At 31.3% G+C, this 144,179-nt stretch overlaps 2 protein-coding genes and 1 pseudogene across 4 annotated transcripts; 1 reads left to right on the forward strand and 2 right to left on the reverse strand.

The window, feature by feature from the left end:
- The first annotated feature begins 220 nt into the window (after positions 1 to 220).
- On the forward strand, positions 221 to 69,004 carry LOC139500661 (high affinity cGMP-specific 3',5'-cyclic phosphodiesterase 9A-like). 3 transcript variants are annotated; one of them, XM_071289434.1, is made up of 13 exons: positions 221 to 663; positions 9,809 to 9,958; positions 16,538 to 16,589; positions 24,092 to 24,194; positions 27,272 to 27,414; positions 40,901 to 41,042; positions 48,378 to 48,473; positions 50,510 to 50,632; positions 56,893 to 57,053; positions 57,756 to 57,858; positions 60,343 to 60,447; positions 66,621 to 66,767; positions 67,517 to 69,004. In XM_071289434.1, the coding sequence occupies exons 1-13, from the start codon at positions 576 to 578 to the stop codon at positions 67,661 to 67,663; spliced, it is 1,560 nt and encodes a 519-aa protein (XP_071145535.1). In that variant the 5' UTR covers positions 221 to 575; the 3' UTR covers positions 67,664 to 69,004. The 3 variants fall into 3 exon arrangements, with proteins under 3 accessions (XP_071145535.1, XP_071145536.1, XP_071145537.1); XM_071289435.1 differs by having other exon boundaries at positions 267 to 663; positions 16,550 to 16,589; XM_071289436.1 differs by lacking the exons at positions 60,343 to 60,447; positions 66,621 to 66,767; positions 67,517 to 69,004 and adding an exon at positions 59,079 to 59,351 and having other exon boundaries at positions 446 to 663.
- Positions 69,005 to 106,075: 37,071 nt separating this feature from the next.
- On the reverse strand, positions 106,076 to 116,852 carry LOC139500357 (microfibril-associated glycoprotein 4-like). Its single transcript, XM_071289101.1, has 6 exons — positions 116,565 to 116,852; positions 114,623 to 114,710; positions 113,966 to 114,093; positions 111,429 to 111,549; positions 108,170 to 108,337; positions 106,076 to 106,335 (listed from the first exon to the last, which is right to left on the reverse strand). The coding sequence occupies exons 1-6, from the start codon at positions 116,850 to 116,852 to the stop codon at positions 106,076 to 106,078; spliced, it is 1,053 nt and encodes a 350-aa protein (XP_071145202.1).
- Positions 116,853 to 136,530: 19,678 nt separating this feature from the next.
- LOC139500358 (fibrinogen-like protein 1 pseudogene) lies at positions 136,531 to 138,988 on the reverse strand (annotated as a pseudogene).
- Between the last annotated feature and the right edge of the window lie 5,191 nt (positions 138,989 to 144,179).

Consider the following 144,179-nt stretch of genomic DNA (forward strand, 5'->3'; position numbering starts at 1 on the left):
TCTGAATAAAGATTATCTATAACTATTTTTTAACGGAATGTATTGAAATTAATCACTAACACATGTATAAAAATAAAATATATTCTAATTTTAAATCATAAGTCTCTCTCATAGTGATGTAATAACTATTTCCATTATTTTTTTTTATTTTTTTATTAAAGGTGTACTCGATATGTGGTTTTCTATCGTGCGATTTTTCTGCAATCTACCAACTTTTCATACAAATCACGTGATGTAAACATTAGCGAGGGACTTTTGTGTAAATCGATTTCGAAATCTTTTCTGTCAGCAAACTTTGTTTGATGGTTTCTAATGTTAAATTCTATATGAATAATGTATTTAAACATGTGTGTTGTTGAATTAAGGCTTCAATTAACTACCAACGAATAATGGAGTGAATTAACCACCTTTATCTGTTGTCGAAACTGATCCAAAGTTGTACGATACAGTTCACATGTCAATATTGACAGGTTCACCATGCGGGAAACACTATAAAACGTGACAAAATTAACAAGTTAAGAGTAACAATTATGATCCATCATTCTAAGTGAAATGAAAGGTTATATCATATAGTTATGGCTACTAAGATTATATATTTTGTAGTGGATGGTAAAAATGAACAAGCAGAATTTCGTAGCGATGACTTTTCTGATGATTTGAAAGGTAAGAAAAAGTCCTACATCACTCATCAGTTGTTAAATGAGCAGTTTATGTTTTGTTATATTCTTAAAATTTTATAGAAAAGTTTAGCTTACAAGGCAGTGGAAATGACATATATTTATTTACTTCCACCTTCAATTAAAAGATATGTATGGAAACCACCTGTGCACACCATCTTGCACTCGAAAAAGTGTGTGTTGAAAATGTAAAAAGTTTTAAACCTATGTCTGACATACAGTACATGTATGTTTATAGATATAGTTCTTATCAAGGGTCTTTTGGTTGCAACTTTCATAGTATTCAATTAGTACACAAATGGCATGCTGTTGATATTTCTCTATATTTATATGTAAACACTTACATGTACGAATGTACATGTATATCTTGTGTTAAAAAATAGCATTCTGAAGTCTAGCTGTGGAACCATAGCTCATAGGTCCTTATGTTATTTTTTTACTATTTGTGGACGATCTATGGTCTGCAAATAGTCGAAAAATAACATAAGGACCTATGAGCTACGGTTCTGCAGCTATCTGAAGTCTACATTTTTTTTAGCTGGGGAACTGTACATGTAGCTCTAGATCTTAATTTGCTCTTAGGTCCTTACAATATTTTTTTGACTATTTGAGAAAATTATTAAGATTTAGTTGTTTTGCTGTGGATTTAGGAATGGATGTTTTGTATCATTTCTAAAGGGACCAAATATACTTTCAAATGAAGCTTATTTTTTAATGTTCTTCATTTTCAATCATTTAACTAGACACTACAATTCAATTGTTCACATTCTTCAACAATCAAATTAAATCAACAAATTTTAAAACACCATGATGAAACATTCCAGATCTAATATATTGTTTATTCGATTTTTTATCCTTTTTTCCATCTCATATCATACTGATTCCTCTGATAAATTTACATGTAACAAAATCAATAGTTGGTTTACATTTTCGTTGTACATGTGTAAGTTGTTAACCATACACCATGTACACATACTCGGTCTTAGTTTCGTTTCAAAACTAAATCATTCATTTTAAAAAATATATATTTTATTTATACATTTGTATATGACATGTACATGTATGAAGTTAAACTGTACATGTATGTACTTAAACATTTGAATTAGACTTCTATGCAACCTATGCTATTGTCTTGGTTTCTTTATTTATGGGGATTATACTACATTTGTAATAAATGCATTTACATTTACTTGCTTTTTACAACAATATTTAGATAATTTTTTTTGCCGCATATATATTGATCCAGAAGTTTGAAAAATTTGGGCACATACATGTACATGTATATATAAATTTTAAAGGTTTCCTTACACCTATTTTCCACATAGAACTTCTTATTTGCATAGACCCATAACATTTTTTGAAATCTACCTAATTTCGACAACTAAATGTAAGTTTTGGATCATAATACACTGAGTCAGCTATAAAAGGCCATGATAAGACAATGTGAAACAATTCAAACGAGAAAATTAACTAACAGCCTTATTTATATTAAAAAATGAATGATAAACAAATATGTAACACATAAACAAACGACAACCACTGAATTACAGGCTCCTGACTTGGGACAGGCACATACTTAAATAATGTGGCGGGGTTAAACATGTAAGCGGGATCCCAACCCTCCCCCTAATATAAATGTTTATATCAGGATAAGGTCTGGTTGCATCTGCCTAGTGACATAAATGCAAGTGTTCATCTTTGCTGCACACGCTATGTAATGTACATGTATTTCTTCCTGAACTTCTAACTAGAAACCCTTTTAAATGTGTTAACAAATGATCATTACATTTTTGGAAAAATAAACAAGAAACAGCTTAACATGTTCATCATTTTTGTGTCAATTAAGTTTTTAAAATGTAAATTAAAAAGAACTCCAGTCATCCAGTCAGTTCAAGAATTCTTAATAAGAGAATTAAAGTAAATGAAATACTGACTTCCTAACATAAATACATGTACAAAAATCATGTACATTGTAATACAGTGCACATGGTGCATAATAATCTTTTTTAGATGAAAATTCATTAGTGCAGTGTATCATTGACACTTTACAGTGGAACCTTTTTCTGTGTGTCTTCAGTTAAGAATCTATATATGCTTTAACATTTTAGTGATTATGTAAACATTTGCTTTCACTATGACCACAAATTATTGATGGTGCTAAAACACATTTAATCATTCCGGTAAAAGAAAACCAATAATAAACACAACTTCACAATTTAGATTATTGTATAATTACTTTCAAGTTTACACAATATGTGGCGTGTACTTGTCGCATTGTTAAAAGTTTCAATAGAAAGATCTCACGGCCATAATAACCTATGAAATTTCAATTCCCTTTTCATTTACCATATTAAAAACTTCTTTGCATTCACAATGGGAATGCAAATACCACTTCAATCTATTCAATACAAGATATGTCAAGTATTAATGGGTTTCAATTTAAATCTTTCTGATATTTCCACATTCATCCTAAATGTAAATAAATAGTTTTGAACTGAGTTGATCTGTTTTCGTAGGAGATACTGTATGCCATCGTTACCTCACATTTAAACATATTCAGCTATAAACTCTACACCTGTATATATATACCTTAATAGCATGTATACCTTGTCATGTTATAATGGAGACTTTGAACTATGTTGGATCAAGAACTTTTTGTGCACCGACTGGATCTGCTGATGTTGAAATTTGGAAGGCATTGATCAACAATATTAATCTACATCTTACTCTCTGGTTCCATCAGCAGTCTGCAGGATTGAGTAATGAATGAACGATACATGAACAATGTATCTGTGTTAATATTGCTGAATATATATATGCTACCATATTTTGAAAAGTTAGTACAATTTTTAATGCATGTAAGTTTACGATTGATTGATGGGTGAAATTTAGCAGTTAATACAGATGTAAGTAGTAAATTCTGAAGAAAAAAACCATGTATTAGACTTTAGTGCATTATCTGTCAAGTCTGCTTTGTTCTTATATTGGTAGTATGTAGTACTGTACAACAATAGGCACTCTTTAAAAGATTCATGCACTCATTTTGATATACATGTACATGTACGTCATGAATTAAAACTAATTCATGATGTCTGTAGAGCTGGATGCTTTTAGAGAGGTTAAGCCACTGGTTGATATAGACATACATATATACATGTACATGTTCATATGATGAAATCATAATCTTTCAGTCAGTTTAATTGAAGTCTGGAGCTGGCATGTCAGTTAACTGCTAGTAGTCTGTTGTTATTTATGTATTATTGTCATTTTGTTTATTTTCTTTGGTTACATCTTCTGACATCAGACTCTGACTTCTCTTGAACTGAATTTTAATGTGCGTATTGTTATGCGTTTACTTTTCTACATTGGCTAGAGGTATAGGGGGAGGGTTGAGATCTCACAAACATTTTTAATCCCGCCGCATTTTTGCGCCTATCCCAAGTCAGGAGCCTCTGGCCTTTGTTAGTCTTGTATTATTTTAATTTTAGTTTCTTGTGTACAATTTGGAAATTAGTATGGCGTTCATTATCACTGAACTAGTATATATTTGTTTAGGGGCCAGTTGAAGGACGCCTCCGGGTGTGGGAATTTCTCGCTACATTGAAGACCTGTTGGTGACCTTCTGCTGTTGTTTTTTTTTCTATGGTCGGGTTGTTGTCTCTTTGGCACATTCCCCATTTCCATTCTCAATTTTACATGTATATACAGGTATATCAAAGACACTAGATAAAATGTACATACAGATTTTTTTATATGTAAATCTTCTTTGAAATTTAAAGCATCCAGCTCTACATCATGTATATATGTAAGTCAAGGTCCGGACTTTATTAAATGTAGCTTAAATTCATGTACATGTTGTAAAAGGGACATAACTCTTGTAAGGTATTGTTTCCCTGACAAATGTTACAAAAAAATCCATATTATTGTAATTTAAACATTGTTAAATTATATATATATGATGTAGAACAAGATTGATTATGAATAAAAGGTTTACAAATATGAGTGAAAATCAACTATGAAGTGCAATAATTAATTCATCTTTGTCACAAAAATACAATTGAGAAACCGTAAAGTGTCAATTTATTTTCTAATTGGAATGAGAAGTTAATAGAAGATTGATCACTTGTATAATGAATAATCTGCCAACTTTGTACTTACAATTAATAGGACATCTTGTGTGGGAGGAAATCCTTGCAATGTTATTTCTACAATTTTTGTCTTGCTTGTGACCACTTATATAGATGTTGATGGTGGCTTTGTCTGAATCAAAGTCATATTACAGATCTATACTTCAAATTGAGAAAAGTTGACTACGTTTTATATACCTGAATGGCTAATTTAATATATTATTAAAAGAATTTGGGTAGAGGTTTGGTCCAAGTTTCCAAAACTAGCAACAAAATATGCATGTAGTACAATTATGAATGTAGGATGATGTACATGTAAATATACAAAAAATGAAGCTGGTGATTAATTGGCTCCATGTTTTAAGAGCAAGTTCAGCCCATTGTAGGCTTTATTTTAAAAGAAAATCCTTTATCATATCTAAATATTTAGTAATGTATTGCACTGCTATCGCTATCAATTTAACATGTTTAATGTGTTTTTAAACTCTGATTTAGGGAGCTACCATTTGATTTTTATGGGGGGGCTAGGATGAAATTTGAAAAAAATAGGCAGGACAGGAGTTTTGAGTAAAAAAAAAGGCAGGATGAGACACTTTGCAAAAAAAAAAGGCAGGATGACAATTTAGGTAAAAAAAGTCAGGATAAACTAATAAAAAAAAAGGCAGGACCGAATAGAGTGAAAAATAAAAAGGCAGGACAGAGATTACAACTAAAAAAAAATGCAGGATAAAATTTTTCATCCTAGCCCCCCCATAAAAATCAAATGGTAGCTCCCTTACTGCTACTCAGAGCTAGCTAGCCTTTCTGTATGCTGTTATCCTTAACCATGAGACCTCTTGTTAGAACTTAAGTCTATTGCTAGCTAGCTAGGGAAAACATTGTGATGTGTGAAAAGGTAAACAAACCTGGAGGGGAAATAGTGTTAATTGATTTTCAAAGAAAAATCTGAATACACTTAATTTTGTTAACAGTACTAACAGTTATTTCATGTATTACTAAGTTTGATTAATCATGGAAAATATACAAAAACATATCTAATAAACATCTCTATTGTCTCAAGTACATGTATTTTGCACATGCTTTATGAATCTGTTGTTTATGAAGTTTACAATAAGTATACTTTAGCAACAAAACTAGAAAGTTATATTACCAGCCATTTTTTTTGTTCAACAATCACTGATCAACATTTTTTGTCTTTTATAGTATTAAATCTTATAAGTTCCAAATACATGCATATGCATGCATTGTAGTCTAGACCTGTGCCTAGACCATGTAGACTATATAAAATTGTGAATTACAGTAAGATTCAAGAAACATTAAAAAATCTGCAAAATTTAAACCTAATTAAATCATTCATTGTAGCATATTTTGGCCACGAGCATCACTGAAGAGACATGTATTGTCGAAATGCGCATCTGGTGCAAGAAAATTGGTACCGTTAATTGTATTACTACCACTGGGTCGATGCCTCTGCTGGTGGACTATTAGTCCCCGAGGGTATCACCACCCCAGTAGCCAGTACTTCGGTACTGGCATGAAAATACGGGGTTTTTGTGTTATTAAAATTTACTGTTGCAAAATGATAGAAATTATTATAAATTAAGGAATGACTATCTCCCTCATGCAAAGCTCGGATTCCTTTCACGGATTTGGCTATACTTTTTGGACCTTTTGGATTATAGCTCTTCATCTTTTATATAAGCTTTGGATTTCAAATATTTCGGCCACGAGCATCACTGAAGAGACATGTATTGTCGAAATGCGCATCTGGTGCAAGAAAATTGGTACCGTTAATTGTATTATAACAACTTGTTAGTTTTGTAAGGCCTCTTTGTAAATGTTTTTGTATTTCAAATGTTACAAAATCTATAGTACATGTAGTACTGTGATATATAATATAAGCTTAAGTCACTTTATAAAGTTATCAATGAATCATACATTGTCATATGGCAACTGGTATATGAAACTAAAATGAAAACTCAACAGTTGTCTTAACTTCACTTGAACCTGTACATTTTAGCTGTTTGACTAGAAAAGATGTTTTGCTATTTAACTTGGGTCCATTATTTAATTGTACCATGGTCAGGAAACTATGCACAAAATACATGTTTTCATTTGTTTATAAACTTTGGTCCAGAATGAAAATGAATAATCGGTCAATGACAGTGCTAATACTAGTTTAGCAGTATTATATATTAAGTAAACATTTGCTTGTAAAAGATTAACATTTATGTAAAAGGTCATATTTACACAAGAATTATTTTCAGGACAAAAACAAATATTTGACCATATGTATTTTTTCTATTACACAAATAATTATGAATATCATTTAAAAGGTTAAAATTAAGTCTGCCTCAGATTAAAACATTTTTCAGTTGATGTAATTAAAAATCTTCCACTTCAAACATGTTAAGCCTTGATTAAACAATGGAATTGCTTTGGTTAGAGTTGTGAATTATTTCAAAGCAATTTGAGTTGTGAACCATTTCAAAGTAATTTGAGTTGTGAACCATTTCAAAGCAATTTGAGTTGTGAGTTGTGAACCATTTCAAAGCAATTTGAGTTGTGAACCATTTCAAAGCAATTTGAGTTGTGAACCATTTCAAAGCAATTTGAGTTGTGAGTTGTGAACCATTTCAAAGCAATTTGAGTTGTGAACCATTTCAAAGCAATTTGAGTTGTGAACCATTTCAAAGCAATTTGAGTTGTGAACCATTTCAAAGCAATTTGAGTTGTGAACCATTTCAAAGTAATTTTAGTTGTGAACCATTTCAAAGCAATTTGAGCCCTTTTTGGGAAAAACTGGCTTTTTATCATCTCAACACTGGGCAAGACATTTCTTCGTATATATCCAAGACTTTCAATCACCTCAATCATGTTATTAGCCTTACATTTATTAAAACTCATATATTCTTCAGATTAATTGAATTTTTTAAGAGTAAAACAAATGAAACAATTGGATTTTATAAACAGTTACAATATGTGTCCATTACGTTTCTTCTAACTACTCTCATGTTTTGGTTATTTAGCATTTATAATACGTAATTAAATTTTAAAAATAAAAAGATGCATGTGGTATGATCATGATTGTGAACTCTGCACCAGAGACAGAATGATGTAGAAATTACATCTTAAGTGTTATGGTATGGTCTTCCAAATGAGCAAAACCCAAGGCATAGTATAAGTAAGCTATTAGAATTCAGAGGCTTCAAAATGAGGAATGTAGAACAGTTTTGGTGAGAAAATCAATAGCTTAATCTGTGTGAAAATCACTTAAAGGGAAAACAAATATGATGTGTACAGCAACTAATATATATAAAGACATCCACTGAACTACAGGCTCATGACTTGGGATAGGCACATACAGAATTTGGCAGTGTTCACTAAAACAAATTTGCTCACGTCATGTTCTTTTTAAACTTTAAATTATTTTATTTTTTTTGGGGGGGTACACGAATGTATCTTAAAAAATATATGTAACATTCAATGAGATTGAATTAAAACATGGAGATGTGAGTCAGAGGGGAATCACAGACTGGAGATGTGGGATTTATATAGATGGGGATGTACAAATTTGGGGTATACATGTACATGTAGGGTGTAAAGAAGAGTGGGATCAAGGAAAAAGATGATAGGTGAATTTTTTTTCTTCAAGCAAAAAATTAGATTTGGTATACGTTCTTCCATAAATTAGTGTGATATTATACATGTACATAAATGTAGTTATATAATATAATCCTCTTATTGCATCAGTTCTAACATTTGTTTTAACCAAGTGAGGAAACTAAATTGAAACCCTGAATGTTTGCACAGATTTGAACCTCAACTTTTGTAGAATTGAATGATAAAATTTTGATATCTTAAGGGTCCTCCAGCTGAAAATGATCAATCTCAAGATGAAACAAGGAAAACATTATGCAAATTCTTTTGAAAAAGTATGACATAAACAAAATTTGTCTGATAAGAAATATAATCTAGAGCTTAAAAATCTCTAGTCATAGTTCAACATACATGTACTAATCATGGTAGTGTCTGGATGTCAACAACTTGTTTTTCACTGAAAGATTTTCTAAATTGTCCTCATAGTGGATGCTCCTAAGTACATCGCCCCATGATGTCTTACCAGTTTACGTAATGGAACAGCAAAGCAAGTAATCTCTTAATCATTTGAACATCACTTTGATATAAAGGGATTAAAATATTTCTGTATACAAGCAGTTTCAGAGATTAAGAATATTTATCATATGTCATATCTGTAATACAATATTTCCATTTAAATTTTTTGGATGGTCAACACCTGCTGTGCGTGAAGTTTTTATGCATTAAATAGGTGTAAACAAATATTTAGTTTAAAATGAAGTTACAAAATTAATGTATACGGACTATAAAATAAGATTATATTATACATGAGCTCCAGGTTATTACCAATCTGAAATATATTTGTTTAGAAAGCTGATGAAAAGATCTCATATCTTGGGCGAAAAATCTTAATTTGAAAGAAGAACTTGCAAAAGTTCATGTACATGCATCTGCAATACCTATCCAGATTTACATTTTTGTTTAGTTTAAATTAAACTTATGGTGAAAATAATTGTTGCTGGCATTAAGTGAATAACTTAAAATGAGATATTTAAAACCTAAGCTGGACCTAAACTGTCTTGACATGTTTTAGAACTTATAACTATTCTTCTTACATAAGATTGTGATGGAAGCACACCCTTTAAAAATACATCTACTAAATGTTGTTGCCTTCCCAAGCCTTGTAGTGGTGGGTACAGGGAGGTAGTTTAAGTGTTTTTTTTTTTACCATGGCCTTTTCCCATATTATGTTTTGTCAACAAAACAGGCATCAACAGCATTACCCACCAACATACATGTAACAGTTACAGATTTGACTTCTAGAGGACAAAATACATTTGTATTATTGTTTTTCAATATGCAAGTAAAATTGCCATATTTATATGCATATAAATCAGCATATACATGTATATTGTATCTTTTCAGAAACATTTCGCAGTGCAGCAGAGGCTGGACCCCATGACATACTGAAACTGTACAATGTAAAAGGCAATCTGGTTAATATATCTCCTCGATTACCTGAAAATACTCCACAGACTAGATACAAACTAGAAGTTGTAGCTACACAGTGCAATGGTAAATTGTTTCTTGTTTAGATTTGATGATAAATATCATAATGTTAGATAATGTTACAGTTTAGAAACAATCTATTCAGTCCAATGTTATTATTATTTTACATTTCAACAATTATTTTATGCTTTGAAATTGTAATTATTATTATTATATATAAAAAAATAAAGTTTGAACAAATATGGGTACTATTCAGCCTTCAGTAATTAGCAAAACCAATCCTGTATACACACATACCTTATATTTATACAATTTTGTCTTTGTACTTTAAATTCAGTAAACATGGTAATTTTTTTTGTAGGGCAATTATTTATTGAATTTACTGTATTACTTCACCAGTTTTATATACATAGATAAAGGAAGATGTGGTGTGAGTGCCAATGAGACAATTCTCCATCCAAATAACAATTTAAAAAGTAAACCATTATAGGTTAAAGTACGGCCTTCAACACGGAGCCTTGGCTCACACCGAACAACAAGCTATAAAGGGCCCCAAAATTACTAGTATAAAACCATTCAAACGGGAAAACCAACGGTCTAATCTATATAAACAAAACGAGAAACGAGAAACACGTATATATATTACATAAACAAACGACAACATCAGATTCCTGACTTAGGACAGGTGCAAACATTTGCAGCGGGATTAAACGTTTTAATGGATCCAAACCTTCTCCCTTTCTCTGAAACAATAGCATAACATCACAACATAGAAAAACATACGATAAAATATCAATTGGCAGACTTAACTCAATCAAAAAAAGTATGATTAATGTATGCATTTTGTTGATTTGCCTTCATATATTTTCATGTACATGTATGTTCTTTTACAAACTATAAACTTTAAACCAAAGAATACATACAAATGGTATGAGCTCTAGATTTACTAGTTCATCAGAGAAGACCTTCCAGCTCTTGAATCACAGCCTCCTGACTTAAAACAATCATATATAGAATATGACAGAGTTAATCATGTTTGTGAGAGCTCAACAATCCCCTAACCTTGAACAGGGGTATAATATCACAATATAAGAATAAATATGTGATTACTGTAAAAATCATTTGAAAAAGGCTTTACTCATCGGATGAAAAAAAGCACCAAAAAATCTAACAAAAAGACTAATGACTGATTTAAGAGTACTCGCAGTAACGAAAAGTTTTCTAAAAGCCAACTGCAACTACCCTCAATAAATAATGCATTGTACTCAAAGCTGAAGTGCACCATTGTCACTGTCAAAAAGCCTTTCAAACTTTGACCAAGTTCTCTAACGCACTAATTACATAATGACAAAAGAGATATATGTTTTTGTAAATGCATTTATGTAGTTTATGTATTTGTAATATTTAATGAATATGTGTGGGTGGGGCGGATCTGTCCGAGTGAATTATAAATGATCTATTTACCAGATGCATGTTTTATGGTTCAAACATAAGTTTTCTGTATTAATGGTACTAAATGTGATATTTGATATATTAACTATTCTGTACTAAGGGCACAACTCTGTGATATTCACCCGAATTCTTACTTTTTATTAATTTATATATCATTTTCTAAATGCTTATAACTTTTAAAAAATGTATCAGGAATGAAGATATCATGATCAGAGTGACTAGATTTGTTTTACATTCATTGTATAATATAATAAGGGTACAATGTAAATGAAATGTCACAGACGTATACGTAATAGTAACAAACTTAAAGTTCAAATTAAAACAATTTGATTAACACCTACTTGTAAAAAATTAAAAAAACTGAGATATGATGGTGAGATTCTAACACCAGAGATGATGTTATGATGTTGACATTTGAAAGAACACGTCAGAGAAATATATAAGCAGTGCAGAGTAGCTTTCTTAATCCTTACTGAAAACGTCCATTATAGTGCTTATGTCCCTTTTGCTATCTTTCTTTTTTTTAATAAAAATTTTATCAACACAGAAATATACATGTTATAACAATGTGATTATTGAGGTCATTTTTCCACTTTCATAACTATATGTTAATCAACAGGCAACAAAATAAAAATTGGAGGAATATCAATTTTCTAATATAAAACAAGGCTACCTTGAAATTCTACACATCAATTATATAATAGCTTTATTTTATTATTTACTAGAAGATGCTTATAAATTGAGGTACATGTACAATTGGTCAAGTGTTGAAACAAAGAGTTTTTAAATTTCGTGGACATTACTTGGACTGAGCTTACATGAAAGCTTATATATTATTGGGGAAAGACGGCTTTAAGCCGTCAATTCCCTAATGGGGTTGGCCAGAGTATCATTCCCTCACGTCAATCATTTTGTTTTGATAGTTTGGAAACCCCCTCAAAATGTCATACTAAAATTGATGACAAGGAGAACAGATTGACTTTAAATACATTTTTTGGGGAAAGACGGCTTCAAGCCGTCAATCCCCTATGGGGTTGACCAGAGTGACATTCCCTCACATCATTCATTTTGTTTTTATAGTGTGGAAACCCCCCCAACAAATCTTACTTAGATTGAAGAGAAGGAGACCCAGAAATGAATAGTTTGACTTTAAACACTTTTTTACACATTTCCCTTCTGTTTCTAACGAAATTATCGTATCTTGAGCTCTCCTTTACACTATTAACGTTTCCTTTACAATCCGGAAAAATCAGTATGACGAGATATTCTAAATATAAATATATCCAACCTACATTGCATTTTATAGTGACGTCATTCTTGGAATGCCACACTATGCAGAAGCAGGGATATCCTTCACTGGTTATTTAAATCATTCCCAGAGATCGTGCACTAATTACAAATTGGTATTTGCTAAATCTAAACATAATATTGTTTGCTGTAGATGATTCAAACATCAACATGCAATACTTTAATTTGTAGGTCAGCAACTTTCAAAGTAAACAAAGATCGTGGGGTTACATGAGATAGGGGAGAGAAACGATTTTATTGATTTTTTTCTGTAAAAATTCTGTTTTGAGAATCTTCCTCCAATTCAGGAGCACCTCAACTGATGAGTAATTATCCACTGAAATAAAAGTTAATGTATTTAAACACTTAAAATGTGCCATTTCATTGGATTAGTAGTCTTCCATTAAAACTAAATTTTTGTGTACCAACATAATCATTGAAATGGTAAAAAAAAAAATCATTGAAATGGTAAAAAAAAAAAAATCATTGAAATGGTAAAAAAAAAAAAAATTAAAAATGTTGCATTTTGTAGTTTCAACCTATTTATTCATGAAATTTACAAATATTTCAAATTTAGGATTTGGAAACAAGCTTCACACAGTTTACATCAATCATATTGTTTTTTATTAGTGCCTGTTTCCCTGTGATGAGAGTTGTAACTGGGAACTTTATCAATGGAAATTTAAAACTGAATAGATTATTCAGTCCACACTTTCTTAAGAAAAAATTAAAAATCCAAGAGTACTGTCACAAAAAATGGAAAATGGCCCTAGCCTGCAGTTCAGTGGTAAACAATCAAGATTTCAAAAAATATTGTAGTTATTGTGAAATGACAGAATTCAGTTGAATTTTAGATAATTAACTATCAACTTTAATCAAATGTTTAGATTTAGAAGATGCAGATCTCTTCCATTGGTCCAAATTGAATTCAACAATTGATTTCAATATTGTCAACCTTTCTGCATGTTCTAGCTGTTCTCTTTTATCATTCTTTATATGAAGACTATCAAAAGATACCCCCCCCCCCCCTTTTTTCCAAAAAGAAATAATTAAAAAGAAACAAGGGCCGTCTTTCCCCTCAGAGCTATTCAGCTCTTTGATTACACTTACACTATATACGTTTCTTTTACAGTCCGGAAAAATCAGTATTACGAAATATTCTAAATATATCTAACCTAGTGACGTCATTGTTGGAATGCCACACAGGGATATCCTTTATTCATTATAAAAATATTCACAGTATTAGTATACTAATTTAAAATCCGTATTTGTTAAATGTAAACCTAATGATGTTTGCTGTAGTGTAGATCATTCACACATCAACATGCAATGCTTTAATCTGAGGCTATAAACAGAAAATTTGTAGGTCAACTTTCGCGGTAAACAATGTCAATGGGGATACATGAGATTGGGGAGAGAAACGACAGTTTTCATTGTTTCTGTAAAGTTCTGTTTTTAGAATATTCCTCCAATTCAGGAGCACCTCCATTGATGAGTAATTATACTCTAAAATCAAAGTAAATGTTTCTGAACACTTAAAATGTGACATTAAGTATATGATAAGTAGTCTTCTATATAAAATTTTTTTTGTGTAGCAACATAATTATTGAAATGGTTAAAAAAAAATTAAAAAAATTAAAAGGTTGCTTTTTGTAGTTTATACCTATTGAGATTGGGGAGAGCAACTGCAGTTTTAATTCTTTCGGTAAAGTTATGTTTTTAGAATCTTTCTCCAATTAAGGAGCACCTCAATTGATGAGTAATTACCCACTAAAATGAAAGTTAATGTATCTGAACACTAAAATGTCACATTAAGTATATATATGATAAGTGGTCATCAATTAGAAAATAATTTTGCGTACCAACATAATTATTGTAGTGGTCATTTTTTTCCCCATTTTTTTTTTTTAAATATTGCTTTTTGTAGTTTAAAGCTATTTAGTCATGAATTTTACAGATATATCAAAATGTGGGATCTGGAAACAAACTTCACACAGCTTATATCAATCATATTTGATTTTATAAGTACATGTATCCCTGTGATGAGAGTTGTAACTGGGAACTTTATCAATGGAAAATTAAAACTGAATAGATTTTTCAGTCCTCACTTTCTTGAGAATACTGTCACAAAAAATTGAGAATGGTCTTAGCCTGCCGTTCAGTTGTACATAATTAAAATTCTAAAATATATTGTAGTAGTTGTTAAATTCAATTGAATTTTAGATAATTAACTCCCAACTTTAATCAAATGTTTTGATTTAGAAGGTGCAGATCTCATTGGTCCAAATTGTCTCTATGATGAATTCTTGACTATGGAAATGAAATAACAATAAACAACAATCAGTTTCATTATTGTTAGCCTTTCTATATGTTCTAGCTGTTCTTTTGCTCATTCTTTGTATGTAGACTATCAAAAGATACCCCCCTAAAAATTGAAACAATGGCCGTCTTTTCCCTCAGAGCTCTTCAGCTCTTTGATTACAGCTAACTGTGTAACCCTCTTTAAATAAAGAATTATTATTATTATTATTATTATTATATAAATACATGGATTGATAACAGTCTCCCAATTTGGATATTTTCTAAAATAAAGTGGTGAGATTAACCAAAAAATCCCTTAACTATGTTTCATATATCACAAATGCATTTCATCTTTTCTATCTGTTTGATATATTTTCTAGTAATTTTGCAACAATATTGGTCTAAATTGATTCATGATATTGTATACAGCTTTACGTTTTATGAAGTAAAGTGTCCAATTTGTGCCCCATTAGCATGTGAAGTGTAAAATGGCTCACATATAGTAAGCTATCAATAAATTCTTGACAATTATCAGAAGTAGTGATTGACATATTGGGTCACCTCAACATAATGATTTATTAAAATTATAGAGCTATTTAATTATATCATTTTATCTTGAGGTGTCATAATTCAGATCATCTAGTACTTTTAAGTGCCTAAATTTTATCAAATAACAATACATTGGAGTGGTAGATAAATATTGATTGAACATCTATTACCAGATAATCTTGTTTAGTGTAATAGCAAATCTAGGTTTGAGTGATTTATATCAGGATTTTGTTGACAACCAGGTTTATATCTGGTCTGGTTTCTAATATGACCATGTCATAGATTAGTGTCAGAAATACCTTCAGAAAAATTCCAGATTTTTTTATATTTAAATAATACCCATCACACAATAGCCAAAAGGAATCTGTGACGTACCCATCCGTATAACAGAAGTGGGAAATACAGATACTGATAATGCAAACTATTAAAGTATTGTGCTAACAAAAAAGAGTCAAGTAGCTTGTGATGGTTCCATACAGTTAAATCTAAGGCCACAATGTAATCTAGTCGTTATCTATCACTCTCAAACAAAGTTTAGCAGAGACAGTCCATACAAACATGTCATGGCCGTACGTCTTGTAATTAAGAGATTTATTCCCCCTTTTCCATATGACAGCCTCCCTCCTTTGAAAAAACATTAAAGCACTATGATAGTTGATGGTTTGTTTGAACTGTATTTATTAAAGTTGAGATTTTGTTTGATGCCAGTTCTTCTACCCCCCTGGCTGTAACTGTACATGTTCTGATGTCATACTTTAAACTTTAAACTCTTGTCATTGGTTGGAACTCACAGTTTTTAACAAACTGTGGATTGAAGAAAACTTGCATTTTCCTAGATATTAAATTTTGTGGTTTTGACAAAGTCTGCATACATTTGTTTTAAAAGAAAATTTGTAATTCGTTGATCATTTAAATTCGTTGTTCCCCTGTTCCCACGAAATCCACGAAAATTGGTATCCACAAACATTAATGAATCCACAGTATAATCTAAGATGTTGGACCTAATTATAAACTTATTTTTTATTGGTTAGAACTGATTTTAACATATATTTTCAGATGCTCCAACAGGTACAGAACTGGGTGTGGATTTCTCTGCCATAGAAGCAAGGTAATAGACATGATCAAGTATACTATACACGTACATGCATGCATGTGCATACAAGTTTTCAAGATGAAGGTAGTAAATATGTTTTAAAAAGATATATCCAGGAATGGTATGGAAACAGTATTTTATTCGAATAAATTGAAATCAATTGGGCAACAGGCATAGGCTATAGGTGTCATACCACCAATTAAAAGTCCCTATCTGTTCAACCAAATTTTGCAATTTTTACAGCTTTCTAAATATTTTACCTTAAGTTTACCTTCATAGAAACCAGGTATATCCTGAATCGTACATATATCAGTTTTCTACATGCCAATTTTCAACAGATCTTTAAAATCATATAAAAAATATAAGGTCTTCCCAATAGAGGTACTACTAAAAATAACCCCTGGTTTTTTGGAAATCTTAAATTAATATACTATCCTCAATTTTGAATGCAAACTCATAAACAAGTAAATTTGAGCTCAAAATGGTCTTAATATATATTTCTCTTTCACCAAAAGTTTCATTTCTGCCAATTTGTTGGTTAGTTTAATTAGTAAACAATGACATCAAATGCACTATTTTTTGTCTGAGTAGGCCTACTTTCACATGTACATGTTCTAAATTATCGGGAGTAATTGGTGGTGTGACACCTATAGATGTAAGCCCTTTCCATTTATGATACTTACTTTTAAAATTATGTAAAAATATATTTCCAAAAAATCATTGTTAGACTAGTGTGACCTTAAACATGTGAAAGCTAGAACATGAATGCTTATATGAAACCTAAATAAAAATATTTGAACAGGCATGACAGGCAGCTACACTTTAGATGTCTTTGATATTATATGAGCAAAAGTATAGTATATATTATTGTCCTAAGCTTTTGAGAAAGTAATTTGTTGTATTTAAAAAAAAATATTCAACAGGAAATCAAGATAGGTGATAGTTGATACCAAAATTTTGACTTAGTATAATTTGAAAATGTTGCATAGCAATGTATAATAAAATATACTACATGAACTCTTTTAATATGTTGGTCACACTACATGTAACTACATGTAACTATTACATGTATATTTACATGAAGTCGTACTTGATGAACAGATACTGATATTATATTTAAAGACATTGCGTAATACTCCTTATTATAAACAGACAAATAAGATTGTTGATGATAGAAATAACATGTACATTATATTGGTACAATAAAAAATTAAAAAAAACGTAACTAAAAAATCTATTTCCTAGTCCTGAAATGCTGAAGCCATCCAAATGCACATATGATTTTACTATAAAAATATTTTGAAAATAGAAATAAATGGACAAAATAGATTTTTATCAAGACTTGATCTTTTTGTAATTTATAACCCAGAACAAATTAACATACACAACATATAATTGTGAAGCTTCTTGTATAATTGTTGTCATTAATTTTATTTATTTGTATTTCTCAGATGTACATGTAAATAACATAAAAGATGAAACATTTCTACATGTTCTATTGTTGCATTTTTAAAAGTTAACAATGATCTGTAGAACTTTAGTTTTAATAAAACATGGAAGGCATTACATTTGTAAAAATTGTTAAATTTAGCATTTGAGAAGTGTATAATAGTTTGAAAATATCATCTATTTTGGTTTAAAAAAGCTAAAATGTTTAAGAAAACCAACCGGTTATGGTAAAATAGTTTTGAGATTTAAAAAAAAAGGAGAGAGAAATAGTGATGCTTGGAATCCCTAACAAATGTCCATACTCAACTTTGGCTTTGCAAATTCCATTGTGACATCATGCATTGTGCACCCATGTTTTTGTTGTAATTAAATCATGGTTTTGGTTAAATTGATTGTTGGTTGCTTAATGTCCAGTGGCAAATATTTTATGCATGTTCAGGACATTGGTTTTGGTTAAAAGGGCATCTAATCATAGAAGGGCAGTCTTCAGATTAAACCAATGTACAGAGTCCACATTTAATAGCAAGAATGATTCTTATTCCTTGTGAGCTATTCTTGTAAAATTATCAAATTATCTAATTAAAAATAATAGCTAATTGATGTAATGTTCCCTGGCTGTTGACAGTATTCTGCATTTTGTGTAAGTTACATCTCGTTGCTGCCAGGGGCGTAGCTACCCGGAGGCACGACAGCATGTGCATCCACGTCGTTTTCACACACAAAAAAAAAGAAAAAAAAAAAAGAAAGAAATAAAAAAAAAAAGCAGAAGAGAGAGAGATGAGTTTGTCAATCGGAATCGGAGACTGTTGGTGTCTTTTCCGTCTATACTGGATATTAGTTTGACAACCTAGGTACAAGTGTTGATGAAGCTGTTCATTCAGAAAAAGATCGTAGCTCCGAAGTTGCATGCACATTGATTCGGCATGCAAAAAAAAGAAATGGCAAAATAAAAGATTATAAATTGAATGTTAAAGGAAACACCTATGTTGTCACTTTTTTTAATTGATGAAATATCATTAGATAACGACATTTGGTTTCAAAATAATTTTTTTTTTTGGAAATTATGACAAAATCGGAAGGTTACTTGTTTCTCTTACAAGATTTTTACTTTTGAATTTGTAATACTCAGTCTATTCTAAGATATGTAGTTTTGGAGCACATTTTACAGTGTACAGTTTATCAGTTTGGAATGAGATGTACCAATCGGCATTAGAATTATAAGATCCCTTCGATACCGTTGAAAATAGGCCGAGCCAATCACCCTGCAACCACGCCAAAACAGTATTGGAAAGTCTCATTATTTTTTGCGTTCATAGACCATATGATATGGCAACTGGAGAGTGGAGTCGCGTCAAGTTATCAGAAAATCGTTTCTTTGTGCTGTATCTCACGGCTTCATCGTGTTGTAGGAAATATCACAAACGAACAAATCTCAATATTGTCTGAAACATACGAAACTGACCTAGCATGTAATTTTGACGAATTCAATTGGGAGGTCGCTCGATGCCGACACGTACGCTGGTTTATAACATCTCGCGAGTGCTACCATGCCATGCTGGCCCTGAGATCAAATGTACAAATATACGATCAACAATGAACAACGAAAGTTACATAGCATTACCATGATTACTGCATGTTCAACGGCATTTCAGTGTGAAGGTTGACAAAGTAATAGAGAAGTTTGTTTCTGCCCAGACCCGAAGAGCAGATTTTGGACAATTTTGAGTAAATTCTGTATCACAAATATTTGTTGTTTATGTATTACTATATTCAGAAGATTTATTAATAGTTTTACATTCATAAATTTTTATCTACATATAGCTCCTCTTTTAACCGTCCTATGACCGAAAACCGAAAAAAAAAAAATTTCTGCATAATAGGGTCCCAAAAATTTTTGGCCTCGCTACGCTCGGCAGTAGTTGCTTCCACATCGTTTCTTTCTAGCTACGCCCCTGGCTGCCTTCTCAATCACAAATGTGCAACACTGCACATAGATGGTGCATATTGGGTAGTAAATCAGAAAAATAAACACCTTCCACTAGTGCATTTAGTGCTTTGTTATATATATTCATAATGGAGTGACTTTAAGATTGAACATTTTTCTATTGAGAGTAATTCCATAATTAAGTGTTTGATGTGGTTGTCATTATTTAAAAGTCTTTGTGATCAATTTAACTTTGAAAGCAAAATGAAAGAAAACTACTTATGATAATAGGTTGATTGTTGTATAAATGTAGAGGAAAATTCTACTATTAAATAATGAAATTCTTGAGTGTTGTTGCTAGGGTTGAAAAAATGTAAAAGCATGTATCTATAGAAATCATAACAAGTTTTAGATAAAGTCAGTATTTAAATCTCTAAATATTAATTACGTGGAGAGGTACAGATAATGAAACGCTCGTTATATCATTAAAAAGAAATTTATAATTATGCCAGAACAACCATGGAGTGTTTATATAATTGTGAAAATTAGATAATATGAACAGCCATGCAATAACTTTATTGTATTCAAATGTTCCAGATAACTATTGATTCCTGTTGATAAATAATATACAAAAGTTACAGGTACATGTATCGATACTGGCTCTAGATCTAACAACCTTAAAAATATTACATTTGAAATAATAAACAAAACAACAGTTAATTGAGAAATGCAGATAAATGTGCTCCTGAATGTCTATTGTATTTCCTCTAGGAGTTGAGGCAGGGCTATTTTGCATAACTTGACTATACATTGTACCTTCACCCTAACTGTGTTTAACCTCACTTCTTTCAGCAGCTTAATTTACGGTGATAAGTTATACATGTAGCATTATATATATATGAACTCTTTAGATCTTTTAGTCTAATACCTCCATATTGACAAAACTTTTAAATATTTCAATATGTTGAAAGAATTGAAAAAAAAAATTGTCGCCTTTTTTTCAGTAATATTGAACAGAACATCTTCGTATCTCACTTGTAATTTGGCAGTGATGAGTTTTAAGATTTAAACAATTGTTAGATCTGTCAAAAACCCACTTCCTGTTTACCGATACATTGAAATACAAGTGGGGATATGCTTATATTAGCACAATTGCATTTTTGCTATATTATCTAGCATGGCTAGTATAGTATGGGGTTTGTCTTCTTTAATCTAATTCCAACTTTCAAGATTTGGTAGAAAAATAAGATTGAGCATTCATGAACATATCAATGGTACATACGTATACACTCATCACCGTGGCAGGATTTTGAATTTTGTGATGAATTTGAATTTGTTAAGAGACTATAGCTAAAGGTTCCAACACTGCTATCGCTCAGGGTAAAATATTTGTCATAAAGGGCCAACCTGTGGTAAAATCACGATATATTCAAGCCCCCATGAATTATTTCTTAATTTTTACATGTATTCTATATATATGACAGCAAATTATTTATTTTCCAAACTTCTCTTCTTTATTTAGCATGTTTAGGTTAAAGTTGAAAAGCAGGAAATAGTATTGTTAAGTTTTTCCCCTCACCATGTTTTTTTTTATATTTCTTATAAATTGTATCAGATATAGACCAACTTAGATAACATTAGCTTCAAATTTTAGCTATAGGACCACCTCTGATTTATTAAACAAGGCTTCAGTGTTCACTGGAACTGTTATCTAATATGTGACAGTAAGATCTAAGGTTGATGAAGGTCATGCACAACACTGTGGCACTTGTACAGATATTTGGATTCTGATAATATGCAATGTAGATTGCAACTGAAATTTTTTGATCAAATTTTAAAAGTACAGTTGAATGTATATATATATTGTCTGCATTTTTATAGAATTTCCTGAATAATAACCTTTTCAAGAAAACCATATTTTGAGATACTAGTAGCTTTCAGACGCTGATCAATAGCTTAAAAAGGGCTTTGGCCGTTAATGCAGTTGAAATAATTAAAGTGGCAGCTATGCCTTATTACAATCAACATTCTGTCTGTCTGTTCCTTGTACGGTCAAAGATTTTCTCTACACTGACTTCTCAGTAGCTAAATGATGACAATTTGTAATGTAGGTGTCAGACTCTTGCTTCCTGTTTTCCAATACTTTGAATTTCAAGTGGGCCTTGTTAAATATATGCTTATTACAACAACACATGCATTCTTGTTGCATTAAATTTTGTTTTTGCAGTAGATTTACAAAAACTCAGTTGTGAAAAGACATTCCACACAGTGTAAGTGTTTGAACTGATATGAATGAAGAAACTAATGGATTGATTAAAAACATTCTTTACTTTTGTTTACATTTGTCATGGCTGTACCAAGAATCTGAATTAAAGTAAATAAACTATTAGCAGTAATAATATCCGGTTTCAAAAAAAAATAAAAACCCATTTTTAATTCAAGATATTTATTTGTATTCAGCGTTTCCTGAAATTGCAATAATTAAACTCAAATTTTTGTCCATTGTTTATTAATGGCAAGAATAAATCCTTGCAAACATTTTCTGAATTTAAACGATATTGTTTTGATTAAATGTAGGAAATCACAATGTATAATGCTTCACATGTGACAAATTCCTTAGTGCAGCAAGTTCAAAGGCTAAAAGAGTATTGATACTTTCAATGTCAATGACAGTATAATAGAACATCTTGAGATATGTATTGGTTGCCCTGTCATTAATAGATTATTGGTAAAAGAGATCATTAATTCAATGGCTTCACAACAAAACAGCTGAGACCAATGAAATAGAGTACAAAGATGTAACTTTACTCATTGTATTAAAACTAGTTTACCAGGAAACTTCACAACCATTATACCATTGATGTTGGAAATAATTTTAAAAAATGTACGATTTCATAACTTCACCTTATTCCTTTGAAGGATTAACTTTAATGAGGGTCCACTTCTTGGACAGAACAATCCATAACATTATGAGCAAAGATGTAATATATTGCGTCTTATGATTACAAGGTCAGGGTAGATATAACACTAAAACCTGTAATTTAGGGATTCGGTTTATATAACCGTATTTAAAAATGATAAAAAAACAGGCCAACACTCAATTTTAGTATGATTTTATGAGTTCCTGTGACCCCTAAAATCATTCTAAAAATTGCTACAGATGATGTTGCACAACGTTCAGCTTTCATGTTGCATATGTTATTCAAAGGATACCAATATTTGTGAATTTTGTGGGCTTAGCTATCTAAATCATGAATCTTAAGTTCAACTAAGTTAACAAAAAATCTACAGGCTTTTATGCCAACTTTGGCAAAACCATGATATCAAATACATGTATAACACCATTATTTATTTTCCTTTTAAACAATAAATGGTATGCAGCAAAAAAATTGAATTCACAGTAGCTGTTTAGATTTGAATCCATCTTATAGAGCTTATTCTTAATTCTAAAATATATTCTATATTTGAACAATATTTTATATTACGTATTGCTTTTAAATTCCATATAGTCTGGTACTTACCTATAATTAATGATAAGAGCTATCAAAATCAGATAGGCGATTCAATTTTCTGTCTTATATCATAATGACATTTAAGTGTTTACATAAGGATTGTTATATAATTGAAAATGACAAATGCATTGTACATGTATGTATAGCCCAGATATGTCATGTCCAGGTCTACTACAAATTAATTTGTTACACAAAGTTTCAGTTTTATCAATATTGCATATCCATGACTTTTTAACTAATATCTTTTGGTGAAAAAAAAGGACTAATGAAGTTTATGATTAAAAACAAATCTTGAGGCAGAAAAAAATAAAATAAAAAGAGGTTTAAAACATACCCCATCAAAGAGAAACCAACAAAATCATACCAAAACTGAAATATAATGAAAAGACAAACAGCTACATCTTCAAAAGACTACATAAAAAACTAAAGACTGAGCAACATGTTCAAGCTCGCTAATAACTGGATGCTATGTCAGGTACTCTGGAACTGACCTAGGTTATATAAAATGTTTTCTTGTAACAATTGTAAACAAGAATGGGTTATTTTACATGGAAAGTGATCAATTTGACATATATCATAACAGAAATAAATGTGTTCCACTTAATTATGAATAATATTTTCTTTCTTTGCAGATTGGGTAAATTAGAAAAGAAAGTGTTTGTTGAAAATGGCGAAATGCCTCCATTGGTTCAAGATCTTCAAAACAAAGTGGAACATTTCAAAGAAAAATTACAGGTACTACTGTCGATTCATTAATTTTGTGGGTTTCGTGGGTACAGGTTAACCACCAATTCAAATGTTCAACAAGTAACATATTTTCACTTTGTATGCAGAGATTGGCAAAACCACGAAATCAAATATCCATGAATATGCTAGTTTTAAGCAATCCACACCAATTGATATGAAGACATGTATATTTGTTATTGTGGTTTTACCAAAATATACTTAAAGCGAATAAAAGAAATTTGTTCATCTTTACCCACAATAATATCAACTAAAATTTTTATCCTACAAATTATGATGAATCCACAGTATCATAATATTTGCTATAATTTAGATTTTTTTTAGATATAACGTTGTTGTAGATCTTTCTGAGGTAATTATTTATGAAGGTAATCTGAATTTTTATATTGAATGATACCAACAAAAGAATTGGCCAGAAGTTCTTGGATTTGACATTCTACATAAACCACACATGGTAAATAGTATAAACTGTTTACTCTTGAAAATGATATTTGTTTTAAGATGAACTGTTATTATCTTGTACAATTAGATATTTAATCTTAAAATTGTTTGTATGATTAAATATTAAAATTCCAAAGCGTAAAACCTTGACATTATTACATTCCAATGATAAAAACATTGAAAATCAAAACAAATATTTTTTTTTATTTATATCTGTGTCACATACAACTACAGATATGTTATAATTGTCATAATCACAATACAGTCTTCATTCCTCAAAAATGAAAATCATGGAAAGAGACTTTAACTTATCGCTAAAGGTATTCTTAGGTCTTCTTACAAAGAGTAATATATAACATGTAATAATAATTTAACTATTTAAGCTACAGCTAGCAGAATATTGTGAACCTAAGGCCTAACATAAAATATTGTTTGTTTCTTCAATCCTGACTGACCCTCCAAAAACAGCCCAACGCATAATATTTTATTCATTTCCAATTTTCAGGCTTGCAGGATCGACCATTATATTGTTCAAGCTTTATGTAAAAAATAAAATTAATTCCCTTCCTACCTACCTACATCTGGCTTCATGGCAGTATCTGGATTGGTGAAACAAACAATATATTAATTTAGGCCTAACATATCAGGAATACAATTCATAAGTTTCTAGAATATACACTGCCACACAGAAAATCATCGTTTTGATACAACACACAAAATTTGGAACCATTGCTATTATACAATATACACAATTCAAAAGTTTTATAGAATGTACACTTCAACATATTATAGAAATCTCACTATAAACAAAACACTCAATTTACACAAACATGTTGCTGCACAAATATGGTTTACAGACTGTATCTGCATCACTCAAGCTGCTTCCCAATATTAATAGGATATATATGAAAATTGATATGCGTGACTTTTTGTTCAAGTTTTGGATGAAGACTAAATAGGTTTTCTATGTATCTTGAAAGGAAACTCTTATATATGACTTTTTATGAATTTAGCTGTCCGAGAGTGCAGTACAACAGTTATCTGTTTTTTTGTATAAAAAATATCAAAAGATTCAATAAATGAATAAGTTAAGTAACAATGTATAATTGATGTAAAAGAGATAAAAACAAAATTTATAAAATATTTTTTTAGTTAATACTTTGGTTTGTCATCTCCCTATAAAGGGCAACTTTAATACTTAAAAAATAGAAAAACATGTCAATCAAATTTTTGTTTTGATCAGATCATCAGACATAACTTTGGTTATTTATTAAATCTCTAAGAAAAAAGTGATCGAAACATGAGTCAGAGATATATTTTTCTGTTGTCCAACAAACATATTAAAGGTTATAGGTTAAAGGTAAAATATAATTAGGTAATTAATAAAAAAAAACAAGACTTTACAAATGTCAATGCAAATTTATTGAAATTTATTACATACTAGTTACAAAAATAAAAACAAGAATAAAAATGGGGAATGTGTCAAAGAGACAACAACCCAACCAAAGAGCAGAAAACAGCTAAAGGCCACCAATAGGTCTTCAACACAGCAAGAAAATCTTTTGTAATGGAATATTCCTGATAATGCACTAATTGCAACTTTAATGTAATATATTTGTTATTGTTTCGTGGAAAGTGACTTTTTATTCCATTAGGCTAATCACCATTGACAAGATTGACACATTATTGTTTACATCAATGTCAGTTTATAACTGTACTACTCTGTAAAATAGTCTTTAGAAAATGTCGAAAAGCAGCATGGAATATTTTTTGAAGTTAAATCGATACTTTTGAATGGGGACAGATATGGTTTGAACCCTCCCCCTTTAAAAATGACTTGATCCCCTTGCTAAGGATAAAACTGAGTGTATTTTAAGTTTGGCCTATTTAGGTTTTACTGAAGGGAATTTTTGTTGTTTTTAAATGGCTACATGTGATACCCATCTGTGTCCACTTCTTCTCCTAAAATTCCTTATTTAAATTCAATGAATATTAACAAAAAAATGCCATTGTGCACCTCCTATTTTGTTTTCCTATCTCAAGAATTTTCGAGTTTCCTTCCGCAAATTATAGATTTTGTCATTGCATTATGTGGGGTGAAGTTACTATTGTGTGAACATCATGTGAACATTGCACTGATGAAGTTCATGTGCATCTCTAAAACATATTTATTTAAGTGCACATCTGTCAATTGAACTGCGATGTATAATTAAGATTTACATTGAATAATCAGAGGATTAAATTGATGTCAAAGTATCTGTCTGCAAACCAGTTATTGACTAAATTATATCCTTAAAGTTCATTAAGAAAAAAGAAAATTGTCAGACTACACGTCTTTGAGAGTACTCCATCTGCAAACAGTCTATTTATCTAACAGCAGAACTTTCACTTTCAATTTCGTAAGATGGTCTTGTTTAAGGTTTCTTTTATTGAATTTCTGAATTATTATCAATGAATCTTAATGAAATATTTGTATAGCTATTTGGAGGAATAAAGTAGGAGTTCAAACTTGTATTAGGTTATCAATAAATGTTTTCAAAGCACAAGTTAAGGAGTTTGATATTGACATAATTATTTTTCATTACAATAGGAAATTAACGATTATGAATACGTAATTTTAATTTCAGAGCGTAGACCACCTGAGCTGGTTAGGATTAACAAAAGAGATATCCAGTGGGACTTCATTACAACCGTTCTGGGATAAACAACAATCCATACGAAAAACAGAAGAGCATAATAGAAATGTGTTTGAAAAGTTCAGAAAAATGCTGTGAGTAACTTGACACATCCCAGTGTAAAAAGTGCACACATTCAAAATTATCAGCAAGCCTAGAGTTCGTATTAATAAATATGAATGAAAGGTAAATTTGGGTGGAAGCCAATAAAACAGCAACTCAATTGATTCACAAACCCGAAGACATCTCGGGGTCAACCAGTAGTATTCAGTAAAGTAGTTATAAGAACAGATGTGTTTTGGGGTTAACTTACTGTGTCTTAACATTTATCTGATATCTCTTTTGTTCATTGACAAACTTGTTAACTTTCAGAATGACGTTTCAACCGACAAATATGCAGTAAAGTCTATATGAGTACTCTGAAACCAGTACTTTTTTTTAAGTTGTTTGTTGTGCTTCATGCCAATTAGCTGAGTCAAGCACTGTTTTAAAATGATTTTAAAATGTTGTTCTAATATTGTGGTGTTAGACCACTGTCTCAGACTAAGGAAGGACTGAGGGATGATGAACAATATTTAACCCCACCACAATTTGCATATGCCTGTCCTTCGTTAGGAGTAATGCTTGTTGTAAGTTGCTGTCTGCTATATTTTTATGCCCCACCTACAATAGTAGAGGGGCATTATGTTTTCTGGTCTGTGTGTCTGTTCGTTCGTCCGTCCGTTTGTTGGTCGTACCGTTCTTCTGTCTGTCCCCCTTCAGTTTAAAGTTTTTGGTCAAGGTAGTTTTTGATAAAGTTGAAGTCCAATTAACTTGAAACTAAGTATATATGTTCCCCATGATATGATCTTTCTAATTTTAATTCCATATTAAAGTTTTGACCCCAATTTCACGGTCCAATAAAAATGGAAAATGATAGTGCGAGTTGGGCATCCGTGTACTATGGACACATTCTTGTTGATGTCTTTATTTTAACATAAATCTGTCTATTGGTCTTGTATGAATTCTACGTTGTTATCTTCCAAAAAATGCCTTAAAACAAAGCAATTGCATTGCAGACTACAATAACGCAAAGCAACTGGAGAAAAATTCTTTCGTGTGTTGTGAGACATATACATGTGTATTATGCATACATACACAATCACAAGGTGTAAGGAACATGTGGTGCTTATGAAGTGTTTTGTAAACTGTTGCTGGCCCTCCATAGTTGTTGTAATAGTATTGTTTGTACCTGTTCAACTTATGATTTTTAACGTACCGTTGGTATCTCCTGCATTTGTTTTATCATTATCAACTGTCAAATCAACTGTTACAATGCTTTCAGTCATTTATTTTGGACTCCAATTATAACAGTATTACAGTTTACATAAAAAGTCAATAGAAGCCAAAGGTATTGAACTGATTGATGAAGATAAATTGGATTTCAATTAACACCTTTAGAAAGTAATTATTGGTATTCAAATAAATGTCAATGGGTCTTACTGGGATGAAGTATGAAAGGGACTGGTTACTAAATTGTACTGGTTCTAGTCGAGGATTCTGTTGTTGTGTATTGGAAGTGTAATCACTTTATAACAGTCAGGGGTGCTAATGTTAATAAAATATGTATTAATATAATTTTATATTTTGGAAGTTCTCACACCAACATATATAATGAAATATTTAAAGTTCAATTATATTTGATAATTTACAAAAACCTTGGCAAGTGAAACAATATTGATCATGTTGATATAAACAAGAATTTCTGTTTTAAACAATAGTAGATAAAGTTTTGGTGGTTTTTGTTGTTGTTAGATAAATGATTTAAGAGAATAATGTCTGCCAGCATACAAACATGATAAATACAATTATGTAGAAGCATAAAACATCATAATATAAAAAAGAAGATGTGGTATGATTGCCAATGAGACAACTATCCACATAAGACCAAAATGACACAGACATTAAAACAACTATAGGTCACCGTACGGCCTTCAACAATGAGCAAAGCCCATACCACATAGTGAGCTATAAAAGGCCCCGATAAGACAATGTAAAACAATTCAATTGAGAAAACTAACGGCCTTATTTATGTAAAAAATGAAAGAAAAGCAAATATGTAACGCATAAACCTTTGTTTAGGATTCTGTTGTACTGCCATGGACAGTCAAATGAAATATTTATAGAATTTTCCTTAGGAACTACAAATCAGAGTTTTCTACAATTTGATATTAAACTTCATGTAAGCATGCTATATTACATGATGCCTTTTCACATTAATCACTGATGTGCTTCTATCTAATACTAATATATTCTAAATGATAATGGCTATTATTTCATTGACACTCATACCATATCTTCCTTTATCTATATAAAACTTGTGTTGAATTTTTCTCAGGAACTATAAATAAAAGCTTCCTGAAATTAAACATCTGTTTTCAAGAGAGCAAGATACACCATTTAAGGCCTTTTTTCATACAATAATTAATTATAATTATAGTGTGGTATCATATATATATATATATATATGTAAACCATATCGTGCAGAACAGAAAAAAATAACAATGTACGGATAGTAGCTACGATTTTCGTTAAAATTACTTTTTTAATCTATATGCCGGATTTTGTACAAAAAGTAAAATTATTATGATTAAAACAATTACTGGTTACGTTCCATTAAGCAATTAGAAGTTTTTTAACGTTTAACACCTACATTTATTTATTATCTATAGATAATAATTCGATGTTAAGCCCAACCCTTATTCATGTGACCTTTACTCGTCAGTTCCCAATGCGCAATCGCACATTGTGCCTCGAAGGGAAAATGGTCGAACAGGGGAATGTTATCGCGGAAATGGTACGCGAATTAACAGTTTCAGCGAGAAAAGAAACAAAAAAGAGGTGCAGACAAGTTATTGTAAATTAAAAATAAAAAAACGTCGATGAGATCGGTCATTAAAATCACTCGAAACACCTGCGACGCAGGCAAAGTCAAACAAAAGTAGCCGACGGTATGCGTAATGTTTACATTGACATTTCTTAAATTTTCCAGATCACATGAAAAAAAATCTCAACGTGTTCATAATTGTCAAAAATATGTTTATAAATTTACGGGCAGTAATCTCCCACCTTAGAAGAAATTAGAAATTAACTTCCTAAACTTAAGTATTATTCTTCAAGTGTATCCTTCATGGAGGCCCCAATTTAACACACAAACACGTGTATACATGGTTTGGTCATACAAATGTAATAACAAGTGTATAATATCGCCATTGTTCATTTTTGTTGGAGAATCTTGGGTTGGAATAATATGACGGTATTTGTTATATTTTTTATTTACATAATTTGATAAATGGCGTCAAATATGTACGTTTAATAAAGAGTAATTATCAAATATGTAAGAAAACAAAAAGCACGTGTTCGTATCTATATATATCTTGGTTAGCTCACTCGCTATGTCGGCAAAGTTCGGGAAGTAAACCCGATGCATAATTAATGAGATGAATAGGCACACTACACGATATGAATTATCAATTATTAACACTTCTGTAGTTTATGAAAACATTTTAGCGATCTTATTGCTTATATTTAGTACATATCTTTGATTTTAGCAGCTTTAAAACTTGTTCATAATTTTGTCAAAATCGTAGCTACTATCCCTTTAAAACTTTCATACATTTAGTACTTAAAATGCTGAAATTTTGAATTACATGTTAGTTTGTTCTAAAGCGCATTACTTTACAAGAGTTAACAAACAGTAAAATCCACTCCTTTTTGTTGTTACTTTTCTATCAGAAGTTAAGCTATGATTCTTGCATCATACATCATGAATCCATCAATGTGTTGACATGTCTGACAATTGTCTTTAAAGCTTTGTGTCAAATGTATTCAACTTACTGCAAAACATGTGAGAAAATAATAAATAAAAGGATGATTTGTGTGATACTTTGACCAATCAGATAATTTTCCGTTCTATTCCTTAATTGAAGCCTTCTCTCAATGCTTCACACTGTCTGAATTAACGTTATATAATTGATTTTTGAAAGGAACTTACAACACAGAGTACTACCCCATCAAGTAACACAATTATCTAATCATAAACAGCTGATTGATCAAATTAAAACACTTTGTTGAACATGATGTTATTAAGGAACTATTAGTAACCTATTTCTCAGCAAATTGTCTGAACATGCATGAAACACAAGTTAATTTCTGATAATGGAAGTCTTCTATAAAGAGATAATTGATTTTATATAGGAGACTTCTTTGCTTGATTTGACCATAATCATTATATTGGTATTAATTATGCTTTATTACTCAAAATTTACAATCGAAGAAGCAACTGGCTGTTTTATAATCACTTTCTCTTTTTAAATTAGGATTTTGAATGTTTGTTATGTTTATTATGACTGACTTTAATATCTCAAAATGGTTATTTAGAGTTAATTTAATCTGTAGGATTTGAGACATAACTAAAGTACACTGACAAGTGAAATGTTGCCGGGAGTGCTCTTTCTGGAATTACCTTTTAACAAAACGTATGAAGTGAGGTTTTTTCTTTCGTGATTATATAGACATCACACAGCTTTGCTGATATAATGTGTTAAGATTCAAAATGGTTTGGGGCACTTGTGAAAGACAAAAGGTTTCTTGTTTTTGAGATATTATAAGGTTTTTGCTTTGAAACATAAATTAGGAGATGTTGTGCAATTTGATATAGACACCCACGAAAGAATCTTAATATATATATTAAGCTTGCAACAACCTATTTGAGCATGTTGAATATGGATGGCTAAGTGGTTCAATGAAAAAAAGTTCTGAGGTAATGAAGGGCTGAAATCTCTTGATCTTTATTTTATTTATAAAAAGGTGTGTTTTGGTTCTATGGTATTTTCAAGTTTCTGTCTCATTGTACATTTGTAATTCTAGAACATTTCCTTAAAGTCATATAACTACTAGTGTTTTAGAATGCATATTTCATGCAATTCAGGGAACTGGAAATTGATCTAAAGATAGCTTTAAGTTTGGCTGGTCACATTTAGTTGAATTATAGTTAAAGACTGCCATGACCATATGACCAGTACTGTTACAGCAGGAAGCCCATTTGTATTTTCTACTGTTATTTTACATAACGAAGACAGCCGTTGTTAGTTCTTAAAGGCACTGTTGTCTCTATTATACTTGTTTTGCATAAAGAAGACAACAATGATTAGCGTTGAAAGACACTTTTGTCTCTAATGTTATTTTACATTACGAAGACAGCCATGATTAGTCTTGAAAGGCACTTTTGTCTCTAATGTTGTTTGACATAACAAAGACAGCCATGATGAGTCTTGAAAGACACTTTTGTCTCTAGTGTTATTTTTACTTAATGTATATAGTCATGATTAGGCAAAAAAGTGATTAAGTACTGGTTCAATCAATGTTATCTTTACACTGAAATGTCCTTTGTCCACTTCCTATACATGCTACGGATATTCTCTAATTAAAAATCGTACTCCATAGGATGTTCCCACATTGATTGGAAATCAATGTCACATTTCCTTTCTATAATTACGCTTCCAGCCCTTTTAATAAATCGATAATGTCTTTATAATTCTTGTAAATGACAATAATTTCCATAAAGGAAGTGGGTGCTTATACAGCATAGGTGAAATCTTACATCATAGAAGGCCTATAGTACTTGTTAATTTCAGAGGCTTGGTTATCATCTATATATAATAGTAAGTTACTTGAGATTAAAAAAAGTCCCACAGTGGTAGATGTTTCTAATAGTATGCATAATTACAGTATCTTTCTGCTCATGATAGGTCACTTATAGTAACATGTTACAAAAGAGATCCATTATTGATTTCTTATGGAATATGCGTCTTTTCGTCTGTTAGTCTGTACGTCCGTTCGTTTGTTCGTCTGTCCTGCTTCAGGTTAAAAGTTTTTGGTCGAGGTACTTTTTGATGAAGTTAAAGTCCAATCAACTTGAAACTTAGTACACATGTTCCCTATGATATGATCTTTCTAATTGTAATGCCAAATTAGAGTTTTTACCCCATTTTTATGGTCCACTCAACAATAAAATTATGCCACTTGACACAATTTCTTCTACATGTTTTATTTCACAACTTGAAAAAACAAACTTATTTTGATTATCCTCAAAGTTAATGCGCTTTAATCGAAGTGATCTTGCTGCTAAATAAAAAGAAGAAAAAATTTAGACTGTGTTATACTGGGGTTAACAGATGGTTTAAATGTGAACATATTCATAATGATGGTTTTATCACGTCAAAGTTTTGAATGTATCTTTCCCGTATTTTATAATTATTTTAATTTTCAAAATATATCAAATTTATATCTATTTCATGTATTTAAAGAGAAAGATTTATATTGTATTTTTTATGACCCTCAATGAAGTTGTCGGTGCCATATAGTTTTACCCTTGTCCGTAATTCCGTCATTCCGCAACAAACCATTATACACACTTTTTTTCTAAACCCTTTCAGATATTTGGCTGATTTTTGGTATATAAGTTACTCATGATGAGGTACAGATCAAGTTTAAGTTTCGTTCTGCTCCGCTAATTTTTGCCAAAATTAAGGCTTTACAACTTTGAAAATTGTTGAAAATCACAGTTATGCAGAATTTTTTTCTATACGCATCCAGAATTTGAGCTGATTTTTTATATGTGAGACTACCATCATGTTTGTGTCCACATGTGTTATTGAAATTGCAGACTTTCAACTTTTTGAGACGGGGCCATTCGTGTCGCTTTGACACATCTACTTTTCTTGTTGCAATTGTCTTAAGCCATGAATTAATTTTTAGAAAATCTATTTTTTTTTTCTCATTAAAAGGGCTAGCTATAGGGCACCTGCCTTATTAGAACTTTTTAGTAAGTGGCAATTGTTATGCATGTCCATGTGTGTATATATTATCTTTGTTTTACATAAATAACATTCATTGTTATTTTATTCCCATAATCCATGTCTGTCCTCACAGACACTTCATTGTATTACTTCAATTTATCACATGTTCATCAAGATCTGCATGAAGAAAGCTGATTTATATTTCCAAGAAAGAGAGATAGCATTTTAAGCCGACTATCTATCAGGGTTTTGCTAATTAATGAAGGAAAGTATTACATTTTCTGACTGACCATTGATTAAAGGATATAAAAATGGTATTGGACGATGAGACACATGGCTTACAGGAGATTTGTAGTAAATGTCAATCTAACAGTAACCCAATAACACCTAAAGCTTAATATTCTAGTCCAAGGACAGAGGAGTAAAACAGGACCAAGAAAACTAAAGACTGGTTCCCCTTGAAAGGTTAGCAGATCCTGCTCCACATGTAGTACACATTTTTAAACAAACTTAAAATGTGATTTAAAAGCAAGGAATATTTGCAAATCTTGCTTAAAACTTTCCCAAAGACTCATGCATCTATTCATTTATAATTTGGAACCAAAGTTAAGATCAGCTTGTATTTAAACAATTTTAAGTTGCTTATAATCTTATTTAAGATGTTACAAGCCATATTAACTTAAATTAAATTTTGCATCTTTGAAGATGATATAAGATTTGTTAAAACGAAAGTGACTTTCATTATCCCTTATGGTACCCTCTTAATGCAGTTTTAATTGGAATGTTCTAAATAAGATCTGATGCTCTCTAATCCTGTTGAAGTTTTCAGAGAAATTCAATTCTGTCAAATGTTTAATGAGATTTTATTTTAACATTTTCATTTTCTTTTGAAAGCTGAACGGACCTGTCAATTGTTATAAATTTACTTTGACTGGAAAGGAAATGAATTACTCCTTCCTCTTTTCTTTTCCTATGAAATATATATCAACCCCAGATTTAGTAGATGGGGCATGGATCTATATGTATGTATCAGGCTGCTAGTTTTCTTGTTTGGATTATTTTATATTATGTCAGGACCATTTACAGCTTGCTATATGGTATTATAAGGGTTTTGATCATACCACATATCTTATGTATCTCCTTATTTTGTATTGCTGGAAACCTTGTTTTTCTATTGTGTTTAAGGTATAAACCTGAATGAATCTAATTTTTTGATACACAAAATTTAGGTTAAATCCCATTTGATCCCAAAGCTGTTCATTTGTAAGCTTAATGCTGTGTTAACTTAAAATTAGACTAATGAGGAACTGCAGTATGAATACAGCAGAAGTTGCTAGTCATCATGTGAATACGATAAAGGGTCTGTATTTGAAAATCAGTATGGTCTGCAATACATGTATATGATGCAAGAAAACAAAAACAGTCTTGCATTTTAACATTGGCTTTGCATTTAAAATGTACTTTTACTGATCATATTCTGTCTTTTCTAATTTGAGATTGAACTAATTGTTTTGTGGCTTAGCTCCCCATAGAAAATATCACTGGTATTCCAGTGGAAACCAGTGGTATACCATTGGAATCCAGTGGTATACCACTGGACAACACTGGAATGACTTATTCCAGTGGTACTGGAATGACTTATTCCAGTGGTATTCCAGTGGAGTTACCATTGAAATTCCAGTGGAAAGATGCATTCCACTGGAATTTTGAATAAATTATACCAGTGGAAAAAAAAATCAGTGGAATACCAGTGGGAAAAAAAATCAGTGGAATACCACTGGACTATCAAAAGGAAAAAAAAAAATCTTATTTTAAATGTACATATAATTAAGTTATAATTGAACAAACAATATAATATATAACAAACAACATGCCCTTTTTAAATTTATATAATTTAAGTAAATCTATATGAATTATAAACATAAATACTGATACAATGCATAGATCCCAAATGACATATGTACATTTCTAATTACAAAATAAAAAAATACAAAATTAACGTGTAATAATTGAACAAACAATATATATAAGGCCTAAAACCACCCCTGTGAAATGAAATTCATGAACTGATGAACCACCATGAACTGTTCATGAATGTTCATGAACAATGCATGACTGTTCATAATGAGTTCATTAAGTTTGTTCATGAATTTAGTTCATGAATAGTTCATAAAATGCAGTTCATGAATATTTTCTGAACTTTAATGAACTGTAAGTCAGTTCATAATGTTCATAAATTGTTCATAACACATGTTCATGAACATTTTATGAACTTTTAATGAATAAATGAATTCATAAAGTTCATAAATAAATTCATAAATTTGACTGTCAATTACAAGTTCTCATAAAATTTGACATCCATACATTGTATCATGACATCACAATTAAAGTGCTTTTTAGCATGACCTCCAGGTTATTCATTTACAGATCTTGAGATCATTTTGAGACAAAATTCAGTTGAATAGCAAAAGTGTAAATACATGTATGTTTATCAAAATTAAAGCATTAAACATCTATATACTCACTTTTGCTGTGCTGCGACTCCCCATAAGTTTAAAGAATTGAAACCAACTTTGAGATATACATGTACATATCTATACAGAGGGACAATGGTAAAACTTATTGCCCCCTCCACTACGGCAGGGGCAAAATTAAAAAAAAATCATACAGATTTGATTAGTTCCCTTTCACAGGTAAAGCCTCATATTACTTCAATACATGTGATACAAGATGAGTTTACAAATGTAAGCTCAAGTATAAATAAAGCAAAATTATGTCCATAAAAAAATATTTCCTTTTCATTTAACAACAGAAATTAGGCAGGGGGGCTATGGATTTTTTTTCTGGACAAACTTTTTTTTTCGCCACAGTGGCGAAAAACATCTATTTTTTTCACGACAAGCATGACAAGTCGAAAACAATTTTTTTCTTTCATTTTTAGCATTACATATAGTGGCAGCTGAGGGTTAAACAAACAAAAAAATCCATAGCCCCCCCCCCCAAAATCGTTGCTGCATTAGCTTTATTAGCTTTTTCTTTTTTTCATACTACGCCAGAAGAGTGTTACATTTTGAGAGTCAGACAAAATTTGGAGGTTTTGTAACTTACTTTGAGCTGGAGATGTTTCTCATGTTTCGTTTTTACAATCATGACAATGGTAAACTTAATTTCTTTCTTTCTTCTAAAGATGTAATTTCTGATTGTCTATCCAAGTTCAAACATGTGCCTTTCTTAACCATTATACGGCACATAGAGGAACTTGGAAAAAAGCACAGATTAATGACAATTCATTCTTTCCCAAACATTGCAGATCCGTGTCAATAATTATCATTATTAATGAATTACGTTTGCCTATTGTAAAACGCTTCAATGACTTTGACAAAAGATTGCAATGCAGACAAATGACTACAAGTGACTGGGAATAGAAAAACGTCATAATGACGTCAGCAAAATGGTGCTTTTGACGCTTACAATACAAATAAAGATGTTTGATGAGCAGTGAAGTAATATAGCTGTCAAATAAAGCAAATTTGTTATCAGATAAGTAAATTATATATATTTTGATTATTTTTTTTTGCTGAATAACTATTTGTTGAAGCATTATAATAATTATTGATTAATTATAATAACTATAAAACACCAGAAAGTAGCCTTTACATTTTACAGTGTTGGTTTAATGATTTCCATTCAGGAATAACTGATAGATTTGTACAGTATATTTTATTTCAAGGTAAAAATAATTCATGCTTCAGCCATTCTTATGATTGTGTGTGGGTAAATTAAAAGGGGAAGAAGGGGGGGAGGTACATTATTTGAAATGTCATGAAAAGGCTGAAGTAATATTCATGTTATTAATCTTACTTAATCTATTAATATTTTAATAAAAACAACATTTATTAAATTAAATTATTACATTGCATATAATACCTGTTAGAAATTTACTGTTTAATCTTGAGTGTTTATTTAAAACAAATATCAAGGACTTTTGATTCTTTGTGGAGTGATTTTTGATTTTGCAGGGGGAAACTCAGATGCATTTATTGACTAAAAGATCTGTTCAACTGTGAAGAATTTCAAGCAGAACAACTTCACCAAGATGTTTTTTAGCATTTCCAGTTGGAAGTCCTGATACAGCAATTTTAATTACAGACAGACAGGAAGAGAAGTTTACTTATGATAATAACACAAAAATGAAAATTCAAGAAAATCCTTTTTAATAATTTCATTAACTTTAGATGAACAGTTCATGAACTACAAGTGGACAAACAATGTTCATGAATTAAATTACTGATGAACAGTTCACGAACACAGTAGTTCATGTGTTCATGAATGATTCATGGACTGGTATGGGTCATGAACAAATTCATGAATCATTCATAAAAAATTCATGAACTATATATGAACAGGACATGAACTACAAATGGACAAGCATGTTCATGAACTATAAAATCATGAACAATTCATGAATAATAAAAGTTCAAGAACTATTTTTGTTCATGAACTTTAATGAACCAAAGAGTTCATTGAACACTTTCTGTTCATGAATAGTTCATTATTCACTGGTTCATGAACATGCTTGTCCATTTGTAGTTCATGTCTAGTTCATTAACTGTTCATGAATCTTTTATGAACAATTCATGAATTGTGTTCATGAATCATTCATGAATCATCCATGAACATTCATGAACTATTCATAATCAGGCTCCCTGGAGCCTGGAGCCGCACACCTGGTAACCTGTTGGATACCCAACAGCAGCAACCGTCCATGTTTTTTGACAAATTGGAACAAAATGAGCAATCTTTTCCCCTTGGGTCCAATGTTAAACTATGTTCCCTGCTGGTGGCCATAATGGATCAGGTGTGGACGTGTTGGATACAATTTTTAAAGAAAACCACCTAAGGACAATTTTTTATTGGAATTCCACTGGAGAGAAATTGTGTGGCATTCCACTGATCTACTGGAATTCCACTGATTGACCAGTGATAATTCCAGTGGAATCTACTGGAATTCCACTGATTTACCAGTGATAATTCCAGTGGAATCTACTGAAATTCCACTGATTTACCAGTGAAGATTCCAGTAGATCAGTGGAATGCCAGAGAAAATACCACTGGAATTCCACTGGAACTTGTTGCATTCCACTGGAGTTACCACTGGTAAATCAGTGGAATTCCAGTAGATCAGTGGAATGCCAGACATTTTTTACCGCTGGATTCCACTGGAATTCCACTGGAATCCAGTGGTTAATCCACTTATTTTGCCAGTGGCTTTCCAGTGGAATTCCACTGGAATTTTGTCATCTTTTTCTATGGGGAGATGATTTATTATGGAGTAATTTCAATTTGAAACCATTTAATCTCTAAATAATGTCAGAATGTCAGCAGATATAAGAAGCAATACAGTCAGCTTATAACTGTGAAATGTTTTCCAGGAATATTTTTTAAAGAAGTATTGAATCAGTTCTTTTGATTATTCTACAATCTCTAGTTAGATTGCAAATGCTATCATCATTGCGTAACAAATAAATGTCCCTTTAATTCCCAGAATTGCTTTTGTATTGTAAATGTACAAAGAGCTTTAGAATATGAACGAGTTTGTACTAATAGATTGAAGGCTTATGGGAATATTAATGAATAAATGATTGAATGAAACTTGTGGCTGAGATAATATAGCGGGAAAAGTCATTTATAAGCTTTACAATGTATCTGTGTCTTGCTAATTTAATTGAGCCATCAGTAAAAGGTGATTGATACATCCATTTCTATATAAAATATAACTAGTATGGGTTAATGGAGTTTTGCACCAAAAGCACGATTTATTATGTCTTACTTTGATATAGGAGATCCTCCTCAAAACCGTTATGTCTGAGATTTTTGTTTGAAATGATTCAACTTTGCTGTAATGTGTACATTTATGGTTAGGCTTACACTAGACTCTAGTACTCTACTGCTGTCCATCTTTGTTTTGTCGGAGACATAATATTGTATTTTTTTAATAGACAAAGACTTAGCTAGTATTATTGATAGGTGTCATTAATATGAAAATGTAGCAACAGTTAACCTTGCTACTTTTGAGAACTTGTTGGTTTAATTTCTCTTCAATTTATGAGTTTGCATGTTTGATTAAGTCTTTGAGGCTCTTTATAGCTTACTGTTTGGTATGATCTTTCTAATTGTAGAACATTTTTACCCAATTTTACCTACGATAGTAGAGGGGCATTATTTTTTCTGGTCTGTCTGTCCGTCTGTCTGTTCATTCGTTCGTTCATCTGTGCGTTCTTTCATCCCGCTTCAGGTTAAAGTTTTTGGTCAAGGTAGTTTTTGATGAAGCTGAAGTCCAATCAACTTGAAACTTAGTACACATTTTCCTTATGATATGATCTTTCTAATTTTAGAGCCAAATTAGACTTTTGACCCCAATTTCACAGTCCACTGAACATAGAAAATGAAAGTGCAAGTTTCAGGTTGAAGTTTTTAGTCAAGGTCGTTTTTAATGAAGTTGAAGTCCAATCAACTTGAAACTTAGTACACATGTTCCCTATGGTATGATCTTTCTAATTTTACCCAATTTTACGGTCCATTGAACATGGAAAATGATAGTGTGAGTGGGGCATCCATGTACTTTGGACACATTCTTGTTTTGAAATATGAGAATAATGTTTTACAATTACAAAGTTACCTTACAGAATAATAAATAAATCAACATATAATCTTCATAATGTTTTCTTTCTTCTATTTTTAGCCAAGTGGACGTAACAGATGAAGTGAGAGAATATTTACGGAAGCCCACGTTTGATAACTGGCAATGGGATGACCCAGAAATGTTGATATTACTTCGCCAAATGTATATAGATTTAAATCTAGTATCAAATCTAAATATTGAGGTATTATTGAATTTATATATTTTTGTTTGGTCATCATTTAAAACTTTTATAGTTATTGACCTTTTCATAGAAACATGATCAGTTAATGAAATAAGGAAGATTGAATAAGCAGTTTACATTTATAATTTGTTTAAAACAAAACTTTCCTTTTATGTCTCTCCTACACAGTGACATTATCTTTTCAAGCCTTTGTTTTCAACAATGAGCAAAACCAATACTGTATAGACAGATATAGAAGGCTCTGACATGAAATAATGTACAATTCACACAAAAAAAGATGTGTATTTTGAATATCTGAATATTTGTACCTCTTTTCGTTCCGCTTAATGATAAATACTTTATTCTGGATTCCTAATTCTGACTTCTAAGCTGCCATTTCCGTTCAGCAAATTTCACAATAGTCAAGCACATATAATTCCTTGGTTGATTCTATTTGCATAGTTATTCAAGTAATATTTAGTCCTGAATGGATATGAACAAATGTACCTTACAAAAATGTGTCCAGATTTATTTGTAATTCAATTTATTGCCCAAGATATTTTACAAAAAAAAATCAACAAATTCTGACTCTTTCCTGGTGATAAGTATTGTAAGAAAACTTAATAAGTTTAGTATGATGAAAGAAGAATGGATCATAATCGAGTTGTCTTGTCAGTCTTAGTCAAACTCAGCTAACTGTATTGTTCATTGTCAATTAGTGTAAAATGTATACATTGACAGCAATGAACATCACCTTTGGGAACTCTTACACATTGTGTATTGATTGTACAGTCAGACAACTAAGTTATCATTACAACATTTCTTAATTATCCCCAAAAGGCAAACACTATCATACTTCCAGATTGAAACAGTGACATAATCATGAACAGCTCTGTTAATTCACACCTATTTTTTTCAAAATTACTAAGTTGTTGCATAATATGCTAGGAGGAATTTAGAACTAATGCTAGATTTCTAAATTTAAGATTTAAAAAAAAACTCCTTGGAAATAACAAGGAACATGAAGGGTCTGACTTGGTATAAATACAGTTAAATTTAAAAAATCCAATAAGGAAAATAAATTATTTCTTTATTAAATTTACCTGTTCGCAAATTAAGATATATTTCAAAACACAGTTCATGGACATGATGGACAACGTAATAAAACAAATAACTAATCCAAAAACTATAAGTTAAACAAAATATGCAACTTGCGAATGATAATTAACCTTGTGAATTAATGGGTTGTTGGTCACTCAGTGATTATTTTTCTGAATGAGAATTCTTTGATAAGTAGTTACTCTATAAATGTCTATATTTATAGGATTATCAGTGATACATTACTTAGGATTTGTTTTTAAGGACATTTATAGAGTTCACATATACTCAAGGTCAAAGGTCAAACCGAGGTAGCATCAAAGTAAAATGTCTATCAACAGGTTATTACATTTTGAAATCTTAAAATCAGTCTTTATCAAACATAATTTCAGTAAGAAGTAAATGAACTCAACTAATTTGTATATATCAGGCAATGTTTTTTTTAAAATAACAGATAAACAAGATCTTAATTGCCCATGAATTATACTTTTACAATTGTAGAGAAAACTATTATCATGATTATAGACAGGCAATTAGATAAAATACTTAAAGGGAAACTTCGCAAAAAAATCAAAAATTGATATTATGTTCATTCTGTATAAAAATGTTCAAATTCATAGATATTAAAGTTTTATTCCGCTAGATAAGCGATCACCATCGATTTTAAATTTAGAGTATCAATTCTCCGAGATCCGCCATCTTGTCTTCTTTCCCGATGAATAAAAACGATATGTCTATAAACCACAAAGAAACAAAACTACAGTAACCGATGTAGTCGTAATTGCGTGTCGATATCTTGTCAATCGTACGGTTGTTTAATACGACTAACTAACTTGATACGGAAAATATTCTTACTTTTTTTAAATTACCATGGTCTGTTGTTTTTAAACTGTTGATATTGGAATTAGGTGAAAAGTCAAAGTTGAAATCATAAATAAGTGTTCCGTGAAAATTGTTTTCGAAAATCTAATTTGTTCATAATTCTTTAAAGTAATAAACTTTTTTCAAATATATTTTGATCTTCCCTTATCTGATCACCAGCATGGCTAAAGGTATTACTTCCAAAGGTATTGTGAGGGGTGTGAGGTGACACGTCCAGGTATTCAAGCGATTTCCTGTCGGGCTTGCAAGTTCATGCATCGTTTCACTTCTGCAGGTATTGATCAGTGTACACGGCTGATAACTTATAACTTATAACTTTCCATTTTGAACTATCAGATGTATAATATACAACTCTGTCTTACTTGTCATTACTAAACTCATACGCTTGTTTATAAATAACATTTCTGGTGTAAAGAATATAATTCATAATATATAAATAATACCCAAAAAATAAGATTTGATGAAATTAAAATCTATTTAAATATTTTTTCCAAGGGTGAATTTGGGAAAATGTAATATATAGTCATTGTCAATAGTGAAGGACAGATTGGAACAGACCAGAAATATTGATTTAAAAAAATGTACGCACTTGCCGACGATTCGTTTATACGACTGGATATAAAGTTACGGAACTATAGCGCAATTTAAAATATATACGTGTATACATTGAACATAAGAAAAAAACATATATTTTGAATAAATTGGGGTAAAAGTGTTGTAAATAGACTAGCCAACGTATGCCAACAGTATGCAATCATCGAATGTCGATAGACTACAGTTGTATACCAAAAGAAGAAGAGAACCAATTTGATTTAAATACAGGTCGATGTATAACTTTTGCTTTGGTTCATTGAAGCTGTGGACCTAGGAAAATCACAGATTTATATTTCAATAAGATTGTTCTCAAACAAAGGAAGGAATTCGTCATCACAATTGTTATATATGCCACTGGACGAACACTAATTATCCCCAGGGGATGTGAATATTTTGCTGGGAAACTTTTGAGTATCAAAGTTTCAAATTAATTTCGGGATTTATTTTCTTTCTTGGTATTCAATAACCGAAAAAAGAATAAATTACTTGTTCGCTAAATAGGGATATTCTTGTCAGATAAAAGAATTTTAGTTATATTTAAAAAATAGGGAAATATGACATTAAATTGGTTCTGTCTTTTTTTAAACATCGTTAAAACGATGTGTGTCTAAGGTGAACGCCACAAGAACCCTGTAATACTAGTACGAGAGTATAGCATGTAAACATTCCTTCTCAATAATATGGTTGTATTGGAAAACTTTTCATACAGATTGACAACTCATTGTCCGATATGCATGTAATATTTGCCACATGACGCCCATAGTTCTTTCTACCATCATCACCTTATTCCTTGATATTGCTGTAAACATCGATGGTTCACACCCAAACAAAATGGGAGTAATGAACCTTCAGAGCTTCTCCGTGTTATACACTTGTGAAATATATAGACGAAATTTCTGTATTGAAATGAATCTACATCTCACAAACAGGATTTTCAAATAACGATTTTGAGTAATCACCTTACAAACCAATATAAACGTATGGCAAGATATAACCATGAAGGAATTTAGTTTTTGTCAGAACTCATCACTATATCATAAACGTATACGTATATATATGCATACAGTTTCAAATATCAAGAACAAGCGTTCGATGTCGATAGTCTGTTCTCTAACTGTTCAGAGTTAGACATGTCACTTGTTCATTCTTGGAAGCCTTCATATTCCCCGTCTAACGATGGGAACTCTTTCTGATTGTGTTGACTATAAATGCTTGTATGGTAATTCTGTCGTTTATCTGTACAAGCGGTTGCATTTCCTCTCCTTTCCCAACAAACAAACGAACGAAACGCAACTAGTCTGATTTCTCTGGAGCTCATCCTCAATGGCTCTTATACGTCAGGAAACTTACATGTATACTAATAATGATTGTTTCATGAACAATGATGTATGAACGAACTATAATAAATTCGTCAATATCTGTAATGCATGACTAAAGTATAACTTTTATTACAACTACTGTATTACTTATTTGGATTAATGACGGCTATCATGTTCAACATTGCACAACTATTATCATAGAATTTTAAAAAAAATCCTCAAAAATCCTCAAAAGATATAATGCCTTAGCTTAGATAATTAGTATTCTTTTCACAAAAAGTTCGTGTAAATGATTGTCAAATGAATTTAATTATGTAAGAATAAAATGTTAAAAAGAAACTAAAAAAAATTATGCATGTTGTATGTTGTATTTTTTTGTCAATTAAAAACTTTAAAATTGCAATAGTTTTATTAGCATTTAAACACAGCCAGATTTGAATACAAGTTAAGAAATTCCGGTAAAGTCAATGATATCAAACAGATGTACAATGGTATATCAAATTGGGTAATATTGCATTTAGTTTTTATTAAAGATTAAAACTACTATTTTTTGCTTCATATTTGAATCTTTACGCCAATTGCCGCTAAGAAAGTAATCAAAAATTGTTTCCTTTTATTTTTATACACTTTCGGAATTACGAATCTGAATTTTATTTTCAATTAATTTACACAATTTAATTATTGTATCTTTATTCTCATCGTGTATTTAATCTTAGTGTATTAACATCATGACAGCATATACTCTAATCCTTTCTATTTATCCTTTCCAAATAACAACATTTATACCTGTGTACGCTTGAACTCACACCTGCGGCTAAATAGCTACAAGGTAAACGAATTGACCTCAAGCCGAGAAATATACAGTGACCTTTACAAAATAATATACACACTCTGCTCACACATTAGTTGCATTGAAATGATTATCAAAACAATAACGGTAAATAGAACTGAAATATTTTCAGTTCAATATCAGTAAAAATGTTCAATAAATATTTTATGAAAAAAATCTCAACAATAATTAATTAAATTTATTCAAAAACATTTACTAGAGATAATTTTATAGGAGTTTAATTCAATCAATACAAAACGGTATATATATGCATATTCACTTTCGTTCATTCTTATATTGTGGTTTATAACTTCGACCATTCGTCAGCTGTGCGCTTTTAATTACGTATATTGTCGATAAGCTATAAGAGTTAAACAGATTTTATTTTTTCCCAGAATTCAATAAATCGGGCTAATACGTCACGACCCACTCGAGAATTCAACCAAAAAAGTTACAAATACTTGATTTTCTCCGTTATTAGAAGGAATATAAATTTAAAACTTTGCAAATGTGTTTTTTATGTTAAGATGAACATAATTAGATGATAAGTAAAAAATCGCGGAATTTCCCTTTAAGCAATTTAGTCAAGAGAAATAAAAAAGAAGAAGAAAATATTTAAGGATGTTTGCTTGTCATGTTTTGCATTTTTTGTCAGATTTTTGAAATCCTTGGGTTTTATCCATTTGAATGCCTTAAAAATTTTTGCCAATGGACCCCCATTTTTCTTTTTATAAATCTTTTACATGTATAACTATAAGCCATTTGTAAAAGTCTTATAAAATCTTATTTATTTTTCAATAGTTTTTGAGAACTTTAACTGGTCAATGGTAAAGCTATGAAAAAATCAAGAGAGGACATTTTCCCGCCAAAATTCCATTGGCTAATATTTCGAAAACAAGCACATTGACCCCTATATTTTTTTTGCTTTTTTTATTCCACAATTAACCCCCTATCAGTATATACTAGTGTTATGGAAAGTTATTTATTTTGAAACTGAGCAGCGAACTTCCTTAAGTTAAAAATAATTGAATATAATTGAATGACTAAAAGTGATAACTCTACTTCTAAATTATTCACCTGTACTGGTTTATATGGTTATGAAAAGAAGAAAATATAGATATGAGCAGAAGTGGTGTGAGTGCCAATGAGACAACTCTCCATCCAAGCCACAAATTGTAAAAAAAAATAAACCATTGTGTTTCAAAGTAAGGTCTTCAACACAGAGCCTAGACTCGCACCGAACAGCAAGCTATAAAGCCAAAAGGCCCTAAAAAACCCTAATGAAAACCATTCAAACAGGAAATGTATGTATGTTAGATACTACTGTGCTTTTTACAGCTTAATGTTAAAAATACCAGGAGCAAAACAAATCTAAATTATCATACAAAATTGTAATTATGTCATAATAAAGTTAACTCTTTGTGAAATCAATAGGAGTTAAAATGATGAAAAAAAAAGGTTGTGGTTTCCATGTTTTAAACCTTTTTGGATACCTATACCGTGTCTTATTGAACTTTCCGAATAGAAATTACATTATTACATGTAGTAATACATTGACGCAATGTGTAATTTCTACAGACATTAAAAGTCTTGAAAAAAAAATTATGTGTAAATTTTTAATGGAATATAAAAGGTATGACGCTTCTGAGGCTGTTTTGCTTAATTTATTGACTAGTTGCATGTTGCAGTAACATTATAATGCAATTTTTCTATCTCCATTATTTTCACTTTTTCCATAAATACTTAATGAACTAAAAAGTTATAATAGAAGAAGCAATTAGACATCGAGCTCAACTTCATTTATGTTCTATGATAAATTAGATTGGAAATTCCTGATATTTAAATGCACTACTACTGTGCTGCAACGGTTTTACGTCCTAAATACCAGGGGCCCAAAAATAATCTAGTTTATCATACAAAATTGTAGTTTTGTCATAACGTAGTTATCTCTGTTGGAAATCGGTTGGAGTGAAAATTATGAATCAAAATTGTTCTGAATAAGATATTGATCATCAAAAGCTCATTTTCCCGTTAGGCCAAAGAAAAACATATGGGTGTGTTACATTATTAATCAGTTAAAAAATAAGGTAGAATGTTGAATTTTTTTTCCCATTTCGCTTATTTGATTTAACCCAGTACACTAATACCAGAGAGACCTGCAATTCTGTCACAATTACAAACAAGATTACCAATTTGTAAAAGAGAAAAAAAACACTTGATTAGCTCTAAGCACAAACAAACCAAAAACAAATTGTCCATCAAATATATGTCTTCATCAAGCATAATTCCAGTATTTAAAGAGTGAGTTACCTCAACTAATTTTATGGTCAAACAAAAGTCTTTAAAATTGGTATTTGGTGCTTACACTAAGCACTTAGCATTAAGGAGGCAGAATAATGTGTTCAGCTACGATGACATGTTTGACCATGTGATTTAACACATTAAAAATCTGACTCGGCTTTGTCAGTCTAATATCACATTGATGTATTTTGTCCTGAATATGAATCTTATATGCTGCTTGGCTTTAATCAGCCAGCTCTGTCAAGAAAGTAACTTTGCTTTACCTGATAAATTATGGTATATGATTTAAAATATTTAAATTCTGTTCAAAACTAGATGTTTTTCTAATTTCAGATGCCAATCTTACATAACTGGTTGTATGAAATTTATAGAAATTATAACCAAGTGCCTTTTCACAACTTTAAACACTGTTTTATGGTTGCACAAATGGTAAGATTTACATAACTTATATCAGTGGAAGAATTAAGAAGATATAAGTATATGTTAGATTGGTGCTACATGTTGAGCAGGATCTGCTCACCCTTACGGAGCACCTGAGATCACCCCCCAGTTTTTTGTGGACTTCGTGTCGCTCAGTCTATGGTTTTCTATGTTGTGTCTTGTGTACTATTGTTTGTCTGTTGGTCTATTTCTATTTCATCACTTGTCGACTGTCGTCTGTTAACTTTTACAAAAAAATTGCCACAACCATTATTGGGGTATATAATTTTTTTAAATGTGTCCGACGAGGTAATGTGAGCTTGCTCACTTAAGTTTTTTCATTTAGGTTTATGTTCCAAGCTACCGGTAAAGCAATTACACTTTATTGCACATCTTTGTTATATTTATCCCTCAAAGATATTAAAGATGACAGTGAATATTCTGGATTTACGTCAATTTATGCTGGGAAAAAGCATTGATTAAAAATCTTACTCCATGATTAAAGTTATTTAATATCTTGATATAGAACAGATGCTTTTTCTTGATCTAATTTATCTCTGTTTTTGAAAATATTATAGTTTTATACTGTAAAGTCCGGGGCTAGTCAACTCACTGTTGCATCATTTTTATGTTGAAATAACTTAAATGTATTGCAGTCACAGGCTCATAGGTTTGTGCAAGATCTGGTTGTCAAACATCTAACAACAATATGAAAATCATTTATAAAATTTTATCTTTGACGGTCATTATCATTAAACAATGTTAAAAGGGAGGCTTTATTATTGCCCTATAAAAAAAATGGATATATCTTTCCGTGTAGTATAAAACAAGCACCATAGGAACTCCACACATTGTATTATCATTGATTTACAGATTAGGACATGAAATTAATTGCAAAGAAATCAAGTTTTATAGCTAGTATTTAATTCACATTTCCAATAAAGACATGGCTTGCTTAATTGTTTACCACATCTAGAATCAATCATATTCATAATCTTCCTATTGAAAATGTCGTCCAACTCATTTGATTTTCAATTGAGTTACCTGGTATCTCTGTTGTGGTAAACAACTTACGGTAAAGCAAGGATTTGATTGCAGATTTCCAAGGAGTGTAGTCTTATGAGGAAATAATTATTGTTGTATAGCTACATATTTTACAAATAAAAATTGAAACTTATATAAAAATGCACACCAAACTAAGTAAACCAGTGATATATACACCAGTCACCAGTATTTTTTCAGATGTATTGATTGATTGGTGTTAAACGCCACTTTCAACACTATTGGCCATTATTAGCAGTCAGTTTTTAAATGCAAGGGAAAGCTGAAATACCTGCAAGGAACCACTAACCTTCAGAAGAAATAAATGATGATCCTAATCAAGGAAGATTGAAGTCAAACGCACCTACCACATTCTTGAACTTACAACCTCAGTGTGAATAGCTGGAAATTATGAAAAATCATCTATTTCTAAAAGTTAGCCAAAATTTTCAAATTGTATGCAAATTAGCTGGCAGATTACAATGCAACTGAAGCTCATTTATAAAACTGTATGGCAGAGAGCAGTAGGGAAGTGGGTTGAATGGTAGGCACAGAACAAGCTTGGCTGAGACATTGACAACAATCAGTCTAGTTTTTGCACTTCCTAAATTATGCTCACTGTAAAATCTTTATAAACCATTGCTTTCTTTGAAAGGCACCTTTGAGATAAAAACATTATAGATACGACATTGGTAAATACATTCAACAAATGTGTATAAGTGCCATTGCAAGGTATATACAGGTCATTTCATTATGTTTTGAGGTGTATAGAAAAAGGAGTACATAGCAATATTTGTATATATAAGTAGGAATAGTCAGATCACATTATTAGTTGATGCTTTCACTCTGTTTACCATAGGTCTTTATCACAGTTGATTAATTTCAAGTTTTAGATGTATGGGTTGAAATGGTTGATTGACCTGCCATCATTTCTAGATAATATTGAAATTTTTATCCTGCTTACCATAGGTCTTTATCACAGTTGAGTGATTTTCTATTTTTAGATGTATGGGTTGATATGGTTGATTGACCTGCCATCATTATTAGATGATATTGAAATTTTTATCCTGCTTACCTCAGCTATTTGTCATGACTTAGATCATCCAGGGTACAATAATGCATATCAGGTTTGTATACTGTTAAATAAGATAAAACATTGTGAAAAAACACCCACAAAAATGAAAAGTATTGAAAAATTACAAAGTTACAAATAATTTTATAAGTACTGTTGTAACATATATATAACTGCACATTGCGATCTAACCCTTAACAACTATGGAACAAAAAAGAATGTGTTCTTTTAAGTACTCAGTCAAAATTTTAATAATAAAATTCACACCTGACAGACACAGTAAAAAGAGAGCGTTATTTTATTCAGGAGAATCACTTCATATCTGACCTAGTACAGTTAAACTCGAGTTATCCTAAGGTAATATGCAGTTAATATGCATGGGATTAGGTGTGTCATATATCAAAGTCAAATTGATCTGACCTTGACCTTTAATCCCTATATATGATACTCAAATCTTTTTCAGTTACTATTTTGTTCATAATTTTAAAAGTTGTTTGAAATTGGTATGCAGTTGCATAATGGACGTGTGATGTGTTATGTACTAAAGTTAGATCACTCTGACCTTGACACCTTAAAACCCTGTCCAATTTGTGTCTGGCTCATATCTTTTGTACATTAAAACTTAGTTTATCCAAACTTTGTATGCAGTTGCATCATGGGCTTGGGGTGTGTCATATACAACAGTAATATCATTCTGACCTTTGACTCCCTATTAAAGTGTAACCTTGTTTAATGGGTGTGCTGTGCATAACTTCTGTACCATTGAACTAAAACCAAATATTTTAAAATTTTATTGTCTCAATACGGAATTTCACAACAGCATATAAAATGCCAAATACTTGCCATGTGGAGGACAGAAGAACCTGTTCTTTCATCTCTCATTAAATTAAAGAATATTTTCACTATAAAAAAAATTAACAGTTTTTATCATTTTAATTTTTATACGCCCATCAAAATTTTGACGGGACGTATTATGGTATACAAATGTCCGCTGTCCGTCCGTCCGTCTGTCCGTCTGTCTGTCTGTCCGACGTAAACATGTCGCACCGTAACTTGAGAACGACTTTTCCAAATTTCATGAAACTTAACATAGTTGTTTCTTATGATGGTATAATAATCTGTATACTTTTTGGTGAAAATAAGATTAAAACTTTTTGAGTTACGGCACTTTGTAACTAAAACAGGGTTGTGTTTTTTTTCACATGTCGCACCGTATCTCAAAAACGATTCTTGATTATGGCTTAAAACTTTAAACACTTCTTAGTTATATTAATCTTAATATCTGTATACTTTTTGGTGATGATTCAAAATTTTATTTTTGAGTTATTGAGTATTTTGTAAAAAAAAAAAGGGGAGGTTTTTTTTTACATGTCACACCATATCTCAAAAACGATTTATGATTATTGCTTTAAACTTTACACATGTCTTTGTTATATTAATCTGAAGATCTATATACTTTTTGGTGATGATTCAAAATTTCATTTTTGAGTTATTGAGTATTTTGTAAAAAAAAAGGGGAGGGTTTTTTTTACATGTCACACCATATCTCAAAAACAATTTATAATTATTGCTTAAAACTTTACACACTTCTTTTTTATATTAATCTAAAGATCTGTATACTTTTTGGTGATGATTCAAAGCTTTATTGTGGAGTTATTGAGTATTTTGTTAAACAGGGGAGGTTTTTTTTACGTCGCGCTGGATCTCAAAAATAATTTATGATTATTGCTTAAAACTTTACACACTTCTTTGTTATATTAATCTCAAGATCTGTATACTTTTTGGTTTTGATTCAAAATTTTATTTTAGTAATATTTAGTTTTTTGTAAAAAAAAAAAAAAAAACAGGGTTGGGGGTTTCACATGTCCCGTCGTGTCTCAAAAACAATGTATGGTTATTGCTTAAAACTTTCTCTGAAACTATTTATGATTATTGCATAAAACTTCCACACAAGACGTCGGGCGTATCATGCGCTCATGGCGCAGCTGTTTATTGCATCTTGCCGTAGTTAGCAATTTTGTTAATTTTCTATTGATAAGTATTACTTAAAGTCAGAAAGAATAAAATTTCTTCCTCAGGCTTTAAAAGGACATCTATGATTGAACCAGCTTATCACTTTATCTATCCTTGGTTTTTCTTAGGTTACACTCCATTATAAGATTAAAAAAATAGTTGTAGTAATTACAAAACTTCCTTTTTAAAAGTCTTCAAACTATTTTTGAACAAGGAAGTTTTATAATACTGCATATAGCTAATGCTCCGGAAGATGTAAAACCTGTTCATTAGAAGTAATTGCTGGTGATCATGTAAAATAATGATAGGGGCTTGCTCCTTATGGGATATCAGGAAGCCATATACTGAAGAATATGATCATTTAATACACTGATTATCTGAAGCTAATGACTGCAAAATTCTTTTTAATTTTTTACTCACCTTGACAAAGTTGTTGAGATGGGCTTACTGGTAATTACTGCTGATCATGTAAAATAATGGTAGGCCCTTGTTCCTTATTGGCTTTTTAGACGCCATACTCTGAATAATAGGATGAATTAATAGGCTATATATCTATTGACTGCAAATACCTTTTTTAATTTTTATCTTACTCTATTTTGTTCTAGAGTTGAGACTTACAGGAGTTGTCTCAATGGGAATCATACCACATCTTATTTTGTAAAAAAGTAAATATATATATGACAATAAGAAGATTTGACTAACTGATTTACTGACATATATATTAGTAAATCCAGTTAAATATTCAATTTTAACTAGATTTAAGACAACACATGTTTTCTGGTGAATATTGCAGCTGGTCTTGTCACATAAATCTTTTACTGTTGCAGTAATCTATTTTAAACTCAAATATAAGTTGACATTTGTGAGTTAATTGCAATGCAAATTATGATGTAAACCATGCTTCAAAGTGACTGTGTTTTTTTTCAGGAAAAGGTTTAAAAGGATATCAGACGCCATTTAAGGCATACATGAGACATAGCAACCACGTCATACTATAGAAAAGACAGTATGGAATTACTGCTCGCGTCAACTTTCTTATTAAACATCACAGAAATACATATATAGAAATTTATTTTAGAAATGATTGTGACAAAGATTTTTTTGGGAGAGAAATGCAATTTCATGTCTCTGCGACAGAAATCAATAAGTTGTTTATAAAATTCTGTACGGACCTGTCAGTAAAATAACAACATCAAAGTGACATGTACGTTAGCTCATCTTTTTATAGGATTTGTCGCCAATTGTTACAGCCATTTAAATGTAGCGAAGCATTGTAATTGATAAATGGCTGGATCATGTACGATAAATTTACGGTTGATTCTATTTTTCTGCTAATTGTAACGAGCCAGTGACTGCCATTTCTCAAACAAAGAATTGAACTTGGTCTTTACGCTTCTGCTTTTATTCCAGTTGTGTTTTTAATCCAAGGATTTATATTTTTGAGATTTCTAAGATATTGAGTATTTATTGTGTTAAACAAAAAAAGATTTAATTGATCTGAACACTTTTATCTTTGTGACCTTTCTGTGGGAATAATTTTATTGCCTCGGGAATTGAGATGTTTACAAAGTAGTAAGATGGTTTGTCCTTTCCACAAACTGTTGTCTTAATTCTAATCTTTTAATGTTGTAATTCTTAAAACCAGAAAAGATAATGGCACACTTAGAGCTATTTATGTTCTATTAAGATAATTGCAATAAAATATAAAAATGAAAACAGGAATTTGCATTTATTATATTGGACAATACAACAAATAAAATTGAGAATGGAAATGGGGAATGTGTCAAAGAGACAACAACCCGACCAAATAAAAAAACAACAGCAGAGGGTCACCAACAGGTCTTCAATGTAGCGAGAAATTCCCGCACCCGGAGGCGTCCTTCAGCTGGCCCCTAAACCATACTTTGTACATGTAAATGCAGGTATTCATTCAATTAAGTATTATAAGTCTACAAATCTTTCAAATCTGAGTTTTACATTGACATACAAGTGCAATGTTCCAGTAAGGTACAGTGCAGGCTACATGTAGTAACATTCATTGCTTTTTAGCTCACCTGGCCCGAAGGGCCGAGTGAGCTTTTCCCATCACTTTGCGTCCGGCGTCCGTCGTCGTCGTCCGTCGTCTGTCGTCCGTCGTCGTCCGTCGTCGTTAACTTTTACAAAAATCTTCTCCTCTGAAACTGCTGGGCCAAATTAAACCAAACTTGGCCACAATCATCATTGGGGTATCTAGTTTAAAAAATGTGTGGCGTGACCCCGCCAACCAACCAAGATGGCCGCCATGGCTAAAAATAGAATATAGGGGTAAAATGCAGTTTTTGGCTTATAACTCAAAAACCAAAGCATTTAGAGCAAATCTGACATGGGGTAAAATTGTTTATCAGGTCAAGATCTATCTGCCCTGAAATTTTCAGATGAATCAGACAACCGGTTGTTGGGTTGCTGCCCCTGAATATGTAATTTTAAGAAAATTTTGCTGTTTTTGGTTATTATCTTGAATATTGTTATAGATAGAGATAAACTGTAAACAGCAATAATGTTCAGCAAAGTAAGATTTACAAATAAGTCAACATGACTGAAATGGTCAGTTGACCCCTTTAGGAGTAATTGCCCTTTATAGTCAATTTTTAACCATTTTTCGTAAATCTTAGTAATCTTGTAGAAAAATCTTCTCCTCTGAAACTACTGGGCCAAATTTAACCAAACTTGGCCATAATCATCATTGGGGTATCTAGTTTAAAAAATGTGTCCGGTGACCTGTCCAACCAACCAAGATGGCTGCCATGGCTAAAAATAGAACATAGGGGTAAAATGCAGTTTTTGGCTTTTAACTCAAAAACCAAAGCATTTAGAGCAAATCTGACATGGGGGTAAAATTGTTCATCAGGTTAAGATCTATCTGCCCTGAAATTTTCAGATGAATAGGACATTCCGTTGTTGGGTTGCTGCCCCTGAAATGGTAATTTTAAGGAAATTTTGCTGTTTTTGGTTATTATCTTGAATATTATTATAGATAGAGATAAACTGTAAACAGCAATAATGTTCAGCAAAGTAAGATCTACAAATAAGTCAACAAGACCAAAATGGTCAGTTGACCACTTTAGGAGTTATTGCCCTTTATAGTCAATTTTTAACCATTTTTTCGTAAATCTTAGTAATCTTTTAGAAAAATCTTCTCCTCTGAAACTACTGGGCCAAATTTAACCAAACTTAGCCATAATCATCATTGGGGTATCTAGTTAAAAAAATGTGTCCGGTAAATCGGCCAACAAACCAAGATGGCCGCCATGGCTAAAAATAAAACATGGGGGTAAAATGCAGTTTTTGGCTTATAACTCAAAAACCAAAGCATTAAAAGCAAATCTGACAGGAAGTAAAATTGTTGATCAGGTCACGATCTATCTGCCCTGGAATTTTCAGATGAATCGGATAATCGGTTGTTAGGTTGCTGCCCCTGAATTGGTAATTTTGAGGAAATTTTGCTGTTTTTTTGTTATTATCTTGAATATTATTATAGATAGAGATAAACTGTAAACAGCAATAATGTACAGCAAAGTAAGAACTAAAAATAAGTCACTATGACCAAAATAGTCAATTGACCCCCTAAGGAGTTATTGCCCTTCATAGTCAATTTTTAACAATTTTCTTAGAATTTGAAGATTTTCAATAACATTTTCCACAGAAAGTACTGTTATAGATAGAGATAATTGTAAGCAGCAAGAATGTTTAGTCAAGTAAGATCTACAAACACATCACCATCACCAAAACACAATTTTGTCATGAATCCATCTGTGTCCATTGTTTAATATTCCCATAGACCAAGGTGAGCGACACAGGCTCTTTAGAGCCTCTAGTTACTTGCATGAATGTTGATTTTTCTTTCATCTTCTAGGGCAACGAAACCAATTTTCCGCAGTTTATCAATAAAACAAATTAAGCAAGAAAAAAACAAACAACCTGATTGATAATAAACAAAAATGAAATAAAATACGACAGACACCAAATCAATGACAATCCCTGAAAAACAGGTTGTAACTTTTGAAAGACACTTCATACAGCATGTGGTAGGGTTAAACATGTTTGCTAGAACTGAACCTTTCTCATGCATATCATGATCTGAGACAATGATTTATTGTTTTATTTAGTTGCAGACTTGACTGTACAGTCTGTAAGCTGCCATATGGTTCTCAGTTCCATGGATTGTTTGTTTAATACAATAAGTTAAGATTTTCACAAACACTCGGTAAAAAATGAAATTGCTTGTTATGCAATAATGCAGAGAACTTGTACTTTTCTTTTCAGATCAATGCCAAGACAGAGTTAGCTTTACGATATAATGACATTTCACCGTTAGAAAATCATCACTGCTCAGTAGCGTTTGAAGTTTTAGAAAAAAGACATTGTAATGTGATGAGAAATCTTTCTAAGGATCAATATAAAAAAGTTCGAGAAGGCATGATAAGGTAAATAAATTAGAAAATAATCAACAATAAAAGTGATGGAGTAGATAGACATCAGCTCTTCAGAATCATTGAAAAGGTCAACCTATTTTAAATATTCAAAATTAATTGATTGACAATTGAAACACTGAATGGGAGTAAAGAACAAATCTATTGTTAACAATACTGCAAAATCTGTGAGGAATAAAACAATAAGATAAGTACCCACCTACATAAAATACAAACAGACGCCTAGATGTCAAGATATGAACAAGTGTCTACATTATGTGAAACAACTAATTCCTTTTAGTTTTCAGAAAAAAAGGGGCGAACAAATTGATTGAGATTATGCAAAAATTAATTGGCTTCTAGAAATAATACAAAATTGTTAAAATTCAACAGGCAGGTCTAAGACAACTTTAAAGGGTTTAAGAGAACAACTCAAATAACAGACCAACACTGCAGTGCAGTGACCTATAGTTGCTAACTTTTACATCAATTGGTTTCAGGTGGTGAGTTGTCTCATTGCAGTTGCAATCATAACAGATCTTATTTATACTTATGTAAACCATAAATTTGAACATTAAATTAAGCTACTGTAATATATCAAAATAGATTTTTTTTCCTATCTATTTTGTAGATGTATTTTATAGATATATGTATGTCACACACATATTTTGTAGGTGTATTTTATAGATATATGTATGTCACACACATATTTTGTAGGTGTATTTTAGCAACAGATATGGCAAAACATAATGAAATACTCAATAATTTTAAATCATGTACTCCGTCATTTGACTTTAACAACAAGGATCATAAAGCATTGGTAAGTTATATAAATTATATATATAACTGCAGGTTTCATACACCTAATTACTATACTGTAGAAGCAGTAATTTTTGTGGAGGATTAAATTTCGTTTATTTCGTGGAATGAATATATCTACGAAATTAAAAACACACGAAAATTTAACATTTATATAATATTTCTTCTATTTATTGGAATCCGCGAAATTAAATGCCCATGAAATCTTATTAAGACACAAAAACACGAAATTTTAACCCCACGAAAATGAGTGTTTCTACAGTATGTCTACCATTACTGGTTATCACAGAAGTTTCTGTAAAAATTTTACATCAGTGAAAATATCTGACGCAATAATGCAAAAGAGATTGATTTACAGCGTCAAAAGTTGAAATGTCACAAAATTTATAGTGTTGCAGATAAGCAAAAGCAAATAGTTCTATGTGCAGAAGGTAATGCATTAGATATAGTACTTTTGATTGACAAATGCAAAAACCGATAATAACTAAAGGCTGTTCCAGAAATGTCTATATGAGGGGTTAGAAGGCATTTACTTGAAATTTGATGGGTTGTGATTATTTTAGAAAGATAGCCAGAAACATTCATAAGAAATAATCAATTCAAACTGTAAAGACAGTGAAGTAATAGGAAAAGTTTACTCTGACCCTAGCACTAATTATTCCTGGAACAGCTGTAAATACTTTAAAAAATTCTGAAGTAAAGAAAAAAACCAATGATATCTGGAATCTACCTATAGTTAGTGTAGGAACTTTTTACAACAGTCAGATTACCGATTTGTACTGACAGGTCTTCATTTAGAATAGAGTACTTTCTTTAACCCTTTCCTCCATGGATTTTTTTCTTCACATACTTGATTCCCATAGGATTTTTTTCAATAAAGAAAATCATCAGGTTTAAAGTATTAATGCATTGTGAAAACGAATAATTCATCAATGAAATTCAAGTCAAATATTCTCAAATATATTCTTTTCATATTGGATACAAACTTTTTTAAGTCTGTTGAAGACATTTTGTAGTCAAAGCATTTCAACTGAGGTACTACACAGGCGTCAAAAGGCGTCATTATGGAGTAAAGGGGGTGGCGTCAAAAAGTGTCATTATGGAGGAAAGGGTTAAAGTAAAATGTTATTGACCGCTGTATTCGTATAACATAGCTGCAAAGTGTTCTCATGGGGAAAAAAGGATTACAAATTGTTCTGAAAATGTGAATTGATATTTTAGATGACGATGATATTAATGAAAGTATCTGATATATCAAATGAAGCACGACCTTTGGATGTAGCAATGCCTTGGTTAGATTGTTTATTAATGGAATTTTTTAACCAGGTATTTCACACAAACCTTTGTTGTGTGTGCTTTAGAAAAAAAAATGTTGTTATTTTACCAATTTTGCACTATTGTGTTTTTAATTTACCACACATTTTTATTTTGTTTAATTTTTTTAAAATTTTAAAGTGTTATAGATTTTTTTCCTTTTAATATTATTATTTTATTTAGAATATTAGTAATATATAAAGAATATTTTGACATAATCTCTGTGTTTTCAAATAAAAAGATAATAAGGAAAATCGAAAAAACATCACAGTTGATTTTATGGATTTGGAAGTATCCATCCATCTAATTACAGTTTTATATATAAAAAAAATGTTATTTAATACTTCATTATTACTAAAGAATAACCTTGATATTTTCACTAAAGTAAAGTTCAGAAGAAAAAAAAGAAATAATAAAAAAATAGAAACTAACAACAACATGACCTTGACTTTTCCTTATTTTGATATTAAGAGATAATTTTGAGACCGGTTAGTTGTAGAATATCAGTATTTTGCCTTTGATGTAAATTTTTCGTAAAATATTTTGTTGCTAATAATCCTTTTTGTTATCAGCATATATTCTTTGTGTATATTTTCCAAGTTTTTATATCTGTAATTTAAATGAAAAATTATTGATGATCATGAGTTCCTAGAACCTTTTCAACATCACAATTATTTTAGGTGGAAATTTTTCCTCAAAGTTAAAGGGAGTTTTCACCACCTTATCAGAGATTTTACCCTTTCATGATGATTTTAATCATTTTTTTTTGCATTTTTGCCTTATCTCTGAAAAAGATATTAAAGATAGTTATAAACTTAAATGTGCAAAAATGATCAGCAAGTCAAGAACTACAATTAAGACAGTCATATAGGATATCTCTTTACCTCTTTATTGGAGTTTTTGCCCATTGATTACGATTGTCACATTTTTTTTCCCATTTTGCCTTATATCATGTTTGAGATAAAAATTATAATAGATAAAGAGACATTATTAATCACAAATGTTATGAGGAAAATGTCATTGCAGAATTACCTGGCATTGAAACACCCACAGTGATGTAGATGTAGCCCATCTCTTTATTTTTTTAGTCCTTCCATTTCTTAATTTATTTAGCTTTATTTTTAGTTTTGTTTTTATAGCTTTTTATGTTTTGAGTGTGTTGTTTCTTCAGTTATTAATGGTCCTCCTAAAAATAGCAGATATTTCTAATGAATGTCGACCTCTGGATGTAGCTGAACCATGGCTCGAATGTCTTTTACAGGAATTCTTCAACCAGGTAAGTCACTTCTGACAGTCTTAAAGCTGTTATACTTATGCTCGCAGGTTAAAGGTTTGGTTGGCTTGCTTGCTTTGTTTGTATTTATGCTTGATCAAGAATTATAATTAAGATTGACACCTGAAACAATATAAAAAGGAGGAGTCAAACTTGTATACATTATATTTGAATTTGATTAGACATTATCAAATAATCAAATTTACTTATACAGGTTTAACTCCGCCTACTTATATTGTTTGCAGATGTCAATCCTATTTACAATGCTTGAGCAAACATTAATACAAACAAAGCAAGTAAGCCAACCAAACCTTTAACTTGCTAGCATTTGGATTACAGCTTTAATTATATTTTCATATCAATATTGATTTGATTAAACAAATGATGTTTTTACATGATTTTAGTAATATAGGCTGTATATTATCTATCACTTAAAAGTTATGGATATATGAGCTATTGCCAACTCTCACATTGTCTCAGTGACCTTGATGGTTGTTGTGTTTAACATATTGAAATTCTTTCCTCCTGCAACCCCAAAGCCAAGCAGGACAAAATTTGACCACAATCATCATGAGAGTGTAAGAAGTTTCAGAAAATAATTTCAGACAAAGAAAAAAAAATGGTCACCATAGTTGAAAATAGAACTTGACCTGATATCCATTTAAACCAAGGGAACATTCCTCATGGAAATGTCATAAATGATAACTTGACAATTTTTTTGCATTTTTTAATCAATTATCTTGGAAACTAAAGAAGATATATACAGAAACTTAGAGCATCAAAAATGATCAACATTACAAGATTTACAGATGAGTAAAAGGATTGAAATTGTCAATCAACCTTTTAAAGGTTATTGTCCCATTTAACTAATTTTTTGTTTGTTTTCTTGTTTTTTTTTTTTCGGCTTATTATTTTGAAAACTACATCAAAAGACAGAAACAATAAAAAGCAAAAATCAACAAAGAAGATCTCAACATGAATACTTAGTTCTCATATCTTAAAAACTAAAATTATTAGATAGAATTGTATAACAGCAAAAACGAATATTTAGTCCTCATATCTTAAAAACTAAAATTGATAGATAGAATTGTATAATAGCAAAAATTATCAGTATTACAAATAATTTAAAATTTTTACCCATATTTCTGTTTTTGGATTGTTTTGGAAATCTATGATAGGCAGGACAGTAAATAAACTGAGCAATGCTGATAAGCAATACTAAATTCACAAACAAGGTACATAACTGAAATCATGAATTTACTCCTTACAGGAGTATTTTCTCTTGCAGAAGTTTTTTTGCTATTTTTTTTTTGAAAGATTTATAGACAGAAACAGTAAAATGCCAGAATTATCAACTAGAAAGGATCCTTTTATTGTCAATATGACACAAGTCTTCAATGGACTCCTTATCTATATGGAGTGTAACAGTAGAGAATGATTTGTCTTCCAAATTTACCACAGTACTGCCTGAGAGACTTGTATTCAATGCTAAAGAATTATATGAATATTTTGTAACAAGAAACACATGGTTTTTAGCTCACCTGGCCCGAAGGGCCAAGTGAGCTTTTCTCATCACTTGGCGTCCGGCGTCCGTCGTCGTCGTCCGTCGTCGTCCGTCGTCGTTAACTTTTACAAAAATCTTCTCCTCTGAAACTACTGGGCCAAATCAAACCAAACTTGGCCACAATCATCATTGGGGTATCTAGTTTAAAAAATGTGTGGCGTGACCCGGTCAACCAACCAAGATGGCCGCCACGGCTAAAAATAGAACATAGGGGTAAAATGCAGTTTTTGGCTTATAACTCAAAAACCAAAGCATTTAGAGCAAATCTGACATGGGGTAAAAATGTTTATCAGGTCAAGATCTATCTGCCCTGAAATTTTCAGATGAATCGGTCAATCGGTTGTTGGGTTGCTGCCCCTGAATTGGTAATTTTGAGGACATTTTGCTGTTTTTGGTTATTATCTTGAATATTATTATAGATAGAGATAAATTGTAAACAGCAATAATGTTCAGCAAAGTAAGATCTACAAATAAGTCAACATGACCAAAATGGTCAGTTGACCCGTTTAGGAGTTATTGCCCTTTATAGTCAATTTTTAACCATTTTTCGTTAATTAAAGTAATCTTTTACAAAAATCTTCTCCTCTGAAACTACTGGGCCAAATTAATCCAAACTTGGCCACAATCATCTTTGGGGTATCTAGTTTAAAAAATGTGTGGCGTGACCTGGTCAACCAACCAAGATGGCCGCCACGGCTAAAAATAGAACAAAGGGGTAAAATGCAGTTTTTGGCTTATAACTCAAAAACCAAAGCATTTTGAGGAAATCTGACATGGGATAAAAATGTTTATCAGGTCAAGATCTATCTGCCCTGAAATTTTCAGATGAATCGGTCAATCGGTTGTTGGGTTGCTGCCCCTGAATTGGTAATTTTGAGGAAATTTTGCTGTTTTTGGTTATTATCTTGAATATTATTATAGATAGAGATAAACTGTAAACAGCAATAATGTTCAACAAAGTAAGATCTACAAATAAGTCAACTTGACCAAAATGGTCAGTTGACCCGTTTAGGAGTTATTGCCCTTTATAGTCAATTTTTAACCATTTTTCGTAAATTAAAGTAATCCTTTACAAAAATCTTCTCCTCTGCAACTACTGGGCCAAATTAATCCAAACTTGGCCACAATCATCTTTGGGGTATCTAGTTTAAAAAATGTGTGGCGTGACCTGGTCAACCAACCAAGATGGCCGCCACCGCTAAAAATAGAACATAGGGGTAAAATGCAGTTTTTGGCTTATAACTCAAAAACCAAAGCATTTTGAGGAAATCTGACATGGGATAAAAATGTTTATCAGGTCAAGATCTATCTGCCCTGAAATTTTCAGATGAATCGGTCAATCGGTTGTTGGGTTGCTGCCCCTGAATTGGTAATTTTGAGGAAATTTTGCTGTTTTTGGTTATTATCTTGAATATTATTATAGATAGAGATAAACTGTAAACAGCAATAATGTTCAGCAAAGTAAGATCTACAAATAAGTCAACATGACCAAAATGGTCAGTTGACCCCTTTAGGAGTTATTGCCCTTTATAGTCAATCTTTAACCATTTTTCATAAATCTAAGTAATCTTTTACAAAATCTCCACTGAAACTACTACGCCACAATCATCTTTGGGGTATCTAGTTTGAAAAATGTGTCCGATGACCTGGCCATTCAACCAAGATGGCCCCCACGGCTAAAAATAGAACATAGGGGTAAAATGCAGTTTTTGGCTTATAACTATGAAACCAAAGCATCTAGAGCAAATCTGACAAGAAGTTAAATTGTTAATCAAGTCAATATCTATCTGCCCTGAATTTTTCAGATGAATTGGACAACTGGTTGTTGGGTTGCTGCCCTCCAATTGGTAATTTTTAAAGAAATTTTGCCGTTTTTGGTTATCTTGAATACTATTATAGATAGCGATAAACTGTAAACAGCAATAATGTTCAGCAAAGTAAGATCTACAAATAAGTCAACATGACCTAAATGGTCAATTGACCCCTTAAGGAGTTATTGCCCTTTATAGTCAATTTTTAACAATTTTCATTAATTTGGTAAATTTATGTAAATTTTTACCAAATATAGTTCTCTGTTACTAATGGGCAAAGTTCATTATAGATATAATTGTAAGAAGCAAAATCGTTCAGTAAAGTAAGAACTTCAAACACATCACCATCATCAAAATACAATTTTGTCATGAATCCATTTGTGTCCTTTGTTTAATATGCACATAGACCAAGGTGAGCGACACAGGCTCTTTAGAGCCTCTAGTTTTCTTATTATTGACAAATTAAAATATCTGTAAGCAATGAATTTGCTATTGTGATACTTAGTTAAAAGGAAACAATGCCTATTAAAATGATATAGAAAGAACACAATGTTGGCCAATATTCTAAATATAATCATAAGACATGCAGTAGGATATTTGTTCACACATTAAAATTGAAATATTTGAAAGGTGGCAAGTGTCGTCTGAAATTTGATAATTTTAATTGTCTAGAGTGAAAAAGTATTGCATCCCAGTATATGCAGTGTTAGAATCTCTATTTATAAAAGTAACTGATGAAATACGGTTATATAACCAGGTTTGAAATGCATTTAACTTAGTTTGTTATTTAATGGAATCAATACTGATACAAAGCATTGGAATAATTTAATATAACCATATGGTATTGAAGCAAATAGTACAAATAGGACAACCCAATATATTGAAAGCATGAATTATGATTACTGAATTGAAAACATGATTTATGCTTAATTTTCATAAATGAAATGTAGTAAATTAATAAACAGATACATAATTTAGTGATTTGTACATACATATCCAATAAATTAGTAATTGTTATGATATTGTTTGGTAAAAGGAAATGGTTTGAATATGAACCAAAGTATGGCACTAGAATTAAATGTTTTTAAGATTAACTAACTTTTGTCAAGCCTGTGACTTCTGTTTCAGAAAGCTTGACATATAGGAATAGTGATCCGGTGGCTTCATCAGTGACGTTAGCTGACTTCTTAAAAGCTATATATTTTAGAAGGTGGAAGACCTGCATACTTTGTATATAGATGCCTTGTGTTATGAAGTTTCCGTCTATAATATACCCATTGTCCTTGACCTCATTTTCATGGTTCAGTGGCTACTTAAAAAAAAGTTAAGGCTTGGTTTATCTTACTTGACCTCATTTTCTTGGATCTTGTTGAGTTTATGTTATAATTGTGTGCATTGTTTGCATTGAGCAAGCAAAAATCATCCTGTCAGATTTATTTTTAGCTCACCTGGCCCGAAGGTCCAAGTGAGCTTTTCCCATCACTTTGCGTCCTGCGTCCGTCGTTGTTAACTTTTACAAAAATCTTCTCCTCTGAAACTGCTGGGCCAAATTAAAGATGGCCGCCATGGTTAAAAATAGAACATAGGGGTAAAATGCAGTTTTTGGCTTATAACTCAAAAACAAAAGCATTTTAAGCAAATCTGACATGGGGTAAAATTGTTTATCAGGTCAAGATCTATCTGCCCTGAAATTTTCAGATGAAACGGACAATCCGTTGTTGGGTTGCTGCCCCTGAATATGTAATTTTAAGGAAATTTTGCTGTTTTTGGTTATTATCTTGAATATTATTATAGATAAAGATAAACTGTAAACAGCAATAATGTTCAGCAAAGTAAGATTTACAAATAAGTCAACATGACCGAAATGGTCAATTGACCCCTTTAGGAGTTATTGCCCTTTATAGTCAATTTTTAACCATTTTTCGTAAATCTTAGTCATCTTTTAGAAAAATCTTCTCCTCTGAAACCATTGGGCCAAATTAAACCAAACATGGCCACAATCATCATTGGGGTATCTAGTTTTAAAAATGTGTCTGGTGACCCAGTCAACCAACCAAGATGGCCGCCATGGCTAAAAATAGAACATGGGGGTAAAATGCAGTTTTTGGCTTATAACTCAAAAACCAAAGCATTTAGAGCAAATCTGACATGGGGAAATTGTTCATCAGGTCAAAATCTATCTGCCCTGATATTTTCAGATGAATCGGACAACCTGTTGTTGGGTTGCTGCCCCTGAATTGGTAATTTTAAGGAAATTTTGCTGTTTTTGGTTATTATCTTGAATATTATTATAGGTAGAGATAAACTGTAAACAGCAATTATGTACAGCAAAATAAGACCTAAAAAGAAGTCAACATGACCAAAATGGTCAATTGACCCCTAAGGAGTTATTGCCCTTTATATAGTCATTTTTTTTTTAACAATTTTCACAAAATTTGTAAAATTTTACTAACATTTTCCACTGTAACTACTGGGTCAAGTTCATTATAGATAGAGATAATTGTAAGCAGCAAGAATGTTCAGTAAAGTAAGATCTACAAACCACAATTTTGTCTTGAATCCATCTGTGTCCTTTGTTTAGTATTCACATAGACCAAGGTGAGCGACACAGGCTCTTTAGAGCCTCTAGTTTTATATATTTTCATTGTGCATAAAGAAACATATCCAACATGATTAAGGAGAGATGAGAAAATATTCTTACTTCAATATACTAATTGTATAGGTGGATAGGAATATCCTTTTATGAGTTCACTGTAACTTCTATATATATATAGCTACTGATTTTTGTTTTTAAATTTTAGAGTGACATAGAGAAATTAGAAGGCTTACCTGTGGCCCCGTTTATGGACAGAGAAAAAGTAACAAAATCATCATCACAGATAGGCTTTATTAAGTTTGCATTACTTCCATTGTTTGAAGCTTTAGGGCAACTGTTCCCTGTGATTGAGGTTAGTAGGGCTGCTAAAGTGATCAAGTTATTAGCTGATAGTTTAAAAGTTTATAGCCATGTTCATGAACATAATGTGAAATTACCCCTTGAAAAGGAAAATTTTGTAAGTGTATTATGTATGTAGGATAAGCTTCTGCAAGTGATATTAATTGATAAAGAAATTGTGTATACATATAAATTTCAAAAGAAGAACAAACGTTCAAAATTGTTGTGTTGCATTTGTTTCTGCAAATTGGATTGAAATATGCCTGTTGAGAACTTGTAAAGGAATTTTTTTTTTTACCAAAAAGCAACATTAGAAAAGTTTTAAAAAAAAAAGAACTCAGAGGTTAATTAGAACACTTTGGTTTATGGACAAAATAACAAGATGAGGAGGTCGTAGTTAAGATACTAACTATTGAGGAATAGACTTACACTAACAAACATCTTTGCTAAAAATTAATATCACAAAATACTGAACTCCTAGGAAAATTCAAAACAGAAAGTCACCATTCAAAGCTCAAACACATCAAACACACGGACAACAACTGTTATGTTCCTGACTTTGCACAGACATTTTCTTATGTAAAAAATGGTGGATCAAACCCGATTTTAGCTAAACCTGTAACTTGTATGACAGTTGCATCAAATTCCATTATTTTACCACTTGATGCGATATACAACTGATTGTTTCTATTTGTATTGATATTATCTGATAAAAATCGTATTTTGAGAGTATTAACATTTTGGATATCACTTGTATTTCAGAAAGACATTATTGGACCAGTACGAAATGCGTTAGAATATTATACAGATATGCAGCGAGCTTTAGAAGAAGAAAAGAAGAAAAAAGATGCTGAAAGTTCTAAAAATGGCATAACTAAATCAAACAGTCAGAACAAAGTACCTGTATAGCACTGTAAAATAGAGAAAAAATAATGACAACTTTAATGGGGACTGTCTCAAAATGGGATTAAAGAAAATGCCCCACAACTGTACTGTGTAATTGTTATACCGTTTAAGGATTTGGCATACTTTTTATATTCCACAATCTTGTCCTTTTTTTCAAAAATAGAATATATATTTTAATAACATTTATAAAGTATGTTAGTCTTTTTCATACTATTACTTTCTTAACTTGGTAAATCTGACCAAAGTTATTTAAAACTTCTGTGCTAACTCAGTTTTTTTATTTTTTAAAGAAAAACATACTATTTGTTATGACAGCAATTTTGTTTAATTTGAAGAAAAAAACCCTCTAATGTTTCAGTTTTGTATTTAGAGATTGAAAAAGGCATGAACAATTCCAAAAATTTAGATTTTCTGTATTTAGAATAGTGTTTATCAGAGCCAGAAAGAATCTATTTATAAGTTAACATTCTGAGACAGTCCCTATACCGTGAAGATCAAATTATCTACCTCTGGTATATGTTACAGTATGTAATTAGTGATACATATACTCTTTATATTGACTGTATACTGTGGTAGTGTTTTTTTAATCAGCATAACAAGGCTCTTTTTACTTGTTGAATTTCCATGTGGCTGTTACTGTGCTTTACATATAAGCTACCTTTTGCTACACAACTGTATCCAAAACAAAGTTTTAAAAAATGCTGGATTTTTTTTTTTGATGAAAAATATGATGCGAGTTGATCCATTTTAAGGACTTTCTTGTGTGATTCATTGTTAAATTTGTAATTAAACATGCATGAATTATTTGCCACTGGATGCAATTTCTTTTAAAAGTTTTATTTGACAACTTGAAACAACAAACTTATTTCGTTTATGCTGAAAGTTAATATGCTTTAATAGTAGTGAACTTCTTGCTGCTAATTAGCAAAAAGAAGAAAAAGTAACCGTGTTAACAGATTGTTTAACTATGAACATATTCATCATGGTGGTTTTATCACATCAAAGTTTTGAATGTATCTTTCCCTTATTTTTTCAGAACTACAACAAAAGAAAGATAACCCAGTTCAATATTTTTCAAATTTTGATAGATTGTTAAATGATTTAAGGTTGAAATTTCTATCAAATGTTAAATTTATATTGATTTTATTTTCAAAATATATCAAATTCATATCTATTTAAAGAGAAAGATTTATATTATAATTATCTTTTATTAAAAAACAAAGTTAGATATTGACTTATAATATGATACAAGTTAGATAAAAAAAATATCATTTCAAAATAGTTCTTTTTAAAGAAGAAAAGACCCAGAGAAAAGGGAAAAGTTTGACGTTTTAAAGAACAAAAGGGAAGAGTTTGGCTATGCAAATTGTTAATTTGAATTTGAATTTTAATTTCTGAAATTAATATTTTTTAAAAGAGTTTTTAGATTTTTTATTCAACTGAAAAGCAGGCACAGATATATTCATTGTAATTAAGAGATAAAAAAAACATGTTCAAGGATAAATCAATGCTTTCTTTTGGATTATAAAAGTATGACAGCAAAATCAAAACTAGAGTATGTTTGAGAATTATGGCAGTAAATTGAAATTTCTTGACTTTTAATCCTAATTTAGAAAGAAGTTATTCTAATTTGAGGAAATGTTAATCTAGTTGTAATAAGCTCATCATGTGAAATACATAACTATATAAAGAAAACTATTTTGTTTTGTATGAACTTGTGAAAAATTGTAGTGATGTGTTTTTGCCCAATAGCTTTTCACAAAATAAGTTTGTGATAATTTTTACTATTTGTTATATTTTTATTATGATTATACTTTTATATTTTGATTGATATGTATACTAGAAAATATATAAATTTCAGAATCTCCTGTTTGAGTATAAACTCAAACTAGAGAGTATTAAATGGCATATTCAGACTGTGTTTTCTCAACTGAATAAGATAAGAGTTGCACTACTTTTCACTAATAACACTTATTCAACTACAGCAGATTCATTTGTTAATGTAAGATTTTCATAAACATGTAGAGATGTAGAGCATAAATGGCATTTTAAAACTCTGTTTACTAGACTGAATAATATTACTACTTTTCACTAATTGAACTACAGCAAATTCATTGTATTATTGTTAGATTTTAATAATTATGTATTTTCATTCCTGGTAGTATTTTTTTCCTCAACCTGTACACAAATGTATAAATTAAATTGAACTGTGTTAGTTATCAGAGATCCCAGTATACAGCCCAAATGTTAAGCTTTCTGATTAAGCCTACTTTCGATTAATCCCTTATTTTATAAATCAATGAAAAAAGGAAGTAACGCCAAGGCCATATCCCCCCCCCCCCACCTTTTGAGGTGTTTTAATAATATTAAGACCCATGCAACCCAGTTTTAGTCTCTTAATCATGATCCAGTGACTTCAAGTATATGAAGAAGTTCTTATAGTATACAGTTGCATCAGCATTCATGACTTTATTATGCCTAAGGGGGATAATGTGTGGCTCCACCTAAGAAGTCATGCATCAGAGAGTTTGTAATAAACATTAGCATTCATGACTTTATAATGCCTAAGGGGGATAATTTGTGGCTCCACCTAAGAAGTCATGCATCAGAGAGTTTGTAATAATCACATTGTTTAAATGATGAGTGACCTAATTAGATATTTAAATAAGTACATACTTATGGTATGACATAAATAAATGTTATGCTGTATCAGCATCAGTACACCTTAGATTCCCAAAGTCATGCTTCAGTGAGATGAACTTTTTTTATAAAATTTTATTGAAAAAATGTTATTTTTTTTCTTGATTACTTACATATAAAGGAAGAATATAAACTTTACTATTGGTATTTGATATAGAGTTACATGAGCGTCCTTGATTTAAACTTTGAGAATGATAATCAACACAGCAGCAGCTTTATGCTCCAGTCACTGTGAAACTTTAACAGAGTGCTAAATCTTAAATGATCACAAAGGATGACTTTTTCAGCCTATTTATTTTTAGTTTGCTGTTGCACAGTACCTCTTCATTTTAGTTTCAAGCAGAATTGTAAGACTTTATTAACTTTTTGAAATTTTATTTTGTTTAGATTTTTAGGCATGAATGAAAAATACTTTTTATAGACTATTTATAATTTTAAATTTCGAGGATGTTAAAATCTGAATATAAGTATTTCATTAACAAGGACATATTGAGGCTATAATTTGTAGAAATTTCATTGAACATAATATAAAATATTAGTACTTGTATATATTAGATGTTATAAAGTTCCATGCCCAATATTGAAATGTCCTGGATAATATCAAATTTTCTGTTTTTTACCCTGAATGTTATGTGTTGTAAACTATGAAGAAGTTGTAAGTAAATCATGTCCGTCCATCATACCTACATCTGCTGCTCCGTCAACCCGTGACTGTGCCAAACTACGTAAACAATGTAAAATTAGATTCTGTATTTTCATTCATTCATTTCTAACATTTTTATCCAGATATTCAGTTTTGGTTTTCTAACAATTTCACATTTGGTACTACTGAAAGCAGTTGTAGGATTTACCATTAAAAATTTTTATATTGTATTTTTTAGTAAAGTGAAATTGAGAGTATTTTTGTTATTCATTCATGCTGGTACAAAATATTAATAGATAGGCATCATAAATGCAAATAATTGAATACAAATAAGGTGCTACTGTGTGTTTGAAAAAGTTTACTTGAAAGAATTTGTAAAAAGATATACAACTATTTTAAATCTTCAAATTTACTTTCATTATTGAATGGGTATCTTTAATCGGTTTTTGCAGTGACATATATTTTTTTACTTTCCACAAAAAGATGCTGTGGTAAAACAAAGTTCCTGTTTAACTTTAAGAAAAAGATTGAAGATACTATTTTCTTTAGTTTATTTATGTAGTATTATTTTTATAGTATTTATAATATATTTTTATAGCCATGATAGTCCATGTCAAATTAGAATATGAAAAATTCTAAAATTTATATTGTGAATATTGTTTTGTCTTTTTTTTTTTATAAATTTATTGATATGCAGATAAAAACTTGTCAAATTGTTGTCAGAATTGCAGTGGTCTCTATTTTATAAGGACCAATTTTATTTCATACACAGCAGATATAAATGGATTATCTCCCCTGTTTTAGTTGTTACACAAGACAATTTGTAGATTTGTGATTATCTCCCCTGTTGTAGTTGTTACAACAAAAACAACATGTCGAAATGTATATGGATTATGACAAAGTTAAGTGCAGTTTTATGTTTGAAATTGCTTTAAGTTTAAATTACTACACTGAATAGATTATTTCAATTATTTATTTTAACTTTCACCAAAAAAGTGAAATATGCCAAAGAGTTCTAGATAGGCCAAAATTGTTCATCGGTCTTAGTGCAATTTGTGTGTGGTCCAAAAATAGGATAAGATCCTCTTAAATCATAGGAAATTGTATTCTATTGAAATATCAGATCACTACTTTGAAGAAATAATGCTACCAAATTAATGCTGTCTTGAAGTTTTATTATAATTTTGAGAATGGTTATGTTCATTTTCATTTTATTTCAAACATGTATTTTTCATGAATGAAAAATAGGTAGTCCATCATTAATTTCTATATAATTTTGAACTGTAATATATCATTGCTTTTATCATAAAACTATTGATAAGAATACGTTCAGATTGCATACATGACTCTTACATTAATTGATTTCTTTGAAGTTTAAGATCAGCTGGTTTTTTTGTTATGTTGATATTCCTTTAACATGTCATGTGCAATATACTGTGTGCAGATACAGATGTTTTCCAAAAGTACGCAGTTTAGCAAAAATTGGCCACTGAAATAGAAAGCTAGTTTAATTCTTCAATCCATTAAAAAGTATGTTCTTGTGAATAGGATATGATAATGCAATGTGGATACTTTGGTTTATAAATATATATCGTGATTTCTAATAGCACCCTAACCAAACCCTAAACAATTTGAAGATGACATATTAGACCTACAGTGACAATTTCATACAAAGTTTTTTATCAAGTTAGAAGTGACTTACTCAAAAAGAACTTTTATGACTTAGACATCTTTGTACAACACTTCTTATAGAAAATTCATTTTTTTGGGTGTTGTCTTAGCTGATATTTAAATATTCATGACAACATTTCTCAAAATTAGATAATTTTTACAATGTTTGAAGTATTGTATTGAAGATGTTTGAAGCTCTAATAGAATTCAAGATTTCAAATACTTTTAGTGAAGTAGGAAACATGGCCATATCATATCTCCTTTTCTGAAAACATGTAAGCTGACAAATTTATGTTTCATATGATACTTACATTATTAGTTTTAAGTACTTTAGTTTAATAGATACACACACAGTTTTAATTTAAATTCTTTATTTCCACTATTTCTACTATTTCTATTTACTTTCTTTTGCAATGATGTATATACTCATGTTATAGACTTCTTTAGATTTACATGAATACTATATTTATTTGGCTGATTATGTATACCTTAAGTTAATAATTTATAAAAAAAAAATGATATTATGAAGAACAATGTCTTTTTTATTTATGGATGACGAAACAGCAAGTACCAGGTCGTCAAGCTAACTGTGTCAGAGGAAAGTAAAATCATGAACTCCGAGGATAATTCAAAAAGGAAAGTCCCTAATCAAATGGCAAAATCAAAAGCTCAAACACATCTAACGAACGGATAACACTTGTCACATTCCTGACTTGGTACCGACAATTGACATAAATTACTGCAATTAACACAAGTATGCTAACACAGAAATTTTACAAGTAGTTGAGAAATGAACCTTTAATGTACGTACTGTTAAAAATGTTTTGACACAACTATTGATAATGATAAATCGAAAAATAAAAATCTTTACGAAACTAATGATTTCAGTTCTTACATTGTGAGGTTCTGGTTATTGTGTTATAAATACCAACTGGTCCATCGCTTTGCGTTTCAGGTAATATTTCAGGTATCATATTTGATTGAATGTTTCTCAATGATTGTAATATTATTTCAACTCTGAACATAATACGTCAATTTTGTGAGAAAGAGCGAAATTTTCCCTTTGCAACTACTTTCTGCTTATATTGTTGATTTTGGAAAAATTAAATTATCATATATAAATATAAATAGAAAGCTAAAAAATTAACATCATCAACAAAATTAAATAACAGATAAAAGAACGAAGAGATGAACATCAGTCAACCAAATATTACACAAAACACTAGAGTCCGAGCTTCACGAACGTCATCGAACATCCGGGTAGATTTCAGATTATTAGGCGAGTATTTGACTGATGAGATATATTTATTGAACCGAGGTCCAATAAGGTAGTTTATCATAAAACTTTTAACGTTAAATACATGATGTTCATTCATGACCACCTTCTATAAACTAGAATATAAACATTTGTTAACATGAATAACATCGCGACTGGTGCAATATATATAGCAGGATATGCTTATCTTTTGAGAGCACATATCACTCAGGTGTTTGATGGGGCTCAGGCTCGGATCATGTCGCCCAGTCTTCTCTTTTTCTACGTTGTGTTTTGTGTGCAGTTTATTTTTTCTTTTGTTTTGCCATGGCATTGTCAGTTTGTTTTCAACTTATTATAGTTGTTCAATGTTTACAACTTACCAATCCAATATTCACCAGTAGGTTTACCAAATCCTCTCTTATATGTATTCCAATCCCTGTCGAAACTTTCACTGCCATCAAATCTTCTTTGTACTATCTTAACAATTAAAATATCAAAATGCTAAACAAACATTTAAAAAACAAATCTACTTCATCTATGTGCCTTATCAAATATCGTGGCATTGCAACTGCATCTTAAATATCCTAGTTATTAAGAATGCTCTCGAAGCGAGACGATCTGCTTCATATCTCAATCAACTAACTTTTTTTTTATCAGGGATCTACCCCCAGCAAACAAGGTTATCAGGTAATTAAATCTGTACTTCATTAATATACGGTCACCATCTCGACCTGATTGAGCAATGCTTCTTTTGTGTAAAATCTCACAACATTCATGTTATCGTGGTCTTATAGATTTAACTGAATAAAATTGAGAATAGAAATAGTGAATCTGCCAAAGGGACAACAACCCGACCATAGAACAGACAACAGCAGAAGGTAACCAACAGGTCTTTAATGCAGTGAAATTCCCGAACCCGGAGGCGTCCTTCAGCTGGCCCACAAACAAATATATATACTAGTTCAGTGATAATGAACGTCATACTAACCTCCAAATTATACACAAGAAACTAAAATTTGAAAAAATACAAGACTGACTTGGGACAGGCGCAAACATGAAGTCCAGATTCGCATGATGATAGATGAATGAATAGATTGTGATGCTAATTATACCAAGTCTCGCTTGATTTAAAATCCGTATTTGTTTCCTTCGTTTGTTTTTCTTTATTATCAAAATAGGAACTTCTTTGAATCCGCTGAATGACGCGAGTTCAGTCTTAGATTTGGATGAGATTGTGTTCTTCTTATGTAACTTTATATTCCACTTATTTTTTAAGGACTTTTATTTGTCCTCTTCCTTTTGCTATTTTGTTGTTGCCTATATGGTCTATGTATTTGATTGTCGACCTGAGTACTGTGAATTCATTTATTTTCGTTGGTATCAATTTTCGTGGATGGAGGAAAACTTGCATGTTCGTGGAAATTCAATTTCGTGGTTTTGGTGAAGTCTGCATACAAGCATATAGACAATTTGTTATTTAATTTCGTGGTTCACCTGAACCCTTTAAAACAACGAAATTTGGTATTCAACGAATAATAATGAATTCCATTCAACATCAAATTATACAAAACAACAAACGTTATAATCGCTTGAAAAAACAAAACAAAACATGCATTTCACCAGCTTTTTTATTGTTCAAAGTTAGACTGTTCTTCTTTTGTTTTACAACAGGCAAATACATTCGAATCATTGGATTGGTTATCACATTAAATAGCAAACGATTTAGAAAAAAAATATACCTATAATTTTTGTACCAGTTATGAAATATTTAAATTACGCAGGACAGGAACCATTCACATTGGTTTATTCCAACTTGTATGTCTTGGTCCTGATGTGTTGTAATAGTCTCAGCTTGGCTGACGAAGCAATATGTTATTAAAAAAAATCTAAATTTGTCTGTTTATAAATGTTGATACTATAAAGAAACTGTGGTTTTAACTTTCCCATTCAAAGTTGCCCTAAGTTGTATTTTGTCATATGACACTTCAACTGCTTTGCTTAATTTTCGTCTTTGTCTTTCAAATATTTAGCCTTGAGCGTTACTGTGCTTTGGGCACATTACATTATTTAACGTGTTGTTTTCCTTCGTAGTCCACGTCACAGAAAACTGGCATACTAGTGTGTTTGTTCGGGAAAATAGTAAAGACACCACTCTTCTTTCCAACTAGATCGCTGCAATCCTTCGGTATCTGCCTATCTACATACCAAGTGAATCTACTATTATGAATTTGTGGTGCATATTGGTATATTTGCCAACGATTACCAAATGAAAGTAAACGTTTCTAATGTATTCAAAATGAACTCTGTCTTGTTGATATTCCACATTGGTTTATTCCTACTTGTATGTCTTGATTCTAATGTGTCGTTCTAATCACAGCTTGGCGGATGAATCAATATGATTGCCCATTTAGTAAAACGCGTTTGAATGAATGAATTTATTTATTTGCAAAAAGCATTTACATGCTATGGCAATCAAAACATATATTACATATATGACACAATAATAAACAGCAGAAAACAACACATCATACAAAGTTAAGTAAGAATTTGACATCTCATTTTCCATGCTGCCTTAATATAATTACATAATTTTATAGTGACAGTTTTATTGACAGCTTTTAACAATTGATCCAGTTTATAAATATTTGGCCAAGAACAAAAGTATTTTGGTAAATAATGTGACCTTACAGGTCTGAATACAGGACAAACTAAAACAAAATGATATTAGTCTTCAACAACGTTCATATTACAACAAAGACACAATCGTAATTCTCTTGGCGTATTGGTATATCTACCAACTTCGATATTTAATAGTCTAGTCAAAATAGATGAAAAATGTGGCTAACCTCAAAAAAATTGCAACAGAATTATTTTTGGTATTTTTCAAATCTAAAAGGCTTTCTATGTAACATACTAAAAGTCTACCAAGATATCTGAGTGGGAAAATGGATTTTTTGGGTGAAAAATAGCAAAATTTGACAAAAATAGTGAAAAACTGGGAAAAGCTTGTTAAACATTCATTTTTGATGATAATAATTTCAAATCAAAAAGTTTTACAACAGGTTATACAGTGTTTATGAAATATTATAATAAAAAAATAGTTTTTTTTTTATATAAACATGAAATTTTAGGTGAAAACATCCGATTTTTGTTGGAATTTGAGATCTTCAAAGCGTGAATTGATTACCAACAGGACTGGAAAAATATAAATATTGGTAATAGAGGTTCATTTGATAGTTCAAAAAAGACAAAAACCTTTATTCGAATTATTCCAAAACTTTACAGCAATTTTTAATAGGGTAAATGGTGATTTTGGGTAAAATATAGCAAAATCATCAAAAAATCGTTAAAAACTGGAAAAACACCAATTTGGAATTTTAACTGTTTTTAAATCACTCCAAAAATAAAAAAATGCAAATCTTAATAGAATAATATTCAGATCAAACAAAATTAATTTTAAAACAAATTTGTAAATAACTGATTTTGGGTAAAAAAAAAAAAAAAAAAAAAAGCAAAATTTGGCCCAAAATTGACAAAACTAGAAAAAAATGACAAAATTCATAGTTTTTTTTTTCAGAAATCAATTAAGATAACATTAATTTATATTCTTTATATGAAAAAGTGCAATGCTTAGATTCATACTATTTTAACCAACAAGAGATGTTAAGCGAAAATCATAGATTTGTTGACCATGCATAATGAGGGGTAAAAAGTATTATTGACCAAAACGGATGATTTAAAAGTGAATGACAAGATAAATGGAAACATTTTTTTAAAAGATTATTCCATAGTTTTCTGTATACAACAAATATCTTTTCATCAGTAAAGTCAGATTCAGCAATGGGAACAGTATTAGAAAAACTCAAACCACAACATTCACCGCATCATACCGACCATTGTGTCTACAGACACATCCTTTGGTGTTGCAGTTTTGCTTACATTTGTATCTTACAATGTTAAAACTTTTATCAGTTGCAGGAGGAAGTTCAATCAATATTGGACGAAGTTTTCCACGTGAAATTTACTAACCATTGTCTGCATGGTCTGTAGGATCTATGTCAACTTCTTCTTACATCCTTTTTTGGCACCGATAATACATTCGAAGACTATGAAACTGCCCTGAATCAGATGCTTCTTCTCCTGCTTTGATGATATCTGCTTTAATAAAGCATTATTCATTAAAACTTGACATGCGTTTTCAGATATCCTTGGTTAAGTGTTTTTAAAACATGTCTTTACTTACTTATTTAGTCCTTACTATGCCTTACGGCACATAGGGCAAGAACAAGTTTCCTCCACTTTTCTCGGTTGTTTGCTTTTCTTTCCACTGTGCCCCAGGTATATTATCTTTCCTTTAGCTCATTTTCTATGGTGCGTCTTTATGTTCTTTGAAGTCGGCCTCTTTTTCTTTTTTCCTCTGGTGTCCATCTAAGGCTACCATCGTCATGTCATCAGATGTTTTGCGTATAACATGACCAAGCCACCTCCAGCTTTTTTATATCAGCAAAGTCTCCATGTCCTTGGTGCTGGTCATCTCATGTAGGTCTTTGTTGGAGATTTTGTTTGGCCAGAATATTTTCATTATTTTCCTCAGACATATGTTATAGTAGCTGGAGAGCCTGTTGATATCTTTCTCAGTCATTCTCCGGCACTCTGAGCCATATAGGCGTACAGAAAGTACACAGCTGTTATAGAGCCTGAGCTTGGTCTTCTTTCAAAAGGCTGTTGTTTTCCAGATGTTGCCTAGTCTAATGAATGCGGATCTAGCTTTCCCTATTCTGATCTTTATATCTCTTTCCGCACCACCTTCTGTTGTTATACAACTGCCTAGATAATTAAATGAATCTTCTGTTTCCAGCTGTTTTCCTTCTATAAATATGATAGGATGTCTTTCTGTATTGAGGTACATTAGCTTTGTCTTTTTGGCATTGATCTTAAGTCCAATCATTTTAGCTGTTTCTTCTAGCTTTTTGGTCTTCTCCTTCATGTGGTCTATGGTATGGGATAAAAGTGCTAAATCATCAGCATAGTCTGTGTCCTGTGTTACAAAGTGTCCATCTCAGCCCATTGTTTAATACTTTCTGCTGGGGTTGTTCTCATTACCCAATCAATAGCAATTATGAACAGCACAGATGACATAACACATCCTTGTCTTACTCCTAATTTTACAAGGAAACTAGTGTCAGCTTCAGAGTTGATGGTACTAGTACTTGAGAAATTTGTATAGAACTGCTTGATGAGATGCACTATCTTACCTGGTATTCCATAGTTTCTCAGAACTACCCTAAAGATTTCCCCGGTGTAAGCTGTCAAACGCATTCTCGAAGTCCACAAAATTTACTAGTAGATTTTTCTGCCACTCATGACACTGTTCTCAGAGTTGTTACATAGGATCAATATGTGGTCTATGCAGCCTCTACCTTTTCTGAAACAAGCTTGTTCTTGTCGTAGTTTCTTATCAACAGCCTTTATAATTCTTGATATTAAAATTATGCAGAAGACCTTACTTGGAATGGATAGTAAGGTGATTCCTCTCCAAATATTGCAGTAAGTTAAGCCTCCTGATTTTGGTATTGTTATGATGTTTCCTTCAGACCAACTGTTAGGAATAACAGCTTGCTCCCATATTTTCTGGAATACTGGGTGTACAGTATCCGCTGCTGGCACTGTATCTGTCTTAAAAAGTTCTGCATTTAGTTGGTCTATGCCAGGTGACTTTTTGTTTTTCAAGCTTTTAATGGCTGCCTGTATTTCTTGTTTTGAAGGTGGATCTGTGTCTATTTCAAGGTCTAAGGGTGCCTCAGGAAATTTTTCTAGATTATCTGGTTCTTTTCTATTAAGATCCTCTTGAAAATGTTCCTTCCATCTCAAATATTGATCTCGTTCTGTTGTTAGCATATTGCTGTTTTTGTCTTTAATTGGCATATCAATTTTAGCTTTTTTATCACTTAGTTGTTTAGTTACTGTGGATTCATTTATTTTCGTGGATTGCTGAAAACTTACAATTTCGTGGATATTTGATTTCATGGTTTTGCCAGTCTCTGCATACAAAGCCTATTGGTATTATGCTATTCGTTGATTATTTGAATTCGTGGTGCATATGTACCCACGAAATTAGTTTCCAACGAATAATAATAATTTCACAGTACTTGATAAATCTGTCCCATTCTCTGATTCACCCATTCTTCTGCCCCTGGTTAGACCTCCACAAGATTTGACACTTCTCATCAATATTTGTTCTATAGTCAAATCAGTAGAAAGACCACTCCAAAAACGGTCTGTTGTATGTAGTATTGATGAAGATAAAATCTATTATCCATTACTAAAAAGGAACTTTTCATGTCAAACAGTCAAAACAAACAAGCTGGTTTTCCCGTTTGAATGGTTTTACACTAGTAATTTTGGGGCCCTTTATAGCTTGTTGTTCGGTGTGAGCCAAGGCTCCGTGTTGAAGGCCGTACATTGACCTATAATGGTTTACTTTTATAAATTGTTATTTGGATGGAGAGTTGTCTCATTGGCACTCACACCATATCTTCCTATATCTTATTAACGTGCTTTGTGACAAGCTAAAAGATAATAACATTAGATGTAAGAATGTGACTGGTGATGCAGATTGTGCAAACAGCTTTGGATTGTGCTTTGTCTTTAGTAGTCATAGTAAATGGTGAAGGTACGGATCTATTAGTGTTACTTATTCATCATGTTAATCAGCAGTGCAAACGGGTTATTTTTAAATCTGAATAAATGACAATCAACCAAAAAAAATGAAAATATGGAACATAAAACAGTCTAAAGGATTTCTTGGGGATGATGTTTGTAATTTGTTGCTCTTTTTGCATTCTATAACAGGTTGTGACTCATCATCTAGGCTTTTTGGAATAAGCAAAGGACTTCCATTAAGATCAAGTTTTCATGAATAAGGCTGCATTAAAGCAGATATCATCAAAGCAGGAGAAGAAGTGCTCACATGTTTATATGGAGGACTTCCTCTAGAAGGACTTTACATTCTTCTCTGGAGAAAATTCAAATCTATAGTAATTACTGGAAACACATTGGTTTGGGTGAAAAGTTTACCACCAACATCAGATTCAGGGCAATTTCATAGTCTTCGAGTGTATTATCAGAAGAATTGACATAGATCCTACAGACCATGCAGACTATCATGGTTGGGAAATCAAACATTGAAAACTTTGTCCAATTTAATGGAACTTCCACCTGCTTCTGATAAGCTTCTTAACATTTAAATATTAGATGTAACTGTAAACAAACTGTGACACCAAATGATGTGTCTGTTGAAAAAATGGTTTCTGAAAAATATAAATTGAATTTTTTCCAGGTTTTGACGATTTTTTGACAAATTTAGCTTTTTTCACCTAAAATCAGTTATTTTACTATTGTTTTACAATGAATTTTGTTTGATCTGATTATAATTATATTAAGATTTCCGTTTTTCTATTTTGGAGTGATTCAAAAACAGTTAAAACTCCAAATTGGTGTTTTTCCAGTTTTTAACGATTTTTGATTGATTTTACTATATTTTACACAAAATCATCATTTACCCAATAAGGAATTGCTGCAAAGTTTATGAATGATTATAATAAAGGTTTTTGTCTTTTTTAAAGAATAAAATGAACTTCTATTACCATTTTTTATATTTGCCTGTCTGTTTTGGTAATCAATTCACACTATGTGAATCTCAAATTCCAACAAAAATTGGATGTTTTCACCTAAAATTTCATGTTTATAAAAAAAACAACTATTTTTTTGTTATTTCATTCCATAAACACTGTATAAACTGTTGTAAAACTTTTAATTTGAAATAATTATCATCAAAAATGAATGTTTAACAAGCTTTTCCCAGTTTTTCGCTATTTTTGACAAATTTTGCTATTTTTCACCCCAAAAAATCATGTTCCCACTCAGATATCTTGGTAGACTTTTGGTATGTTACAAAGAAAGCCATTTTGAATCGAAAAATACCAAAACAAATTCTGTTGCAATTTTTTTGAGGTCAAATGCTATTTTGACTAGACTATAATTGAAGTGTCCCACTACGTAGTTTCGTAAGTAATCGAACATCACAAAAGAAATAAGTAATTTTCAAGACAAAAATCTGTCTTGATTCTTCTATACATGCAAAGTTTTTCACAATCACATAAAGATGTGGACCACTCTTGTAAATATTGATCAGTAATACGTTTTCTAACAATATCAAAAACTACATTAGTTACATCCTGTGAAATCCACAAAAAGTTCAGGCCAAGATTAGACAATAAATCTCGTACATAAGAAACCCAATTTGTTTTACCATCAATAACATCTTTATACAGAAGCATGTAAACATCGTAAACAACACTTGTTTTTTTCAATAAAATATGAAACCAATATTTTAAAATTATAATACGCCTTGAAACATACATAGGCTAATGCCCAAGTTCACCACATAGAAAAATAATAGGTACATTTTTACCAACCTTTACAAGAAATCTACAAAAACGGTTAAAAATTAATTCAATATCACGAGCACGATGAAAGCCCCATATTTCTGATGCGTAACTAAGAACGGAACCAACCATACTGTCAAATAAAATACAACATTGATCAGTTGAAATGTAAACGCTTTTGAGAGTATTCATTAGTGTTGATAAGGCCTTGGATCCTTGCTGAGCCAGACGTTTCTCTGTTTGTAGAAATTTGCCATTAGAATGCAGTAATATTCCGAGGTAAACATATGAATCAACTATTTTGAGTTCGTTGTTGTCATAGAAAAAAATATTCTTAACCCGCTGCCAGCCATTTCTAAATACTATCACTTTGGTTTTTTCAGTGTTTACTTCAATATTCCATTTTAAACAATATGTTGACAATTTATTAAGTAACTGCTGTAAAATATCCGGTGATTTCCCAAACAAAACGGTATCGCCTGCGAGTAAAATTAGGTATATCAAATATTCGTTCAGAGTTACGACATCATCAGTTGCATCAATAGACAAATCATTGACTATATCGTTTATGAAAAATAAAAATAACAGAGGAGATAACGGTTCTCCTTGTTTCACACCAAGCAGATTTTCAAATGAATCAGACAGCAAACCTCCAGATTTAACACGAAGTTGCACAGACGAATATATAGATTTCACCATAGCTACAAATTTAGTGCTTACTCCATTTCTTAATAATTTGTAAATAAGAATTCTTCTACTGAGTTTATCAAACGCCTTACGAAAGTCCACAAATGCGCAATATAATTATTTTTTTTGCTGAAGAACATGCGATATAATACCGTGGAGAACACATATTGCATCTATGGTAGATTTGCCTGGCCTAAACCCAAACTGAGTGTCTATTAGTTTCTCCTCTTCCTCACACCAAGATAGTAACCGGTCAGTAAGTATACTTGTAAAAAGTTTTGATAGGACACTCGTAAGCACGATAGGTCTATAATTGTTGGAATCAGATAAATCGCCGCTTTTCGGTACGGGAATGACGATACACTCAGTCCAAAAATCAGGATATATTCCACTGTCGAATATATAATTAAATAATGTTTTTAAAATTGGTGCAAAAAATACCGGACTGGCACTGAATATTTCGCCAACAATGTTATCATTTCCCGCACTTTTCCCAGGTTTCAGTTTCGTTATCGCTTTTACAATATCGTCCTCTGTGAATTCAGAATCTAAAACATTTATGTCTAAATTATCAAAAGTTTCATTATTGAATAGATTTGATACTTCCTCACAAAGCTCCGGAGGATCAGCACCGAGAAAGTTTTTAAAGTATCTAGACATCTTTTCATTATCAATTACACATTTTTCCTTGCTTTTATGCTTAATTAAGTGCTGACCAAAATTTTCTGGGATCCGTTTTGGCTATATTACACAGTTCCATGCCTTTTCGTCGTTTAAAAGTATATTGTGCTTGGCGTTTTATTTTATTGTAACTATTTCTAGCGACTACATAAGAAAGTTTATTTATGTCGGTAGGATGACGTTGAAAAAAGTTCCTTTCTTTATGAAAATGTTGGCGAGCTTTTTCACATTTTTCATTGAACCATTCATTATTTGGCCTTTCGGAATTGTTGTTGTCTCTGATTAAAACAGTACGACCAAATATATCAAAAGCACAATCATATAATATGTCCGTGATCTTTCGAACTGCGGAGTTCATATCGTCGACAGATGAAATGTCATTTACTAATAAGAAAAGACTGTCCTGGTGTGAACGTAACGATTGTATATATTCATTGTTTTGGTCACTATTCCATTTTATAAAAGTATGTACCATGGGAGGCTTGAACGGCGGACGATTATTAGAAAAGTCCAATTAAAAAAATATAGGCGCATGATCTGAAAATTCATTGAACTGTAGTACCTTGAAATCACTAATTTGATTATAATTTGACGGTGAAAGTAATAAAAAGTCATTTACACTGTTTCCTTTTTTAGTACAGAAAGTAAAGTTTCCATTCTGGTCATTTCCTAGTCTACCGTTTGCTACAATTAGACCTGTGTCGTAACACAACTGAAAAAGTTTACGACCAAAAGCGTTTACTGTCTTGTCCATAGACACTCTATTCGGAATATTTGGGCTTTCAACGTGTTCTACACAATTAACATAATTATCTAAATCATCATCATACAGAAAATTATTCGTTTCACCAATTCGACTGTTCAAATCCCCACATACATAAACACTACCTTTATCGCTATATTCAAGAACAATACCTTCTATTATTTCATGAAAATCAATATCTAACAACCTGTAATAATTTGATTTTTCGTGTGGGATGTATGAGAAACAAATGAAAATGTCACATTCAATACTAAAAAAATCATGTTTTAATTTTAAAAGTACAATACCATAGTTTAATTCTTTTTCAATAAAAATACCTTTTTGTAGAAATGGTTTACAAAAAATAGCAATACCACCTTCATTTCTCGTACCTATATTAACATCTCTATTTACACATGAAATTTTTACAAAACCATTTATATCTATCACGTTATTATCATTTAACCATGTTTCACTTAGAAATAAAATGTCATATTCATCGATCAGATTCAAAAAATCATTGTCATTATAGATTGACGTCAGACCATGAATGTTCTAACATAAGCATCTTAGGTTTTAAAGTTGTTCTCGGCTGGGTAAACCCTATGGGACGTATTCTTTGCCGTTTACATAAATCTTGTCTTTGACGAAATATGCTTTAAGATTCAGTCTTTCGCGCAAATCCTTCAAGATTGGCAGTTTCTCTTTTCTGTGCTTTAGTATCTCGCGTGGCAACTGCTCTGATATTCCGTATGATGACCCTTTTAACTGTTTAGCATTCCTTTTTACAAAGTCGCGGTTTTCGAATGAATGAAATTTTACCAAAATCGGTCTAGTTTTATCACTTTTTTTCCCTAGTCTGTATGCGTCGGTAACTTTGATTTTGGTTGCAACTTGCTCTATTTTCAAGTTTTTTTTAACAAAAAGTCATTACTGTCTCTGTACAGTTTTCTTCTTCGCTTTCGTCAATGTTGTAAAAAAATAGGTTATTTCGCATCGATTTGAACTGGACATCGGTTAGATCAACTTTCATTTCTTTTTGGCTTCTCATGCTTCTCAGTCCCAACTTTTAATAGTACAAATTAAATGACTGCTTCATGTAGAACTATACTATTAGATTGTTAAAAAAATCTTATTGTGTAATAGACAAGCAGTCAACTGTCTCATTTATCATGTTTATATCATATATATATATATATCCAGAAACTACACTTTTTCTTTGATATTTAATTCAAATATTATATGTAGCATTATTATACATATAATTTGTCATTTATGAATATACTGATTAATTAACTAATGACAAGTGAAAACTACTTTTTATTGGTACATCCTAGCAACACTTTTTGGCTATAAAAACACTGGCACATTAAATGTGTTTGAATTTTTTTGAATTTTTTTGAATAATATATAAATACCTGAACCACAAAAGGGGTAAAATTGTAACTAAATTTATCTTTTTTTATTTATTTCTTTAATTTTTTCTTTGGTACTTTAATTTTGATCTTATTTTAAAAGAGCAGAAAACTCATATTGGCAGAATGCATTTAGATTACAAGGCTTCATCACACACAACCAAAATTATTAAGGACAGCACAAGATATAAATCTTGGTGTACAGTATGCAAAACATGTAAGTTATATAAATCACTTGGGACAGACAGCAACAAATATAAGAGTGTAATATATGTGGCTATTACTTTATTGACAAAATTTGTGTATGTATATCAATGGCATCCATAGTTGTAGGTTCCGTAAACTGTAGGGGATTAGCAAATAAGGTAAAAAGATTAGATATTTTTTCAATTTGTAAGAAACGTTATGATATTGCAGTGTTGGTTGATACTCACTGTTGTTTAGAAAATGAAAATAAATGGCTTCAAGAATGGGGATATACAGGTAAATTTAGTAGCTATTCAAACAGGAGCAGAGGAGTAGCAGTCTTGTTTAAGAATTCCTTTGAATTTAAAATAAATAATGAAATTATAGATAATAATGGAAATTTCATTATTTTAGATATAACTGTTCAAGATTATAGACTAACACTTGTAGCATTGTATAGTCCAAATGAGGACTGTCCTGAATTTTTTCATTCATTGGAAAGCAAAATTTGTCGTTTTGAAAATTCTTCAGTTATAGTTGTTGCAGACTGGAATGTAGTACAAAATTATAGTCTTGATACTCTGAACTATCAGACTGAAAATAATCCCAGAGCTCAAGTTAAGATTCATGAAATGATGAATAATTTAGACTTATTAGATATTTGGAGGATACAAAATCCTTCAGTTAAAAGATATTCTTGGAGGGGCCCTAACAAAAAACAAGGACGTCTTGATTATTTTTGTATTTCTTCTGACTTAGAGCCGTTTGTTGTGACATCAGATATTGGGATTAGTTATAGATCTGACCACTCACCAGTGAGGATTGATCTCAAATTTATTAATCAGATCAGGGGAAAAGGGACTTGGAAATTTAACAATAGTTTATTGAAGGATATTGATTTTATTAAAAAAGTCAAGCATGATATTACAGAGGTTATATCTGAATATGAATGTGATCCAAATGAAGATCTTGAAAACCTTGATAAAGCATACAAAATTGATAATCAATTACTTTGGGAAACTATTAAAATGAAAATAAGAGGCACAGCCATTTCTTGCTCTTCATTCAAGAAAAAAGAAAAAGACAAGATGGAGAATATGCTTTTTGGAAAATTAGAAAAATTAAACGACCTATTTGCTTTAAATAATTCAGATGAAATTAGACTTGATATTGAAAAGGTTGAAACAGAACTTAAAATTTTAAGAGAAGACACATTAAATGGAATTATAATAAGAGCAAAGGCAAAATGGCAAGTTGAAGGGGAGAAGAATACACGTTTCTTTTGTAATCTTGAAAAAAAAACATTATACAGAAAAAATTATATCAAAATTACTTTTGAAAGGAAAAATCAAGTTATTCAAGATCCAAATGCTATTCTTAGGGAAAAAAAATTATTTTATGAAACTTTGTACAGAAGTTCTAACCCAGGGGATGAGGAGAATGCCACATTCATGAATGAAAATAACCCCTTCTTAAATAAACCTAGCAGAGAAGAGATTAATTCCTGTGAGGGTCAAATTACCTTAAAGGAATGCAGTATTGCCCTTAAAAATATGAAAAATTTAAAGTCACCAGGCAGAGATGGTTTTACTGTAGAATTCTATAAATTTTTCTGGAATGACATAAAATTTCCACTTGTCAATTGCCTGAATGAGAGCCTTGAAAAAGGAGAATTCTCAGTAAGTCAGTGACAAGGGTTAATAGTATGTCTACCAAAGGAGGGAAAAGAAAAACACTTCATCAAAAATTGGCGTCTAATTACTTTATTATGTGTTGACTATAAATTAGCATCTGCTGGCATAGCAAAGAGATTAAAACCTATACTGCAAAATATTATAAGTCAGACACAAAAAGGATTTTTAAAAGGAAGATACATTGGTGAATGTGTAAGAATTATTGCAGATCTGATAGATAAACTAGAAGAAGAAGATATTCCAGGATTATTATTACTGGTTGACTTTGAAAAAGCCTTCGACACGGTCGAATGGTCCTTTATTGAAAAAACTTTAGATTTTTATGGGTTTGGTCCCACACTTTGTAGATGGATAAAATGTTTTTATACAGACATTACCAGTACAGTTACAAATAATGGACATTTATCAGAATTTTTTAATTTGGCTAGGGGGGTTAGGCAAGGGGATCCTTTATCCCCTTATCTCTTCATCCTTGTGTTGGAACTACTTAGTGCAGCTTTAAAATATAACCCAATTGTTTCTGGTGTCACAGTAAACGACTCTGAGTTTTTACTAAGTCAATATGCAGATGACTCCTCTCTAATTCTGGAGGAAAATGAGGAATCTCTTAAACAAGCATTGCACATTTTTGATAGTTTTGCTGCCTGTGCTGGTTTGAGGGTGAATGTAGATAAAACTGAAGCCATATGGGTTGGCACAAGATTAGGCAGTAACGAAAAACTGTTACCAAATAGGAAATTATCTTGGAATACTTCAGGAAAGTTTAAACTGTTGGGAATTCGTTTCAATCTCTTAAATGAGGATAAAACTTTAGAAAACTATACAGAAAAAAATAAAAGCATGAAAAGCCTTCTCAATTTATGGTCATACAGAAACTTGACATATATTGGCAAAACCATTGTTATAAAAACTTTGGCTCTCCCACTTTTGGTACAGGTTCTGACAGTCCTTCCAAATCCACCAGTTCAGGTTATACAAGAAATACAAGGAATTTTCATTAAGTTTTTATGGGATGGAAAACCAGACAAAATAAAAAGGAAAGTTATTATTAATAATTATGATGAGGGAGGTTTAAAGTTCCCACATATAGAAAGTTTTTGTATGTCCCTTAAAATGTCATGGCTTTATAAATTGCTAGATCCTTTAAATATTTCTCCCTGGAAAATTCTATTATTGAGTTATATAGAAAAATATGGAGGGGATAAAATATTGTACCTGACAAAAGAGGGTCTGGAAAAAATTGCAAAAAAGTTAAATCCTTTTTGGAGGGACATTTTTCTAAATCTGGCTAAATTGAAGCCAGAAAAGGTGAAAGATGAAAACAATCCCATTAATATCCTGAGTCAACCCATTTGACTGAATATTAATATTAAAAGATGTGGAAAGCCATTTATTTTTGAAAATTATTGTAATGATGGTATATTTTTTATAAATGATTTAATCTCAGATGGGAAAAAATATTGACATTTGAGCAGCTTAAAACTCAGTATGCAGTTAAAACCAATTTTGTTGAATATTATGGTCTTGTTAGTGCAATCCCAGATATCTGGAAGAAAACAATTTCAGATCATGGTAGATTAGATATTATTGAAAATGATATTGTAGAAAAACTAAAAAATGATAAAAAAACATGTAAATATTTTTATCAATTATTTCTAGAAAAAATTAAAGAAAATCCTTTAAGATCACAAAATAAATGGTCTGATGCTTTATGTGTTAAGATTGATGATTGGGGCAAAATCTATTCGATGGCATTTCAAGCAACAAAAAACACAAAACTTCAAAATTTTCAATTCAAGTTATTACATAGAATTGTATACACAAACTCTTTTCTTTATAAATGTGGTTTAATAGAAACAGAACTGTGCACTTTTTGCACTGAAACCAAAGAAAGCTTATTGCATATTTTTTGGGAATGTATATATAGCAAAAATATTTGGATAGCACTTCAAGATTTATTATTAAAATGTGAATTTAGCCTTAAACATATAGAGGCAAAAGATGTTATTTTTGGTATTGGGGAAATTTTTGACCCATATAATGTAGTACAACATATAATGTTGATTTTAAAATTTTATATTTATAGCTGTAAAAACTCAAGAGAAAAACCTTCTGTGAAAGGTAGTATTGCATATTTAAAATACTGTATAAGAATAGAACAACATACAGTAAATTTCTTATCTCCTACACAAAAAGAATATATAGATAAAAAATGGTTGCCATTACAATCTGTCCTAGGTGATTTAAATATTTTATAACTGGTACGAAAATTATAGTTATATTTTGTTGTATGTCTTGCTATTTAGAGTTGTCATATAATAATAATATCTTTAAGACCATACTTGAAACTGTACATGTGTGTAATCCTGCTTGATTGTTTTCTGTCTTTATGTCAAAAATAAACAAATTACAAAAAAAAAACCAAAAAAACTTTCATTTCTTCGAGCGATTTACTAACCTTTTTGTCTACAGAATCTACACTTGTTTTACTAGTTTTTAAATGTTTGGAAATTTTATCAAGTTCAGTTTTGAATTCCGACAATTTTTTTTTTCTGTGTATCAAATTCATTACTGATTAATTGAGTACATCTCTCCACTTGCTCAATGCGATTGTCATAGGATTTCGTCGTATCTTCTATCTTTACAACACGGGCATTTAAATTTGTTACAAGAGAGTCAATGTTTTCCAGTTTGTTGAGTTTGGTTTCAAAGTTATCCATTTTACAAAATAATTCGTCTACCCAAATTGGACGCTGTTGCATTGACAATTGTTGATTTATGGGCGACATATGTTGTATGTGTTGGTGTGGCGTCATATTTAGATTTGGTGTGGAACATATCTGTTGGTTCTGCATTTGATACATCGGGCAAGGATTTTGAGAGTACATAGGATGTGTATCTTGAGAAAATTGTGCCGAATTCATCGTTATAAATGAGTTCAAGTTATCTTGCAAATGACCACTGTTTAAATTATGGGACGATGTGTTTACATTTGAATTGTCACCTGTGTCACCTGTTTTTACATTTGTTGAATCAGTTTTACTCTTTTCTTTTTACTTTTCTTTTTCGTTTGTTTTTTATCCGAAGTAGCTACCGAAGAATTATTATCACTACTGTTACTTGTATTAGTCCTTTTTATGCCTTTTGGAGGCATCTTTTGTCATAAAAATCACATTTTCATTTCTTATTTCAAAAACACTACTGTCCACCATTGAGTCACATGACGTTGTTTAAAAACGTCCTGATAAGTGTAAGCATGTGTTTTTTTTTACCGAATCGTCACGCTTAAGTAAGGTGTTATCTACTTGGGAGCCAATTGCACAATCTGTTTAGTTACGTATTTTTTTCTCGGTCAACATTTTAACTATCGATGTGCTTTATATTTAAATTTAAAGTACAGGGTAGTACTTGAACTTCTAGTGAAGAAATCATATCAATGCTTTGACGGTGTTTTCTATTTTTACTTTTTGTGTAATTGGTTTTGGCGCTTTTTTTTTTTACAAAAGTGCATTCCGTTGCTATTTAATCATTATTACTTACATGCTGCTATACATTTCTGCTTCTCTCCGTCATACACACATTTCTCTCCGCCATGACATGTGTGCTCTCTACATTTGCCAGCAATACTCTGCAATATTTCTGCATGTTTATTAAAAACAGTATCGCAGTGTATTTTAAGGTGACAAAATTAAAGACAGAATACAGCTCGATTTTAGAAGAAAATGCCTGCACCAAATCAGAAATATGCCATTTATTATGCATTCGTGTGATGTGTTTAAGTTTTTGATTTTGATAAATGATTATTGGGGAATAAACCTGGTTTTATAGCTAGCTACCTCTCACACTTTAATGACAGTTGCATACAATTTCCTTATATTGACAACAATGTGTGAACAAAGCAAACAGTCATTATAGAAAAAAAATGTGCATATATGTTCTATTAGAAATGAAGCTAGTGTTTCTTTACAGCTGTACTGTGAGAAATTTTAGTGTGAATAAAATGGAACATGAGGTAAACATTTGCTCTTCACAAAAACAATAAAAAGGTGTCTTTATAATATGTTAAGCTCATAACTTCATAACTGTCCCTATTCTAAAATTATGGCTAATAGATAAAACAGATATGATATTGATTTGATCAGATGCAGTGCTTAGACCAAAACTGTGAAAATAACGACACACAAAAGTAGGACTTCATTTCACTTATAATTCATAATATGAAATTACGAATGAAAAAAAATACATATGCACCCGCATACTGCAATAAGCAGTTATGAGTATAACATTTGTCAAAAATCTATGAAACCAAAAACACAGACAGATACATAGGTAACAATTACTTCACATACCTTTCAACATACTTCATTGTCAAAAAAGGGGAAACCACCAAATTTTAATTCGCGATGTATTATTCAATCTTAGATTACCGATGTTCTTATCTCATCAATCTTTTAAAAACATTAAAAATATAAAACGTGATAGTTTAATCTTGAACCGTCACCCGAAACATTAACAGCCAGGGATGTCAAAATGCATAGCATATATATGCTATTATATCAAACCGATGTCTGAAAGAAATATTAGTTTCCAAATATTCTGAAGAATCACCTCGGCCAGGTAATTAATAACTTTATTTTATGAATAATTTCTTAGATATTATTGATTAATCAACAAAAAAATGTGTGTATGGAACCCAGTCAAAATCTAAAGATTCACGAGTTTTTTAAGTCTATTTACTGGGTCTGTGATAACATGCGCAACTCGACGGATGTCACATGTGGAACATGATCTGCTTACCCTTCCGGAGCACCTAAGATCATCCCAAGGTTTTGGTGGGGTTCGTGTTGCACATTCTTTAGTTTTCTATGTTGTTTCTTGTGTACTGTACTTTAATTTGTTTATTTGTCTTTTTTCATTTTTAGCCATGGCATTGTCAGTTTATTTTCTATTTATTAGTTTAACTGTTAATCTGGTATCATTCGCCCTTCTTTTAAGGAAACATCCAACGATAATGATTATCTTTCTTTCTTTTGCATCTAAACTTGATGTCCTGCTGTTTAACATTTTACAAAATTCATTTACTAAAACTATATTTATTAATAAAAAGTGACCCACAAATTGATATTATTAGATTAATATAATTTCCATTCAACGTACATTTTGCAAATTCAAGCAAAATTCTCAGGTATTTTATTCAAACTCTATTATTTTCCACTTTCTATGAACCATACCTTTAGATTAATCTATACCTTTGACCATTTAGATATATCAGTATATACACAGTCAGTCTCTGGTGTGAAGTCTTCAGACAACCCAACGAAATCACACAAAGGCCAGTGACTTCTATAGTTGATACCCTTACATTGTGATGTCACCATGCATTCTTTCAAACAATCTAACAAACTGATACCGAGTTTTTTTAGGAAAATATTTGTAGTTCGACAATGTCCAACCTGGAGATGTCCATACTGATTTAGATTTGGATGTTGACATTCAAAGTCATCTTTGTGACATACGTCCATCATAGTTAACGCCTTTGAGATGGGAAGCAGTACGAGTATGGCATCAAAGCCAATGGCTTCACATACAAACATTACAAAAATACTTGATACACAGAAAGAAAAGCATGCATCATGTATCTGCAGACTATCCTTATGAATGATATATATCAACAATATTGATATTCCCTTTTGTCAGTCTGTTCTAACATACGCCGTTGTGATCCAACTGTTTACGTATAAATAATTTAAACAATATGTCAATAAACAGATAGAATTCAAAGACATTATAATTGATAGATATATAGTTTTCAAATATTATTGGGAATTCGTGAAAAAGCAACAATACTTTATACCAAATTATAGGAATAGAAATGTTATAAAAACAGTTCTGCAAAAATATGTTCTTAAAAAGTCAGTAGTTTTTACTTCTTTTATTTTTATTTATTCTCTCTTTGAATTTTAATTTGAACAATTGAACAAATTGAACAAAACAAAAAAAGGAAGAAGACAAGTAAAAATTTAAATGGATTTACATTACTAGTTTCTGGGGCCCTTTATAGCTTGTTGTTCGGTGTGAACCAATGCTCCGTGTTGAGGGCTGTACCTTGACCTATATTGGTTTACTTTTATAACCTTTTAATCCCGCTGCAAATGTTTGCACCTATCCTAAGTCACGAATCTGATATACAGTAGTTGTCGTTTGTTTATTTAGTTCATATGTGTTTTTTGTTTTTCGTTTTTCGTTTTTATGTATATTAGACCGTCGGTTTTCCCGTTTGAAATTTGGGGTCCTTTATAGCTTGTTGTTTTGTGTGAGCCAAGGTTCCGTGTTGAAGGCCGTACCTTGACCTATAATGGTTTACTTTTATAAATTGTTATTTGGATGGAGAGTTGTCTCATTGGCACTCATACCACATCTTCCTATATCTAAATAATATTGGATATGGTTATATACCCTGCCAGGTCCTGTCTGTCTTTTTCTTGATGTTGTTCTTTATCTGATGAGTTAAGCTATTGCAACATATGTTGTGCTGTAACAGCAATATCCCTGATCAGGGGAATGGTTTATCGATTGGGAACATTTTGAACCCCACCACATTAATTATACGCCTGTTCGTAGTCAGGAGGGTGTAGTTTAGTTCCGTTGGCGGATAGAATTCGCATTGGCATTCATACCACATCCCTTCAAATGTTCATAAAGCTCCTTTGATAAACATGACTTGATTTCTCTACTTTCAATGTTTTTGTAGTCTGTCATTGCTAAAGGATAAAAACCTTGATTATGTTATTTTGATAATGTTATTATCCAACACATGAAACACCTAAAATCGGTGATTTCAAAATTTGCTTTCTTTACTAAATTATTATGTATGTACAATGGCATTGAACAAGGTTGATAATTATTTACAAAAATCAACTGTTTGAACACCACATAGGAAGAAACTTTTTCTCTTATACACTGACGCTTATACAAGTATTCTGTATTATGGTTGTATAAAATGAATACCAAAAGAGCCTTTCATTGGCAGGGTTGTAGTGTTCTGGAAGATTAAACACATCTAGTTTTTGCTCTCCTAAATTTTAAGTTATTAAATCATACTAAGCTAAATTATTGTATTACATTAGGACATGACGAGTAGACATCACTAGAAGCACTTATTATCACTCCTTTAAGAGTTTGTACTTTATTTCCTTTGCTTTATTTTTAGTTTGGTTTGTCTTAACGAATTTATGAAATTTGGACATCGGTAAAAAGTATAACAACAATACTGAATTTTCACGAAAATTTTTAAACGGAATGGCAGTACCAGATGGTGAAATCATAAGCACAAGCACAATCTAACATATGCTTTTATTTCCTTACTTGATTCATTCATTTCCTTATGTAGAGAATTACCTTCATTAAGAAAGTTCCATTCTCAGGTGTCTGAGTCTCATGTTGTTTTTTTTATATATATATCGCTGTCCAGTTTTAATAGCGTTTTCTATTTTCTTTTGTACGGATTATGATAAGTTTGTTTAATCACTTGCTTGATACATTAATTCTTTTTCCCTGTTAGTTTCTAAACATACTATGATAAGTTTATTTCTGAGGTATTTAGTAATTTAAAGTTGTCAATATATCAAGGCAACTAGAAGATAAATTTATTTCAGTTATTTTCTGCTAGCGGTAACTAAAACCACACTCACAATCTGGATAATAGTTATTATATTTTTATAGAAGAAGAACAAATTATTAGAAATTCTTTTTTGTATTTTTTTGTCTCTCGAAAGCTTTATATAAAGAATAAAAAACAAAGAATTACAGTCTACAAACCAATTAGCAAGGTAAAAACTAAGACAAATGAATCCTTTTAAACATAGAAGATGGTTCATGTGGTCCATAATGGTTGGCAGATCCAAGTTCATTAGCGCCAGTCGTCGTGTTTCTTATTTGTAACATTTTATATTTAACCACATTTTTCAACGTCATTATAAGTCTGTTGTGAATTGGATTGTGGAGTGCTGTTTGACTGAGTCCCTGTTATAGAAACAAAATCTGGTTATGCTATCTAATAACTAAGAATACACTGCAATTATCTATCTTTCCCTTGGAGAATTTTACAATTACTTATTCCAATATTATATGAAAAGTGTCACTACTGGCTCAATTCCTACTGATATCACACATAACTTGGTCCTTACATTTCGTGTCAATTGACTTATTTAAAGCCTTATATCTTCAACATCGTATTAGTTTTGTTTTGATGTAAACATTTTTTGATCCGAGCGCCAATGTTGAGACTTATTCAAACGCAACCGGTGTTTGGTTCTATCAAATTAAATGCCTCTTTTGTTTAATTAGTTTTTGCATATTATTATTTTAATGAAACATTGTAATCAAATTTGTATTCTTCCGTTGTCTAAAACATTTATCAGTAAAAGTTCTATAGTTATGGAATATATTTTTTTGTCATATTTTTTCTTTTTCTTTCTCTACATTTTTGTTGGCAATTCCTGTTTATTAAAATGTTGCCTTTATTTAATGTTCATTTTTTTCCTAGTAACAGTGCGATGTCATCTTATGCTTGAATGTCAATTCAGTGTGTACACATCTAACACACTAGTTGGTTGGATTTTTAAGATTGAATTATAAGTTGTTTTCTGTTGTGAGAAGTTATACTGACTATCTATGTTAATCTGGGGGCTATTTACTACAAAGTAATAAAACAGAACAAAATCTAAACGAAAAGAAATTTACTAACAGTAATACTGTTAGAGGTTACTCTGTTGTCTTCCTCCGTCGTCGCCATCAAAGTGCGAGGTTTGGCATGCCACAAAACCAGGTTCAACCCACCATTTCTTTCTTTAAAAATGTCCTGTACCAAGTCAGGAAAATGGCCATTGTTATATCATAGTTCATTTCTGTGTGTAACATTTTTACGTTGTGTTTCCGTTGTGTCGTTTGTTTTCTCCATTATTTGAGTATGAATTCACATTACTATAAGACGTGTCACGGTACTTTTCTATCCCAAATTCATGTATTTGGTTTTGATGTTATATTGGTTATTCTCATTGGATTTTGTCTAATGCTTAGTCTGTTGCTGTGTGTGTTACATTTTAATGTAGTGTCGTTGTTCTCCTCTAATATTTAATGTGTTTCCCTCACACTACAAACCATTTAAGTCTGAAATGGCCTATATCTGTACTCGACTGTACTGATTTTTACTCGACCAGTCTGAACTGGTCTGACTTTTAATTGATATTACTCGACCTCAGTCTGAACCATACTTGACTGTACTGAATCGTACTTGACCCTTATCTTTGCCGTTGAAAATAGTCTGAACTATTACTGGACCAGTCTGAAACAGTCTGAACCCATTCTCGACATGTACTCGACCTATTTTTCCAGTCTAAACCATACTTAACCAAAGGTCTGAACAATACTCGACCAGTCTGAACCATACTAGACCAAAACACCTCTACTTTTTTAACAGTTAAAATGAATTTCTTTTTTAACTGATATATATAACAACAGCCAAATTTATAAAAAAAATTAACCTTATAAAAGAAATATTTCTCTGATAATATTAAGGATAAAAAAATATATTATATATAACTTATATCAAAAAGGGATAAAATTAAATAAATATATAAATTGTTTTTCTGATTAGTGGTGAAATATAAAGTATAACCATTGCTTGGGGGAAAACTCATAAATAAGATCACACCTGGTCAGAGGTATTAAATTCTAAATAACATTGATTCAAAATTGCAACATCCTGTTTAAATTAAATAACAAGGCCTTTCGAATATACATTCATGTACTAGATAAGTGATACACGAATTTAAGAAAGTAGGTCTTTTTTTTTAACTGTAAAAACACATGTACTGACTAAGGTAATTAGAACATATTAAAGTGCTTTATGTACGCCATGTTAATTTGACAAAAAAATACTTAAATTAATTGAAAATTTATTTTGCTGTTACTTTGGAATACATTTCCTTTTTTTAAAAAAGTTAACAAGGATTGCTTTGGAAATTCTATTATAAATGATTATATAAAATTCTTGGTTTAATAAAACAAAACAATTAAGCTCTCATTTTTTTTTTTAATTTATTAAGTTGTTTTATATACTATTTTATATATATCTTAATAAAAAAAAAACATTCACTGCATTATTACCTGAACTCAACTGACACCATAAATCTATACTAGGCTTAAGTTAATGGTGAACATAGTCCAGTTACCATAAAATACTTCCGAAATATTCATAAAATTTTGAATAATATTGAAAATATTAATCACAACTCATTTTTTTAGATAATTTGATCAGCTTGTTTTATTAATATTTTAAAAGTTGATATATATTGTTATGTAAGTGTTGATTAATATTGAGTTGAAGTTATATTATGATTGATTATTGTGAAATTTTAATTTCAATACTGTATTGAATACATTTTTAATTTCAAGTTGTTGTTCAAATTTCATTTTTATTAAAAAAAATCCAAAAATTGATAAAATTCAGTTGATAGATACAAAGAATAGGTATAGTTTGGTTAAGCATTGGTCGAGTATGGTTCAGACTAGGTCGAGTATGGTTCAGAATAGGTCAAGTACGGTTCAGACTAGGTCGAGTACGGTTCAGACAAGGTCGAGTACGGTTCAGACTCGTATAAAACGGTTAAGTACTGGCCAAGTACACATTCAGACTGTTAAGTATGATTCAGACTACAGTCGAGTATTATCAAGTAAATCTCAGACGAATTCAGACTGGTCGAGTAAAAATCAGTACAGTCGAGTACAGATATAGGCCATTTCAGACTTTTAATGGTTTGTAGTGTCAGTTTAAGTGTGTTATCCCGATTTTGTTTTTTTGTACATAGATTTATGATTTTTGAACAGCGGTATACTACTGTTGCCTTTATTTTTGATTTTAAAGAAGCAGATAATAATTGATCCAGATCTTTAATGAAATGTGTAAATTATGAGATTAATATATAATTCATGGTTAAATAGTTGCGCGTTTCGTCTACATAAGACTCATCAGTGACGCTCATATCGAAATATTTATAAAGCAAAACAAGTACAAAGTTGAAGCGCATTGAGGATCTTAAATTCCAAAAAAATGTGTCCAATACGGCTAAGGTAATCTATGCCTGTGATAAGAAAATCCTTAGTTTTTCAAAAAATTCAAAGTTTTGTAAACAGGAAGTTTATGAAAATGACTACATTATTGATATTCATGTCAACACCAAAGTGTTGACTACTGGGCTGGTGATACCCTCGGGAACGAAACATCTACCAGCAGTGGCACCGATCCAGTGGTGTAAATAGTTATCAAAGGTACCAGAATTATAATTTAGTACGCCAGACGCGCGTTTCGTCTATATAAGACTCATCAGTGATGCTCATATCAAAATATTTATAAAGCCAAACAAGTACAAAGTTGAAGAGCATTGAGGATCTTAAATTCCAAAAGCATGAGCCAAATATGGCTAAGGTAATCTTAGTTTTTCGAAAAATTCAAAGTTTTGTAAACAGGAAATTTATAAAATTGACCACATTATTGATATGCATGTCAACACCGAAGTGTTGACTACTGGGCTGGTTATGCCCTCGGGCTATTTTAATAATAATATAGAAAAAATATGTGTTTTATCATTTTAACGGCTGTATTTAAAAAAAAAAACCACAATAATTTTGTTTGATTATTTTTTATTGAATTGTACCAAATAAGTGAAAATAACTCAAATAGTAGAGGAGATAATCAGATAAAGTAATCTGATAAGGGAAAGTGTTGTGAATCTATCTGTTTCAATATGTCACAAGAAAACAAGTCCGGTAGCCCGATGTGTTTTTTTCTTCTTATCTAAAAGCATGTTATAAGAGCGATCTTTTCACTTTTCTTTTAAAATTCTATCGTGTAGTTTTCTTTTTATAACACCAGATTTGATCTTCATGCAAAATTTATCCAAATCGGAGCAAATGGTGAAGTTGAAATCATCCCTTCGTAAATTTTACGGACGCCATCACGAGTTGGTTGACCGTTATGGAATAACCGTTTCAAAAATGATATCGGATATGTTCCTTACGTCGTAACTACAATCCCCTTCCCTTTCATGAATATGACCTACCGAATTAGACTATTTACCGGATTTGTAATCACATAAGCAACACGACGGGTGCTACATGTGGAGCAGGATCTGCTTACCCTTCCGGAGCACCTGAGATCACCCCTAGTTTTTGGTGGGGTTCGTGTTTTTCATTCTTTAGTTTTCTATGTTGTGTCGTGTGTACTATTGTTTTTCTGTTTGTTTTTTTCATTTTTAGCCATGGCGTTGTCAGTTTGTTTTAGATTTATGAGTTTGACTGTCCCTTTGGTATCTTTCGTCCCTCTTTTTTTTTGCACAACCTGTAGTTTAAAAAAAGTCCACTGACGCTTACTTTATATTATTTTTGTGAAAAAAGCAGGATAAAACCTCATTTGACAAAAAAAATTTCTCATCTCGTTTTAGTCTTGCAGATAAACATTTCAAAGATAAACAAATACATAATTCATTATAGTTGAAAGAAAAACAAGTTGGAGATACACCATATGTATCTTTTATTACATCCATTTTAATTAGCAGATGGGACATTTAAGTTAAAGTTAAAGAGAAACTGCCACCATAACAGATTGAGCAGTTGTGAGGTTTATTATTTGTTTGTGTAGTATCTCAGATCCGTTAAAATAAAATTAGAAATAAATAAAAAAAAAAAAAAAACACATTACCCTCTCCCTTTGCCAAATACTCCTTGGAGAAAAAGTTCCATTTGAAACAAACAGAAAATATAAAATGTAGTGATCCTTAACATCGCAATTCTTTTTCTTCGTCTGTAAGCACGCTGATGGCGAGCCTACGTTTTAATGTAATCTAGAGACATCTTTTAACTACTGCAAATCATCCAAAATGACTTTCTTAAAGGAGCAACCACTTTACTTAAAAAAAAAGGGGGGAGGGGAGGGTCTGAATCGCTCGAAACTTTATTATTAGTTTTGTTTTCGATGGTACCAATTTCATATTTAACACTAAAATGTATGGGAAACTTTGGATTCAGAAAATTTGTTCATTCTAATCATCTGAATGACCCGATATCGTGGAAAATCAATCCCCCTTTTTAAAAGTCAAATGGTCGTTTCCTAACTGCTAGAAAAGTTGTTCGAAAATGAATTCGGTTCTACGTAATGAACATTTAAATGACATATAGTTTACAAGTGTGAACAAATCTTATGTAGAGGTAGCTAAACAAGGTGTATAGATGAGAACAAATTTAATGTGAAACTAGTGTACATAACATTAAACCAAATGTAAACATTTTTACTGTACACGGCGTTTGGTGTGAACACGGCCTAAGTTGATCATAAAAAAAGAACCATGATCAATTATTCATTGAAAAGGGACAGGTGTCAACAATAGATAATTGTGGTTAAGCTTGAGTAATTTCCCATTTCGAAACCGTTATACATTGCCTTGAGATTCACGAATAAGTTCACTCATAAAAACAATCTAATCGAACTCCATACAACAGGTGAGTTCTTTAAACTAACATAATACCACTAATATAAAAATATTAATTATTTGATAAGAATAAGTATAAATTTGTAATATTGCTTGTAAATATTTAAAACAAAACACAAAAAAGTCAAATACGTCGAGAAATCGGGTAATCCAATATTTCTTTTATTAGTCTTTCAAGCATTACAATTCATTGTTTTATAATTAAGATAAGCCTTTTGAAACAACTATAAATTGAACGGGATTTTTGATTGTCTGTAAATTGTAAATTCTATGTTGATGTTCTAACCTATTGTGTATAATATCATAATTTGTTATCTAATGTTTATAGCCTGTCTATATAAGTTTTTATTCTCTTAACATGATAGCATTTCTGGAAGTTTGTGATAATAGTCATAACACAAATAACAATAATACAAAAACAATGATGCTTATCTGACTATTTTTTTTGTTCAACCTTGATAAAAAAAATACTAAAATCTACAAACCTACTGTAGCCATGTTTATTGGTCACTGGCTTATAGTTATCTCATCGGTAATCATACTTTATTTTCTTACTTAACTATCAAATACAGTTCCATTTACTTTTTTCTTTCTTTCTTTATTTATTTACAAGGATTTTTTTCTAAATATAATAAATAACTCCTTCAGTATTACAATATCCCATTCTCATTCTCTTTGTTTTCATGACTTCCATATTTGCGAGGCTTATTTTTTGGCCTTTTACATTTTCCAACTTTACTTGTTCTTACTTTTTTGTATTTTTCTGTAATGATGAAGGGGATGATAATGATGATATGTATGTCAGTTTTGTAATGTCCTCCTACAGCAGTCCTCTCCTAAATCCTGCAACAGTTTTTTCATGTAATGGATAACTGCGTTCGGGATCACAGGGCTGCTATAGGTATATTTAATAACAGAAAAAAACAATGTGGACCTTCATTCCATATACACATAGCTTCCTATTTAGACATGTTTATAATCAACTTACGTTGCAGTCTCCTTGTCTTCAATCTCTCTGTTTTACAAACAATTAATCCAAGATCAAACATTATTTTTTTGTTGTACGTACTTTATTTTCTACTTATTATCGGAAATGTTATAACAAATCTAGGCCCCATTTTCGTAATGAATCGAACGCACCGTCGGTGAATGAAACACAACCACAAGAACATTTTATATCCATGTGTAGTCTCAACATAAGATCCATGAGAAATAAACTAAAATTTCTAAATAATTTTTTGTGATAAATTTGATATTAATACGTTATCGGATCCCAACATTACTGATGACGATATAAAACTTGATTCCTTCTCTGCAAATATAGTCATAAAAGATAGAAATAGCTTTGGAGGTGGTTTACTCATTTATGTCAAAGATGGTATCGGACTTAGTCGAATAAATGCACTCGAAACGCAAGAAGACGAATCCCTTGTTGTCAATATCCATGTCAAAGGTCAAAGCTTCTTATTGTGTCAGATTTATCGATCGCCTAATTCAGATAATAACTGCTGGACACGATTAAATATTGCAATAAAGATGGGTTTGCAGGTCAATGAGAGGATGGTAATAACGGGCAATTAAGCATTTCCTGTACCGTATACAGCACCCGTCGTGTTATTCCTTTTTTTCAGTTCGGTAATGATGGAAGGTTATTATAACTGAGGAAGAATATCAGATATTATTCTTTGAATTAAGGGAAATCGGTTCATTAAATCATTTCCAAGAAAACTGGATGATGTCAATTACGTTGTTTGAATTGTTTACTTGTTTTCTTCCTTTTTTGTTTAGTTTAATGGGACAAATAAAAACCTCAAAGAGAGAACAAAATTAGTCAAAAAAGGAAAAATACTGATTTATTTCACAACCTTATTTTGAAGATTTGTTTCTTTAACATTTCTATTCTTATAATTTATCTTAATAATAATTCATCAAAAACACTAAATATTATTTTCATCTACTGTTTACCATCCATTAAAAGATATCGATCCTGTGAGAAAAGTTATTCTAAAAGATGTTAAATTAATCAAGAATCTCATCTATCTGTTTTTGATTCGGTACACATATTGAATTTGCAATCTTCTAAATTATCATCCCTTTAATACTTAACTGATATGAACTCGTGTTTATATTTTGATGTGTATCCGGTCATGTTTATATCACACCTTTTAAAAAGCCTTTAAAGTAAATTCATTGGATGTGTACTAATTGACTTAAGACTGAGAAACATCTTCTTATTGTTGTATTTCATGTCTGATTTTCCTTTCCAACGTAAGGGTTGCTGCTTCCGAAAAACTATTTAATGATAAATCCTCAGTGTTTAAGTTGATATAATAAATTAGAAATATTTACAGATGCATCATGAGTTATGGAATATATGTTTATCATATGACGACGATGATTTGACTATCGTGTTCTTATGAAGTGTATGAAATGAACTAAAGGTTACCGTACAACATTCAAACATGGGCATACTGTAAAATACTTTTGACCTCTTCATGAAATTTAAAGTCATTCAATGTTTGTACTAAATTGGGCAACATCGTGGGTTACACTTGTAGATCAGGATATGTTTACCTTCAGGGTCTTCTAAGATAAGCCAAGTTTTTGTTTTGATTTGTGATTCTCAATTGTCAATTGTTATAATTGTGCCTTGCTTTCTTTAATTTATAAAAAAGAAGATGTGGTATGATTGCCAATGAGACAACTGTCCATAAGAGACCACAATGACACAGACATTAACAACTATAGGTCACCATACGGCCTTCAACAATGAGCAAAGTCCATACCACATAGTCAGCTATAAAAGGCCCCGATAAGACAATGTAAAACAATTCCAACGAGAAAACTAACTTATTTATATAAAAAAAATGAAAGAAAAACAAATATGTTTTTGCCATTGTTAAGGCGGCGTGTTTTCGAATTCAGAAAAAAATAAGACGATGTGGTAGAATTGCCAATACGAAAACTCTCCATTTAATTTTGAATATCCCTTTAGTAAAGTTTGACCTATTTTTTTACGTTTATCGTTAACTTTTGGCCAACAACTATATCAGGACATAACTAAATATCCTGTTTTTATGTTTTGTATGTATTGTTAATAAGATTTGTGGGATTATAAAACAGAAAAGGACCAAGAAGGTCGGATGATCAAAGACCAATTTCTGTCTTCCCTATTCTATTTACTCTTGTATCACACGTTCTGCTTCACTATCTTTATATCGAAAAAGCGTTAGGCCGCTATTGTAACTAAAACTCATTCACGAAAGGGTCAACATAGTTAAGTTTCATTTGGTTTTTTTCTGACATAGTTTTAACTTTCGTACTCAAAATCATATGCATTATCAAAGTGTACTGACGTCATTGACATTATGCTCGAGATAAACACCAAATCAGCATCCCATAAGTTTTAGACCTTAAACATATGTCACAAGACCTTTTTTACTAATGATTTTAATGGGAGCATATTTCTGATTTCAAAGAAATTACAGCATGCGATTAGAGCATTCAAACTTCGTAACTTAAAAAACAAAATAGAAAGACACGAAGCAGTCGATTAATAAAGGCAACAGTAGTATACCGCTGTTCAAAACTCATAAATCCATGGACAAAAAACAAAATCGGGATAACAAACCAAAACCGAGGGAAACGCATTAAACATAAGAGGAGAACAACGACATAACACTAAAATGTAACACATATAGACAAAATCCCACGAGAATAACAAATATAACATATATATATAACATCAAAACCAAATACATGATTAAGTAACCCAAATCAAAGTTGGCAGTTCATGATTTATTATATTGAATATATATTGTTTTTCTTTTTTTCAAAGTATTCAAGATGACTAGATGAAGTTCAATTTGGTGTATAGGTAAAGGTTGTTAATCAGAAAGTGGAAATCAAGTTAAGTAAACAATCAAAACTCCCTTTTCTAGAATATTTTTGATGGCAGAACCGACAGCCATAATGTGCCTACAAGGAACAAGTTTTGAACACGTCAAACATGTCAAACATACAGCAATCTAATGCAAATATAACTAAAACACATTTTTATAAATGACGTTTACATTCGAATGAAAGCATGTGCAATAATTTTGATAACATGAAGTAGATTACCACAAACTATATAAAAACCGTGTTTACATTAGTTAGAATGAAATGTTCATGCGAACTAAATTGTTGAATACAATATATCTTCCTAGGGACTTCTACATTTTCAATTATTCAGCTAACATTTTTCTGTAAAATTACTCCAACTCATTATATGGTAAATATGTGCCAAATTATTGAAAAATAAACTGATTCATACATGTGATAATAGGGAATCTGAATTAAAAGAAAAATGGGTTAATGTTTGAAAATAAACAATGATGCTTGTTTTCAAATACTACTGTCACATTGGGACTTTATGACCGCAGAACTATTGTTAGTTATTAGACTGAATAGACTAAACAATGGTACAAATTATTAACTTACAGTCTATGTTTTCAATTACAAAAAAACGGTGTCAATTAATTTTAATTCACAACTTTATTAATTTTAATTCACAACTTTAGCACTCAACTATTAATCAGTTTGTTCTTACATGATGCATGAATGTTTATATTTCCATTAGTTTTATCATCATTGTTATCTCTAAAAGAGAGAACCAGCCGCGCCATGGTCTCCAGTACATTGTTGTTTCGAATAAACCAATTAACCATGAATTGGTGCGCTTTTTTGGTTCAATGATACTTTTTTTTTACTTTTCTATAGGTTTTATCATCATTGTTGTCTCCTGAAGAGAGTAAAACTCACGCCATGGGTACCAGTGCATTGTTTCTTGTCCTTCATTTCCAAGGATAAGTTTACCATTAATGTTACCACGTGTACATTCACGGTGCCACCAGCCGCTACATTTTAGAATTGCACAATTACCTTCCTCCAGATCATTGTCTTTGTCTTTTGTTGTGAACACCATTCCGCTAAGGCTTGTCTCCGTGTGATCTTTAACTCCATCACCTGGTTAAAGTGTTTAAACAAAACTATTTTAATAATGTACTCTTGTGGATGGATATTGAATCTAAGACTATACAAATGAATTTAAGTCATTGACCTTCTTCGAAACTTTAATTTTGCAATTTTTATTATCACAATACCATTTCCTTCAATGCTTTCATTCACATTTCCCTTGTTATTGTCTTCGTGTTTCCGTTATTTCCCTGTTTTGTTTTGTTCATTAATTTGATTATCACAATCTAAGGACTGAGCATTGATTAGTATGTATAGTTGTAATCTTACAGCTCCGGTTATTTATCAAGTTTTAGCCGTTTGTTATTCTGTATCTACGAAATACTGGTATTTCTTTAGAATAACTATCACTTATCATTGGAAACCAAACCGGAATAAAGCATATATATATATAACGAACGTTAAAATGATCCGGATTATATGAAATCTAAAGGAAAACTTACAGGTGCGTCGATTTTCAGATGGTTGTCATATTTTACAATGTTTGTTTGCACTGGAATTTGTTTTTTTAAGATCTTAAATGTTTTTTTCGCAATTTTTTATGGCTGTTATTATGTCTAAAGTAAGGCAGTTTATAGTAACTGAAATATGATTAATTAAATATTTTTTTATCTTTTTTTTAGCAGTACCATATCTGTTAGAGGTATAAATGGCTTTAGTCTTGTATTATTTTAATTTTAGTTTCTTGTGTACAATTTGGAAATTAGTATGGCGTTCATTATCACTGAACTAGTATATATTTGTTTAGGGGCCAGCTGAAGGACGCCTCCGGGTGCGGGAATTTCTCGCTACATTGAAGACCTGTTGGTGACCTTCTGCTGTTGTTTTTTATTTGGTCGGGTTGTTGTTTCTTTGACACATTCCCCATTTCCATTCTCAATTTTATTAGTAAGTTTTAAAATGAGTCAACCAAGGCTATAGACATATTGCAAACTCAATGACCATAACACATATACAGTTTTAGAAGAAAGGACTTATTTATAATGAATTATAAAGTTGTTTGTCAGTGGCGACAACAAAAGCAGCAGTCATCCAACACTTTATAAATGATTGGGTCATATTTGACCAGAACTGCATAAACATGAAGTGTCATATATGTTTTCTATTTATATAAACCCGAGAGCAAAGGTCGAGGGTCTTATATTTGTTGAGGGCTGATGTCAGTTGTGATATAGAAATATCATATTTCTATCAGAATAATATTTCTAATTACTTTACCACACCTTGATTGATACATAAATCATTAAAGTAAAGACGATAAAGCTTTAAAAGGTTAATATCGCATATGGTGTACATGTAGCATTCCCCTGTTGTCCTTGGATATTATGATCACGTGTTTCAAATAATAATGCATGTATCTGGAGCCTTGTTTCTATTTTTTAAGAATATGACACTATGTTCCTATGTTACGTATATTGACATCAAAATTAAATATCTGTGACGTCACACATAAAAATCATGGCAATAGCGCCACAAAGTACGAAAAAAATTGCAATTAAACTAAAATGAGTTTTATTTGAATTCTCATTTTTTTCTAAACAGATAACTATAAATCAAGTTAATCTTATATATTAACGTTTTCAATAACATGTAGCAAATCTTGCAAAAAAAAAAAATTAGAAATACGCAGAAGAACATTGGAAACCATTTTTCTACATAATTTACATATCGACGCTGGGCTTCCAAAATGTCAAGTATGACTTTTTTGGCTAGAACTACTACTATAAGGCGATTAAATTGTATAATTAAGATATCTTACCTGCATTGTCGGAATAGCCCGGTCATATATTAACTACCGTGTCGGAAAAGTCCGAACATATCTTACCTGCAGTTCCGGAATAGTTCGAAATACTGAGATCATAATTTGATTCCTCATTGCCGACGTAAAAATTTGTATACTCAGCATAGGCACGTTCACCAGAAACATCCATTAGGATAAATTTTACTTTAAACTTCCTCTTTCCTGACAAAATGGCATGTAAATTGTCATTTCCTATAAAGAAGAAGAGGAACAATTTATCATATTGTCATGAAGAGAGATCATATCAAAATCAACATAGATAATAAAACAGTTTTGCGTTACTTTTGTTATCTTTAAAATGCAGTATATACCAATAAGTCAAAACAAACATTAGATTCCATAAATTATTATACCATGAAAAAAGAAAAGAATGCTAAGACGGCAAAAAGTAAGAAAGAGTATATATATTTTTAAGTGTATCTGCCCTTTGCAAATGAGCGGATGATAATAGTAATACAAGTATCTAAATGAGTTATAGATTGTTTGATGAGGTTAAAGTTACAGTTGATGGATTATGTCACATATTGATTTGTATATTTCTGTGGTATATCAAACTGATAGTCGGAAAAGAAATAGATTTATATATTTTTTTTCTGAAAAATTACGGAATAAATTCTTTCTTTGATGTGCATTTCAATTGAAAGTCAAAGCGATCTTAAAACTGTCTGAATATCACCAGATCATTAAAATCCAATGTATATAATTTTCTTTATTTGTTGATAAGTTAATTTCAATTCGTTTAATATAAAAATTACCTAAGGCTTAATGACTTTATTTTTGATGTATTTACTAAATTATAATCTAAATGAAGGTGAAAAACGTCGAAATAAAATGTTTTACGACTTTTCAACACGACAACATTATACTTATTTAAGAAATAATTGATGCAAGCTATAGTTAATTGTAGTTTTAACATGGGTAGGCATTAAATTCGGGATTAATTTTGCCCGAGCGATAGTGAGGACTAAAATAACACGAATATAATGCTTACCCATATCAAAACTACAATAAAGTATAGCTTGCATAAATTATTTCGATTCTGATTAGGACAATTAAGGTAATTTCTATGCCCGATGTTTATAAGGGTAAAGCGATTGTGTAGGCTCTTCCTTGAACCTCCCTTTTATGTTTGTATATGAGCAAACGGCTGGCACTGTAACTTTTCAGAGGGAGGGGTATTTGAACAGCCAGCATGAACGGTTGTCGTATCTAGGTCAAATATGTCAATTTCAGAATGCAACACATTAGTCATAATAAATGAATTAGTAACAACATGTGCATCATTTAAGAGTTTGGAAGTGTTTTAAGGTAATGAAATATATAAAAAGCATGCCAATTTGATCAAATTCATTATTCTGCAGTAGTCAATATACCCATGTGCCAAAAACAATTATTGGATTTAGAGCATGGGTTTATTCATCAAGCGAAAGAAGCACGTCATATTAGAATTCGACGTTTGTAGTCTTATTGTATATAGAACACCACATTTACGAAATAAGATGTAGACAAAAAAAAAAACTATGTTGATGACTTTTTATTATTTTCCATCATTAAAACGGAAATTCAACCCCCTTTCGATTTAGATAAAAACATATGTAGTGGGTGTAGAATATTTCAAAGATAATTTAACAAAGATTTTGATATATTTTACGTAAGTTCGAAATGAACGTTTAACCTTTTAAAGGATTTTCATTCAATGATATTGTAAAATACAGTCAACATGCCATTATAGTCACCTGTATAAATACAGTCAACATGACATTATGGTCACCTGTATAAATACAGTCAAACATGTCATTATGGTCACCTGTATAAAAGGAAACCGTTCTTCATTGTGTTATCCTGTTGTTTCTATACATTTTGAACCTTTCTAATAAGTCAGTGTGCTTAGTCAAAAGGGTGTTGCACTTTCTAGCTCATATTGTTACAGACCGTAAAAAGACATTTTTCAATGCTCTGTAAATAGTTGTCAAAGGTACCAGGATTATAATTAAATACGCCAGACGCGCGTTTCGTCTACATAAGACTCATCAGTGACGCTCAGATCAAAATAGTTATACAACAAAACAAGTACAAAGCTGTAACATTATTCTTACACCGGGACAATTTATTTTGATCACTCAAAATTAATTGATGACGACACAGCAATGCAAGTAGCAGGTCGTCAAGCTAACTGTGTCAGAGGAAAGTAAAATCATGAACTCCGAGGATAATTCAAAAAGGAAAGTCCCTAATCAAACGGTAAAATCAAAAGATCAAACACATCTAACGAATGAATAACAATTGTCACATTCCTGACTTGGTACCGACATTTTACGTGAATGATTGCATAAATTACTGCAATAAACACAAGTATGCTAACACAGAGACTGTTATAAGTAGTTGAGAAATGAACCTTTAATGTACGTATTGTGATAAATGTTTTGACTCAGCTCTTGATAATGATAAATGGAAAAAAAATCTTTACGAAACTAAGGATTTCAGTTTTTACATTGTGAGATTCTGGTTATTGTGTTATAAAATACCAACTGGTCCATCGCTTAGCGTTTCAGATACTATTTCAGGTAATAAGATTTTCTTGTATGTTTCTCATTATAATGATTGTAATGTTATTTAACCTCTGAAAATAATACGTAATTGTTGTACGGAAGAGCGAAATCATCCTTTTGCAATTACTACCTGCTTATCTTGTAGATTTTTGAAAAATTAAATCATCATATATAAAATAAAAATTTAACATCATCAGCCAAATAAAAAACAGACAAAAGAACGAAGAGATGAACATCAGTCAACCAAATATTACACAAAAACTTGAGTCCGAGCATCACGAACTCCATAGAAAACAGGGGAAGATTTCAGATTATTAGGCGAGTATTTGACTGATGAGATATATTTACTGATTCTATGTTCTTTAAGGTAGTTTATCATAAAACTTTTATACTCGTAAATATTTTGTATATTTTTCCATTCGCTAAACCAACTTTCATTTTTCATTGTAAAAATTTGTTTCAAATCACGTTATATACATGATGTTCATTCATGACCACCTTCAATAAACTACAAATGTAAGTTGTTAACATAAATAATATCACGACTGGTGCCATATATATATAGCAGGATATGCTAATCCTTTGAGAGCACATATCAACCCCGGTGTTTGGTGGGGCTCATGCTCGGCTCATGTTCTATTTTTCTACGTTGTGTTTTGAATACTGCTTTTTTTTTACATGGCATGGTCAGTCTGTTTTCAACTTATTAATATTGTTCAATTTTTACAACTTACCAATCCAATATTCACCAGAAGGTTTACCAAATCCTCTCTTATATGTATTCCAATCCCTGTCAAAACTTTGACTGCCATCAAATCTTCTTTGGATTATCTTAACAATTATAATAACATCATGCTGAAGTAAGTGTCAAACAAACATTTAAAAAACAAAATCTACTTCATTTATTTGTCTTATCAATACTCCTGGCATTGTCCCTGTATCTCAAATATCCTAGTTATTAAGAATGGTACCGAAACGAGACGATCTGCTTCATATCTCAATAAACTAACTTTTTATCAGGGAAGTGCTTCTACACCCCTCCACGCCAAACAAGGTTATCAGAAAATTAAATCTACACTTCATGAATATACGGTCACCATCTCGACCTGATTAAGCAATGAGGCTTTTGTGTAAAATCTCACAACATTCATGTTATCGTGGTCTTACAGATTTAACTGAAGTCCAGATTCGCATGATGATAAATAAATGCATAGATGGTGGCGCTAATAAAACAAGTCTCGCTTGATTTAAAATTCGTATTTGTTTCCTGCATTTGTTTTTCTTTACTATCAAAATAGGAACTTCTTTGAATCCGCTGAATGACACGAGTTCATCCTTAGCTTTGGGTGATATTATGTTGCACTTATGTAACTTTATACACGACTTAATTTTCACGGACTCTTATTTGTCCTCTTCCATTTGCTATTTTGCTGTTGCCTATATGGTCTATGTATTTGATTGTCGACATGTTTATGGTCTTCCATTTTAAAATTGAATTATACAAAATAACATACGTTATAATCGCTTTAAAACAAAACAAAACATGCATTTAACCAGCTTTTATATTGTTCAAAGTTAGACTGTTTTGTTTTACAACAGGCAAATACATTCGAATCATGGGATTAGCTATCACATTAAATAGAAAAAGATTTAGAAAAAAGATACAACTTTAATTTTTGTACTAGTAATGAAATATTTAAATCACGCAGGATAGGTACCATTCACATTGGTTTATTCCAACTTGTATGTCTTGATCTTGAGGTGTTGTAATAGTCTAAGCTTGGCGGACGAAGCAATATGTTATAAAAAAAACAATTCTAAATTTGTCTGTTTATAAATGTTGATATTATAAAGAAACTGAGGTTTTAACTTTCTCAGTCAAAGAGGGACGAAAGATACCAAAGGGACAGTCAAACTCATAAATCTAAAACAAACTGACAACTCCATGGCTAAAAATGAAAAAGACAAACAGAACAACAATAGTACACATGATACAACATAGAAAACTAAAGAATAAACAACACGAACCCCACCAAAAACTAGGGGTGATCTCAGGTGCTCCGGAAGGGAAAGCAGATCCTGCTCCACATGTGGCACCCGTCGTGTTGCTTATGTGATTACAAATCCGGTAAATAGTCTAATTCTGTAGGTCACATTCATAAATGGGAAGGGGATTGTAGTTACGACGTAAGGAACATATCCGATATCATTTGTGAAACGGTTATTCCATAACGGTCAACCAACTCGTGATGGCGTCCGTAAAATTTACGAAGGGATGATTTCAACTTCACCATTTGGAACTCTTGGTTTAATAGCTTCCTTGTGAGCAGTAACCCTCTATCAAGAAAATCATGATAGGAAATGCAAGCAAGAATATCGTATGAATTGGGAGATATATACCCCGTATGCAGGTGCTGCTGGAATGTTGCTACTTAGAAATGGAAAGTTCACAATTGGAAAGCTGAAATCATCTCTTTTGTCGTAAAGTTTTGTTTTCAACCGACCTTCATTGTCAATTTCTAGATGTAAGTCAAGATATGAAGCCGACTTAACTGTATCTGTGGTATCCCTTATCTCCAATTCGATGGGATAGATGCGTTCCACATAGTCACCAAATTTTGAATTGTTTAATGAAAGAACGTCATCTATATAGCGGAAAGTAGAGTTAAAGGATAATGCTAACTTCTTATCTTTCTTCCTAAGAAGTTCCTGCATGAAGTCAGCCTCATAATAATAAAAAAACAAGTCGGCAAGTAGAGGGGCACAGTTTGTTCCCATTGGGATGCCAACAGTCTGTTAAAAAACACGTCCTCCGAACGTTACAAATATGTTGTCAATCAAGAAATCAAGCATCTTGATAATATCGGTTTCAGAGAATATTTTGTTTGAATCAGATTCTTTACAAAGAATGATTTATCCCTCACTAAGACAAGATACTTGTATCTACGTTGGCCATTCTTTTTTATGAAGCAAAGTAATACCAACTCTTTCAATTTGTCTTTTAGTTTGGAATGTGGAATACTTGTGTAAAGAGTAGAAAAGTCAAATGTTTTAATACTGTTACAAGATGAAAGAGAGTTAGATTGTATGTACTCTAAAAGATCTTTGGAATTTTTAAGTATCCTAAGTTGTATTTTGTCATATGACACTTCAAATGCTTCGGTCAGTATGCTTCTTCGTCTTTCAAATATTCAGCCTTTAGCGTTCCTGTGCTTTGGGCACATTACATTATTTAACGTGTTGTTTTCATTTTTAGGTAAAAGGTTCTCACCGTCCATCCTCCCTCTTCATAGTCCATGTCACAGAAAACTGGTATACCAGTGTGTTGGTTTGGGAAAATAGTAAAGACACCACTCTTCTTTCCAAATTGATCACTGCAATCCTTCGGTATCGGCCCATCTACATACCAGGTAATGCTACTATTATTAATTTGTGGTGCATATTGTTATATTTGCCAACAATTACCAAATGAAAATAAAAAGTTATCAATGTATTCAAAATGAACTCTGTCTTGTTGATATTCCACATTGGTTTATTCCTACTTGTATGTCTTGATTCTAATGTGTCGTTCTAATCACAGCTTAGCAAATGAAGCAATTTGATTGCCCATTTAGTAAAACGCGTTTAAAAACGTCGTGATAAGTGAAAGCATGTTTTTTTACCGAATTGTCACGCGTAAGTAAGGTGTTATCTACTTGGGAGGCAATTGCACAATCTGTTTACGTATTTTTTCTCGGTCAATATTTCAACTCTTAATGTGCTTTATAATTTTTCAAATTAAAAATACAAGGTTGTACTGGAACTTCTAGTGAAGAAATCATATAAATGCTTTGACGGCGGTTTTTTTTTATTTTTACTTTTTGTGTAATCGTTTTTGGCGCTTTATTACAAAAGTGCATTCCTTTGCTATTCAATCATTATTACTTACATGCTGCTATACATTTCTGTTTCTCTCCGTCATACACACATTTCTCACCGCCATGACATGTGTGGTCTCTACATTTGCCAGCAATACTCTGCAATATTTTTGCATGTATATTAAATTTAACAGTATCGCAGTGTATTTTTAGGTGATAAAATAATTGAAGGTCATGTTACTTGTTTAATGTCTAAATTAAAATTTAGATTGTATTTAAAAGCATTTTCTGGCTGTGTTGGATACCCGTTGGTGGCCTATAACTGAAGTATTATTGAAAAACGCGTAGAAAATTATAGGAAGCCCGATGTCTTTTGTTTTGTGTAATTTGTCTATTTTTCATCTAAGGCAGAATACAGCTCGATTTTTCAGAGGAAAATGACTGCACCACTTCAGAAACATACCATTTGTTATCCATTCGTTTGATGTGTTTAAGCTGTTGATTTTTCCAAATGATAATTGCAGAATAAACTTGGTTTAAAAGCTAGATAAACCTCACATTTGTATGACAGTTGCATACAATTTCATTATATTGACAACATTGTGTGAACAAAACAAAAACAAAAAAGAAAAACTTGTGCATATATGTTCTATTTGAAATGAAACTGGTGTTTCTCTTCAGCTGTATTGTGAGTAATTTTGGTGTGAATAACATGGAACATGAGGTAAACATTCACTCTTCACTAAAACAATAAGCAGGTGTCTTTACAATATGTTAGGCTCATAACTTCATAACTGTCCTTATTCTAAAATTATGGCCAATAGATAAAACAGAAATGATGTTGATTTGATCAGGTGCAATGCTTAGAACAAAACTGAAAATTACGACACACAAACGTTCATTTCAGTTATAGTTCATAATATGAAATTACGTATAAATCTTTATAGAAAAAATATACATATACATCCGTTGCACAAAGCAGTTATAAGTGTAACATTTGTCCAAAATCTATGAAACCAAAATGACAGATAGATACATAAGCATACTTCATTGTCAAAAAGGGCAAACAACCAAATTTAAATTCGCGATGTATTATCCAATCTTAGTTTACCGATGTCTAAATCTCGTAAAGCTGTTGTTTTTTGTCCATGGATTTATGAGTTTTGAACAGCGGTATACTACTGTTGCCTTTATTTAAAAACATTTAAAAAATTTATAAAACGTGAAAGTTTAATCTTGAACCGTCACCCCGAAACATTAAGAGCCAGGGATGTCAAAATTCATAGTATATATATGCTATTATATCAAACAGATGCCTGAAAGAAATAGTAGTTTCTAAGTATTTTAAAGGATCACCTTGGCCGGATAATCAATAACTTCGCTTTATAAATAACTTCTTAGATATTATTGATTCATCAACGAAATTTTAGAAATGTGTGCAAGGAACCGCCGTCAAAATCTAAAGATTCCTGCGTTTTTAACACTATTTACCGGGTTTGTAATAACATGAGCAACACTACGGATGCCACGTGTGGAACAAGTTCTGCTTTACTTTCCGGAGCACATGCGATCACCGCAGTTTTTGGTGGGGTTCGTGTTGCTCAGTCTTTAGTTTTCTGTGTGTTTTCTTGTGTACTGTACTATTATTTGTTTATTTGTCTTTTCATTTTTAGCCATGGTGTTGTCAGTTTATTTTCGATTTATTAGTTTGACTGTTCCTCTGGTATCTTTTGTCCCTCTTTTAAGAAAACATACAACGATAATGAATATCTTTCTTTGTTTTGCATCTAAACTTGATGTTCTTCTGTTAAACATTTTACAAAATTCATGTTCTAAAAAATATACTTATTTATAATAAAAAGTGACTCACAAATTGATACTATTGGATTAATATAATTTCCATCCACGTACATTTAGCAAATGCAGGCAAGTCTCATGTATTTTATTCAGACTCTTTTTTTCTCACTTTCTATGGACCAAATAAGTGATCAATACATTAAGATTAATTCATACCTTTGACCATTTAGATATATCAGTATATACACAGTCAGTCTCTGGTGTGAAGTCTTCAGACAACCCAACTATATCACACAAAGGCCAGTGACTTCTATAGTTTATACCCTTACATTGTGATGTCACTATGCATTCTTTCAGACAATCTAAAAAACTGATACCCAGTTTTTTTAGGAAAATATTTGTCATTCGACAATGTCCAACCTGGAGATGTCCATACTGATTTAGATTTGGATGTTGATATTCAAAGTCCTCTTTGTGACATACGTCCATCATGCTGAACGCCATTGAGATGGGAAGCAGTACGAGTATGACATTAAAGCCAATGGCTTCACATACAAACATTACAAAAAATCTTGTTCCACAGAAAGAAAAGCATGCAGCATGTATCTACGTACAGTTCTAATGATTGGTAGATAAATTCAAACCGTAGTGATCCAATCTTTTACGTATTAATAATTTAAACAATATGTCAATAAACAGATAGAATTCAAAGACATTATAATTGATTGATATATAGTTTTCAAATATTATTGGGAATTTGTGAAAAAGCAACAATACTTTATACCGACAAATGATATTGGTTTTCCCGTTTGAATGGTTTTACACTAGTAATTTTGGGGCCCTTTATAGCTTGTTGTTTTCGGCGTTAGCAAAGGCTCCGTGTTGAAGGCCGTACCTTGACCTATAATGGTTTACTTTTATACTTTGTCATTTGGATGGAAAATTGTCTCATTGGCACTCATACCACATCTTCCTATATCTAAATGATATTGGGTATGGCTATATACCCTACCAAGTCCTCTCTGTCTTTTTCTTGGTGTTGTTCTTTATCTGATGAGTTAAGGTAGATCATAAGTTAATATTTTTTGAGACAGAATTTTCTTATACTTAGCCAGAATGAAGATTTTAATATGCTCTTTTCAAAAATATAATAAAAAGTACGGGTCACCGTGCTATTTTTCAAGCTATGAGTCGTTGAAAATTGCTTAAATTTGGTTAGATTGTTCATAAAAAAAACATTTCTGAGCATAAAAATTAATCTATGAGATAGAATTTTGAAATAAATTGTGAAAAGATCGATTTTGTAATATGTCTTAAGAAAATCAAAGGAAAAAATGGTGTCACGAACTTGTTTTCTCGCTACAAGTAAAAAGAAAAAAAATCCCTATCTGTCCAGTATAAATTTTTTACTAAAAGAGTTATCTTCCCTTAAATAGCTCGTTTGAAAAAAATTATTTTAAAAGCTAGAAAAATGTTATTTGTTTTAACATTTTGTATTATACAATAAATTGCCAAGTTTTCTTTAGATTATTTAACAGTCCAACCATTTAATTGCAAATATATCTCCACATTTGCAGATAACTAGACCGATTTTTTACTGTGATTGTTCAATCCAAGATGGCGGTATACCATGAATCTACCTTAAGCTATTGCAACATTTGTTTTGCTGTAACAACAGTGTCTCAGATCAGGGGAATGGTTTATCGATCAGAAACATGTTGAACCCCACCACATTCATTTTGCGCCTGTCCGTAGTCAGGAGGGTGTTGTTTAGTTCCGTCGGTGGATAGATATCGCTTTGGCATTCATTCCACATCTCTTCATATTTTCATAAAGCTCCTTTGATAAACATGACTTGATTACTCAACTTTCAATGGTATTTTTAGTTCTGTCATTGCTAAGGGATAAAAACCTTGATGATGTTATTTTGATAATGTTATAATCCAAAAAATAAAACACCTGCAATCGGTGATTTTAAAAATTACTTGCTTTACTGAATTATGATGTATGCACAATGGTATTGAACAAGGCTGATACTTATTTACAAAACAACAACTGTTTGAACGTTGCATAAGAAGAAACCTTGTCTCTTGTAAACTGACGCTTATACTAGTATTCTGTTTTATGGTTGTATAAAAAGGATTTACCAAAGAGCCTTTCATTGGCAGGGTCGTAGTGTTCTGGAAGATAAAACATATCTAGCTTTTGAAAACATTTTTTTAAAGTAGTTGCTTTCCTAAATTAAAAGTTGTTAAAGCGTACTTAGCTAAATTATTGTAGTACATTAGGGCATGATGTAGTAGACATCACTAGAAGCACTTATTATCACTCCTTTAAGATAGCATGCCTTTGGTTTTTTTGTTGTTTGGTTTGTCTTTTCCAATTTATGAAATTTGGACCTCTGTAAAAAGTAAAATAACAACAAATAACAACAATACCGAACTCCCACGAAAATTCGAAACGGAAATGCATTACCAGATGGCAAAATCATAAGTTCAAGCACAATCAAACATATGGTCATATTTCCTTACTTAGTACATTCATTTCTTATGTAGAGAATTTCCTTCATTAATCCATTCTCATGTGTCTGAGTCTCATGTTGTTGGGTTTTTTTTTACATATATCATTGCCCAGTTTTTATAGCGTCTTCTTTTCTCTTTTGTACGGATTATAATAAATTTGTTTTCCCACTTGCTTGATACAACAGTTATTTGTCCCTGTTAGTTCTAAACGTTTTCTATGATTAGTTTATTTCTGAGGTATTAAGCAATTGAAAGTTGTCAATATATCAAGGCAACTGGAAGTTCAATTCATTTCAGTTACTTTCTGCTAGCGGTCACTGAATCCACAGTCACAATCTGGATAATAGATATTTTTTGATTGAGTTAAGTCTGCCAATTATATTTTATCTTATGTTTTTCTTTGTTGTGATGTTATGCTATTGTTTCAGAAAAAGGGAGAAGGTTTGGATCCATTAAAACGTTTAATCCCGCTGCAAATGTTTGCACCTGTCCTAAGTCAGGAATCTGATGTACAGTAGTTGTCGTTTGTAATATATACTTGTTTCTCGTTTCTCGTTTTGTTAATATAGATTAGACCGTTGGTTTTCCCGTTTGAATGGTTTTACACTAGTAATTTTGGGGCCCTTTATAGCTTGTTGTTCGGTGTGAGCCAAGGCTCCGTGTTGAAGGCCGTACTTGAACCTATAATGGTTTACTTTTTAAATTGTTATTTGTATGGAGAGTTGTCTCATTGGCACTCACACCACATCTTCCTATATCTATGATTTTTTTTTATAGAAGAAAAACGATATTAGAAATTCAGCTTTGTATATTGTTCTTAACAGTTTCAAAAAAGAATAAAAAACAAAGAATTACAGTCTCCAAACCAAACAGAAAGATATAAACGTAGAAAAACGAATCCGTTTGAACATAATGGATGGTTTGGGTGCTCCATAATGGTTGGCAGATCCAAGTCCATTAGCGCCAGTCGTCGTGTTTCTAATTTCTAGCATTTTACATTTAACGACAACATCGTTATTTTTCGGTCAGCGTCATTATAAGTCTGTTGTGGATTGGATTGTGGAGGGATGTTTGACTAAGTCCCTGTTTTGGAAAAAAATCTGGTCATGCTTGTTGAATTATTTATAATTTATGTGTTATATAAATATTGCATAAACTTGTACATTTTATTTTTACACATAACTTAGATTATTCAAATGATCATGAATGTAGGAAAAACCCGTCATCTTTTGCTGTATATTAATCAAATTTAAAAAAATTGTACTATTTACGTTTTCATGAAAATTTGTACACATTATCGTCTTACGTAATCAAACCAAATGTCATTTTAAAAAAAGAGGGGTCCATGAACTCGTTTTTAAGTTACATCAGTTTGAAAGATAAAAATCAGCCGAAAACTGCATCTTTTCCCGATAAGTCACCGTTTGATGTCGCGAAAATAACAATTTACGTTAGCAACGTCATTACCTCTCCTGTAACTGTATCGTATGCCTTTAAATGTAAACAGATTTTACAAATGTTTTTTTACGTGCACTGGATAGTTAACGTGCGTTTACTTTTCGCGCTAACTGATTGTGTAAATTATAAAAAAGCCACGTGTAAATTTGTTAACTTTTTATTATTTATAATTTAGTTAAAAGGACTTTTATCTTAACATTTTACGTACATGTGTCTAAAACCGTTTTATTCAAGAGAATATTAACTTTAAGAAATTGCAAAAAAATGGTTTCACTAACTTGAAATAGCATATTTTCTATATTTTCTTTTCTAGAGTTACGTGTAGAAATAAACTCATCATAAATACCAGGACTAAATTTAGTATATACACCAAACGCGCGTTTCGTCTACAAAAGACTCATCAGTGATGCTCGAATCCAAAAAAGTTAAAAAAAAAAAAAAAAAAAAAAAAAAAAAAAAAAAAAAGGCCAAATAAAGTACGAAGTTTAAGAGCATTGAGGACCGAAATTCCTAAAAGTTTTGCCAAATACAGCTAAGGTAATCTATGCCTGAGGTAGAAAAGCCTTAATATTTCAAAACATTCAAAAATTTGTCAACATCAAATTTATAAATATAACCATATCAATGGCAATTCATGTCAGCACAAAAAGTGCTGACTACTAGGCTTGTTATACCCTCGGAGAAATAAATCTCCACCAGCAGTGGCATCGACCCACACATATATTTTGACTCTGACGGATACGTTGTAAAAAATGCATTTAAACCCTTAGGGCTAGCTAAAACTGGAAAAATATCTGATCGTATCTACGCATCTCTAAGTTTGGTAATGTTTTCGCCAGATCTTCTTAAACTTATCCTCTCATGAATATAAACTGAAAATCTTGTAGGTTTAACAGTTCCAGGATAAGTATCCATGGTGTACTTGTCTAATATCAATAATGTTTAATTAATTAAAGAGGTGTAAAATCATTGACTGTTACGTCAACATGTCAATCGAAAACGGACAGTTGGTCATTCTGATGTACCTTATTATGTGATATGTAAGGTCAGTATATCCAGGATATGATAACAATCTCCGTTAACGCGCGTTTACTTTACATAAAAATAGAAAAATTGACTTTTTCTTGATAACTCGGAAGTAAACGCTCTTTACTATATAGAAGACGCGCAATTTTTGCGTTAACGCGCAAGTGAATATGAAAGTTAAAGCCCGTTTAATATGTATGTCTACCATTAAACGCACGCGAGTAAATGCAGCGTTAAATTATTTCATCCGTCTACGTGTCTGCTCCCAACTATAGTAGTCATTTGTTAATTTATGTATCATTGTCTTTGTGTTTAGTTTCTTTCGTTAACTATTCTGACATCAGACTCGGACATCTTTTTCACTGAGCTTTACTGTGTGTATAACTGTCTGCATGTTTTTTCTACATTGGCTAGAGATAAAAAGGAGGGTTTAGATCTCACAAAACATGTTTAACCCCGCTGCATGATTGCTCCTGATGAATTGTGGACACGGGTGTAATCAAAGTAATCATATTATACTGTATGTTTATCATCTCTTCATACTTTCACACATAATTAATAATTTACTTACTTACTTTACCTGTTCTCCTACGTACAGGGTGTCTCAAGTCAGGAGCCTCTTGCCATTGTCAGTCTTGTGTGACGTTTAATTTTAGTTCATTTATATATTTCGGAGTTTAGTATGACGTCCATTTTCACTGTTCTAGTACACAGTTTTGTTATAATGCCATAATCCACAATGCCTGATTTTCTAACTACGTTAAAGACCTATTGGTGGCGTTCGGTTGTTTTCTACAATTTGGTCGGGTTTTTGTCTCTTTAAAACATTCTCCATTTCCATTTTCAATTTAATAAAATTCTATATAAGATAAATACAATAAATAAAGGGACGGCTATTTAAATTCATGGAGAAAAGTTGATTTAAGAAATTAATATATTGAACTGGTCAGATCTTCACTGTAACGAAATATTCTTGCCCAAGACAGTAAGAAAGTACATAGTCCTCTTTTGTAACAAAATTCAGCATGTAGTAAGCCATTTTTGTGTACTCTTATGTCCTTACCATATGTCGGTATACTTCTCAGTAGGTCATCACATTTGAAACGCCTGACGGGATGCCCGGAACCACAATTTGTGTGAAATGCTGGTAAAATGTTGATAATATTCCATAAAAAAACCCTCATTAACTTAAATAAAATGCAGCGCATAATAACTTTCTTATAATTTAAAAAAATTAAACGTCTAAACCTCATATATAGGTTTTTGATATAGATTCTCTTACATTCAATTTTCTGTAAGATTTGTCATTTAAGAATTTGACCCTTTAATAAAACAAAAAGACAGGATAATTATCGAGTAAAACCACTTGGTCAAAAATGCTAAATGAACACAGATAGACCAAGTAAGTTTAATACACACATGCTGCGGCTACTGCGCCAGCTAAAGGAGCTGCAAACACAGTATTTGTATTGGCTCTACCTGCTGTTCCGCTCAGACCCAATGCCGTTCCTATAATTAAATATCAAATAATAGGATGAATAAATATCCAAGATGTTTAAATTCCAACCAGAACATAGACGATGAAACATGAAGCACTACAAAAACATTTGACATTGATATGGACATAATTTTAAATTGACTGTTTATAAAACTTTACTTTTGTTTTTAATGATTAGTATTATGATGTGTTAGTTTCTTAGCATCAAACTTCTATAACGTTATCGTTAAAAACTAAAACCGAAGGAAACACATCAACTATTAAAGGAAATCAAAGGAACAAATCACAACACGCACAATAGGCTATGAGAAGATTATAAGAAAATTTAACGTCATACTTTAATTGAAAGCAATGAAGAACTTATATAAAATTAACCATACATTGATTTAAAAAAAAAATGTAATGAACGCTCGTGAAAGATATTTACAGACAAAAAGTGTATATATTTATATTCGTGCAAATATTGGAACGTAAATATATTAAATTTTGACTGTACAGTCCTGGCAGAATACAGTTGAAAGAGTGATTTTCTTGAACAGGTTTTATCGAAACCAAACCGTTAAAAACATCAATTATAATTTGAATGAAATAAAGCAAAGACACCATAAAAAGATAAATCGTTGAGGTGTTTTAATTTGATAACATGATTCATTCTCAGGTCATTTGTAAAAGTAATTATTTGTTAAATTAAATTCAGTACTAACATAGGAAGGGTATGAATAACAGGGGCAATAAAGTTTCAAATGCACCACCAATGCCTCTGTCAAATCCACCATCAAGTCCAGAACCAAATTCACTGCCAAGTCCATCCCCAAATCCACAGTGCAGTATTCCATCGCCTTCGATAACAAAAACGGTTGGTCGTTCTATTCCAGTTTGTGGGGGTGGAAATATCTGACAGCTGCCATTAACAGGACCATACGTTAGTCTAATATAAACCGTTATGACTAGGCTGGTAAATTTGAAATTCGCCATCTATTAACAACAAAACGTATAAACATAGGGCTTTTTATTATAATTATGTTAACAGTAACAAAAATACTAGATGGATAATCTCATCAAAGATGGGTTTTTATTTACCAATAACATATTTCATTCTTGATTATCAATATGTTTATAAACTATCCCTATTAATTACATAAGCCTGCATTATTGACAAAAGAACGCAAGTTTAGAAATGATCCTTAAGATTTCTGAAAATGAAGCACGAGGCTCTCCGGATTATAATATTTTCATCATGAAAGTCTCGAGAATTTGGTTTTGTATGCTCGATAATGATTCTATACAATATTGTTTTAATGTTGTTTGTACTTCTCCCAGAATAACAAACACCACTCGTCTTTTTACTGTTTGTGAATAAGGTAATAGTGCTTTTTTACACACTTTTAAACTCAAATTTGAAACTTACAGAGAACCGAATACTCTGGGTCAAACCGTATTTGGTATCTAATTTGATTTCTTTTTAAAAGGGATGGATGAACGAATGGACGCATAGATGAACAGACGAACGGACAGACGGCCGAATGAATAGACGGACGCATGGATGAACGGACGATTAGACGGACGGACGGATGCATACGCAAATGAATCTATATTAAAACATTGTTATCATACGTTGATAATAAAAAAAGAACCACAATCCATTTTTCCTAATACATACGTATTTTTATAGATAAACGCCAATCATTTCATAAAAATAATTGGCGTGCAAAACATTAAATAAAACCCAGCCAACCGATACATTTTTTAAAAATGAAAGCAAGAGGTGAAAGTACTAGATAGTACAGTTTTATCATTTTTTTTTACGATGCATCCACATGAATATATTTGATAAAATTCGTATGAAAATTAACAACGTAAATTCAGATACTTACATCAGTGATTTGAATTTTTGCCTCTGACATAATTATCTTGGTAAACATTTAAGAAATATGTTTGAAGATTTATTTTAGGCTCTAGTACATAGCTGTCTCATTTGCAGTCGAAACTATCCTCTTATTTTATAAGTCGCATAAACCTTCTACATTCTAACATCTTTGAAACATGTGTCAACCTAATAATTTATAAATAAGAAAATAAGTAAATGATCGCGCTTCATGTTTCCTTATTTTTATTTCCAAACTTAATTTATATTATGTAGACTAAAAAATATGAGTAAAGTTTTTTGGTCACTCGTGTAACATTTTTCTACTATCTAAGGTATTATAATTTATTGCTTTTTGTCGAAACATCAGAACTAAGAAATAACACATTTCTTGCAAACATCACAAATTTAACAAAAAGTTTTAATAATATGTTGTTTGAAGTTCCATTATTCAATAAAATATTGACAAAACAATATTTTGTTTCAAGAGTTCTTTCCAAAGATCACATTGCATTTTAAATTGGCCAAATTTTCAATTGTAATTTGTAGAATTATATTGTATTTACCTGTGTGATCGACATCACAAGGAGGTAACATCTAAAATTCCTATTTGTTTTCAAAATCAGTCTGTTCCTATTGTATCCTACAGTGACACCAAAACCATTCCACCTAAAATATTTAACTATAAACAAGCATTGCAGGACCTTGTCTAAGAACAATACATAAAAAAAACCTCCGACATGTGACTGTTCCCACTCGCTTTATAATTACAGCCCCTCTGACAATGTTACAACTCGATTATAAACATAATTCAACATGAAAATTTCCGAAAGGTAATTTCTCATGGTCCTAAGTTAAGAGAACCCAACACATCAATTGGAACCATAACTTCAAAATAATTATGGATTCCATTGCGAACTACGCCAGTACATAGGCTAAGCGAGAAGAAGTTGAACTGGACACTTGGAATGATGGGTTAAAACTATCAGGTCTTTGATAAAACGTCGCATTCACAAGTTGAAAAACTGTGTGAACGATCGACCAAAGTCCGTTTTCAGAGACAAAGAGGCTATGAAATGTCTATCATCTCTTCATGATAAGTATGTTGTTGTTCCTGCGAACAAAGCTTCAAATAATATTGTCTTTGTATGTAAATCGTATTACTACGAATGTCTTGTAAAAGAATTAGGTATAAATGAGCATTCAGGTAATCCCACATACAAAGACATATCATTTGATAAGGATGAGATTTTAGCAAATCATAAGTCCTTCATGGCTTCAATAAACATTATATTGAACACCAAATCGGAGGACTTACCTTGTTTGTATTGGGTACCAAAGCTTAAAAAATGCCGTTCAAACAACGGTATATTGCTGGCTCATCGTCATGTTCCACTAAAGAATTGTCCATTAGATTGACTAAAATTCTATCCGCAGTGAAAGAGGGTCTTCAGAAATAATGTGAAACTGTTTACTCGCGTAGTGGTATTAACCATATGTGGATTTTAAAAAATTTTAAAGACCTTCTAGACAATTTTAAATCTCGTTTTTTTTTTAAATTAGTTCTATCAAAACTGTTGATTTTTCAACCCTGTATACCACCGTTCCCAATGTGAAATTGAAAAATTGCTTAAAAGAAATAGCCCACAATGCCTTTCAACAAAAAAATGGTAGCATACGCTATAAATTCATTACTTTGGGATATTATAAGGCATATTTCGTTAATAGTGACAAACAAAAAGGTAAAACATGCTACACAGAAGAACAAGTTTGGAGGTAGACTTTTCCAACAAATTTTCGGCATTCCTATGGGAACAAACTGTGCGCCTCTTCTTGCCGACCTCTTCTTATTTTCGTATTAATCGGAGTTCCTTCAGACACTTGTCAAAAACAAGAGGATCAAAGGAGCCAGATTATTTAATTTCATTTCAGATATATTGATGATGTTCTTTCCATAAACAATCCGAACTTTTCTCATTTGGTTCCATTAATTATATATATAATATACCCCTAGAACTAGAAATTAAAGAAACAACAGACACGGCTTCCTCTGCCTCATTTTTAGACTTATATCTCGAATTTGACTTACACAGTCATCTCAGTACCAGAATCTATGACAAACGAGACGATTTTTATTTTGAAAATATAAATCCCCCCCCCCACCTTAGTAGCAATATACCAACTTCACCTTCATATGGGATATATATTTCCCAACTTATTCGATATTCAAGAGCTTGCAACTCCTACTCAGACTTTGTAAAACGTCATCAGTGTTTGAGTAGAAAGTTGATGAACCAGGGGTATCTCAAAGAACGTCTCGTCTTTTTCTTAAAAAAGTTCATCGGAAGGTACCAAGACCTTGTTAATAAATATTCCGTATCAACGTTACAAATAATACATGATGGTCTTGGTGTATAGATTCTGCGTACTGATGTTGTTTATCACCTTAACAACGTGTTATATTGTTCTTTCATTTGTCTTTGTTCTATTTTTAATATCACTTTTACTGTTGGATTGTTTTATGTGATATCCATTTAACGTGGCTCGGTACTTAAACATCCCGGCAATGTTTTTGTATTATCTTTCATTTTTGCTGGTGTGTTTTGTATATGCGACTTTTTGTGTTTCTTCGGTTCTAATAACGTGACTCTGTACTTTAAAAGATCCCGTCAGTATGAAATTGTTCTATTATATGTCATTATGATATATTTCTATTGTGAATTACAAAATACGTTGAACCACAAACGTCAAAATTATTCAATCGCATAATGGAATGAACAATTTGTGGATTCTTATGAATTTATTATAACTTTTGGACTGTTTTGAATCTCGGTCTATTTCTGAAATTAATTCTTACATACATTTGATTTCTTAACCCTGCATGTATGCTATTATTGCCCATGTGAAATTTTTAAATTGTTTGTATATACATTGAACGACAAATATATGTGACGATTAAAATTTTCTGACGTCAGACACGCAAATCAATGAATGTGTTTGTAGATAGAAGTTTTTGTGTTCTGTTAAATTGTTCCGTTTAAATTTGTGTCACGGTGATGACTGCTGTACCAATATTTTGACTATTTTGTTTATTATGTTTGTTTAGTTCACGCATCATTGTAAATATAATGGAATTGATGAGACTGTCATCAAAGTGAGAGGTTTAGCGCTATAAAACCAGGTTTAATCCACCATTTTCTACATTTGAAAATGCCTGTACAAAGTCAGGAATATGACAGTTCTTGTCCATTCGTTTTTTTATGTGTTTTGTTATTTGATTTTGCCATGTGATTATGGACTTTCCGATTTGATTTTCCTCTAAATTCAGTATTTTTGTGATTTTACTTTTTACGTATTCAGTTTTATTCTGTAGTTAGTCACAACTTTCACGTTTATCCATTATATAGTCATTTTTGTAAATTTACTGTTTGCAAGAGTATGAATTAATTTTATTACTAGTACTAAGGATTTTCTTATCCCAGGTAGATAACCTTTGCCGTATTTGTCATAGCTTTTAGGAATTTTTGATCCTCAATGCGCTTCAACTTTGTACTTTGTTTTGGCCTTCGAACTTATTTATCTGAGCGTCACTGATGAGTCTAATGTATACGAAATGCGCTTCTGGCGTGATAAATTATAAGCCTGGATACTTTATGATAGCTATTTTTTGGTGTTTCTCTGTCCTGTATGTTCTCCCATTTATTTGTATTGTAGTCCTGTCATGTAATGTTGTAATTTTAATGTTATATTTAACATTGCCATAAAAGCAAGAGGTTAAGCTAGCCACAAAACCAGGTTCAGCCAACCATTTTTCTTAAAATGTCCTGTACCAAGTCAGGAACATGGCCATTGTTATATTATAGTTCGTTTCTGTGTGTGTTGCATTTTAGTGTTGTGTACCGTTGTTGTTCTCCTCTTCTTTTTTTATGTGTTTACCTCAATTTTATTTGTAACCCGGATTTGTTTTTTCTCAATTGATTTATTAATTTCGAAAAGCGTTGTACTACTCTTGCCTTAATTTTTTAATCGGTACAAATATTGTATTGATTTTGCAAAATTTTTTGATTATTATCCCGATTATATTTTGTTAGCATGAACTCGTAGTTCTGTTTTGGATTGTAGCTGGTCATATTTATATTACACGGTTATATGTACAAATTGACAGATTGTGTACTAATTAGCTTAAGACTAAGAAACATATTCTAACTGTTACATTTCATATCAGAATTTCATTGATAAAGGGTTGCTGCTTCCAAGGAACAACCCTTAATTTATTAATTTCGAAAAGCGTTGTACTACTCTTGCCTTAATTTTTTAATCGGTACAAATATTGTATTGATTTTGCAAAATTTTTTGATTATTATCCCGATTATATTTTGTTAGCATGAACTCGTAGTTCTGTTTTGGATTGTAGCTGGTCATATTCATATTACACGGTTATATGTACAAATTGACAGATTGTGTACTAATTAGCTTAAGACTAAGAAACATATTCTAACTGTTACATTTCATATCAGAATTTCATTGATAAAGGGTTGCTGCTTCCAAGGAAGTATTAATCGTAAATCCTAAGTGTTAAAGTTAAAATCATCCATTTAATTGTTAACGGATGCATCGTGAGATTTTTTTATCGTTATGGAATGTCTATTTTGCAGATGTACATGGTAATGACCCAGTCATGAAATTGAAAGCAACACAATGATTGTACTTCCATAATGAGTTATTATAATTAGAACCCATTCATGAAACGTGTCAACCTAGTGTGTAGTTCTTGGGATATTTTCTGATATAAGTTTAGCGTTCTTATGCACTATCACTATCATACTATAAGTGTACTAACGTCATTGACACAAAGCTTTGAGATCAGCACCAAATCAGCATCCAATAAGTTTTTTTTATCTTCACCATCTGGCAAAAAAAACTTTCTGACTAATGATATAAGTGTGAGTGTATTTCTGTTTTCAGAGAAACTGCAGCCTGCAATCCGGGCATTCACACCTTATACCATGAAAAAAAAATCAAAACCAACCAGACACAACGTAGTCGATGACAGAATGTTTCTTTTATATAGTACACATCTATGTTGAATAAAAGAATCAAACCATAACAAATATTTACTACTTCAGTGTAGACAATTGATTGGCGTATCAACAAGATAGTTTTTGTATTTTATGTAATCAGTGCTTTGGTTTTCGTGATTAATCAATTTGTTCTTCTTGTCTTCTTCATTCTCAATTATTAATTTAACACACATCTTCTGTAATAAAAATGGACATGCTGCACACACTGGTCTTCAACTCAGGTAACATTATATGTTTAAAATTAGTCAAATTATTGAAAAACTAATTTATTTATAATATCGTATTTTGCAAAGTTGGCTTTATATGAAATTGGCTATTTGTTCAGGTATTTTTGACATAAAGCTCTTAAAAGATTTTCGGTACTGATACATTTTCGGACATCAAATGGTTGGCTTTGAGCGTTCCTGATGAATGTCAATCCAGAAAAGCGCTTCGAACGCAATATATTATTGAACGTGTTGTTTTCCATTTGTTAATGTTTGAAAGAAAATATATATGCTTGTTGTCATATAATACTGTCAAAATTATAGGTTTTGCAACGAATCTTTTTTCCTCATGTCAGTTTTCTGAGTAAATTAACCCTAAACAAATATTTTCCTTATTTTTTTTTTTTTTAATATATCCACCTGTTGGAGTAGAATCTACCACAATGACACGTGATGCGGCGGCAGTGGTAACTGCTGCATCAGTTGTAACTACTGATTCAGCCGTGGTAACTTCCCGAGCAGCAGTAGCTGAAATAAAAAACAAAACTGTAAATCTATGTTACATCAATACAAGCATTAGTTGAATTTTCTAAATAAAACAAATTCACACAAACTCAGTATAGAAACAAAATAATATGTACAATAGTTGTTTAGCCACCTTATCACCTGGATAAACAGTGGTTGGTGCAGAAGCAATGGTAACATCAGCAGCAACAGTGGTAACTACTACAGAAGCTACAGATACATGTAAATAAATGCTAGTAGTATTTGTTATTTTATATCTGATTGTCATTTCGTTTAGTTTCTTATGTTACTAATTTCAACATCAGATTCGGACTCTGTTTAACTAAGTTTTACTCTGTGTATTGTTGTGTGCTTTTTTCCTACATTGGCTAGTGGTCTAGGGGAAGTTGAGATCTCATAAAAACATGTTTAACCCCCGCCGCATAATTGCCCCTGTCAGGAGCCTCTGATCTTTCCTTAGTCTTGTATGATTTTTAATGTTATTTCAGTAATATATTTCGAAGTTACGTATGACGTCAATTATCACTAAACTGGTACACAATTTTGTTTAGGGGCTAAATGAACCACTCCTTCGGGTGCTGGATTGTCTAGCTGTGTTGACATATTCCCAATATCCAATCTTAATTTTATAAAATGCTACATAAGATCTAAACGCATAAAACTGATGTTATTGGTTCATCATATTATAGGGTAAAACACAATAAAGGGGTGGCTTTTTAATTTCAAGGGGGGACAAGTGAATAAATGAAGTGAACTGTCAGATCTTCACTGTAACGGAATATTCTTGCCCAAGACATAGTTTTTTTAACAAAGTTCAGAAAATAGTGTTAGCGAATTTTGTGTACGCTTTAGTTTTAACAATATACCGGCTTACTTCTAAGTATGTCATCAAATTTGAAACGCCTTAAGAAATATTCAAAACCGCGATTTGTGTGAAATGCTGGAAAATTATTGATTATATTCCTACTATGATTCTGGAGTGTTTCTCCCATTACATGGCCTTCATCAACTTGGAACAGTTGTATGCTTACAAAATAATGACAGAATTCCAGCTCAAATGTCTACGTCTGCTCTTTCTGTCTATGCTTGGCATTGTAAATCCTCACGTGTCTTCTCTTATTGTTTCGGAATTCTTTCCAGTCTATTTGTTTATTAGGTTTTTCGTCTCCATTGATTTCAATCACTACTTATTTTTCCTTTTCGGAATAGAGTGGTTATAACTCATATTATCTATACGCATTCTTTTTTTTGTCGTAGAACTAACTAAGCCTTACATGCTATTTAAACTGCAAGTAAAAGAATTTATTAATTTCTTTAGATACATTTATTTTGTCAACATATGCATGCATTATTTGACCACTTGGTGAATATATATCCTATATGAATAGCAACAGTCATAAATAAATGATTAGCAAAACTAATTGTAAATGCATAAAAAAAACTTATTATAAATTCAAATAACAATTTAGGATAGCAATTAATTATATATTTGAAATTTACGTTTTCAAGATGGCCACTTATTCTTCAATTGTCCCCAGTTGATAGTCTGTCATTTAAATATACGAAAGGTTATCAAAATTTGTAAAACAATATATTTTTCATATTTTTTTTAAAATTTTTATTGTTTTTTTTTAGATTGATTCAAATGGCCGCCTTAAGCCGCCATTTTGATTTTCTGAAATGTGTCCATAGCTATAAATGTTTGTTATGACCTTAACTAACACTCTGCAAAGGTTATTGCTTTTACCACAATCTGAACAATTGTTTCACAAATCGACTGGACAAGTCCAGTTGATTTGTGTAGAATTTTGACAAAATTGCTCAGATTGTTGTAAAAGCATGAAATTTGGCATAGTAGTAGTATATGTCATGGGCAATATTTAAAGCTATGGATCAACTCTGAAAGTCGAAATGATGAACGTTTGATCTCTATAAATTAATTAAAAAAAACATCATGAAAATTATATTAGAGAAGATATTGACATAAAACCTGTTAAATAAAATAACAGTGCTGATTCCAATTGCCTTATTGAACATTTTTTTTGAAAATGTTACTCATATTGAATGAAGGCCATCTTGAAATATCTTGAAACTATTAAGACAAAAAAGGTAGAGCTCTAAAGTCATAATTCCATAAAAATAAATATGCATTATTTGTACATTGATGAAAATATACAAATGTATTTGAGCTATAAAACAGGACAAAAAGCGAGACCCCCCCCCCCTAATGTTAAAAAGTAATCGACATAGTTAAACCGCGGACCACGAAGAGGATCCTAAAATGAACTATTGCGCTAAAAGCAATATTCATACTACTGCTTGTTCAACATAGAATAACAGGAGGATTTTATTTCAAAGTACAAATAAAGCAAAAACATATTTGTATACCTGTCATTTATAATATTTGGCTGATTACATGATTAGTCGTTTCGTTGATATTGTTCATTTGAAACAACTTTCAAAAACCTTGATTGCAGACATAATGAGTTTCATATCAACAAGTAATGTTATAAGAAAAACAACTGCTCAAATTATCTCAATTGACGTTACAAATATCTCACAATGTACATGTTTTGTCAAATTGCATTATTTAAACAGGTTAAATATGTTGTATGCATTTTCAATATTAAAAAACATATTTAGAAAATGATATTTTGAAATCAAGAGTTTTGTCTAGATATTAACATTTTTTAATTAGCCAAATTTTTAATTTGTAGAGTTACATTTTATTTACCTGTGTGATCGCCGGATGTCATGTCCAAGAACAAAATATGTTCCTGGCTCTTATATATGATGTGTATGAGAAATACTAGCCTATTTATTGAGCACCTGGAAGTCTTAACCAACCTTGTACATTTATAAAACAGATGTTTCAATAGATTACATAATCACCCTTTAGCAAGTATAAGATTTGACCATGTTATTCGGTGTAATAGTATATTCTTATTATTTATCTTATCTATCATTCAGTAAAAACACTAAATATTGTTTTCACCTTATTTCTGTTTACAATCCATAAAACATATCGACGCTTTGAGTAAAGTTATTGTTAAAGATTCAATTCACCAAGAATCTTTAAAATATCTTATTTAATCGGTACAAATATTTATTCAGCAATTATCAAATTTTAATCTTTCATATACTTTACTGGTATAAACTCGTACTTATATTTTTTTGTAGCAGGTTGTGTTTTTACCACACCACTTAAAATGCATTCAAGGTGCATTCGTTGGGTGTGGACTAATTAATCGAAGTCTTAAAACTGTCAGATTTTCCTTGATAAAGGTTTGCTGCTTCCAAAAAACTATTAAATCCGCAAGGTTTAAGTTGAAATCATCAATTCAAAATGTTGACGGATGCATCATAAGTTTGTTGACCGTTATGGAATATCTGTTTTGCAGAGGACGAAGGATTTGTTTCAATTGCATTGACTATTCAGATTTTACGAATGGACTATTGGTTACCATACACCTTTAAATAATGAACAAAAACTGTAAATAATAATGACAGCTTCATGAAAGATAAAGCAACACCATTGGTTCCAGATATGGAGCAGGATATGTTTATACGTCTAGATCATCTGAGATCATACCCGGTTTATGATCGGTTTTGTATTTCTTAATCGTCAATAGTCATTGTTTTGCCTTGTTTACTTGTATTTGTCATTTGTTTTTAAATTGTTTTGCCATTGTGTTCTCAGTTTGTGTTCGAATTTTGATACATATGACAAGATGTGGCATGAGTGCCAATGTCACATCTCTCTTATCCAATTTTGAATAACACTTTATTAAGTTCGACCTTCTTTTTTTTTACATTTATCGTTTACTGTAAGCCAACGACTATATACTCATAATAACATATCCTCTTTTTAGGTTTTGTGTGTATTGTCAATATGGTATTTGGTATTGATAGGACAGAAAGAGCAGGGAGGATCGATGATTTAACAACAATTCCTGTCTTCTCTATCCTTGTTCTTGTATCACAGGTCCAGCTTCATTATCCTTTTTATCGAATGCGTGTTAGGCCGCTATTGTTACCGGACCCTATGTACGAAAAGGGTTAACTTAATTAGGTACTGTTTTTTTTCTGAAATAGTTTTAGCGTACGTACTCAAAATCATATGGATTATCGAGGTGTAGTGACGTCATTGACATCATGCTCGAGATAAACGCCAAATCAGCATCAAATAAGTTTGATACCATCACCACATGGAAAACGTCTTTTCTTACAAATGATATCAATTTGAGTGTATTTCTGTTTTCAGAAAAACTGCAGCATACGATCAGGGCATTAAAACCTCATACCATGAAACAAAAACCAAGGACACAAAACATTCTACAAAAGTCACACGGATCAAAGTTGGCAGTTCATGATTGATAGCATGTGAATATGTAGTCCAAATAATTATGACGTCTTGAAAGGCTATTATAATTTTTTTCTTTGACGCCTTACTTCGACGTCATAATGCTGAAGCCGCCATTTTCGGTTGGACTTTGAGAGCATATTTTGCTCTCAACTTTGAGACCCAATTTAGCAATCAAATTTTCAAAGAAGGCTAAAACAAAATGCATATATAAAAATTCTTACCTTTTATGTGTTTGTTTTACGAAAATATTTCCAATTAATCCCTACAGAAATAATAATATAAGTAACAATTCCATCCGAGGCGGGAACATGTCGACTGCATTTTTTAAAACGTTTGTCGGATTTCTTTTTAGGAGATTATAAAATAATTTTTACACCAAACTCGGTAAAACCCGAATTTCCGGAACCATTGTTTTACATTATCCGGAAATTCAGGTTGGTCAAAATGTACCGAGTTTGGTTCAAAAATATATTTTATACACCTTAAATGAAGCATCTAGAGGAGAAATCAGCTAAACGTTTTTATAAAGCAGTAAATTCCTTATCAAAGTCCAACTGAATATATGAGTTTGGCGTTATGACGTTGATGTAAGGCGTCAAAGAAAAAAATTATAATAGCCTTTCAAGACGTCATAATTATTTGGACTAGTGAATATGGTGTTATTTTTCAAAGCATTCATCAAGATGATTATATTGATATTTTGGGAGGCGACTTTCCTGATATGGAACTTGCGCCCTCTGATGACTTGATGTAGTTCTATTTTGCGTATTAGTAAAAGTTAATCAGAAAAATGGAAATCAAGTTAGCTCAACATTCAAATCTCCTTTTTATAGAATATCTTCGAAGGAAAAACCCTCATTCATAATGTGACTACATGGAACAAGTGTTGAACATGTCAATCATACAGCAATCAAAGTAAAATAGAATATAACCAAAGTACATTTTTATGAATAACATTTATTTTCGAATGAAAACATGTGAAATGTCGTAATGTCGATTTTCCTGTGCTGTTTGATAACGTGTAGTACATTAACACAAAATATATAAAAATCGTTTTTACATTTGTTAGAATAAAATGTTCATGCGAACATAATCAGTGAACACAATTTATCTTCTTAGGGACTTACTTTTACATCTTCAATTAATAAGCTGATTTTTTTTCTGTAAAATAACTCAAACTCAAAAAGGTCACATTATAGGATCAAAATTTGTCAAATTATTGAAAAACTAAACTGATTTATGCATATAATAATAGCGAATATTTATTCGAAATAATTTGTGTCAACGTTTGAAAGTACATAACTATGCTTGTTTTCAAATAATACAGTCACATTCGGACTTTCGCAGAAGTATTCTTCGTTATAAGACTGAACAATGGTACAAAGTATTAACTGCCATTCTATGTTTTCATTTACAAATAAAAGACACGTTTGCATTTAATTTTAATTAATAGTTTTAGCAATCAACCATTAGTCATACATAGTGCTTGAATTTTCACATTTCTATTGGTTTTATCATCGTTGTTACCTCTAAAAGGGAGAACCAGCCACGCCATGGTCTCCAGTACATTATTGTTTCGCTTAAAGCCTATTAACCATTAATTGATGCGCTTTTTGGTTCAAAGATACATATTTTTTTACATTTCTATTGGTTTTGTCATCAATGTTGTCTCCTGAAGAGAGTTAAATTTCCGCCATGGGTTCCAGTGCATTGTTATTTGTCCTTCATTTCCAGGGATAAGTTTACCATTGATGTTTCCATATGTACAATCACGATGCCACCAGCCGCTACATTTCTGAAATGCACAACTACCTTCCTTCAGATCATTGTCTCTATTTTTTGTTGAGAACATCATTCCGTTAAGGCTTGTCCCCGTAAAGTCTATAGCTCCATCCCCTGTTGTGTTAATTGAAAAGAAATAAGTTAGCTTTTTGTCAGTTTTCTGTTGAAAACTAATATTGAATCTAAAATTTAACGAAATAAATAATATTTAATTACCAACCTTCTTGAAATTTTTATTTTGCCATAATTTTATTACCATATCATCCCTGCCCTGGCTGTCATTCGCATTATCCGTTTGACTGTTTTCAAGTTCATTCATACGATACAGACTTGTGCTCCTTACGCACAAAATGCTCCACCAGAGTAACGAAGAGGAAAGAATACAAATGACACTCGGTACATTTTATTGACATTATCACTGATTGGTTGATCTATACGATGTTTCTGTGTCTAAACTAACTTATAACATTTTTACCACATCTTAGATGGTTTAACATCTATGTCGTCTGTCTGATAAGTACCAATCATTACCTATTCCCTGTTGTACCAAGTGCGGATTTTCATTAATATACGAAGTGTCTCGGTAATTTGGACATCCAACATTTACATGTATTTAGGGTTTTTTTTGTGCTCTATTGTGGTTTCGGCCAGAAAATGTGTTTTGTCTTATCGTTTGTACTCCACATAATTATAATCATCATTCAATACTGTCATCGTAATTATAGTTGTTCGGACTTATAGTGAAATATATATATATATTCGAATAGTGAAAATCATTTCGTATTGTTCAAGATAAAATATTCGTTTAATAAGAGCATCACTGTTGTTGTAATCTGTCGTTGAAGGAATATATTTCTTGCTGTTCTGCAGTGTGCATGTTGTGTTTCTCTGTGATGAGTGTTCTTGTGTGTGTTTGTGTTGTATTTTTAGTGATATCGTTTTAATACTGTTGGAGGTTTTGGTTCAACGTAAAACCAGGTTCCACCCACCTGTTTTTTTTTTCTTAAAATGTCCTGAAGCAAGTCACTAATATGGCAATTTTTATCAAATAGTTAGTTTCTATACATGTTGGAGTTTGGTTTAATTGCACTTCAGTGTTCTTGTTTTTCCTTTGTTTTCCTCTTATAGTTGATGTGTTGGATTTTTGAACAGCGGTACACTACTTTAGCCTATGTGTATGATTGTTTTGCTTTCCCTAGGTCGACTTTCCCATTTGAAAGTATTTAAATTGTTTTACCTCACCATAAACGAGAACATTTATAATGATATACATGATAATGTGAATCCAGTTACTTGCAGATGGCTTGACTAGTATAATGCAATGTAAATTGAATTAAGCGATTGCATTGTATATTTATCGTATCCTACCTGCCGTGCCGGAGTAATCAGAAATACTAAGTGCATAATTGGATTCCTCATTGCCGATGTAAAAATTGGAATATTCAGCATAAACACTATTACCATCAACATCTACTAAGATGAATCTAACTTTAAATTTCCTTTCTGATAAAATGGCATGCAAATTGTCATTTCCTATCAAAAGAAGATGCAAAATCACCATTTATACTAAAAACACAATGTGTTGTTACTGTTGTTATCTTTACATGGCAGTATATTACAAGTGGTCGAAAGAGAGAATTTTAAATAAATAGTTATAGAAATACTTTGTATATTTTGTCTAAAAGGAGTTAATATCATGCTATTTTCTTGTTTAAAGTTTCAAGCTTTACAGAACTTCGGCATTTAAAAACGACTTTAGTGTCACCACTATGTTGAATACTAATATTCTATTCAAAATACAATAGGTTATACACGTAAATTTTCGTATTTCTTTATCCATTCGTGTAACTAGCGTTTTCTCCTTGGCACTCTTTCCACATCTTCTTGTATCTTTTTATTTCTCATTCTTAAAAAGTTTATGTGTGTAACTACTCATAATATATCACTTTTTCGGTGAAAAATTTCCTAATAACATATTTGATTATATAAATTATATGGAGACAGGTGCCATATGTGAAGAAGAATATGCTTACTTTATCGGGGAAGCTGATATCACTCCTGGTTTTAAGTTTGATAAATGTTGCACAGCCTTGTTTTCTGCGTTGACTTTTGTCTTTAAATTCGCTCGTTTTTTTATGTTTTGCCAAGACATTTTCAGTCAATTTTTTATTTAGTACATTGTTTAATGTTGACAACTTACCAATCCAATATTCACCAGAAGGTTTACCAAATCCTGACTTGTATGCATCCCAGTCCCTGTCAAAACTTTCACTGCCATCAAATCTTCTTTGTACTATCTTTACATTGAACATAATTGTATTCCAAAGTAAGGATGAAGTGTCGGATGTAATGAAAGAATAATTAAACAAACATGAATATGTAATAAATTACTCCATTTATTTGCATTCGATACATGTCGAATTGACATAGCATTTAAAATATCGTCGATAAATTGGCACCCAGAATACTTTCAAAACCAGACAAACTGTTTCATATCTCTATAAACCAACTTAAGTATCACGAGACTACCCTTACCCCAAACGGTTATTGGGTTTACAAATGAAATCTGCCATCATACCGAACAAATTGGTGTTTTTGTGTAACAACTAACGAAGTCTTATAAATATAACTGGAACAGTTGACCTAAATGATGTGTGTGATATTCCATATGCATATCGTGACATTTTGATTAAGTCTAGACTTGCATGACGGGTGAATCATGTATAGCAGTAGACACTAGAGATGTTTAGTATCGGTCTAGTAGACACTAGTGATGTCTAGTCTCGGTCTAGTAGACACTAGTTATGTCTAGTCTCGGTCTAGTAGACACTAGTGATGTCTAGTCTCGGTCTAGTAGACACTAGTTATGTCTAGTCTCGGTCTAGTAGACACTAGTGATGTCTAGTCTCGGTCTAGTAGACACTAGAGATGTCTAGTCTCGGTCTAGTAGACACTAGTGATGTCTAGTCTCGGTCTAGTAGACACTAGTGATGTCTAGTCTCGGTCTATTAAGAATATGTTTGTGGTTCCTCTATTTGTACCTTTAATAACTATTAGCTTGTCGTGATGTTCTATTGTATTGTTTATTTGTATGTTTCTCTGTCCTTTATGTTCTTCCGTTTATTGGTATTGCAGTCATGTCATGTAATGTTGTCATTTTAGTGTTAACGTTATATTCAACATTGTCGTTAAAGCGGAAGGTTTGGCTAGCAACAGAACGAAGGTTCAACCCATCATTTTTTCATAAAATGTCTTGTACAAAGCCAGGAAGATTGTTATTGTTACTAATAGTTCGTTTCAGTGTGTGTTGCATTTCAGTGTTTCTGGTGTGTCGTTGTTCTCCTCTTATACATGTATTTGATGTGTTTCCCTCAATTTTAATTTGTAACCCGGGTTTGCTTTCTCTCAATCGATTCGTGAATTATGAACATCGGTATACTACTGTTGCCTAGTTTGTGTTTATCGTAGAATATATATTCCAATAGATTTACAAGATTTGAACATTGGTAAACAACGTATCCCTCTTCTAGATCATTGAAACAAACAAGATTAAGTGTTTGATTGTCGCCCTCAGTATCGTCTTCCATTTTTAACATTGATTTATACAAAGTGACAAACGTTAGATTCGTGAATCAAAACAGTTAAACCTTAATTTAACTACAACAATTTGTGTTCAAATTATGACTGTTCTTGTTTCTTAGCAACGGGCATATATTTCAGAAGCGTGATAATAAGGTAAAAAGTTCTAACCGTCCACCCTCCGTCTTCATAGTCCATGTCACAGAAAACTGACATTCTAGTGTGTTGGTTTGGGTAAATAGTATAAACACCACTCTTCTTTCCAATATGGTCACTACAATCCTTCGGTATCAGTCCATCTATGTAACAAGTAAAACTATAAGTAGAGCTTTTTTTACATTTTGATGAAAGGTACGAACGAAGGTTAAGGGACCTTGTAATACACTTAACCGATGTCACTAACAGTCTTTGTTGGGGTTTTTTCTGAATCAGACGTATTTTCAAACATTTAAGCATACCGTAAATAAAAACGCTTTCAATATCTGAACATAAAGCAAACTAGTCTCAATTCACTTATGTCTGATACGTTACTTATGTTAACCACGATAACACGCATTTTAATGAAGTTATTAAAGTATGACACTTTTCGTTCAACAGAAAGATTAATAATTATTATGTGTTCCTTATGTGTATGGTTTCATCAAATAGTCAATCATAAAAATAGTGGATCATCGACAAGCTAAATGATGCTGCAATGTTTTGAAAACGTAATGTTTAATAAATATGAGGAACACAGATTTTGTTCAATCAATGTTAAGGTCAAATATAAAAAAGATAATGTAACTCATGTGATCGCAAGAAACAAATTTGAAACGGAACAAGTAGAATACCTCCTTGAATTCCACAGATGATTTTCATAGTCTGTTTTTTTTAACTAATTATATCTTTAGTAAATTCTAAATACGCAACTGGTATGGGATAATTGTTTTTGCATATCGTTACTTTGTAATAAATGTGGACCAATCATCGGTGCATTAAGCATTAATTTTACAGAAATTAAATGTCATTTCAACAGGGAGAGGGGAAAATGAATAGATACATTGAGATACACACATCCTCACAAACAGCTTTGATTTAACTTTTAGTAGTGTCATGTATTGACCACGTGTCCACTATTATCAATATTCAATTTAATGCAAATCAATTTTAAAATGAACGTTACATAGTTCACACTGTAAACAAGCATTAAAAGTAAATAAAGAAGAAAAACAAAAATGTTACTGTCAGAAAGAGGAACTTTGGTGCTTTGGAAAATTAAACTGTCTCTGTCTCTGACTTAGTTATTTAAAATAGACTAGGGCAAAGATAAAAAATATGAGGCTAGGGTTTTGTGTGCTGAGGAAAGGTACCCTGATGCGTCTCACTTCTTATAATGCATTGTATATATTCTGGATTTAATCAAGACCATTGCAGGATAAGTTGAAACGTTTAGTTCTAAATATTTCCGAATGTTTTTGTCAAAAACGCAATTATACACTAATTGAACTGTTCCATAGGCGATCCTTACTAGTGTGTATGAACAAACCGCATTTCAACAATGGCTTATCCCCAATGAAAGACGTGGAATCACTGCAAGTTATTAAACGAGCCCGGCATAAAATGTATTGGAGGCCTTTTTTATTTTTATTATTTTGCAAATTTTTCAATATAGGTAGTGTTTGTTTTTTTTTCTTTTATTTGTCTTGGTATTTTCTATGATTGGAAAGTTGTATTTATATGATATTATTTAGGAGGGTTGTTGTTGTTGTGCACAATCTTTTATTTTTTAGTGTATTTTTTTCTTCTGACGTGCCTATATTTATGACATTTTTAACAGTTGTCTCCTGCTCTCTGATGGTCTTATATTTTACCTTTCGTAAGTCTAGAAATCCTATAAATCACAAACAAATCAAGTTTAACGTGTGTCGGTGCATGTAAAAAAAGGTATAAATAGCAAACAATTTTGTTAAACGCCATCGAAGTTCCATGACGCTTCGATAAAGAATATATAAATATGTCGTTATATAGGATCCCTAAAACGAATCGTATGTATCATTTTTCACGTGTACATATCTTTCGTCAACTTGTAGGCAACAGAAAGCGCGTCGGACGCATAAATCCTTAACATGCTATTTTCATTTTTTGTTTTTCCAACGAATTCAAAATGAAAGTGATTCTCAACAATTATCCAAAATAAACTCTTTAATGTTAATTTTTGAGATTTGTTTATTTCTTCTTGATTCTGATGTGTCGCAGTTAACTCAGATTGGAAGGTATAGTAACATGATTGTTCATTTAGTAAAGCCCATCTAAAAAGGTCGTCATGATACGTGTATGTATGTTTTTTACCGAATTGTCAGCACCTAGTTAAGGTGTTATCTACATGGATAGAAGTTGCACAATTTTAGACATTAGACAACTCTCCATCCAAGTAACAATGTATAAAAAGTTAACAATTATAGGTGAAAGTACGACCATCAGCATGGGACCTTGGCTCACACCAAACAGCAATCTATAAAGGGCCCAAAATGATCTATGTGAAACAATTCAAACAGGAAAACCAAATTTTTATGTATTTTATATTTATTTAAAACAAAAGAACAAGGTATTTTTTGAAATTCTAGTGAAGAAATCATATACTACTAAATGTTTTGATGGTTTTTGTTGTGTTTTATTAGTTGACTTTTTGTGAAAAGTAGATTAGCGTACATTTCTACGATTATAACTTACATGCTGTTACACATTTCTGCCTTTTTTCGTCAACCACACATTTCTCAAAGCCGTGACATGTGTGGTCTCTACATTTGCCCGCAATACTCTGCAATATATCTGCATGTTTACCAAATTTAACAGCACTGCATCTACATATGACTATGTCTAGATGAAACATTATTGAAGGTCATGTAACCGGTTTTATAGCTTAATTATAATCGCCTACAGAAGACTCAAAGCTTCAATTGCAAAACAATTCGGCTATTTATCATATTTTTATTTTTAATAAACGCGTAGAACATTTTAAAAGAAACCCAATGTTTTATCTGAAATTAAGCTATGTGTTTCTTTCAGATGGACTGTGCGTTATGTTGTTATAGGGTGTGAATTGAACAGGATCTGAGGTAAACATTCAACCTTCTCTAAAGATGGTATTAATGCAAAATATCAGGCTCATAATTTTCGTCATCTAAAACTGTCTTAATAGGTAACTCAGCGATAATCAACGATTTCATCAGTTGTAATGATTAGAACAAGACTTTTAAAACTTCAACGCGCAAAGTTAACACTTCGGTTCAGTTATAATTCGAACAATAAAACAACGACTGGATTTTAATAATAAAAAAAAATAACATATGCAATCGTTGAACAAGTTAGATATAAGTGTAACGTTCGTCCAAAAGTTGGTTGAACAAAGAAGACGGATATAGTATAGGTATTAGTACTATACATTATTGTCAAAAAAGAAAATTGCCATACATAAGTAACCAAACTAGGAATGTGACAGTTGTATTTACATCCGTTAGAAGTGTTTGACCTTTTGAATTTACCATTTTATAAGAGACTTTTCGTTTTGGATTTCCCTTGGAGTTCAGTATTTTTATTATTTTACTTTGTACAACTGATGAGCCGTGGTGTAGTGGTTAGTGCATCGAACTACTAACACAAGGGTTCCTGGTTCGATTCCCATTACGGGATGAAAATTTCAGGAACTGATCAATTGTCGGCTCTTCCTTGACACCATTTGCGATTATGGTCTTGAGGAAACGATGATAGTCCGTCGGTAGGGGACGATAAATTGCTGACCCGTGTTAAGAGAGAGAGCCATATCTCTTGTACGTTAAAGACACCCTTATAGATTTCGAAAAAGAGAAAGCTAATGCCGCTACAATGCAGCACTCGCACCCGCAAAAGTGGAAAAAGATTAATATAAGTTGCAAAACTTGTTTCCCC

The sequence above is a fragment of the Mytilus edulis genome, chromosome 13 (genome assembly GCF_963676685.1).
Source record: "Mytilus edulis chromosome 13, xbMytEdul2.2, whole genome shotgun sequence".
NCBI classification, from domain to species: Eukaryota; Metazoa; Mollusca; class Bivalvia; order Mytilida; family Mytilidae; genus Mytilus; species Mytilus edulis.

Excerpts from the sequence above, each read along its gene's own strand:
- LOC139500357 (XM_071289101.1), bottom strand. The coding sequence starts at position 116,852 with ATGGCGTTCAGCATGATGGACGTATGTCACAAAGAGGACTTTGAATAT. Across the intron at positions 114,711-116,564 it reads ATATATCTAAATGGTCAAAG|AGTATTGCTGGCAAATGTAG; the intron begins GTATGAATTAAT and ends AAAATATTGCAG. Across the intron at positions 106,336-108,169 it reads GAACTATTCCGGAACTGCAG|GTGATGGAGTTAAAGATCAC; the intron begins GTAAGATATGTT and ends CACTTTAACCAG.
- LOC139500661 (XM_071289434.1), top strand. The coding sequence starts at position 576 with ATGGCTACTAAGATTATATATTTTGTAGTGGATGGTAAAAATGAACAA. Across the intron at positions 9,959-16,537 it reads TGTAGCTACACAGTGCAATG|ATGCTCCAACAGGTACAGAA; the intron begins GTAAATTGTTTC and ends ATATATTTTCAG. Across the intron at positions 50,633-56,892 it reads GGTACAATAATGCATATCAG|ATCAATGCCAAGACAGAGTT; the intron begins GTTTGTATACTG and ends TTTTCTTTTCAG.